Here is a 144,179-nt window from a genome sequence, read left to right as displayed (position 1 = left end):
CAACAATCGCCTCCTTGAAGGTTTTGGGAACAAGGCCCCGGGACAGCGACTCATTCAGAAGAGATAAGGCTGGATTGAGAAGGGCCCTAAATATTTCTTTTAGGATGCCGGGAGGGCACCAGTCCCTAGGAGTGCCACATTTTACTTTGGATAGGAGATCAAGAATGTCTGGTTGTTGAATATAGGGAATTGTGTGAAGATAATGGGGTTTTTAGATGTAATAGGGCTAGCCTGAGGGTTTAAGCATGCCGGAATGCTGGAATTGATTTTTGTGATCTTGTCAATAAAGAAGGTATTTAGGGAGTTACAAAGGGTTTGAGAAGGAGTAGGTTAAGTTGTAACTCTGTCAGGATTAGACAGATCAATAACAATTGAGAAAATCTCCTAGGACCTATTCGATTCAGTCAACATTTTAGTGGAAAAATAGGTCGCTTTAGTGGTCAGGATAACTTTTTTATAAGCCTTCATGGCGTCTAGATAGATCTTTTTGTTCTGGGTGAATAGTTGTGTTTCCACTTTCTTTCAAGATGTCGGTGAGCTAGTTTTTGGGTTTTTAGTTCGGTGGAGAACCATTTCTGGGCATCATGCCATTGGGCAGAGTGTGTTTTCTCGAGGGGTGCATATTTGTTGCTAGCTGCTGATAGCCATGCTGTTAAATATCCATTGCTTTGGTTGATAGAAGGATGGTTGGGTGGCACTGTATTGGCCAGTGTGTTGAGAAATAGGGGTTTGTCAATTTTGTTCAAGTACCTAGTTGTTCTCCCTGTACAGTAGATAGAGTAGGGTAGTTCAGCGAAGGATGTTCTTGTTGCCATGATCCTATATTTGACCAGGCTGGAACAAGTGGAGGGTTAGGTATGAATTTGTGTGAGTAAAGCTGTTTAAGCTCAGTTGGAGCGTAGGATATTATTTGGGCATAATGACTGGCCCCTGGCCCCGACGTCCGCGGACGGGCTTGCCTTTGGCGCGCACACTGCGCGTGTCGGCTGCGCTCCCACGCTGCAACCGGCATGAAATGGCCGGTAGCAGCCTTGGCTCCAACCCCCTTCACTGTGATAGACGCCAGAGTGGGCGTAACACCAGGAAGTGGCTAGGCCGAAATGAGATGTGCAGGGACTTTAAAAACCAGTGCACGTTGGCTTCTGGAGCTATGGTAGATAACTTTTCCAGTTCAAACTCAAGATGAAAATGTGCACACCAAATTGATATAATTAGCTAGAGAATTAATCAAACCATTGGGATGACTCCGATTAAGCAGGCTATTGAATTTATTACAATATGTAATTAAGAAAAATAATGAAAAGGAGTAAAGTTTTGCCTTTATTACTCTTAGTGCTTGTTTGATCATGGGGTGGGATGTAAGTCCAAAAATCTGCCAATGAATTGATGATTAATAAAATCACCTTGATTTTTGTTTTTGCTATGTAATGTTTTAGACCAAGGGATGCCGAACACCCAAAATGCACAAGTTCATGGGTCTTAACAAGAGACTACTACTCCCTTAACCTTGCGGAATTTGTTTTCATCACAAAACGATTGACCTGTGATTTATTAAAAGTAACTGTGAGTTTCGAGGCCATGTTAAAATAAGATAAGCCATTTAGGTGCCACTGTATGCCAACAGTTGATAAATCCAACAAAATGTCATCTGCATAGGTTAGTATTCTCATATTTTCATACCAAAAGTTTAGACCCAAATGAATATCCCCGTTGCATTACAAGCATTTTCGATATCTTGCCAGTGTTGGCATAAAGCAACTATGTGTGGGACTGCCATGCAATTTACGTCAACCCTATTGCCATCTTACTCAATGCTGAATTTGTACTATTCATTAGATTTCAAAACTCTGCATGAGAAACAATTTCAAACTGCTTGATCCAAATCCATTTGTGAGACTATCTGGCAGCCTATTTAGCATACACAAGGTTTACAAAGGTAAAGGACCAGAATACCTATGGACCTTTACATACTTTCTCACCCAAAAGTTTAGACTGGACAATACTGGGACAATCAACTCTACCAAACTCATACACAGCAAACAAAATGGCAGAGTGCAGGAGTTTGAATCTGAAACACTCCCATCAGAGGCGCCCTGCTAAGCATTAACTTGAAAACAACCCAATTCACGCCCATCGTCACCAGCACTATATTCAGGAAAAGAACATACGGGGTGTCTCAATAGAGATGCCCCTCATTTGAACCCCTGGCACCAAAAAATTGGCCTCTGTGGCACTGGCGCTCAATGAAAGAAACAAATAACAAATAAATTAGGCAATAATTCTGACTGTGTGAGAAAGAAAGGACGTTCAAATTCCAGACTGTTGTCCCATCCAACCCCCTTTGCATAGTATTGGGCTTTTCCAGTTCTGAAAGGCTGCAGCAAATCTAATAAACCAGGCACAACATGTGATCATGTTAGAAACTTAGCTTCAGGACTGGCCACCATCTAGGTAGAAACACAATTTCTATAATGCCTTAATAACCCAACACAGGAGTATGGCACCCCAAGTGAATGACAAAGTATGGAGCTGAAGAACCTCAACAGAAAAGCCATAAGCAAACATAAAGGTATATCCATGAGGATCACCCAGAACTCAGTTCTGTTCTGTCAGTTTCTTAATAGAATGAGGAGACCCAAGAAGGAATCTCAGAGTGCAGGCATATCACAACGACATCTGAAACACCAATTCATATCAAGAGATAAGGACCACCACGGCTGGTTAATAAGAGAGAAAACAAGCATTTGCAATGCAATAGGTCTCGCATTTGTTGGAGTTGGAACTATTGGCATTGTAAATGGCAATGTTTTTCATTTATGCTTTTTAAGTGGAGTGATATTTTAATGAAAAAATGCACACTATACCGTACAAAAAGCTTTTATAGCTACTGTCCAGTAGAGCTATATCTATGTTAACGCAATGGGAATTGCATGCTGCATTAGCACTAACGGACATCAGATGGTTCCCAATTGGGCCCCCTTACATGGGGTGAACATAATGAAAACACAGCTCACCACACTGACATTGAAGACCTCAATCCCACATTATCAAAAATGATCCTCAGTTAAGAAATGTGTCCTAGTGTCCCAGTGGCCAAACATGCATTAAAAAAGGAAACCAGTGTGTTATTTTTATCAAAACAGAATTTTCTAGATGGGGCGTGGCTTGCGCACCGCTACGTGATGGCGGGTCGCGCTTGAGCTCCAGGGAGACGAGGACTGTCGGGATGATTTAAGGATCCCGTTTCCAAGTGTCTCTTCTTCTGCTTTCAGTATGGGGTGTCGGAAGGACCAGTGAGTGCTCGCATGTGGATTTTAACGATGAATAACGTCCAGAACGGTCCTTTTTGGTGATTGATATCCTCTACACCGGCACTTCAGGGAGCGGCCGCCATTTTGTTTTTGAGGTGGCGTCGCTCGTTTCCTTTGCACCAGACCCATGTCTTCAAGCGCGACATGCTGAACAGCGGCTTTGAGGTGATATTTACTACTTTTTGGCATTGAAGACCCTGTACAGTTGTCTCTATGCATTTGCTTACTGCCTTTTGTGCTTCTCTGACTGCCGATTTTCACCTCATGAGTCTCGCTCTACTTGCTTGCCTGCCTTACCTGAGGGGTTAATGCTATGCAACCTGACTGCTAGGTTGCTTGTTTTTTGGCAGAATTTATTTTTAGCGCTTTTGGGTCTTTCTGGCTTCCTTTTTTTTTACCTCACCTGCTCTTGTCCGCCATTTCGTTCGCTGTTGCCGAGGCCATAGTCTGCGCCTATAGAGCTACAGAGCTTCTGGTCAGTGGCAGTTGGTGAGCTCTGGCTTTTTGTATAACTCTTAACCCTTGCTCATTTACGCTACGTCACATTCTTTTTGGACTGCCTATTGTAGTCTATTCTTATGGTGGACAGCATGGGGCCTTCCCCTACTGCAAAGGATTCTAAAGGGACTTTAAAACGCTCTAAACAACAGTCCCCCACTCCTGAATCCTCTCAGAAAGATGCTAATTCCACTTTAGATGCTATTTTGGCGCGCCTAAATACTGTCCATGATATTGCGCAGTCTACTAAAACTAACACAGACTTACTACAAGTTGAGGTGGCTGCCATTAGGAATGACTTTAAAGAATTATCTGTTAGGGTTACGAATACTGAATCTCGTATTAGTGTGGTAGAGGATACTATGCACCAACAGTCGAGGTCTCTTCTTCAGATGGAACGCTCGATGGCGGCGTTGCGCAGAGACCTTACGGAGCAGGAAGATCGCAATCGGAGGTCTAATCTGCGAATTTTTGGTCTTCCTGAAGATACAGAACAGTCTGCCTCTTCCATGATTGATTTCCTCTCCAAATGGATACCTTCTACTCTACAAATCTCCTTTCAGAGAGACTTTAAAATTGAGAGAGCTCATCGAGTTCCTGCGTTTAAACCTAAAAACTCCACTTATCCGAGAGCAGTAATCCTCAAACCGCTGCGTCATCAGCATTCAGAACAGATTTTGGTTCACATGAGGAAAGTTAAATCGATATCTTGGGAAGGCCACCGGATTACTATCTCCCAGGATTTTGCCAGAGACACTGTAATTCGGAGAAAAGGTTTTCTAAACCTGCGGAAACATCTGCTGGACATGCATATTCCTTTTTCCTTTGCTGGTCCATCCAAGTTTCATATAACTTTCCAAGGTCGCCATCGGATTTTTGATGAACCTGCTGATCTTTCCTCTTTTCTGGATAACCAACTGGAATCACAGATGGATTCTGCTCCGACTCCTGGATCTTCTGGAACTTGAGTTTTTCTCTTTGTTGTTCCTCGTGGTTTAGTGCGTCTTACTGGTCCACATCTGTCATTGCTCCTTCAAAGTTTATGTTGGTCGTTGGTTGCTATTCGTTCTCTGGCTGATTTGTCCGTACTTTGTCAGCGTTATCTTCTCTAGTATTGTTCTTATTCTTTCTCCGTCTCAGATGGTTTCTTCTTCACCGCCTGGTTTTTCTAGGACTCGAATTTTTTGTCATTCTTGTTTCTCGTGGTTTTATGAGTTTTGCCGTTTCACATATGCCTTTGTTTTTTTTGTTCCATATGTCGATTATTGGCTGCTACTCGTTCTTCACATGAGTTGTTGGTCACTTGTCTGTTTTACTTTCACTTGTTATTGGTATTTATCCACTTTCTCTGATATTTGTTTGTGGCCTTTTTGACTTTCTTCCTTGTTCTCCCTGATGTGGGCGTTTTTTGGTTTTTCGCTCATGCGTCTCACATCTTCTGTTACCTGTTTTCATATTGTGGTCACTGGTTGATATTTGGTTTCCAATTATTATGTCTGTCTCGTGTCAGCTTTAGCTAGTCTTATTTTTGATATTTATCTACTTTCTACTGGTATTTGTTTGTGGTCATTTTGTCTTTCCTGTTCATTCTCTTTGTGATGGACTATTTTTGGCACCGTCTTTATGTATCTCATATTTGCTGATCTTTGTTTTAGGTTGTCCTTTTATTTTTCTTTACTTTTCTTATCTTTCGATTATGCATCTGGCTGTGTAATGCTCTTCTCTTTTCTTACGTAGGTTATGATGTTTGTTCTTGTTAAGCCGTTCGAGCCGTTGTGTCAGTTATCCTCTTTATGTTCATTCATATGGTCTCTTTTTGTATATTTGCCTTTCTTGTACCTGTTTTATGCCTCCCGGGCTAGTATTTCTTTTTAGCACGTGATGGTATTTTGTCTATACTTTCGCTATGTGCTTTTCACCTTGTAACTTGGTTCCTAGTCATATCTAATATTGCTTCTCATTTTAGCTGCTTAATTTTATAGAGTATATAGTTCTTGTCTTTTTGACCTCTATCTATATACCATGTATTACTGTTTTTTATTATATTTGGATAGTTTCTTGTTTTTACATTATCTTTTGCTTTTTCTATTTTGTTTTTTCTACCTTTTTGTATTGCATTTATAGCTTATTGGCCGTTTAATTGTTGGCATATAGCTAAGATCCTGTTATCTCAATTTAGCTTTTAATCAACTGCTTATTATTGCCTATGACTCAGTTTCATATTGTATTTTTCTGTCATTTGTTTTCGCTTAGTGTTCGGATGTGTTTTTCCGGACCTCTTTTATATGCCTTCCATTTTCCGATTTCAAGTTAGCTCTTAGTTCATTTTCTGATTCTACGCTCATTGCTTGCTGTTTCCTTCTCTCTAGTTTGGGATCTATTGCTTTCTCTCCTGATCTTTTTCCTGGCGGTCTTTTCTTTCCCTCTCCATGTTCCCCCTGATATGAGTCGGGTCTCCCATAGACCTATTCTCTCTTTTTCCTTTCTTTTCTTCCTATCTTTTCTTCTCTTTCCCTCTCTTCTCCTCTTTCTTTTCTCTTTTTCTCTTCGGTCTCCTGGTGGCATTTCTCTACTGTGTGTCCGATGGTAGTGTTTTATTTTTCCATCCATCTGTTTCCCTTTTGTGGCGTCTTTTTTCTGTCCATTTATGCCTGGCTTAAATGTAGTTTCCCTTAACGTTAAGGGTTTGAATCATCCGGTTAAGAGGGCTAAAATTTTAGATTATTGCAAATCTTTGTCTTCGGATCTGGTCTTTTTGCAAGAGACAAAGTTATCCCATAAAGAGGCTTTGTGGTTGCGGAATGGCTGGGTTATGGATGTTGCATGCTCTGATGCTCTTGGCAAACGTAATGGTGTGATCACCCTTATTTCTAAAACTTCTGGCTTATCGATCCTTTCTTCTGACCATGACTCTGAAGGTCGTTGGATTTTATCTAGACTGTCTGATGGTATTCATGATCTTTATGCTTTGAATATTTATGCTCCAAATTCTGATGATCCTCTTTTCTGGCAAAATATCACTAAATTACTCTCCCGAACGCCTCATAATGGTAATTTAATAGTTGGTGGTGATTTTAATTTACCGCTGGATCCTCTGTTGGATAGGAACTTTGCTTTTTCTTTTCGTCCTCCTAGAGCTCACAAACATTTATTACACATGTGTTCTTCCGCTAATCTTCATGATGTCTGGCGTCTTCATAATCCTACTGGCAGTGATTTTTCTTTCTTTTCCTCTCCTCAGTCTAGTATTTCTCGTATTGATTACCTCTTGGTTCATTCGTCCTTGTTACAATCTTCGTCTTCACCGCTCATTCATCCTATTCTTGTCTCAGACCATGCAGCAGTCTCCCTCTCCCTCTCGGGCTCGCACCTAAGAAATCCTCCCCTTCGTGGAAGTTAAATACGGAGATTCTGTATGATGATGCTGCGATCAGTGCCTTGCAAACCGAAATTGAACAATTTTTTTCTGATAATGAAGGGTCCGTTGATTCTCCTGTGGTTTTGTGGCACGCCTTTAAATTTACTCTTTGCGGTTACATCATTAAAGTTATGGCGCGCAGGAATACTGCCATTAAGAAGGAACTTTCAGATTTAGCGGACAATATTAATCGTAGTGAACTCCTTTTTCGTCAAACGAAAGATTCACAACTTTTACAATCTATTAAAAATCTAAAATATTCATATAATGCTCTTGTCACTAAGCGGGTTCATATTGGTGTTTAGGCACAAAAGTCTAAACAGTTGTTGTTAAAAAATCGTGCTGGTAAAGTATTAGCAGCCACATTGAAGTTCCAGGACTCCGGGTGTAAGTCGTCTTAAATTTCTTCTATCTCTGATAGATCCGGCGTTCAAAAATTCCAGACCAAGGAGATCCTTGCGGTCTTTCGGGATTTTTATGATAATTTATATACTCCTACTAATCCTTCGTCCTTGGAGGCTTGTCAGGAGTTCTTAAGCACTATTCCTATTCACTCTGTTTCTGAGGAAGTTAGGGAGCAGTTAAGCGCCTCAATTACAACTGAGGAAATTACTCTTGCTATTAAGGCTACTCGTTCTGGTAAGGCTCCAGGCCCTGATGGCTTTCCCATTCTTTTTTATTAAACTTTCCTCCCTTTCATGGTTCCTCGCCTCAAGACCCTTTTTGATAAATTCACTCAACATGGTGCGGTTTCCGGTTCAGCGGCGGATGCTACGATTGTAGTTATCCCGAAGGAGGGGAAGGATATCACGGAACCTAAAAATGTTCGTCCTATTTCCTTCCTTAATATGGAAGCGAAAATGTATGCCAAAATTCTGGCTAAACGCTTGGAATCCTATATTCCCTCTCTGGTTCATCCTTCACTGACTGGGTTTGTCAAAGGTCGGCTTGCTAGGGACAACATTCGTACCTTTTGCTATATTTTGTGGGCAGCTAAACGATCCACGCTTCCTGCTGCAGCTCTAGCCCTTGACGCTGAGAAGGCTTTTGACAAGTATGGTTGTGTCTCTCTATGCCCACCCTCGAGCGAATATTAGAGTGAACGGAGCTACCTCTGAGTTTCTTAGTTTTCGTCAAGGTACTCGTCAGTGTTGCCCCCTGTCCCCGCTTTTGTTCCATCTTACTATTGATCCGCTTCTCAGACTAATTGATCTTCATCTGGATATTAAGGGTTTTACGTTTGGTTCACAGTGCCTCAAATTAGTGGCATATGCAGATGATGTCCTTATCTTCTCTGACGATATTGTTTCAGCTATTCCTGTGATCACAGATACAATTGCCCTCTTTTCTAAGGTCTCTGGTTGTACTCTAAACAGAGATAAGACGGAGATGTTTCTCCTTAATGCTTATTGTTTTCCAGCCCATATGGGCTCGGCAGGTTTCAAATGGCAATCTAAACAGCTCAAATACTTAGGGGTCTGGTTTTGTAGTACTTTATCGGATACTGTGGCCTATAATGAGACTCAGACCTTAATTAAGGTCCGTCGCCTTTTAGAGACTTGGTCTCCTAAGCACATTTCTTGGTGGGGCCGACTTCAAAACTTAAAAATGATGATCACTCCTATTGTCAACTTTATTTCGTCTATGCTCCCGTTAAACATCTCTTCTTCATTTTTTCGTGAGATTGATTCCATCACTTCCTCATTTCTTTGGAATGACAAGAGAGCTCGTATTGCATATAAAGCATTGAGGAACTCCTACGATATGGGTGGCTGTAATTTTCCAGATTGGGGAAAGTATCAGATTGCTTTTTTAGCCTCTCAGGGAGCGTTGTGGTTTTCTTCACTCCCCGGCCAGACCCCTTCTTGGATGTGCATCGAACAGGCCCTCTCTTCTCCTCTTCCGGTCTCTTCATTTTTAACCACGTCTTCATTATCTATTCTTTTTTCTCGTGCTATTATATTGAACACCATTGCAGCTGTAAAAGTGGTCGATCGGAGATTGGCTACTCCGATTCATAAATCTAGGTGGTCGTCTTTGTGGCGTAATCCCCGCATAAAGGTTATTATTGACCCCCCACTCATTCAATATTGGTCTGCCAAAGGTATCACATTGGCGCGGCATCTTTATAATTCCGACAATGAACCGTTACCCTTTTCTTCTTTGGCTCGGCAATTTTCACTCTCTAATCTGGATTTTTATACCTTCTTGAAAATTAAAGTCGCTCTTGCCAAAGTGCGTCTTGTTCATGATTCCCCTTTGGTTTCTTTATTATCTATGTGGCTCAAGTCTGGTCACATTGCTTCGCGCATATATACATTTTTGTCCTCAACATCTTCAAACTCATGCACTATTGCGCAGCAAAAATCGGCCCGTCACTTTGGTACGGAGATAACGGACCACGTGTCGTCGGACACCTGGCAATTGATAAGTATGTTCTCTCTGCGCAATAAAATTGCGCCTTCTCTATTTCAATCCAAATTTTTCTCCATTAACCTTCTTCATTGGACTCCTAAGCGGTTTTGTTCTCTTCATTTAAAAGATGATGATTTATGTTGGAGTTGTAGATTGGAGGTCGGTGATTATCCACATATGTTCTTTCATTGTTCACTTCTCCAGCCCTTTTGGGATCTTATTCATAAACATCTCATGTTAATCTTTCAAATTAAATTTCCTCTTTCTTTTCCTATGATCTTATTGGGACCTTGGGCTTCCCAGATACCTTTGCCGTTAGATACCTTGGATATGCAATTGTTAGATCTTTTACTGACGGTGGCAGTCAAGGTGATTCTTATGGAGTGGAAGTCTTTTGCTTCCGTTTCTTACCACAGGTGGTGGACAGGGGTTTCATTCTTGAGAAGTGCACACAATTCTGTGGATAGGGCTCATCTTACTCCCACTATTTCTTTTAATGTTTGGAGAACTCTAGATACCTATATGGATCTGGCCTCAAGGGGGTTGGTCGATCAATATCCCTTTGTGACGTCTGACTGATTGGTGTCTGTAGTGTTTTGCTTTGTTGCGCCACCCAGTGAGATCCTTCCTTTTCCTTTTCTCTTTTTTCTTCTTCCTTCTTTCTTCTTTTCTGTCTTCTGTCACCTTTCCTTTTCTTTTTTTCCTATATCTTTTTGTTTTCTTAATAATGATGCCACCCATGGGCTCCTATAATTCAATAGTGCCACTCTATTTCTTGATTGTCATTTTTGCTCTACACAATTTATTGGCTATTATTGTCATCTCCCGATGAACTTGTGGATTTTTCCTTATTCTTCATATTGGTATCATTATGAACTGTACCTAACTGTTTTTACCTTTTTAAAATCCTAATAAAATTATTGACTTAAAAAAAACCTGAATTTTCTAGCGAACAGTGTGAAATGCATTCTGATTCACTTTATATGGGCTGTTGTTACAAAACTGCAACTCTCTGCATTTGCATCACTGCATTCATTCTATGTAAAAATGTTCCAGGCTAAGAAGAAGTGGAGTGCATGCAGGATCCTTAGTCCCACCTTAGACCTCTATTAGTGGCCATAAGCAGTACATGCATTAGAGGAAACTCAAAATACATGTATCAGTGGCCCTTTTACATTACATGCATCCATAGTTCCTTTCTTTGCATGCATCTGTGGCTCCTTAAGGTACATACATTAGTGGCCCAGCAGTCATGAGGATCAAATATACTCCTACAAAATCAAATCAAAGTGACAAGACGTAGAATAAGACTGAACATCAACTTAAGTAAATCACATAGAGTCAAGTGGGCCCAATATTATTAGAGATTAAATGACAAGTAAATACTCATTAGATTTATTATTTTGAACAACTGTTCTATCAGCTATGGACCATACTTACAGCAACACACTGTATGGCAGGCCATTTTGGTACAACTGCTCGCAAATCTTAGGTAACAAATGCAAATCTGTCTTCAGATAATAGGTTTAGAGCCTGGTAAAACCCTTCTCAATCTGTCAACTCTTAACTTTGAAATATTTGTAAGTATTTTACCTTTAATGGTCCAAATACTGCGCCATGTCTTGGAGCTCCTATTTCACTGGGAATGTGAATGGTTGTGCTGTATGCACTGTAGCAGCGAAATACCCAGGGATGGCTTTGAGGCGCTTAGTAAATGAAGTTGGAACTGCCTCCTGTGCTCACAGGGAGGAGCGCAAAGGGTGAGTTTCCGACCCTACTCTCCAACTCCTTCCTCTGAAGACAAGATCTCTGAGTCGTGTTTAACTTGAAGCAAAGTCTAGCGGTGAAGGCGAGTCAATATACGAAATCCCATTGCATAACTGCAGCTCCTACTGGGACGAGCGGAGGATACAACTCACTTAACATAGAACTTGCTATGCTTTACAAATTCCGTCCTTAGATGTATAGGTACAAAGCACAAAAAAAATTATATTATTTTGTTGCTAGGAATGGGAACTAATCACTATCCGTGCCCTTAGAAGTATACTCCACACTCTTCCTAGAGTGCAGGCCATCTTGCAAACGGTCACTTTTGAAGTACTGTGGCGAGCTTTTCCAGTGCAGTAAGAGAGGGGTTTTCTCCAAGTTTAGCAAATGCTCAATGCAGTGTACAATCGTAGGATTGTCCACAATCTACGGTGGGCCCTGGCGATGTCTGCCCAGGCTGGAGAATGAGCTGACCCAGCAGTATTCCTCTGCATGACTCTGCCCCATAATAGGGAGAGCACTGTGAGGGGTCAACAGGCCATAGTAGGGTGAGCACTGTGCGGGAAGATCACTTTTCTGCTCATGGAGGTCTGTGTGGTCAACTGTACACCAGTGGGGGATGCATTTGCGCAAAACATGCAAGGCGCATCATGCTTATTGCTTCATGATCTGGACAACGAAAGCACTGCTTGCTTAGAGAGACCAAGTGGGCTGCTGAGAGCTACCCAGAGTGGTCTTGGAAGCAGGCTGGGCAAAGATCAGCTTGATGTATAATCTGTGAAGTCCCTACCTTGTAGTGTTAACAAAACGAAGGTCTTGAAGTGGTGCCTATGCTGTCTTGAGAGCTGTGTGGCTCTGCTCTCACTATGACTGGACACACTTACCCCGGCCCCCCCTCCTACACAGAACAGGGCAGCAACACGAGTGGGGTTAGGGCGGACACTGTCGCATAATTTACAGCAGCAGTACATGGGGGCCTGGACTGGCAGGAAAATTAAAAACATCCCGCTGCCACAATCTGTCGGAGTGCAGACTGGTATCATGATAGTGGCAGCTGCCCAGTGTCCATCGGCACTGACCTGGGAGTCATCAGGCTGTTGTCAGGCACTGAAGATAAACCAGTGCTCTGCAAGGATGCCCATGGCAGCCAGGTCACTGTCAGTGACACTACAAGGGCGGGGTGGTGCAAGAGGAAATAGCTCTTTGTGAATGGGACGGTTTTATCAGAAGATTTCTAAAAGTGTTTCTAAGCAGAAGGTAAAAACACAAAGAGCAGGGAAAGTGAATACATGGGGTAGAGGTCGTTGTAGAGACTGGCAAGCCAGGAAGTGGGATGACACGCAGGAACCCAAAAAAAGCCCTAGCATGTCTGCGAGTGCTGCACTCGAACACCGTCTTGGTGGTTGACATAATTCTGCTAATACATGGCAGCTAGAATGTCACTGCCATGGGCTGCGAGGGGCCAGAGGGAAAACGGCAACAGGGACCTCCGTCCGGATTCAATTAAAGGCTGTTCTACTACTACTGGCGGTTGGGACTACAGCCAGTGACATGTTATTGTCTCAGAGGCAGCCGCGGTAGTAAGCGCCGGAGGTCACAGACCAGGTCTGAGCTGCAGGACAGTTTCCAATTACAGTACAGTTCGCAACATCCACAGTAAATGCTCATATTTCTATTATTACTATTCAGATAGCATGACGCTCTATGTGAGCGGGCCGGTTTTATCGAACGGAACACTTTAAAAAGTGTTTTTAAGAAGAAGTTTAAACATGTGAGTTACGGGGAGGGGGAGTACAGGGGTGAGTGAGGTGTTGGGAGGGATGGGCATGCCAGGAAGTGGAATGAGATGCAGGAACAAAAACAAGCGTTACTAGCAAGCCTAGCTGCCTTTGTGCATTAGTGTGCCTGCAGATCGGAAACAGTGAAAACACGAGCGCAGCCATTGGGCAACAAGAGGCGGGCAGCAGCAGCTTGTGCACGGGATGGCGTGATGCAGAATTGGCAAGCTTTACGAGCGAGCCTGCCTTTGTGCATTAGTGTTCCTGCAGAAAAGGAAAGAGTGAAAACACGAGCGCAGCCATCGGGCAACAGGAGGCAGGCTCGCTCCTAAGTAGAGCAGAGTCCAATTACAGACGCAGGCTACAGCATGAAACAGCGTGAAAAACAGATGACAAAAAGTGCAAACAGAGCGGACTAACACTGTAGTTAGGCGCCGCTGAAATGTGACTAAACGGAAGTTTGCAAATGGCCAAAAGAAAGGGAGCTAACAACAACAATACTACAAGTAAGCCAATAACAAGCGAATAAACAGATTACATGAAGTTTAAGCCTACATAGAGATTACTTTAGGTCTCGCTGATACAGAGCATGTGCTGCCAAACACGAGACCTAAAAACAATGATGAATAAAGCAAGTAACAGCAAATACAACTCCGCAGCTTGGTCAGGTTTTAATTAAGCTTTTAGAAATGGCAAAATACAACCAAGGGTTTCCTTGAGACCCTAGAAATAAAATAAGAATAGCGACACTGCTACACTTTTTCGTCCAGAAAGCATCACAGATAAGGCAAAACCATCAGTACAAAGGATCTAAATAAGGGACAGCCCGGTTTGGAAAACAAATGGTTACTGAATTTCCCTACGAACATTTACTATTTACATAACAGAGTGGTATTTGATCAAAGTTGAAAGAGGACTGATCAAACACATGTTACGCATAAAGCATATCAATTCTTGAAAGTCTTGAAAAACATGAACCTCACACAGAAGAATAAAGAACTATGATTCACAAGCAAGGCATTGTAAAGTGATAAAAACCCATTGTAACTGATTGCTTCGCCTATGATTCACAAGCAAGGCATTGCAAAGTTAGTTCTTAAACTTTTCCCATAAACTGCCATAATTAACGCTTTCTCAAACACTTTCACATTCCAATCGACAACCAAATAGAAAATCAGTGAAATGGACATGATCTAAGATCACTGATCAGAATTCCCTTTACTGTGCTCAACAAAAATCATGTGTAATCACATCTTCAAAAGGTAAAGTGTACAAGCCTAATAAACCAACAAGAAATGAGTAAAATAGCGGCCCAACGTATTGTGTGGGTTGGTCTAATTCAGTTCCATCATGAAATTTGAGATACATTGAAATGTGAGATAAAAATAGCATCCACAGTTACTTCATGTGTCAGATAATTACATTTACATAAAGGTTTTACAACACAACGCTGTCTCAAAAGAAGCTACCCAGCCAGACATACAGATGTGAGCTACTATTCAAAGTTGAATGTGGTCAGCTGCCAAACTGAGGTGTGTCAATGATGACAATGCATAGTATAACAACCTTTGCATGTGGCAATGAATATTAAAATACTCACTGGGAACAAATTACTTTACTCAAATCCTAAATTAACAATGTACAGATAATTAAATTATAGCTCCCTTCGTGTTTAGGAGAATAAAAATAAATAAGATGCCAGTTGTTGGATATATTTTGTAGGTCATGCCATTAGGATATGCTATTTCTGTTGGAAGCATAGGACGTACATCCAAGCCACTTGTCAGATCTACTCTATGTGAAACCTGAGCTATTCATGGTGGTTGGCCTATGAAACAAATGTTCTGTGTGATATTCTGCCACTACCCATTATTTTATGTACGACAATTTAAAATTAGTAAGCGCATTTGCAGAGAGATTTTTGTGGTCTTTGGACATTATCTAACTGGAAGAGTCACATACCAAGGCTATCAATTAGAACTGTCTTAAAAGATCAGTGAAAACTATTCTTACCTGGACCTTCTACCGCTGTAACTCGCACCATCTTCATTACTATTGCCATGCATTGTAAATTATTGGGGGATTACAAATATCAGATTTAAATCATCGAAGTCCACGGAGATCTTAAAGCCCAATCCAGAGTCATATGGGGAATAGAAGTAGCAAGTCCGCTTTTATGACAAATGAGAGGCTGCTTCAGCTGGCTGAAATATGAAATTGAAAAAAGAAGAAAATGTAAAAGCTTTAATGGTCTCTACACACACCAAATGCGTATTAAAATCATTATCAGCTGGTGGAACACTATGCTACATTCGCAGGGCGATTAATGACAACGCGCTGGTGAGAAATCCTGTTATACAGCAACAGTTGGTCTGTCACTGGTAGTGCTGAATGACCTGTAGGAGAGAGTTTATCGCATTATTTCAATACATCAATTTTGCTATTTTCGGTGTCGGCAAACTTTGCAAATCTGGTGATAGTTCGAAGGGAGATTGGGCTCTGTACCCTGTTCAACACTCATCTTTTCGAAGTGGCAGCTGTACACGATAATTAGAAATGACTGGAAATTAGTTCAGTACCGACAGCTGAGCACATTTTATGTTCTACATATCGAATGTTCTCCAGCCAACAGGTGTTTGTGCAAGCTAAACGATAAACTGTAACAGTTTCCAACACTCCAAAATGATACTTTTCACCATTACGGAGAACTTTTAATAAGGACGCCAGATGAACAGCCCCAAGATCAAGTGTTCGTGTGCTCTTAGTATCCCAAGCAATAAGACTAAGCAGCAATTAGTGCCATTATCGGCAACTTCCCCCAGCCTCAGTCTGAGCATGCAAGAATAAATAAATACACAAGACTTTTGTTCTGGGAAAATATTGCTGCAGGTTTATTCCATACAAACGTATGCAATATGGTGGGTTATCTTACTGGGCGATCCATGGGCGAGCAGCTGTACCAATCTATGCTGCCCCCGCCTGCCTGATGAGCCAGCACTGTGGGACACGTAGACAGTGCTACACCTTTTGTGATCCTCTTCCAGATCAGTGACATGTTGGTCTCTTTTTACTTATGCCATTTTCGGGGCAGAGCGTAGCAGGGCAACCCCCGGTTGATCAGGCCCCCAACTGCCCGAAGGACTAACGAGGCGCCATCACGGTTTTCCAGGAACCTGCCCTGAAGCTCATGGTCTTTGGCTCTGGCACCCTTACTGTGCCTCCCAGAGGTACCCTTACTGTACCCGTCTGCTGCAGAGGTACCCTTACTGTACCCGTCTGCTTCCAGATCGCCCTGTAACTCCGCCCTCAATGAAAAAAGAAAACATTACAATGTTCTACATACATTGCCTGCCAACCCCACGCCGGGTAAGCGGTAGGGTGGGAGAAGGCATGTCTGGCGCAAAAGAGGATGCCAGAGAGGTGGGGGGAGGTATAAGTACCCTCCCCAACCTCTGTGCACTGGAAGTGACGCGCCTAGCACACCAAGGCGAAGGACTCCTTCTCGCGTCCAACCCTTAGCCAGTAGGGTGGCGTTTGTGCCCAAATGGCACTAAAGGGCCGCCCATTGGAGTGGCCCCCTGCGGGGGCCGCAAATAGCGGCATAGTGCCATTATCAGCAACTTCCCCCACCCTCAGTCTGAGCATGCAAGAATAAATAAATACACAAGACAACTTTTGTTCTGGGAAAATATTGCTGCAGGTTTATTGCATACAAAAGTATGCAATATGGTGAGTTATCTTACGGGTGATCCAAGGGCCGGCAGCTGTACCAACCTTTGCTGCCCCCGCCCGCCTGATGAGCCAGCACTGTGGGACACCCAGACAGTGCTACACCTTTGGTGATCCTCTTCTGGATCATGTGACACATTGGTCTCTTATTACTCACACCCTTTTCGGAGCAGAGCGTAGCAGGGCAACCCCCCGGTTGGTCAGGCCCCCAACCGCACGAAGGACTAACGGGGCACTGTCGCGGTTTTTCAGGAACCTGCAGGGCCTTGTGCAAGTCCAGTGGAAAGTGTCCATGCTCACCTGTGAAAAATGCTACCCATGTTTGTCAACCTAACCTAGGCGTACGCCTGGATGGCAATGGTGACAATGGACTTATCTTTAGCAAAGTAGCCTATAACCTTAGCCTGAATCAGCTTGTGTCTGATGAAACCCAGGCTCCTCTGGTCTGTGAACTTTGGCCAAGAACAGTTCCTTCTTACAGGGATGTTCAACAGCCTCCTCTGACTTAGCTCCGATCTCTGCCGGGGATCATCTCGAATCACTAGAGCTCACATTGACCCATGTAGTTGCTGATCTCACCAAAACAGCGCATTTCTCACCTGCAACCACTCATTTCCAGGCTTACTGCAAATCTAAGGGAAGAAATCCCTCCCTACTGGTGATCGAAGAACCCCATCTATATCACAATAGCCCCTGACTATAGCCTGGATCAGCTAGTGTCTGATGAAACCAAAGACCCTTCTGGCCTGTGAACCTGTGCCAAGAACTATTCACCCTCCTGCGGGAAAGTTCCACTGCCTCACATGACCTAGTCCCGTGCCTACTCTGGGCGGGACGATTTCAGACACCAAGTTTCCCATTGCCCCATCTATTTGCTGATCTCACCTAGCTGCCATCCTTCTCACATTGTGTGTGCCTGAACACCTGTGTCCCCCATCTATGGGACAGCAGCCCACTTGTTAGGTAACAGCTCCCAACCCCGCCTGCCTACTTTGGCTATTCGGGTGAGGAGAATTATGCTTAACCTTTGCACCGTCCCTGTGCTATATAAATCATGACACCCGGAATGTTCATAACTAGCAGTATGTGACAATGAGCAAGGGTGTCCTCCTGCCCTAGCCATGCATCCCTTATTTCTTATGGGAATTTCGCCAGCTCAGCTCCTTCAGGTGAAACCCCATAAGCATATGAGGTAAGGAAAACTGTCTGATTTAATACAGTGCGCACTGTTTGCATTATGGTACTTAACATTAGGGATTGACTAAATCCTACTTTACCCCCATACTAGAATATTCCTAATTACAGGGGGGGGGGGGCAGGGGCGTTCACACTACCCACCCTTGGGCAACCCCCAAAGGTGGAAAATTACCTGATCCGTTACATTTTTATTTTTGTTGATCACTGGACATGCCAAATGTTATTTTACATAGTAGCATTTTGTGCTTGACACCTTGTTTCCCCATTTCCTGGGCCGGCAGCACACTATGTCGGCTGACTGCGTCACCACTCAGTGAGGCAACTATAGCTAACCTGGCGGGAATTTGAGCTCAACTGCAGGAACATGTCGCCTACCCTTGGTTCTGGGGTGCAATCACTTCGCCCCATTGACCAGACGGTTGCACAAACCCCTTTGATTGCTAAGCCCTGGTGAACACCTTATTGATGTCAAAACTGGGTTGAAACAATGTATGTCTTGTGTCCACTATTGGAGGCACCTCATCCTTTCGTGCAATCACAACTTACGCAGCGCACTCCGCTGGCTTAACTGCCGTCGGATCACAGATGCCCAGTACCTACTGTCCATCTCAGACCCTGGATGCTTTGAACCTGCCAAAGTGTCGGAAACCAAGGTTCCCAGTTCCCTGTTTAGCTGCAGTACACCTTCAGTGGATCCGCTGGGAACTACCTCCTGTTCACTTCAATTTAGTCATTCATGGCACTGACCCATACTGGACTGTGTAAACGCGGCCCCAGGTGACCTTAAACAATCGGCATGGTGTGGATGGGTGCTAACATTACCTGGCTAAAGTGAAACCTTTTGACAATCACTCCTGACAAGATGTGCCAATGCAGGTAGCAGAAAGAGTTATCCAGCCCGCCTTACTTCCTGCCCCAGCTATCTGAATAAATTAGTGAAAAATGCTCCTTTGAACTGGTAGCTGATACTGTTACTTGCGCCTGCAAATGCCCGCTAGACAATGGCTTCCATTGAAAGGCAGTGCCAACAGAACTCCATGCACTTAAGACGGTTCCTCTGAGTAGGGCTCACCCTGATACAATCTACTCGTGACTAAGTATGGGCGAATTTAACGAATTCGCGGTACGCGAATTCGCACGAAAGCGTACTTGCGGTCCGCAAAATTCGTAAACTTTTGCAAAATTGCAGATTTTTTTATTTTTGTGTGTTCCTTGTTTTTTTTTCAGCGCGGCTACCGCGAACTTACCCATGCGGTCGTACATGGGCGCGGCCATCTTGTTTTCAGTGTTCGTGTTGAGTGTTTCCAGGCGCTAGTTGCATGCTCACGTTGTGCGCGGGTGCGATTGCGTGTTCGTGTCTGTTTTTGCGTGCTTGCGGGGGACATTTTGCGCGAACTTACCCACGTGATTGCAATGGGCGTTGCCATCTTTTTTTTCATTCATTGCTATGGTCATGGGCATGCTTTTTCTATCCAACTTTAATCTTTGTAATCCTTTGTTTTTTTAAACTTTTTTTTCATCTTTTTTACTCATTATCTATCTCTTTATTTTTCTACATCTATATTTTGTGTTTTTTTCGAGATCCCTGGCCTTGGTGAGTATTAGTAGCTATTTAATAAGTACTTTGTTTCTTCTGCTCTGCAAAATAAATATACGTTTTTTCCGCTGAGCAAGAATGCTGCCGAGCGATTACATTGCCGGTAAATTATGTTTCAAAAGCTTCTGTGATTGCAGGTGCTCGCCTGCTCAGCACTGGCGGTTCTACTATGCTTACTTGTTTTCAATTTTGTGCTCATTTGGCTTGAGTGACTGATTATGTATGAGTGTACTTGACAGAACTGCGTAATGCTAGAGAGACTAGAGACTCAAGTCCAGTCCTTCCTTTGTACTCCTGCCACTAAGAAGAGATAGTGGTGGTGGATTGATAGGTTGAGTATATTATGACTTGTTATTTAGTAGAAACTTTTATAGTGGTCTGCAATCATGACGGACTGTGTCTGTCACTTCGCGTGTTTCTCAGTGCTACTGCTGCCAGTCCTAGTAGAACCTGTATGTAGTTGGTTTAGTGAGTTACATAACTTTCCAAGTAGACGGTCTGCGAATACAGCAATACTAATATCCTAGTAGACCACATCAGATAGGTCAATAAATGTAGTGCAATTGTTGTTTATTTCCCAGAAATAAATTGTTATTGTTTTTTGGAAATGTTTGATTTCGTTGACAACAATCATCCAGGTTTGTGTCTTTCTTTCATGTACATCAGCTCCCTCCAGGGGCAAGAGGACAGAGGTGGCCGGGGCGGTGCCGGCGGATCAGGAAGGCCAAGATCGGTCCACCGAGGGCTCTTCTGCTGGCCCCAGTAAGTTTCCCTGTTAATAATAATTATACTTCCCTAATTTTTAAAGCACCTATTTAATCCAAACCTTTATCATAATTCTATTTTTTCCTAAATCGTCTTTGATCTTCTTGTAGACTGCTTCTAAATTCTTATCCTGCCTCAGCTATGACTCTCTGTGCTACTACTATTTTATTAGCCTGCCTGTGTAGCTAGCTAAGCTTGCACAATTGGCAAAAGGTGTTAAACAAAACTCCCATTCAGCAATAGCTCTAGGCACTGAGTGTGGTCCTCTGGGTTGTCCATAATGTCTATTGAAGTCTTCTTAATGTTTATGCTTTGACAATTTCCAACAATAAAATGTCAGTGGCCACCAAGAATAAGATACTAGTTTACTTTTTGATTGGATATGAGGACATACTACTACTGTTGCATGGACTATTCTGCACATACAGAACTATGGGCAAGAAATAGGGCATTGGGGATAATAGGCGCAGTTAGACTTTCCAGTTTCCACATACCTCAGTCATAACAGAAGTTGAACCCCCCAATCTCCTTATACTGAGACTAGCTAGGGAGTCAGAGTCATTATTTAGCTCCCGAATGCAGCGATGATCCCCAATGATTATACAACCCAGAACATAAGACTACGGATTCAGAGTCCCGACCTCTCAGAGTCAGGAATCATGCTTGCAAATTGCAAACGCTTTCGCTCACTCACTCATGACCAAAAGACCACAGAGTCTATGTAAGTTTTAAAGCTTTATTAAAAGTAAAACAACTAACTCTGTGTCTACTCTGTAGTCTGTATATTTCATTTCAATTGTGCATTATATAAAAACATGTATTAAAATCAAATTCATTCATATAAGGTAAACAGTGAACTCTTTAAAACTGAACAGTGGCTGATTTTACACATTAATTGTGGGAGACCCCTCACCTGGTTGGAACGTAAAGTACTGGTGGTGATGATGATGAGTAACATAACATATAGCTCTTGTTTGTAGAAGGGAAGCTTCTGTCTGTAATGAGAATAATGGTGCGTGTTAAAAAGCAAGCATTCATCGTTTGTGCCAAAAAGTGTAGCTTGTTATCATGGCTAAGCATAAATAAAAAACACCCTCCCCTTCCGAAAGGGGAATTTTTTGTTTAGACTAGAGAGTCACAAATAATTATATTTTGTTTATGTAGTAACATATTTTATAATTCCTAGACAAAATAGGGAGTGGTGTATGGCATCTAAACATATCACATGTATTTTCTAGGCGTAACACCATCGGCACAGCCCACCACCTGTGCCAGGACCAGCACGGAGGCGGTCACTCCAGGGGCAGATGCGGTGCCAGCAGGAACTGCTGTGGCGGATGCCACGGTGGTGGTGGGCAGTGGTAAGCTACTATATTCCTTCCTTATTGAGATTGCATAGTAGGCTTGCTGCAGGGGTGTAGTATATGTTGTACAGTAACAGTAAGTACACTTTACTGTTAAGAAGACTTACAAATTTAGAACTACGTTTTTGTCAACCAGGTAGAAGACAGTCACCCTTGACTTTGCATTAGCAATAGCATTAGCGGCAGGAGTTGACGAGTAACCAATGGCCTCTTCTAAATTTGACTTCAACTCAGCTGTGAAAGTTTTATCGAGAAGCCAAGTCAGATCAGAGATGAACTTGATGGATGGGATGAACGAAAAGGGAAAGAAGGATGAAAGGAAGGACGAGCGAGTTAAATTAATGACTGTCAAAGAATGATATGTGTTTTTGAATGCAGGCACAGTTGGCTGGGAATCTGATGCATGGCTGGTTGAAGGCTGACGCAAGTCAAAAAGTAAACTCCCTTTGGGCAGTTGAACATCAATACAAAGGTACTTAAAGACAATAGACTCACTAATACATAAGCATAATAAGGAAGCAATGAATAAACGGAAAATTCAAACACGTGAAAACACTATAGTAGAATCAAAACATTAGTACAGTTTATTAACATACATTATGTTGATTTAAAAATTGGGAAACATACACAGGACGGAACAATAATAAATGAAAATTAAAAACATTCCAATAAAAAAGGAGCTACAGGAAAAAGCACTAAATTCAAATAACACAATTAATTCGAATTTTCCTTAATTTCATAATCCACATTCACTCCTTGAGCATCGACGCGTTTCGGAGGTATGGACAAATTATGACCGCCTACATCAGGGTATATGTATACCTGTTTCCCAAAATTTCTGTAAATTTAAATAAGATTTGTCTAAGTTACAGTTCATTGGCACAACAAATCAAATTAAAAATACAAATTAAAAAACACAATGAAATGTCCTACTTAGTCTTTGAACACACATTATCGCATTGCTTCCAACATTACACAGTGCACAGTACATTAATACCAAGACATTACAATAAACAATTATATGTAAAAAAAAAAATGTATATAGCATATGAAGTAGGTAACGAACAGGTCCACAGAATAAGTAGTACCTTGATACCAAGACAATACAATAAACAGTTATATTCAAAAGTTCATAGCATATGAAGTAAATAACGAACAGGTCCACAGAACAAGTAGTACCTTTCAATTCCTTGAATGTATACTCTCTAATGACAAGTCTACCCATGCCTGCATAAAACATGTAGCTAGGTGCACAGAGTAATACAAAAAAAGGTTTTTAAACAAATGACTCATCCTTCAAGCTAGGGTGGCAATAATGAAGGGAATGATACATCACCTACCTCAGGCATAAAAGTCAGTGCATCATAAGGGGTATATATCCTCCTTATCCTTTATTTGAGATATTCGGCCAGCGAAATATCCTTTGATCCTCCTAAACATATGGATGAATAAATATCTAGTTTAGTTTTAACATAACCCGATACTCAGCTCAACAAGGCTGTCTAAGTCAGGGCATTTTGGACAAAGACCGAACTCCGGACATACTTATTATACCCGTTATCATTGTCTGGGCATCTTATTCCCGTTATTTTCCTCTAATTCTATTTATATTTACACGAGTGCCATACTTTGCGAAAGGTACTTATCTTCAAAAATAATAATAGATCCGGCAAGTGCCCCCAGTAAGATTAACATATTTTGTCATAAGGTAGAACTGGGTCACACTGAGGAAATAGTCGATAGTCATAATGCGTGCCGTGTTTTCCTAATGCCCTCACGAAATCTCATGAAACTAAGGATTAACAGCTCAATAAACAGACACATGCCTCGCTCTATATTTCTATGCCGAGCGACAGTTGGTTTAATTAACTCTATTTCCTAGGGCAGTAATAAGCACGGACTACTTCTGATTATAGATTCATAATGGGTGCAACTTACTGATTTGAAAAAGGTTGCTTGGATAAAGTCAAACATTCATAGCACGTCCAGCATTATAGCTGAAGACTGTAAATAAATAGACAAAGATATCATTAATTCCTACTAAAATGTGATTATAGGCAGCTGTTCCAACTTGTCACGTGCCCGGGTATACTTACACGAGGTTTTGATAAAATAAACCCGGAACGCGGTACTATAGGAATATATCAAAATTTTCAATCTGGTAGGAACACGACGTGACTCCTTATACACTTCAATTGCACAGGTCAAAATAAGTCTCTGTCCTGTAAATTAAACAGATACAGAGCACAACCGTGTAAGAAGGCGTCTAAAAACCGTGTAAAGCAAATAGGTTTACGCGTTACATTCATTCGCAGCAGGAACCAGTCCTTACCTCCAGGGCTAAATGAGCAAACGTCCCGCGTCCTCACACACGTATAGGCGGAATCCATCAACAACCGCGTTGCGTGCTGTCTCTTATATATTGCTAGGTGTAAGTCGCAATGTTAGATGACGAAAGCGGAAGTAGTGGATCTAAAAGAAGGACTGTATTTTCTACTTCTAATGCTTCGTGCAGGTATAGACAGCGGACTGAGAAGTGCCTACCAAAATTCATCATAAAAAACGGAAAACGGACTTTGTTTCTGTCCGTCATAGGAAACGGGAAACAGACTTTGTTTCTGTCCGTCAGTGCTCGTGTTATTAAACACACGTAAAAAATGTAAATGTGAATAAATATGAATAACTGGTGAGTTCATCAATCAATGCCCCGATTGGTGCTTCTAAACCAAAAATATGGAGATATTTCTTTCAGAAGTATGGAGATATTTCTTTCAGCATACTAGATAATAATGAAGGCTGAAGCAAGGATGGGTGGAAGGAGAAAGAAAAGAGGACTGCCTGGGGGGGTGAAACAGAAACTGTATGTGTGCGCAATATATCCTTTGGTGCAAATTCAAATGCAAGTCAACACGGATGCATGGCTGGCGATTTAAAAAAAATAATAAAAAGGGTGTTTTTTGGTGAGAAAAAGTAAGGGTTGTCCAGTTGAGACATTAAGAAGAATGATTGACATTTACTTTGAATGGATGAATGCCTGGATGGTATCTTCCTCATAGATAGCATACGTGTATGTAGAGTAAGCAGAGTAGACGGTCACTGGATGAAGATTAAGAGTGTTACTTTGAAGAGCATGTAACACCACACGTCTGTGCCAGAGTTGCAAAGCAGAGGAAAGTAGAAGTTGTAATTCTTCAGAATACTCCCTTGACTAACAGTAGTTTTGAAGCACAGCATATATTGTGTATCTATTGTATAGTTCACATTATCAAGTCAAGTCACAACTCACAAGTGCCTTCCTCCGGCGATTACGGTGACCACTCACTACCACTGTTAATAATTTTTTTTCAACTCTGTCATTTATGTGTGGCCTTTTGGTGTACACTCAATCAATAAAAACAAAGCATGTAAAGTCATCCCTTATATAAGCAAATATCCTGTGAAGGGATAGATGATCAAATTATCTTCTTCATTTTCCTTTTGTAGTAGTCAGGGGCAGGGCAGGGTGAAAGTTACATTAATTGAGCAGTAGCCCTTGTAACAAAGCATGGCCAGTGCCACCCGTAATAGAAAAGTAAGAGCTTCACCACCTGCATGTACTGGACTGGTAACAGTAACGCAAGTCTGCGTCATCATGGCTTGCGTCTGTTTTTCTTGGGTGCAAGCTGACTGCACTGGCATAATGCCGGCTTCCACAACTTTACATACTAATTTGGAAAAACAAGAGAGAAGAAGACTGGTGTACTGTCTGAGTTTAATGTAGTGAGTCCATATAGTACTAGTAGAAATCCTGAAACTCCCACTAATGTTAGAGCAGAGGACGACAAAGTTGGAGGTTTGATAGATACATGCCACACAAATGTTATGTACTGTGCTTGCAAGTGGCTAGTGCTACTGTAACACAACTTTCTGTTGAATTATTTTGTGTTAATCTTAAAGAGTATTGGACTTGGTTACAGTATTTTTCTCTTTCTTCATCTAGATACTCCATCTAAACTATCTCGGAAGGAGTTGGCTATCCGTGCCAGGCGCCGGATGCTGGAGGTAATTGTCGCCGAATATCGGCGGCTGGTGGCCCAGGAGGAGGAGGATGACTCGCAGTCAACATCGACAACAGCTGCATCCTCCTCCGCTGCCCCTGGGTCATACGGTCAGCGCAATACTCCAGCGGTAAGGGCCCGTGGTCCAGCAGCCACCCACCGCCGAGCAGCGAAAAGAACAGCTGCCCCCCACAGTGCCTGCAAGTCTAGGATGCACCAATTGAACCTGCGAGTGGCCTACCAGGAGCAGCAGGTGGCCCAACTTTCGAGACATAAAGCCCTGCTCAAGACCTTCCGAATAGAGCTGCGCGACCACCTGGCCACAGGACACCGCCGGCAGAAGTAGATGGAGAGAGACTGTGCCTTGCCCCTTTTTTAACAGACTTTTGGGGGGATGGGAATTGGGCGTTGGGGTTTTTGGACTTTTGATTTCAGGAACATTGGTTGGCGTTAGGGAGGGGGGTGGGTCGGGTCTTGCGTGTAGTTTATTTTTGTTAAGGACAAAATAATTATTTATTTTCTACTTAAAAATAGCATCCGCGTTTTTATGTTTTGTGGGGGAGGCAGGGTGGGGTTAACTGTACGTTTGTTTTCCTGAAACTTAACTGGCTGCTTGATTCTAATTGTCTAAGTAATCGCCCACATTTCTACTAAAGTGCCACTGACAGAGTTAGTGAATTCAATTGTCCTACTACTTTACTAGTACTACCGTCAGTCTCTCCTCTCCTCCTACTCCATTATTCTTCCTCCCACAAAATGCTTATCTTACCTGTTATTAGTGTTTCAGAATAGGGCTAGGCACAGGGCTGGCTGCATGGAAAATGGCGATTAAGGTTGGCTATGGAATCCTGGACGGATGAAATGGCATCGTTGTGGTGGTAGTAGTAGTGGTACACACTGGCAGTAGCAGCATATGAAAAAAAAAGAAATGAGACATTGAGTGGCCTGAGAGGAGCATTAAAACAGTACGATAGTACAGTACACAAGAACAGTACCATAAATTAAATTGTAGCCTAAGCAATGCTAAAGTATTCAATCAAAAGTTAACTAGTAGTTGCATGGGTTATGGCTACTACAAGAACTAGTACTGAAGGACACAGCAGTGTAAGCTTTCATCACTTGTAGGAGGATGTTGTTGTTGATGAATCCACTCGATGGCGGACATGACATTCTGAAATTATTGCAAATACTCATGGGTGTGTGTCAAGCAGAATAGGAATATATCCTTGGATTCCTTCACCTGCCTTTAAATTGATTTTCTGTTGCTTTGACCTTATCCTCCCCTGCAAGTGTGTGGAATTATGGGTGCAATTTACTCACACACCTCAATGAAAAACACACAGCCCGGGGGAAGAGGGTTAGGGTTTGAAAAATTGATGGGAATGGGGGTTTTTGGGAACGTTTTTTGGAGAGAGAAAAAGAAAACACAGCATGGAGAAACAACAAATGAAGAAAAACAAATCTACGATACGACCATATCCATAAATCTTTTATGGGACTTAAAGGAAGTACATGCATGAAGTTGTTTGCTAAATGGATGGTTAGGTTAATGAAAAGTAGTACTACTTATACTACAACTTACTAACTAGTACTAAACAATTAGCCAGTGCAAGGCTGCAAGAATTACACAATTTCACATGCATATCTGTCCTCAGAGAGAATAAACACTTAGTAGTACATTAGATTAGTTTTACAAATAGCAAAGAAACTCATCAAATAGCTGTAGGGATGAATTTGAAGCAGAGAGCAAACGCACCAAGCCAAACTCATAGAAGTTCACAAGCAACAATAACATTATTTAAAAGATAAGGACAAGTGAAGTGGATACTGTAACTGTATGTTGTAGTTGTCCTGGTCAAATTGGGAAGTTGCATGCATCCAGCTATTCCTCTTATTTGCGGTACTCCTCCATTCCATCGGGCGGTCTGTCGATCAATCTTGGGGACCACACTGTCCACTAAACAAAACAGGGGAGGAGAGGGTCCTAGGGACAGTTTAATGACCTAACAATGCTACTATCCCTATAACCAGTTAAAAACCAACAAAGAATAGCAAGAGGTCAAATCATGAACAGACAATGCTAATTACTATGTAGAGGTAAAGGAGAAGCTAAACTCATAGTGTGTGCTACTAAAGTCACGCATAGGGTATCCCTTCTTTGTGAAAAGATTCCCATCAGTCACCACTCGGGTCCTCCCTTCATCATCTGGGATCCTTCACACCTGAAGGTAGAAAAATGTACCCTCTGCGGACTGGCAGATGTAAAAGCCTAGACCTACATGTGGGACCCAGTGATTTAAATTCAAATAATATATTCGAGGGTGACTGGAAGCAGTTCTCTAAATGTGAAATAAAGTGTGTGAATACGTGAATGTGAGTAACAATAAAATTGGGTAAAGAAGAAGAAAGAAATTTTAATACACTCCTCTTCAGTCCCAACGTAATAAAAAAAGAAAAAAAAGAGAGCACAGTGGTCTAAACAAATAACCACTGTTAAGAGTGGAAGGTCGACATGTTTCTGCAGACTGACTAGATCCAGCTGGTATCTTGCTGCTTCCTCAGGACCATTAACGCTACTGCTCAATGAGAATATTAAAAAGGTAAAATATCACCTGAGTTACAGTGACAACATCCTTCTCCTGACCATGTGGCAGGAGAGAAAAGCCCCACCTTTTTTTTTTTATTACGTGATTGATAAATGTCTTGACCCCGCTACCACCAATGAGGGAATTATGGCAAACTTTGCAATACTGTTTAAATCAATAAAGGAAATTTTATTCGTAAACACGAAAAACTGTAAAATTAGAACTAAGGGATGGTTCGACAGTACTTGCACAAAAGCTTATCAGAACCTGAAAGTAGCTTTACACAAAAAGGATAGAAACTCAAAGGAAATTGCAGCTTTCAGGAAGATTTATAACCAGACTTTAAAATGCAGGAAGGAAAAACTGAAAAAAGATCTTTGGCATAAACTGCATAAATCATGTACTCTGAGGGACAGTGCCTCAGACACAATGGCTAATCCCAGTATTGACGTTGCGATTGATGAACAACTATGGGTTGACTATTTCGAGTGGATATTCAGCCTCCCTTCAACCGCAATGCAATTGACTCCAGTTAGATCAAAGCCAAAATCCTTCCCGTTACCTAGCCACATATTAAACGAGGAGGTGGAGCTCGCCCTGATGGCCAGTAAAAACGGAAAGGCGCCAGGCCCCGACGGGGTTACAATTGATCTTTTTAAATTTAATACTGACATATGGTCCCCAATTTTAACTAGGGTCCTTCAAGCATCTTGTGCTTTGGGACTTGTTTATTCGTGGTCCCAATCAATTCTTGTCCCCATTTTTAAAAAAGGGGACCGTCAATCGCCATGGTGTTACCGGCCTATTTCCCTGTTGGATTCGCTGGGGAAAGTGGCTGGACGCTGTATTTTAGAGTGCCTCCAGCAGCGGGCATTCGACAATAAAGCCCTATCTGACCTGCAGTTTGGGTTTCGCGAGGGCCTGGGAATGACAGAGCAAGCCCTTAATCTATCTTTATTAATCGGAAAATACGTAAACGCAAAACGGGGGGCTCTATATATGGCATTCGGCAGCTTTTGACTGCATTAACCATATTAAGCTGTGGACTATTCTAGCGGATATGGGAATAGAGGAGTCCCTTGTAACTTTCTTGCGCGAGTTATATTCAGACGCCACAGCTGGAGTTAGATATGGCTTGGGGGGTGAGCTAACAAAGTCGTTCAGAGTAGAGAGAGGAGTAAGGCAGGGCTGTGTCCTGGCCCCGTTTTTATTCAATCTATATACCAACGGCCTTGAACAAGCCATGGTAGCAGGGTGCCAGGACCTCTCCACCATAAACAAACGCCCAATACCGGTGCTACTCTATGCGGACGACACTGTGATTCTAGCCCGTACCCCCATGGAATTACAGCGTGCTCTCGTGAAATATCACACTTTCATGGCCAACCTTGACCTGAAGATTAACATTAAAAAAACATTTGTTATGTCCGCCGGTTCGAGGATTAAGAACATTAAGGCCATGTACATTGATAACCAAAAATTGGAGAACATAATCACGTACCCGTATCTGGGCATCGTGTTCAACCATAAATGCTCCTGGAAGTATGCTATCGAATCCAGGAAACTTCTTTTCACAAGGACAACAGTTGCCCTGGCTAACTTTGCCAATAAACTGGGCAGACGACCTACGGTAGAACTCTTAGAAATCTATAGGGCAAAATGTTTAGCCAGTGCAATATACAGGGCTGGTGTGTGGGGATATGCGGAGGTCGAGGAGGTACAAAGGGTGGAAAACAGTTTTCTAAGATTTCTATTAGCAGTCCCGTGGGGTACGTCAACCTACGCATGCCATCTGGAAGTGGGCTTGTCCTATTTAACAGACCTAATTAAAATCCAACCCCTTCTCTTATGGCATCGCATCTGGTCTTCTAGCGAAACCACTCTCTGCCAAGGGTTCATAGAGGACTGTATTTCCTTACATAATGCACACAAGATTGGATGGATTGCTTATATCAAGAAATTCTTTAGCGACCTTGGCATGTCACAGTACTACCACTCCCCCACCTCAATTGCTGTGTTACCGAGAAAACAGTCTAAAAAGGTCTGTCTGGCTCATTTAGAATCTCTGAGGTTGTCCAGCGAGGTTGCCAAGGTCACAGTGCAACACTCGCTATTAATCCAAACAACCATGGCGATTCAGCCATATCTAACTTTTAACCTTTCGGGTTATGAAAGATTTTGTTAATTAGGTTCAGACTAAATATTTTCCACCACCTGGTCACCTTTCCTAAAATTAATATTTGGGTAAAGTCTTTACAACCTTGTACTTGTGACAAGACTTCTCCCCAAACAATGATCCACACAACATTGTTCTGAAAATTCTACCAGGAACCGAGGAAAGGTGGCTCATACGAATTTTAAAAGTTTTGGGCCTACGTACGTGCCACTCCACATTTCTTGCCCTCCAATTCTTAGATGCTGAACCTTTTGCCAAATCAATAGCAAAATTCCTGAACCTAGTGGTTAGGCATAGGCGGAATTTGGAGTAATACGGGATCCACATCTTTCCCCATGCTAAGGTCTGATTGGGTGTATTAGTACTAATTCTATTGTAGCAAACGTTTTTGGAATTTTAATTGTTTTTAATATTATTATTCGCCTCTCTATGCATGCACTTTGCACTTTATATACGCCATGTTGAAGCTCTGTTTCTTGAAGTTACATCTTAAGTAATATTGATTGATTATTTTTTACTATTGGAAGATCGGGAGAATTGCATTGTGCTATAATGAACTTGTCATTATTATGACATTTTATCATATCTGTCATCTCTTTGAATTGTATTTTTATGTATCTGCAAATACATTGTGCTTTTATGGCTGTTTTTTTACAACCGAATAATGCTTTATATTGATTGATACTGAGTCTCTGTTTCCAGGATATGAATTAGCACACAGCAGGCCAGGGCCATGCAGACTGTCGAGGCTGGCACCACTGAGTGAACCAACCTCCATGTAGCATACCTCTTTGATACAAATTAGACAGACATGTAGTTCTGCTGTGGTTGTTGTTGACTTGTTTACCTGTTTGCCACTCACGAAATGGCCATAGTTCTTCTGTAAATCGATGAGGATGATCCATCCATCCCAGTGAGTGACTGTAAAGATATTATGTAACTTTGGTCATCATGAATCATCATCATCATCATCATGGTGTTGGCAAACTCAATGTTGTACTTGCAGTCACAGTCTACACACAGTGAGTCCAAGGACATTTTCCATATTAACCCGTTGGCTGCTCCCGTGATTTCGCGGCAGGGCAGCCGTTTTAAAAAACGGGCAGGGCCGCGTCGGCCATTGGCCAACGGCAGCACCAGCGAGGTAGTGCTGCCGTCGGCCAATGGCCGACGGAAGCATGGAAGGGGTTAAAAAATGCAATGTAGTGGCCCCTGCAGTAGAAGTACAATTTGTATTAAGAAAGGTAAACAGAGTAGACTTTAGTTACATTTAGTGTGTAAACAAATAAATAATTACAGAACACATAGGATTCATTTCATGCACAACAAAGAGCAATTGCTTTCATCTGAGCAAGACAGCCAGTGTTGACCACTGCATGCCATCTCATCATTAATTTCCTGTTCCACTTTTTGTCAGCATCTTATTCTTAAGTGAAGGGCCACAGGGCAGCCTCTCATGTCAATTTCAGAAGTAACAGTCAGCATAGTCAGTCATTCCAGTGCCACTTCTTTTGAGGGAACTTGTCTACGAAGCGACAGTTTCTTGATTCTGCGTAATCCAGCCATCTGCCTTGAGGGAAATGTATAGGGGGAGTCTGGAGGAGGAGGATATATACTAGAGGAGCATGACTGAGTTGTGAACTTGTGAACTTCAGGAATGCAGACAGCGGCACCTTCAACATGGAAATAAGACGAAGACAGTGCTGCTGATGGATTTGTTGTGATTAAAGTTTTGTTGTGATAACAGTTGGAAATCAAAGAAAGACACACAGAAATAAAAGTGAATAAGGACGGGGAAAAAAGGTAAGTATTTCAAGCCTAGGTGTCAGGGAAGTAAAGATTGTCCTCAAACTCTGTGAATTGAACCGGGAGTAGGTCAGCTAACAGAAAAGAACTTCTGTCCCCTGTCGGTGTCCTCTTCTTCCTGCGTGGATTCACGTATTTTGTAATCTGGTGGTATGAAGTGCTGATTCATCTTGATCAATATTAACCTCTCCACATTTTTGGGCGAGAGGCGTGGCCTTTTTGAAGTTAAAATGGCACCAGCAGCACTGAAAACACAGTCAGAAGACACGCTTGCGATTGGGCAAGCCAAATAATTTATTGCCAGCTTAGTGATCAGTGGCCATTGAGGCTTTTTCCCATACCAATACACCAATGGGTTCTGATCAAAGAAGACCTCTGTTGGGTCATTCAGATAGGCCTGCAACATTCACTCAAGGTCCTCCAGGGGTGCTGTACTTTGCGTACCATCTGTTGCCAATGCCTTTACATCAACACTAGAACAAGCAAACCCTTGATGAGCTATCCAATCCGCTTCCGACAATATTAGGGCTGGGCCTGGTGCATGTGATGATACGGTTGCTGGTGTCGGCATCGGCTCTGTAGGAAAGTATAATGGATGAAAGCAAGGCAGACTGGGTGCAGGCCTATGGCACAAAGGACACTGCCTAGCTTCAAAATGGACCCTAGACCCCTAGCCATATGGCCAGGCTCTGGACCAGGCCCCAAAATGGCCCCCACCCACATGGCCAGGCCCCAACACACCCCCCAAAATCGAAATACACACAAAAATCACCCCAATCCAATGCCATCCATGCCCTAAATTATGTTTAAATTCAAGAGACCCCACAGAAAGACTTGGTCCATGCACCACTGAGTACCCCTGGGCAAAATGGATGAAAGGAAGACAGACTGGGTGCAGGCCTATGGCACAAAGCACACTGCCCGGCTTCAAAATGGCCCCTAGAACCCCACCCACATGGCCAGGCCCTGGACCAGGCCTCAAAATGGCCCCTACCCACATGGCCAGGCCCTGGACCAGGCCCCAACAACACCACCAAAAATCGAAATACACACAAAAATCACCCCAATCCAATGCCAACCATGCCCTAAATGATGTTTACATTCAAGAGACCCCACAGAAAGACTTGGTCCATGCACTACTGAGTACCCTTGGCCAAAATGGATGAAAGCAAGGCAGACTGAGTGCAGGCCTATGGCACAAAGCACACTGCCTGGCTTCAAAATGTCCCCTAGACCCCCTCCCACATGGCCAAGCCCTGGACCTGCTCAGCACTGGCGGTTCTACTATGCTTACTTGTTTTCAATGTTGTGCTCATTTGGCTTGAGTGACTGATTATGAATGAGTGTACTTGACAGAACTGCGTAATGCTAGAGAGACTAGAGACTCAAGTCCAGTCCTTCCTTTGTACTCCTGCCACTAAGAAGAGATAGTGTGGTGGATTGATAGGTTGAGTATATTATGACTTGTTATTTAGTAGAAACTTTTATAGTGGTCTGCAATCATGACGGACTGTGTCTGTCACTTCGCGTGTTTCTCAGTGCTACTGCTGCCAGTCCTAGTAGAACCTGTATGTAGTTGGTTTAGTGAGTTACATAACTTTCCAAGTAGACGGTCTGCGAATCCAGCAATACTAATATCCTAGTAGACCACATCAGATAGGTCAATAAATGTAGTGCAATTGTTGTTTATTTCCCAGAAATAAATTGTTATTGTTTTTTGGAAATGTTTGATTTCGTTGACAACAATCATCCAGGTTTGTGTCTTTCTTTCATGTACATCAGCTCCCTCCAGGGGCAAGAGGACAGAGGTGGCCGGGGCGGTGCCGGCGGATCAGGAAGGCCAAGATCGGTCCACCGAGGGCTCTTCTGCTGGCCCCAGTAAGTTTCCCTGTTAATAATAATTATACTTCCCTAATTTTTAAAGCACCTATTTAATCCAAACCTTTATCATAATTCTATTTTTTCCTAAATCGTCTTTGATCTTCTTGTAGACTGCTTCTAAATTCTTATCCTGCCTCAGCTATGACTCTCTGTGCTACTACTATTTTATTAGCCTGCCTGTGTAGCTAGCTAAGCTTGCACAATTGGCAGAAGGTGTTAAACAAAACTCCCATTCAGCAATAGCTCTAGGCACTGAGTGTGGTCCTCTGGGTTGTCCATAATGTCTATTGAAGTCTTCCTAATGTTTATGCTTTGACAATTTCCAACAATAAATTGTCAGTGGCCACCAAGAATAAGATACTAGTTTACTTTTTGATTGGATATGAGGACATACTACTACTGTTGCATGGACTATTCTGCACATACAGAACTATGGGCAAGAAATAGGGCATTGGGGATAATAGGCGCAGTTAGACTTTCCAGTTTCCACATACCTCAGTCATAACAGAAGTTGAACCCCCCAATCTCCTTATACTGAGACTAGCTAGGGAGTCAGAGTCATTATTTAGCTCCCGAATGCAGCGATGATCCCCAATGATTATACAACCCAGAACATAAGACTACGGAGTCAGAGTCCCGACCTCTCAGAGTCAGGAATCATGCTTGCAAATTGCAAACGCTTTCGCTCACTCACTCATGACCAAAAAACCACAGAGTCTATGTAAGTTTTAAAGCTTTATTAAAAGTAAAACAACTAACTCTGTATCTACTCTGTAGTCTGTATATTTCATTTCAATTGTGCATTATATAAAAACATGTATTAAAATCAAATTCATTCATATAAGGTAAACAGTGAACTCTTTAAAACTGAACAGTGGCTGATTTTACACATTAATTGTGGGAGACCCCTCACCTGGTTGGAACGTAAAGTACTGGTGGTGATGATGATGAGTAACATAACATATAGCTCTTGTTTGTAGAAGGGAAGCTTCTGTCTGTAATGAGAATAATGGTGCGTGTTAAAAAGCAAGCATTCATCGTTTGTGCCAAAAAGTGTAGCTTGTTATCATGGCTAAGCATAAATAAAAAACACCCTCCCCTTCCGAAAGGGGAATTTTTTGTTTAGACTAGAGAGTCACAAATAATTATATTTTGTTTATGTAGTAACATATTTTATAATTCCTAGACAAAATAGGGAGTGGTGTATGGCATCTAAACATATCACATGTATTTTCTAGGCGTAACACCATCGGCACAGCCCACCACCTGTGCCAGGACCAGCACGGAGGCGGTCACTCCAGGGGCAGATGCGGTGCCAGCAGGAACTGCTGTGGCGGATGCCACGGTGGTGGTGGGCAGTGGTAAGCTACTATATTCCTTCCTTATTGAGATTGCATAGTAGGCTTGCTGCAGGGGTGTAGTATATGTTGTACAGTAACAGTAAGTACACTTTACTGTTAAGAAGACTTACAAATTTAGAACTACGTTTTTGTCAACCAGGTAGAAGACAGTCACCCTTGACTTTGCATTAGCAATAGCATTAGCGGCAGGAGTTGACGAGTAACCAATGGCCTCTTCTAAATTTGACTTCAACTCAGCTGTGAAAGTTTTATCGAGAAGCCAAGTCAGATCAGAGATGAACTTGATGGATGGGATGAACGAAAAGGGAAAGAAGGATGAAAGGAAGGACGAGCAAGTTAAATTAATGACTGTCAAAGAATGATATGTGTTTTTGAATGCAGGCACAGTTGGCTGGGAATCTGATGCATGGCTGGTTGAAGGCTGACGCAAGTCAAAAAGTAAACTCCCTTTGGGCAGTTGAACATCAATACAAAGGTACTTAAAGACAATAGACTCACTAATACATAAGCATAATAAGGAAGCAAGGAATAAACGGAAAATTCAAACACGTGAAAACACTATAGTAGAATCAAAACATTAGTACAGTTTATTAACATACATTATGTTGATTTAAAAATTGGGAAACATACACAGGACGGAACAATAATAAATGAAAATTAAAAACATTCCAATAAAAAAGGAGCTACAGGAAAAAGCACTAAATTCAAATAACACAATTAATTCGAATTTTCCTTAATTTCATAATCCACATTCACTCCTTGAGCATCGACGCGTTTCGGTGGTATGGACAAATTATGACCGCCTTCATCAGGGTATATGTATACCTGTTTCCCAAAATTTCTGTAAATTTAAATAAGATTTGTCTAAGTTACAGTTCATTGGCACAACAAATCAAATTAAAAATACAAATTAAAAAACACAATGAAATGTCCTACTTAGTCTTTGAACACACATTATCGCATTGCTTCCAACATTACACAGTGCACAGTACATTAATACCAAGACATTACAATAAACAATTATATGTAAAAAAAAAATGTATATAGCATATGAAGTAGGTAACAAACAGGTCCACAGAATAAGTAGTACCTTGATACCAAGACAATACAATAAACAGTTATATTCAAAAGTTCATAGCATATGAAGTAAATAACGAACAGGTCCACAGAACAAGTAGTACCTTTCAATTCCTTGAATGTATACTCTCTAATGACAAGTCTACCCATGCCTGCATAAAACATGTAGCTAGGTGCACAGAGTAATACAAAAAAAGGTTTTTAAACAAATGACTCATCCTTCAAGCTAGGGTGGCAATAATGAAGGGAATGATACATCACCTACCTCAGGCATAAAAGTCAGTGCATCATAAGGGGTATATATCCTCCTTATCCTTTATTTGAGATATTCGGCCAGCGAAATATCTTTTGATCCTCCTAAACATATGGATGAATAAATATCTAGTTTAGTTTTAACAAAACCCGATACTCAGCTCAACAAGGCTGTCTAAGTCAGGGCATTTTGGACAAAGACCGAACTCCGGACATACTTATTATACCCGTTATCATTGTCTGGGCATCTTATTCCTGTTATTTTCCTCTAATTCTATTTATATTTACACGAGTGCCATACTTTGCGAAAGGTACTTATCTTCAAAAATAATAATAGATCTGGCAAGTGCCCCCAGTAAGATTAACATATTTTGTCATAAAGTAGAACCGGGTCACACTGAGGAAATAGTCGATAGTCATAATGCGTGCCGTGTTTTCCTAATGCCCACACGAAATCTCATGAAACTAAGGATTAACAGCTCAATAAACAGACACATGCCTCGCTCTATATTTCTATGCCGAGCGACAGTTGGTTTAATTAACTCTATTTCCTAGGGCAGTAATAAGCACGGACTACTTCTGATTATAGATTCATAATGGGTGCAACTTACTGATTTGAAAAAGGTTGCTTGGATAAAGTCAAACATTCATAGCACGTCCAGCATTATAGCTGAAGACTGTAAATAAATAGACAAAGATATCATTAATTCCTACTAAAATGTGATTATAGGCAGCTGTTCCAACTTGTCACGTGCCCGGGTATACTTACACGAGGTTTTGATAAAATAAACCCGGAACACGGTACTATAGGAATATATCAAAATTTTCAATCTGGTAGGAACACAACGTGACTCCTTATACACTTCAATTGCACAGGTCAAAATAAGTCTCTGTCCTGTAAATTAAACAGATACAGAGCACAACCGTGTAAGAAGGCGTCTAAAAACCGTGTAAAGCAAATAGGTTTACGCGTTACATTCATTCGCAGCAGGAACCAGTCCTTACCTCCAGGGCTAAATGAGCAAACGTCCCGCGTCCTCACACACGTATAGGCGGAATCCATCAACAACCGCGTTGCGTGCTGTCTCTTATATATTGCTAGGTGTAAGTCGCGATGTTAGATGACGAAAGCGGAAGTAGTGGATCTAAAAGAAGGACTGTATTTTCTACTTCTAATGCTTCGTGCAGGTATAGACAGCGGACTGAGAAGTGCCTACCAAAATTCATCATAAAAAACGGAAAACGGACTTTGTTTCTGTCCGTCATAGGAAACGGGAAACGGACTTTGTTTCTGTCCGTCAGTGCTCGTGTTATTAAACACACTTAAAAAATGTAAATGTGAATAAATATGAATAACTGGTGAGTTCATCAATCAATGCCCCGATTGGTGCTTCTAAACCAAAAATATGGAGATATTTCTTTCAGAAGTATGGAGATATTTCTTTCAGCATACTAGACAATAATGAAGGCTGAAGCAAGGATGGGTGGAAGGAGAAAGAAAAGAGGACTGCCTGGGGGGGTGAAACAGAAACTGTATGTGTGCGCAATATATCCTTTGGTGCAAATTCAAATGCAAGTCAACACGGATGCATGGCTGGCGATTTAAAAAAAACAATAAAAAGGGTGTTTTTTGGTGAGAAAAAGTAAGGGCTGTCCAGTTGAGACATTAAGAAGAATGATTGACATTTACTTTGAATGGATGAATGCCTGGATGGTATCTTCCTCATAGATAGCATACGTGTATGTAGAGTAAGCAGAGTAGACGGTCACTGGATGAAGATTAAGAGTGTTACTTTGAAGAGCATGTAACACCACACGTCTGTGCCAGAGTTGCAAAGCAGAGGAAAGTAGAAGTTGTAATTCTTCAGAATACTCCCTTGACTAACAGTAGTTTTGAAGCACAGCATATATTGTGTATCTATTGTATAGTTCACATTATCAAGTCAAGTCACAACTCACAAGTGCCTTCCTCCGGCGATTACGGTGACCACTCACTACCACTGTTAATAATTTTTTTTCAACTCTGTCATTTATGTGTGGCCTTTTGGTGTACACTCAATCAATAAAAACAAAGCATGTAAAGTCATCCCTTATATAAGCAAATATCCTGTGAAGGGATAGATGATCAAATTATCTTCTTCATTTTCCTTTTGTAGTAGTCAGGGGCAGGGCAGGGTGAAAGTTACATTAATTGAGCAGTAGCCCTTGTAACAAAGCATGGCCAGTGCCACCCGTAATAGAAAAGTAAGAGCTTCACCACCTGCATGTACTGGACTGGTAACAGTAACGCAAGTCTGCGTCATCATGGCTTGCGTCTGTTTTTCTTGGGTGCAAGCTGACTGCACTGGCATAATGCCGGCTTCCACAACTTTACATACTAATTTGGAAAAACAAGAGAGAAGAAGACTGGTGTACTGTCTGAGTTTAATGTAGTGAGTCCATATAGTACTAGTAGAAATCCTGAAACTCCCACTAATGTTAGAGCAGAGGACGACAAAGTTGGAGGTTTGATAGATACATGCCACACAAATGTTATGTACTGTGCTTGCAAGTGGCTAGTGCTACTGTAACACAACTTTCTGTTGAATTATTTTGTGTTAATCTTAAAGAGTATTGGACTTGGTTACAGTATTTTTCTCTTTCTTCATCTAGATACTCCATCTAAACTATCTCGGAAGGAGTTGGCTATCCGTGCCAGGCGCCGGATGCTGGAGGTAATTGTCGCCGAATATCGGCGGCTGGTGGCCCAGGAGGAGGAGGATGACTCGCAGTCAACATCGACAACAGCTGCATCCTCCTCCGCTGCCCCTGGGTCATACGGTCAGCGCAATACTCCAGCGGTAAGGGCCCGTGGTCCAGCAGCCACCCGCCGCCGAGCAGCGAAAAGAACAGCTGCCCCCCACAGTGCCTGCAAGTCTAGGATGCACCAATTGAACCTGCGAGTGGCCTACCAGGAGCAGCAGGTGGCCCAACTTTCGAGACATAAAGCCCTGCTCAAGACCTTCCGAAGAGAGCTGCGCGACCACCTGGCCACAGGACACCGCCGGCAGAAGTAGATGGAGAGAGACTGTGCCTTGCCCCTTTTTTAACAGACTTTTGGGGGGATGGGAATTGGGCGTTGGGGTTTTTGGACTTTTGATTTCAGGAACATTGGTTGGCGTTAGGGAGGGGGGTGGGTCGGGTCTTGCGTGTAGTTTATTTTTGTTAGGGACAAAATAATTATTTATTTTCTACTTAAAAAAAGCATCCACGTTTTTATGTTTTGTGGGGGAGGCAGGGTGGGGTTAACTGTACGTTTGTTTTCCTGAAACTTAACTGGCTGCTTGATTCTAATTGTCTAAGTAATCGCCCACATTTCTACTAAAGTGCCACTGACAGAGTTAGTGAATTCAATTGTCCTACTACTTTACTAGTACTACCGTCAGTCTCTCCTCTCCTCCTACTCCATTATTCTTCCTCCCACAAAATGCTTATCTTACCTGTTATTAGTGTTTCAGAATAGGGCTAGGCACAGGGCTGGCTGCATGGAAAATGGCGATTAAGGTTGGCTATGGAATCCTGGACGGATTAAATGGCATCGTTGTGGTGGTAGTAGTAGTGGTACACACTGGCAGTAGCAGCATATGAAAAAAATAGAAATGAGACATTGAGTGGCCTGAGAGGAGCATTAAAACAGTACGATAGTACAGTACACAAGAACAGTACCATAAATTAAATTGTAGCCTAAGCAATGCTAAAGTATTCAATCAAAAGTTAACTAGTAGTTGCATGGGTTATGGCTACTACAAGAACTAGTACTGAAGGACACAGCAGTGTAAGCTTTCATCACTTGTAGGAGGATGTTGTTGTTGATGAATCCACTCGATGGCGGACATGAAATTCTGAAATTATTGCAAATACTCATGGGTGTGTGTCAAGCAGAATAGGAATATATCCTTGGATTCCTTCACCTGCCTTTAAATTGATTTTCTGTTGCTTTGACCTTATCCTCCCCTGCAAGTGTGTGGAATTATGGGTGCAATTTACTCACACACCTCAATGAAAAACACACAGCCCGGGGGAAGAGGGTTAGGGTTTGAAAAATTGATGGGAATGGGGGTTTTTGGGAACGTTTTTTGGAGAGAGAAAAAGAAAACACAGCATGGAGAAACAACAAATGAAGAAAAACAAATCTACGATACGACCATATCCATAAATCTTTTATGGGACTTAAAGGAAGTACATGCATGAAGTTGTTTGCTAAATGGACGGTTAGGTTAATGAAAAGTAGTACTACTTATACTACAACTTACTAACTAGTACTAAACAATTAGCCAGTGCAAGGCTGCAAGAATTACACAATTTCACATGCATATCTGTCCTCAGAGAGAATAAACACTTAGTAGTACATTAGATTAGTTTTACAAATAGCAAAGAAACTCATCAAATAGCTGTAGGGATGAATTTGAAGCAGAGAGCAAACGCACCAAGCCAAACTCATAGAAGTTCACAAGCAACAATAACATTATTTAAAAGATAAGGACAAGTGAAGTGGATACTGTAACTGTATGTTGTAGTTGACCTGGTCAAATTGGGAAGTTGCATGCATCCAGCTATTCCTCTTATTTGCGGTACTCCTCCATTCCATCGGGCGGTCTGTCGATCAATCTTGGGGACCACACTGTCCACTAAACAAAACAGGGGAGGAGAGGGTCCTAGGGACAGTTTAATGACCTAACAATGCTACTATCCCTATAACCAGTTAAAAACCAACAAAGAATAGCAAGAGGTCAAATCATGAACAGACAATGCTAATTACTATGTAGAGGTAAAGGAGAAGCTAAACTCATAGTGTGTGCTACTAAAGTCACGCATAGGGTATCCCTTCTTTGTGAAAAGATTCCCATCAGTCACCACTCGGGTCCTCCCTTCATCATCTGGGATCCTTCACACCTGAAGGTAGAAAAATGTACCCTCTGCGGACTGGCAGATGTAAAAGCCTAGACCTACATGTGGGACCCAGTGATTTAAATTCAAATAATATATTCGAGGGTGACTGGAAGCAGTTCTCTAAATGTGAAATAAAGTGTGTGAATACGTGAATGTGAGTAACAATAAAATTGGGTAAAGAAGAAGAAAGAAATTTTAATACACTCCTCTTCAGTCCCAACGTAATAAAAAAAGAAAAAAAAGAGAGCACAGTGGTCTAAACAAATAACCACTGTTAAGAGTGGAAGGTCAACATGTTTCTGCAGACTGACTAGATCCAGCTGGTATCTTGCTGCTTCCTCAGGACCATTAACGCTACTGCTCAATGAGAATATTAAATAGGTAAAATATCACCTGAGTTACAGTGACAACATCCTTCTCCTGACCATGTGGCAGGAGAGAAAAGCCCCACCTTTTTTTTTTATTACGTGATTGATAAATGTCTTGACCCCGCTACCACCAATGAGGGAATTATGGCAAACTTTGCAATACTGTTTAAATCAATAAAGGAAATTTTATTCGTAAACACGAAAAACTGTAAAATTAGAACTAAGGGATGGTTCGACAGTACTTGCACAAAAGCTTATCAGAACCTGAAAGTAGCTTTACACAAAAAGGATAGAAACTCAAAGGAAATTGCAGCTTTCAGGAAGATTTATAACCAGACTTTAAAATGCAGGAAGGAAAAACTGAAAAAAGATCTTTGGCATAAACTGCATAAATCATGTACTCTGAGGGACAGTGCCTCAGGCACAATGGCTAATCCCAGTATTGACGTTGCGATTGATGAACAACTATGGGTTGACTATTTCGAGTGGATATTCAGCCTCCCTTCAACCGCAATGCAATTGACTCCAGTTAGATCGAAGCCAAAATCCTTCCCGTTACCTAGCCACATATTAAACGAGGAGGTGGAGCTCGCCCTGATGGCCAGTAAAAACGGAAAGGCGCCAGGCCCCGACGGGGTTACAATTGATCTTTTTAAATTTAATACTGACATATGGTCCCCAATTTTAACTAGGGTCCTTCAAGCATCTTGTGCTTTGGGACTTGTTTATTCGTGGTCCCAATCAATTCTTGTCCCCATTTTTAAAAAAGGGGACCGTCAATCGCCATGGTGTTACCGGCCTATTTCCCTGTTGGATTCGCTGGGGAAAGTGGCTGGACGCTGTATTTTAGAGTGCCTCCAGCAGCGGGCATTCGACAATAAAGCCCTATCTGACCTGCAGTTTGGGTTTCGCGAGGGCCTGGGAATGACAGAGCAAGCCCTTAATCTATCTTTATTAATCGGAAAATACGTAAACGCGAAATGGGGGGCTCTATATATGGCATTCGGCAGCTTTTGACTGCATTAACCATATTAAGCTGTGGACTATTCTAGCGGATATGGGAATAGAGGAGTCCCTTGTAACTTTCTTGCGCGAGTTATATTCAGACGCCACAGCTGGAGTTAGATATGGCTTGGGGGGTGAGCTAACAAAGTCGTTCAGAGTAGAGAGAGGAGTAAGGCAGGGCTGTGTCCTGGCCCCGTTTTTATTCAATCTATATACCAACGGCCTTGAACAAGCCATGGTAGCAGGGTGCCAGGACCTCTCCACCATAAACAAACGCCCAATACCGGTGCTACTCTATGCGGACGACACTGTGATTCTAGCCCGTACCCCCATGGAATTACAGCGTGCTATCGTGAAATATCACACTTTCATGGCCAACCTTGACCTGAAGATTAACATTAAAAAAACATTTGTTATGTCCGCCGGTTCGAGGATTAAGAACATTAAGGCCATGTACATTGATAACAAAAAATTGGAGAACATAATCACGTACCCGTATCTGGGCATCGTGTTCAACAATAAATGCTCCTGGAAGTATGCTATCGAATCCAGGAAACTTCTTTTCACAAGGACAACAGTTGCCCTGGCTAACTTTGCCAATAAACTGGGCAGACGACCTACGGTAGAACTCTTAGAAATCTATAGGGCAAAATGTTTAGCCAGTGCAATATACAGGGCTGGTGTGTGGGGATATGCGGAGGTCGAGGAGGTACAAAGGGTGGAAAACAGTTTTCTAAGATTTCTATTAGCAGTCCCGCGGGGTACGTCAACCTACGCATGCCATCTGGAAGTGGGCTTGTCCTATTTAACAGACCTAATTAAAATCCAACCCCTTCTCTTATGGCATCGCATCTGGTCTTCTAGCGAAACCACTCTCTGCCAAGGGTTCATAGAGGACTGTATTTCCTTACATAATGCACACAAGATTGGATGGATTGCTTATATCAAGAAATTCTTTAGCGACCTTGGCATGTCACAGTACTACCACTCCCCCACCTCAATTGCTGTGTTACCGAGAAAACAGTCTAAAAAGGTCTGTCTGGCTCATTTAGAATCTCTGAGGTTGTCCAGCGAGGTTGCCAAGGTCACAGTGCAACACTCGCTATTAATCCAAACAACCATGGCGATTCAGCCGTATCTAACTTTTAACCTTTCGGGTTATGAAAGATTTTTGTTAATTAGGTTCAGACTAAATATTTTCCACCACCTGGTCACCTTTCCTAAAATTAATATTTGGGTAAAGTCTTTACAACCTTGTACTTGTGACAAGACTTCTCCCCAAACAATGATCCACACAACATTGTTCTGAAAATTCTACCAGGAACCGAGGAAAGGTGGCTCATACGAATTTTAAAAGTTTTGGGCCTACGTACGTGCCACTCCACATTTCTTGCCCTCCAATTCTTAGATGCTGAACCTTTTGCCAAATCAATAGCAAAATTCCTGAACCTAGTGGTTAGGCATAGGCGGAATTTGGAGTAATACGGGATCCACATCTTTCCCCATGCTAAGGTCTGATTGGGTGTATTAGTACTAATTCTATTGTAGCAAACGTTTTTGGTATTTTAATTGTTTTTAATATTATTATTCGCCTCTCTATGCATGCACTTTGCACTTTATATACGCCATGTTGAAGGTCTGTTTCTTGAAGTTACATCTTAAGTAATATTGATTGATTATTTTTTACTATTGGAAGATCAGGAGAATTGCATTGTGCTATAATGAACTTGTCATTATTATGACATTTTATCATATCTGTCATCTCTTTGAATTGTATTTTTATGTATCTGCAAATACATTGTGCTTTTATGGCTGTTTTTTTACAACCGAATAATGCTTTATATTGATTGATATTGAGTCTCTGTTTCCAGGATATGAATTAGCACACAGCAGGCCAGGGCCATGCAGACTGTCGAGGCTGGCACCACTGAGTGAACCAACCTCCATGTAGCATACCTCTTTGATACAAATTAGACAGACATGTAGTTCTGCTGTGGTTGTTGTTGACTTGTTTACCTGTTTGCCACTCACGAAATGGCCATAGTTCTTCCGTAAATCGATGAGGATGATCCATCCATCCCAGTGAGTGACTGTAAAGATATTATGTAACTTTGGTCATCATGAATCATCATCATCATCATCATGGTGTTGGCAAACTCAATGTTGTTCTTGCAGTCACAGTCTACACACAGTGAGTCCAAGGACATTTTCCATATTAACCCGTTGGCTGCTCCCGTGATTTCGCGGCAGGGCAGCCGTTTTAAAAAACGGGCAGGGCCGCGTCGGCCATTGGCCAACGGCAGCACCAGCGAGGTAGTGCTGCCGTCGGCCAATGGCCGACGGCAGCATGGAAGGGGTTAAAAAATGCAATGTAGTGGCCCCTGCAGTAGAAGTACAATTTGTATTAAGAAAGGTAAACAGAGTAGACTTGAGTTACATTTAGTGTGTAAACAAATAAATAATTACAGAACACATAGGATTCATTTCATGCACAACAAACAGCAATTGCTTTCATCTGAGCAAGACAGCCAGTGTTGACCACTGCATGCCATCTCATCATTAATTTCCTGTTCCACTTTTTGTCAGCATCTTATTCTTAAGTGAAGGGCCACAGGGCAGCCTCTCATGTCAATTTCAGAAGTAACAGTCAGCATAGTCAGTCATTCCAGTGCCACTTCTTTTGAGGGAACTTGTCTACGAAGCGACAGTTTCTTGATTCTGCGTAATCCAGCCATCTGCCTTGAGGGAAATGTATAGGGGGAGTCTGGAGGAGGAGGATATATACTAGAGGAGCATGACTGAGTTGTGAACTTGTGAACTTCAGGAATGCAGACAGCGGCACCTTCAACATGGAAATAAGACGAAGACAGTGCTGCTGATGGATTTGTTGTGATTAAAGTTTTGTTGTGATAACAGTTGGAAATCAAAGAAAGACACACAGAAATAAAAGTGAATAAGGACGGGGAAAAAAGGTAAGTATTTCAAGCCTAGGTGTCAGGGAAGTAAAGATTGTCCTCAAACTCTGTGAATTGAACCGGGAGTAGGTCAGCTAACAGAAAAGAACTTCTGTCCCCTGTCGGTGTCCTCTTCTTCCTGCGTGGATTCACGTATTTTGTAATCTGGTGGTATGAAGTGCTGATTCATCTTGATCAATATTAACCTCTCCACATTTTTGGGCGAGAGGCGTGGCCTTTTTGAAGTTAAAATGGCACCAGCAGCACTGAAAACACAGTCAGAAGACACCCTTGCGATTGGGCAAGCCAAATAATTTATTGCCAGCTTGGTGATCAGTGGCCATTGAGGCTTTTTCCCATACCAATACACCAATGGGTTCTGATCAAAGAAGACCTCTGTTGGGTCATTCAGATAGGCCTGCAACATTCACTCAAGGTCCTCCAGGGGTGCTGTACTTTGCGTACCATCTGTTGCCAATGCCTTTACATCAACACTAGAACAAGCAAACCCTTGATGAGCTATCCAATCCGCTTCCGACAATATTAGGGCTGGGCCTGGTGCATGTGATGATACGGTTGCTGGTGTCGGCATCGGCTCTGTAGGAAAGTATAATGGATGAAAGCAAGGCAGACTGGGTGCAGGCCTATGGCACAAAGGACACTGCCTAGCTTCAAAATGGACCCTAGACCCCTAGCCATATGGCCAGGCTCTGGACCAGGCCCCAAAATGGCCCCCACCCACATGGCCAGGCCCCAACACACCCCCCAAAATCGAAATACACACAAAAATCACCCCAATCCAATGCCATCCATGCCCTAAATTATGTTTAAATTCAAGAGACCCCACAGAAAGACTTGGTCCATGCACCACTGAGTACCCCTGGGCAAAATGGATGAAAGGAAGACAGACTGGGTGCAGGCCTATGGCACAAAGCACACTGCCCGGCTTCAAAATGGCCCCTAGAACCCCACCCACATGGCCAGGCCCTGGACCAGGCCTCAAAATGGCCCCTACCCACATGGCCAGGCCCTGGACCAGGCCCCAACAACACCACCAAAAATCGAAATACACACAAAAATCACCCCAATCCAATGCCAACCATGCCCTAAATGATGTTTACATTCAAGAGACCCCACAGAAAGACTTGGTCCATGCACTACTGAGTACCCTTGGCCAAAATGGATGAAAGCAAGGCAGACTGAGTGCAGGCCTATGGCACAAAGCACACTGCCTGGCTTCAAAATGTCCCCTAGACCCCCTCCCACATGGCCAAGCCCTGGACCAGGCCTCAAAATGCCCCCCACCCACATGGCCAGGCCCTGGACCAGGCCCCAACAACACCCCCAAAAATCGAAATACACACAAAAATCACACCAATCCAATGCCATCCATGCCCTAAATGATGTTTACATTCAAGAGACCCCACAGAAAGAATTGGTCCATGCACCACTGAGTACCCCTGGGCAAAATAGATGCAAGCAAGGCAGACTGGGTGCAGGCCTATGGCACAAAGCACACTGCCTGGCTTCAAAATGTCCCCTAGACCCCCTTCCACATGGCCAAGCCCTGGACCAGGCCTCAAAATGCCCCCCACCCACATGGCCAGGCCCTGGACCAGGCCCCAACAACACCCCCAAAAATCAAAATACACACAAAAATCACACCAATCCAATGCCATCCATGCCCTAAATGATGTTTACATTCAAGAGACCCCACAGAAAGACTTGGTCCATGCACCACTGAGTACCCCTGGGCAAAATGGATGAAAGCAAGGCAGACTGGGTGCAGGCCTATGGCAAAAAGCACACTGCCTGGCTTCAAATTGGCCCCTAGACCCCCACCCACATGGCCAGGCCCTGGGCCAGGCCTCAAAATGGCCCGCACCCACATGGCCAGGCCCTGGACCAGGCCTCAAAATGGCCCCCACCCACATGGCCAGGCCCTGGAACAAGCCCCAACAAAACGCAAAAAATCGAAATACACACAAAAATCACCCCAATCCAATGCCATCCATGCCCTAAATGATGTTTAAATTCAACGAAACTCACAAAAACAGTTGTATCATGCACCCATGACTAGCCCTGGGCCTACTGGATACTGTGGCTACCCATAATATAATTTTTTTAAAGTTGTGGAAAAGTTAATAAATTGTAGTTGCAGCAACTGCAATGCCCCAAACAAACAAAACCAACTTACTTGTAAAATCTCAACTCCAAAAGTGATCCAAACAAAAAGTCCTCAAATACAAATATCCAGCAGCAGCCAAAGAGCACTGGGAGGAACCTGCTGGGCAAGAACAGGAAGTTGGAGACTCTGGGGCACTTCTTTCCTCCCAACCCCCCAAAAATGCACTCCTTGCACCAAAAAGTGCAGCCAAATGTCAATCTGAGGAGTTATTCTGATCCAAATCATCAATTTCAGAAGGTTTATGCTGCCAGCGATAGATTTCTTGTGCAGAATTGCTATTTTTGCGATTTCGGAAAAGCGACATGTTCAAATCTCCCACCGGATGTCAGCTGCGTGGCGCATCTACGTGTTCGCAATTGTTTACTCTCGCGATGCGTGATCGCGGGCCCTTATGACGTATTCGCGTTCTGAAAGTCTCCCATTGCAAGATGGAGGGATTCCATGACGTACTTGAGGTCGAATAGTCTCGCGCAATCACGCCATAACGTACTCGCGGTCGACAAGTCTTACGCGATCACGCAGCAAGATCAACAATGGCGCATCGCACGCAAACCGGGAGGAAAGCAACTCGGCGAACTCAGAATCACGGTAAGTCAACGCCGCGCATGCGAGATTGTATTTTTGAAGCGCGACCAAGCAAAAAAATCTGCCAACTCACGAATTGCTAATTCTTTGACAATTTCGCGCGATTTGTGGACCGCGAAATTGCACAAAAATGTGCAAATTCCGCGAGCGGATGGGTTTCCAGCCCATGCTTACTCGTGTCTTAGGCTCAACAGTGCGGCGAAAGCAAGAGACATCCTAGCCTGACCATAGCTCTTTGCCAGGCCCCCACACAAGTACCCTCCACAAACCTTGTGGCCTAAAACATTTGCCCTGTGGGGTGGTTGTGAATGGACTGCAACCAACTCCTGGCATTCTCTACCAATGTTGTAAACTGAGTTTTTGGTTGGCTAGGGTATGCACCTAAGCCTAGCCCAACCCACCTCTCTAGTGAGAAGGGAGTACACACTTAAGCTGACACCTGCCCACCTCCTAGGTGGCTAGGCAGAGACTTTGCCTTATCCTGGAAGCAGTGTAAATATAATGTGCCAACCGCACTCCCACAGTGGCACACTACAGAAGAGACTCCATACCAGGTTATTTTAATTACCCTTTGTATCGTCCATACAAGAGAAACCTAGTTCCATCTGCCCCTATTACCCTGTGCTACCAAACCTCATCATGACATCACAGGTCAATCGGGCCACAGTCCTACAGCTCAGTTAGCACTACCCCGTAGCTGCTGGGAGGAACTGTACTTAGCATAACACAGCCGAGTAAATGTAAAGTTGTACTTTCCCACCACTGGGCTGGCAATCGACGGCCAAAAACGACAAAACCAGGGCATGAGATCCCAGGTTCCTAGGGTAAAACAATAATTACCCTGTACCATTAACAAATGTGCCACATGCACCCCTGCCCTATTCACCTCTTGCTATGTAGATGTAGTGCAATTCAATGACATAGGCAACATGTCAACCAGTTCTCTCCTTTGTGGTCAGCCAAATCCCATATGCCAGGATCTCTCCACAAGTACCTATGCTGCTGAACCTGGATTTGTAAGGCGCACGTGAGGTTCGGCGATCGTGCCAATGCTAGTCGCCATGTTTCCAAATTCTCAATAGCGTCCGACTTAGTGGGAGCACTACTAGGACTCGTGGGACGCAATAAAGGTCTAAAGCATTGGTGCCACTTAAGTGCACTGTCAGTAACCTTCCTCACAGTGGGCATGAAAGAACTGAGCTGTGTCAATTAAAGGCTGTACCAAACAGGTGCCCCCAATGATTTGGCCTCAGAGCAGCTGGTAGTACTTCATCATGTGCTGTTACAAGTGTATGTCCTCCTGACCTCAAACCTCCAGGATGTTGTGTTCTCAAAGAGTGCTGAGGAAGACCGTGCCTTGCCTTTGCCTGGTATTTAGCCGCTAGGTCATTGCATCCCTATTTTAAACTACAAAAGGAACAGTACACCTAAAACAAGCCCATCCATTGGCTTATTCAATGCTTCTACCTGCATCAGATAAAAAGCCACAAGTATAGCTCAGTTGCATAGCCAACCAAGATCTAGCTGCCCCCATCCATAGCTGCCAAGGTTTCAGATTGCTATGTGTGACATTTTCATCATTTCAGTGCAGTAATAAGTGACATTTAAAGGACTATGACTGGCACTTTCTTGACAGCAAAATCAAACAATGAAGATGAGGGAGACATATCGATATCAGTAATCACACCCATTAGACCAACGAGAAACTCTAAGACCACCAAGGTTTAAGGCTGCTTTTGTGCGCATTTCCGGGCTTGGAGGCATCTTGCGCGATGTACATGTGTTCCATTACGATTGGTGGCACAGGACCTAATTGGCCAAGCAGCGAAGTCTTCAGGCAATGCAATAAAACGAAACCGATTGCTCACAGCACACGCCCCCCCACAGGGTAACTAGTCAAAATATCGAGTTTTTAGTTTCGACTAGACATAACATCGAGTTAAAAATATAGAATAGACATAATATCGACTAGACAGGATATAGACAACAAAAATATCGAATTTAAGGTAAGTAATTATTAATATTTAATTTGTGTGTAATATAATTCTGTAGCGGGTTGTGGGTTTATTGGGGAATAGGGTGGGAAGTAATTTAATTTTAATTAATTAAATATGTTATTTTATTTATTGGTATTTATTTAGAAGTAATTGTTAAATTATTATTAATTGGTAATTAATCAAAATATAATTGCTAATTAATTTTAATTGATTAATTGATAAATATTTTATTTTTAGTAATTTATTTTTTGTAGCGGGTTGTGGGTTTATAGGGGAATAGGGTTGGAAGTAATTTAATTATAATAATTTAAATATGTTATTTTAGTTATTGGTATTTATTTAGAATTGTTTGTTAATTAATTAAAAATTGGAAATTAATTAAAATATAATGGGTAATTAATTTTAATTGATTCATTGATAAATATGTTAATGTTATTAATTTTTTTTCTGTAGCAGGTTGTGGGTTTATAGGGGAATAGGGTGGGAAGTAATTTTATTATAATTAATAAAATATGTAATTTAATTTGTGGGTATTTATTTAGACTTAATTGATAATTAATTATTGATTGGCAATTATTTAAAATATAATTGGTAATTAAATGTAATTGATTAATTGATAAATATGTTAATTTTAGTAATTAATTTTCTGAAGCAGGTTGTGGGTTTAATGGGGAAAAGGGTGGGAAGTAATTTATTATAATTATTTAAATATGTTATTTTAGTTATTGGTATTTATTTAGAATTAATTGTAAATTAATTATTAATTTGTAATTAATTAAAATATATTTTGTAATTTATTGTAATTGATTAATTGATCATTATTTTACTTTTTTTAAATTAATTTCTGTAGTGGGTTGTGTGTTTTTAGGGGAATAGCTTGTGAAGTCATTTAATTGTAAGTAATTACGTTTTTGAATAAAACATTTTTTGAGTTAATTTTTCAAAATACTTTTAAATTGTTAATTATTTTATTATTAATAGGTAAATAATTAGTATTAGTAGGTTATTTTTATTATTAAATAATTTTTATTTGTATTTTAAATTGATTATTTAATATATTTACCACAATTGTAAATATTTTAATTAATTTGTAATTGGTGTTACTATTTATATTATTTATATTTAAATAAGAAGTATTTACTTGCTCTACTATTGCACTCACTGTAGTTGGAATAGTAATTTTACCCCTACGCTATCCAACGCTTTCCCTACTGTTGCACTCACTGGAGTTGGAATAGTAATTTTTACCCCTACACTATCCAACGTTTTCTCTACTGTTGCACTCACTGGAGTGGGAATAGTAATTTTTACCCCTACGCTATCCTACGCTTACCCTACTGTTACCCTCACTGGAGTTGAAATAGTAATTTAAACCCCTACGCTATCCAACGCTTTCGCTACTGTTGCACTCACTGGAGTGGGAATAGTAATGTTTAGCCCTACGCTATCTAACGCTTTCCCTACTGTTGCACTCTCTAGAGTGGTAATAGTAATTTTTACCCCTACGCTATCCAATGTTTTCCCTACTGTTGCACTCTCTGGAGTTGGAATAGTAATTTTTATCCCTACGCTATCCAACGCTTACCCTACTGTTACACTCACTGGAATTGGAATAGTAATTTTAACCCCTACGCTATCCAACGCTTTCCCTACTGTTGCACTCACTGGAGTGGGAATAGTAATTTTTACCCCTACACTATCCAACGCTTTCCCTACTGTTGCACTCTCTGGAGTGGTAATAGTAATTTTTACCCCTACGCTATCCAATATTTTCACTACTATTGCACTCGCTGGAGTGGGAATAGTAATTTTTACCCCTACGCTATCCAACGCTTTCCCTACTTTTGCACTCTCTGTAGTGGGAATAGTAATTTTTACCTCTACGCTATCCAACGCTTTAACTACTGTTGCACTCTCTGGAGTGAGAATAGTAATTTTTACCCCTACGCTATCCAGCGTTTTCCCTACTGTTGCACTCTCTGGAGTTGGAATAGTAATTTTTACCCCTACGCTATCCAACGCTTTCCCTACTGTTGCACTCTCTGTTGTGGAAATAGTAATTTTTACAACTACGCTATCCAACACTTTACCTACTGTTGCATTCTCTGGAGTGGGAATAATAATTTTTGCCCCTACACTATCCAACGCTTTCGCTACTGTTGCACTCTCTGGAGTCGTTACAGTAAAATTAAAACCTTTCGCTATCCTACGGTAAAATTATTGTATATGTTTTGGAAATAATATGTATATATATATATATATATATATTCCACACACTCCAGGTTCGTGTTCCTTTTCAAGAAAAAAGAGAGTCGGAGCCCATTTGTAGAACGGTGTTGTCAGAGTTTATTTGACAGACAAAAACACCCAACGCGTTTCGAGATCAGCCGATCTCTTGCTCACAGGTGGAGCTTATCGGTACCATCGTTCTTTTTAAAGAAACATGCAGTATTATTTTTTAGTCATGTGATCATAGACATAGTGGAAACATTTTGTGTAAACAAACCAGGCCACAAAAATGAAAAGTTTCATGTGAACAACAAATTAAATAACCATTGTACGGTACTTCAGCAATTAAAGTCACATTGCATGGCAGATAATTAAAGCAGCGTAAATAATAAAGCAATGGCCAAATAAAATTCCTAAATAGCCATGTGGCCTGTGAATTATGAAAATCCACCGAAAGGTGCCCTCGGCAGAAATGGCTGTTATTTGTCACAACCACACATTAAAGAACCAGTCTTGTTAGATGACTATACAGCCCCAGTGGGCATATGCTGCAGAGTTCAAAAACCGCCATTTGTAATGACTTATCCAATCATGCCCGAGTGGGCAAAATTCACAGTAGCGTCCCCGTTCCTGCAAGGAAAGAAAAAAGCCCATTGCTACATGTAACACATATTTACATACAGATCACTATTAAAACCAAGGTTAAAATGTTATATCAAACTTTAGTTACCCAAGAGGCAGCAGCTTTCTCAAAACCCAATTTCGAATTCAATTCTTAGTTTTGGAGGTGAATTGCTAGTTCCTCCCCCTAGTTATGCCCTATAGGTTGCATTGTGTTGTACATAATAATGTACTTAGATTCAAATTTCCTCAGCTCCAACCACCTGTTGCCACCCCTCACATTGCTGTCAACGCTGTCAAGAACACAGAATTTCATCAAGTTTGGGTTTCTGTTGTGTTCCTCGGCAAAATGCCTGGCTACAGGATATTGCTGGTTTACATTCCTGATTGCTCTTTGGTGCTCCAAAATTCTGAGCTTGGCCTGCTTGGTGGTACACCCTATATAACATCTGTTGCAAGGACATTACAGTGCATAGATGACGTATTCTGTAGTGCAACTAAGGTGTTTGGTCATTCTGTGTGGACACCGGTCTGTAGACAATTGTATAGTCTTACAATTATTGCTGTACTTACAGGCCTTGCATCTACGGCATGCATAAAATCCTTGTATAGTGTCTGTCCTTTGGTTTTCTTTCAGTAAAGTAGTGCTAAGCACATCCTTCAGTGATATGGCTTTTTTAAAAGTCAAAGAAGGAACGTCATGTATTGCTTCCTGTATGTCCTTGTCTAGCTTGAGTGTATCCCAATACTTGGATAGGCTTTAACGTAATTTCCAAGATTGGCTGTTGTACGTGGTGATGAAACGTATTTTTTCATCTTGTACACGTTGTTTTGGGATTAAGAGCTCATCCCTGTCCATATTGTTAACTCTTGCTAGAGCCTGTTGAATTATTTTCTGGCTATAGCCCCTTTCTGAAAACCGCTCCACCATTACCTTGCTTTCACAGGAAAAACTCTCAGCAGAACTTCAGTTCCTCTTAGCTCTGATCAATTTCCCCATCGGTATGCTCCGTATTAGACTAGGAGGGTGACAGCTGCCGGCATGGAGAAGACTATTTCCTGCGGTACTCTTTCGAAATAAGGAACTAGTTAGCTTTCCCTCAACGATTTCAAGGCTAATATCTAGGAATTCTAGCCTGTCTTTGCTGGTAACACTGGTAAATTTAAGGTTCATAGAATTTTGGTTCAGGATAGACTCAAATTCCTGTAGTTGGTCAAGGGTGCCCCTCCAAACACAGAAGATGTCGTCAATATATCGTTTCCAGAGGGTGACGTGGGTACTAAAGTGGGAGATCGTATTCACCACCAGCTCCTCCCACCAGCCCAGATAGAGACATGCCAGGCTGGGGGCAAAGCAAGTACCCATCGCCACCCCCTGATTTGTTTAAACAAAAGTTTGTCGAAGATGAAGAAATTGTTAGTCAGGCATTCCCACATCATGTCAAGGAGCATGTTTGTATGTGACAAATGAGAGATAGATCTCTCCTTCAGATAATGTTTACATGCTTCCAGCCTGAGTTCTTGTGGAATGCTTGTATACAAGCTGGTGACATCAAAGCTCACCATCCAGTACTCAGGGCTCCATGTCATGTCTTTTATAATTCTTAGGAAATCAGATGAGTCCCTCACATATGAGGGCAAATTAGTTACAAAGCGCTGCAGGAAGTGGTCTATGTATCTAGAAGTATTTTCATACATACTCCCTATCGATGAAACAATAGGTCTACCCGGTGGTGTCTGAAGGTTTTTATGCAGCTTGGGCAGTAGGTACAGTGCAGATAGTTTGGGATATTTAACATAGAGATAATTGTACTCATCGTCCTCTATCAAACCCCTTGCTTTCCAATCTCTCAATTTGTCTCCATATGCACATTTTGCCACATTGTACTCTTCTTTAGTTGCTCTAACATAGTTGTTAACATCAGACAGTTGCATGCGGCCTTCTTCTAGATACATATCAAGTGGCCAGACCACCACATTCCTACCTTTGTCACTATTCCTAATGACCACATCCGCCCAACCCTCCATCTCCTTTAAAGCCAGAAACTGTTGTTTACTAAGATTCCAATTGACTTTGGGCTTCATTCTGTCCATCCTTCTCATCTCTTGTATCATGCCTTGTTCAAAGCTATCGATATAGCTATTAGTGATTTGTGGAACAAAAATAGATTTGGGTTTAAACCCACTCTTGCTGCTCATTTCGACTGAGAACTCAGTGTCAACTAAGTTGAATAACGCGTCATCGCACACATTATCACAACCTGCTAGTATATACACAGATTGCAGAAGTTCAGCATCATTCACACTTAGTACACTGGGTTTGTCAACCATTAAGTCTTTTCTCAGCCGAGGTTTAGTCGCAAACCATTTCTTTAACTTGAGTTTGCGTGTGAAGCAAAACAAATCAATACGGGCATTAGTAAAGTTAAATGTGGATGTAGGACAGAATGAAAGCCCTTTAGCTAAAACCTCAAGTTGTGTAGGAGTTAAAGTACGTTTAGAAAGGTTTACCACAGTTCTGGGATTCACTTCTTCGCCGCTTTGCCTCTGGTTACGAAGCCAACCGGGCTTGGTGCCGCCTCGGATGATTTGTTGCCTCTTCCGTATCCGCCTCTGCTGCCTCTTCCACGCCCTTTTGATGGGGTGCCTGTTTGGCGACCTTTTGCCATTAGGGCTACCTCCTTTAAAATTAAAACTTTTACCTGGATTGTTTCAGCTGGCTCAGAAATATCGCTCAACCGATTCATTGTCTTCATCCAAATTTACGGGTTCCCCCTGGATCGTTTCCGTTTGGTTATGCACTTTTTTCTTTGTTGCCGGTGTCGCATGTGCTTTGTTTTTCTTAGCAGCATCTCTGATGACGTCGTACCTTTTAGCAAAGGTCAGGATTTGGCCTTTACTGTAGTCAATTTCATCTCGATAAAATTTCCGCTGTTTTTTTTCTTTAATTTCCTCCTCTATTTTTTCCAGGCGTTTATTCATTTTTTCCATTTCTGTGGTAAATTCACTCTCCGTGTATTTGGCCTTCAGTTTCATAATTAGCGCTTCACCCTCTGTGTTCACTTGTGTGCACTCCTTCTCTGCGTTCTTGATTAGCATTTTTAGCATATTAAGTGAGCAGGTTTGGTTATTGTCCATCCATTCACTAATAAGTCTGGGTCGGGGTTTTGGAATGTAGGGATGACAAAAATCCTTAATCCTTGCGGTATCCTATTACATTCAAGGTATTTGGTGAGGGCAGCCGCCTCCCACCAGCGCGACTGTTCACGTTTAAGGTTTTTCCACAATGCATCCCAAAGTGTCCTGAGTTCATCAATTTGCTTGCCAGGTGGTCTCATTTCTTCTCCAACACTGGCCCTTGTAGGTGTAAAGAGTTTCGCTGTTGCCTCCAATCTCCTATTGTTTCTGGATTCCGTCATATTTACTGACACAGCTAACCAGCCGGTATATAGCCGTGTACACCGTTTGTTTCCGTCTCGCTCTGTTTTGTAACTAAACTGCAGACCCAACTGAGGGCGGGAAATCACACTCCAAAGTAAGTAACAAAAATGCTCCGACGTTTGATCCACTAGCCGGAAACACTGTTGCAAGATTGCGCGGCTTTGATACAATTTCAAAGCGCGTTCGGTCAAATGAGTAGTTCCGATGGCCGGATACAATATTACACGCTTACGCGGCTTTAATACAATTCTCAAAGCCCATTTGTTCAGGTGAATGATTCCGATGGCCGGATACAATGTTGCAAACTTACGCCGCTTTCTTACAGTTCAAAGCCCGTTTGTTGCAGCGATTCCCCAAATGCAGCGTAGTTTCGATCAGGCGGGCAGGAGCAATTACTTGCAATTCGACACACACGTAGATGGCGTGCTCGAGCCTCTTGAACGGCGGGCTCACGATGGGGTTCGCCAGCCCCTATGATTCCACACACTCCAGGTCTGTGTTCCTTTTCAAGAAAAACCAGAGTCGGAGCCCAATTGAAGAACGGTGTTGTCAGAGTTTATTTGACAGACAAAAACACCCAACGCGTTTCGAGATCAGCCGATCTCTTGCTCACGGGTGGAGCTTATCGGTACCATCGTTCTTTTTAAAGAAACATGTAGTATTATTTTTTAGTCATGTGATCATAGACATAGTGGAAACATTTTGTGTAAACAAATCAGGCCACAAAAATGAAAAGTTTCATGTGAACAACAAATTAAATAACCATTGTGGAACGGTACTTCAGCAATTAAAGTCACATTGCATGGCAGATAATTAAAGCAGCGTAAATAATAAAGCACTGGCCAAATAAAATTCATAAATAGCAATGTGGCCTGTGAATTATGAAAATCCACCGAAAGGTGCCCTCGGCAGAAATGGCTGTTATTTGTCACAACCACACATTAAAGAACCAGTCTTGTTAGATGACTATACAGCCCCAGTGGGCATATGCTGCAGAGTTCAAAAACCGCCATTTGTAATGACTTATCCAATCATGCCCGAGTGGGCAAAATTCACACTAGCGTCCCCATTCCTGTAAGGAAAGAAAAAAGCCCATTGCTACATGTAACACATATTTACATACAGATCACTATTAAAACCAGGGTTAAAATGTAATATCAAACTTTAGTTACCCAAGAGGCAGCAGCTTTCTCAAAACCCAATTTCGAATTCAATTCTTAGTTTTGGAGGTGAATTGCTAGTTCCTCCCCCAAGTTATGCCCTATAGGTTGCATTGTGTTGTACATAATAATGTACTTAGATTCTAATTTCCTCAGCTCCAACCACCTGTTGCCACCCCTCAGATTGCAAAAATATCGAATTTAAGGTAATTTAATATTAATATTTAATTTTTGTGTAATATAATTCTGTAGCGGGTTGTGGGTTTATAGGGGAATAGGGTGGGAAGTAATTTAATTTTAATTAATTAAATATGTTATTTTATTTATTGGTATTTATTTAGAAGTAATTGTTAAATTATTATTAATTGGTAATTAATCAAATTATAATTGCTAATTAATTTTAATTGATTAATTGATAAATATTTTATTTTTAGTAATTTATTTTTTGTAGCGGGTTGTGAGTTTATAGGGGAATAGGGTTGGAAGTAATTTAATTATAATAATTTAAATATGTTATTTTAGTTATTGGTATTTATTTAGAATTGTTTGTTAATTAATTAAAAATTGGAAATTAATTAAAATATATTTGGTAAATAATTTTAATTGATTAATTGATAAATATGTTAATGTTATTAATTTTTTTCTGTAGCGGGTTGTGGGTTTATAGGGGAATAGGGTGGGAAGTAATTTTATTATAATTAATAAAATATGTAATTTAATTTGTGGGTATTTATTTAGACTTAATTGATAATTAATTATTGATTGTAAATTAATTAAAATATAATTGGTAATTAAATTTAATTGATTAATTGATAAATATGTTAATTTTAGTAATTAATTTTCGGTAGCGGGTTGTGGGTTTAATGGGGTAAAGGGTGGGAAGTAATTTATTATAATTATTTAAATATGTTATTTTAGTTATTGGTATTTATTTAGAATTAATTGTAAATTAATTATTAATTTGTAATTAATTAAAATATATTTGTAATTTATTGTAATTGATTAATTGATCATTATTTTACTTTTATTAAATTAATTTCTGTAGTGGGTTGTGTGTTTTTAGGGGAATAGCTTGTGAAGTAATTTATTTGTAAGTAATTACATGTTTGAATAAAACATTTTTTGAGTTAATTTTTCAAAATACTTTCAAATTGTTAATTATTTTATTATTAATAGGTAAATAATTAGTATTAGTAGGTAATTTTTATTATTAAATAATTTGTATTTTTATTTTAAATTGATTATTTAATATATTTAACACAATTGTAAAATATTTTAAATAATTTGTAATTGGTGTTACTATTTATATTATTTATATTTAAATAAGAAATATTTAGTTGCTCTACTATTGCACTCACTGTAGTTGGAATAGTAATTTTACCCCTACGCTATCCAACGCTTTCCCTACTGTTGCAATCACTGGAGTTGGAATAGTAATTTTTACCCCTACACTATCCAACGTTTTCTCTACTGTTGCACTCACTGGAGTGGGAATAGTAATTTTTACCCCTACGCTATCCAACGCTTACCCTACTGTTACCCTCACTGGAGTTGAAATATTGATTTAAACCCCTACGCTATCCAAAGTTCTCCCTACTGTTGCACTCACTGGAGTGGGAATAGTCATTTTTACCCCTACGCTATCCAACGCTTTCCCTACTGTTGCACTCTCTAGAGTGGTAATAGTAATTTTTACCCCTACGCTATCCAATGTTTTCCCTACTGTTGCACTCTCTGGAATTGGAATAGTAATTTTTATCCCTACGCTATCCAACGCTTACCCTACTGTTGCACTCTCTGGAGTGGTAATAGTAATTTTTACCCCTACGCTATCCAATATTTTCCCTACTATTGCACTCGCTGGAGTGGGCATAGTAATTTTTACCCCTACGCTATCCAACGCTTTCCCTACTTTTGCACTCTCTGGAGTGGGAATAGTAATTTTTACCTCTACGCTATCCAACGCTTTCCCTACTGTTGCACTCTCTGGAGTGAGAATAGTAATTTTTACCCCTACGCTATCCAATGTTTTCCCTACTGTTGCACTCTCTGGAGTTGGAATAGTAATTTTTACCCCTACGCTATCCAATGCTTTCCCTACTGTTGCACTCACTGTAGTTGGAATAGTAATTTTAACCCCTATGCTATCCAACGCTTTCCCTACTGTTGCACTCACTGGATTGGGAATAGTAATGTTTATCCCTACGCTATCCAACGCTTTCTCTACTGTTGCACTCTTCGGAGTAGGAATAGTAATTTTCACCCCTATGCTATCCAACGCTTTCCCTACTGTTGCACTCTCTGTTGTGGAAATAGTAATTTTTACAACTACGCTATCCAACACTTTACACTACTGTTGCACTCTCTGTTGTGGAAATAGTAATTTTTACAACTACGCTATCCAACACTTTACCTACTGTTGCACTCTCTGGAGTGGGAATAATAATTTTTGCCCCTACGCTTTCCAACTTTTTCGCTACTGTTGCACTCTCTGGAGTCGTTACAGTAAAATTAAACCCTTTCGCTATCCTACGGTAAAATTATTGTATATGTTTTGGAAATAATATGTATATATATATATATATATATATATATATATATATATATATATATATATATATATATATATGTATGTGTATATATATATATATATATATATATATATATATATATATATATATATATATATATATATATATATATATTCACTGAAAAAACCATAGGTTAGAGACCATATATAGTTAGCTGGACATTTTATTGATATAAAACCAATGAAATTCCATATATAGTTAGTTGCACTAACTATATATCGCGCACCCGCAATCCACTGCTGATGATGTCACATATTACATCATTCATGACATGGTCAGTGACATCACTGATGACAACTCAAATGACATCATTGACAACATCACTGATAATATCATTCATGTGATAATATGATGAACCTCTTCAGACTCTAATATAACCTTAGATACAATCAGTGTAAACAGACACTCACAGACTGTCACTCATCCATGGAGTTACTCATACATCTACTCAGTCATGCAAAAAATCAATCACACCTCCATTTCCTCAACTATACAGTTATACACACCTTACTAATTCAAACATATTCTAACACATATTTAATCTCCTATACGATCCCTAATACAAGTTCACAATGAACCATACAGCCACTCACACATTCCCTGGCTCTTATGCACGGTTATATATGTCAACTCTCACATGCACTGTGTTTTACAAATGTATTTACTTTGTCATGTTGCACTGAGATATCTATTCACTCACCAATACACTCATGCACACAGTCAACCGCCCATGCAGCTGTTTCCACATGCACTTTTGAACCCATACATCTAGTGAATCAACTGCTCACACATCTATGCACAGAGTCATACACCTCCCAGCCACTCATACACATACTCAGTCTCCCATACAAATACTTGGGCAACCAATGAATATCCCATATAGTTACTCATATAGCTACTGATTAACACATTCAGCAGTTTACAGAACAACAGACATAATGATGCACAAATTAAGACAGTTTAGTCACTAACCCATGCACTCAGTGAGACACATTTAATCACTCTCTCATACAGTCAGTCATGCACCTACTAAATTCTTCATCCAGACACTTATACATCCACTCATTCTTCAATATGTAAGACATATTTTAACTTTACAGAAACATACAGTCATTGGATAATGTCATCAGTGATGTCATTTGAGTTGTCATCAGTGATGTCATCAGTGATGTCACTGACCATGTCATGAATGATGTAATATGTGACATCATCAGCAGTGGATTGCGGGTGCACGATATATAGTTAGTGCAACTAACTATATATGGAATTTCATTGGTTTTATATCAATAAAATGTCCAGCTAACTATATATGGTCTCTAACCTATGGTTTTTTCAGTGAATTTTCAAGGTTTTGTAAATGCAAATTCCTAACTATATATGGTCTATAACCTATGGTTTTTTCAGTGAATTTCATTGGTTTTTTAAAAGCTAATATCTATAGCTGTAAAATATATTCTTTATTACGTGACGTTTCACGTAGCCACGTGAGACGCATCATGACGCGTCGCATAACCATGACGAATCGGCTCTGCAGCGCAAAGAAAACCCATAACGTAAGCGCGCCGGAGCACGCTTACAGATATATACATTTTTTTTAACCTTAATTAGACAAAATCTACACATGCACATATCTTGAGGCCTTGCAAAGGCACATCAAACAAACAGTCCCTACAATTTTGCCAAGTTTGGTGGAAATCTATTCCTTTAAATTTTATTTTACTGTTTCTCTTGGTTTTCCCCTTGTTACGCTTACCGGAACGCTACCCGGTACGCAAACCGGACGCTCCAAAAACACAAGATGGCGGACTCCCGTTACGCTGCCGGTTAGCTGCCCGGTTCGCGTACCAGAAAGCACCTCAACCGCGAAAAATCTTTTTTTTTTTTTTTTTACTTTTGCCCCGCGGGGAACTTTAATAGCCCCCTCATCAATCCTAGGGGGTCAGGAGGGGTCTACCTTACCCCTTTCCTTCATTTACACCTTTTTTTTCCAACTCTTGTCTCTCGATCCTACCGAGAGACAAGATGGCGGCCGCTCCGGACTGTTTACAATGTTGACAGCCAATCAGCTTCTCCTCAGACTCCCGTTATGCTGCCAGTTAGCTGCCCGGTTACCTGCCCGGTTCGCGTACCGGGACGCGCCTCTACGGCGAAAAATTGCAAATTTTTTTTTTATTATTTTTTGCTTTGCGGGGCACTTTAATATACCCCTCATCAATCCTAGGGGGTCAGGAGGGGTCTACCTTGCCCCCTTTCCTTCATTTCCCCCTTCGTTTTTCACCACCTCTTGTCTCTCGATCCTACCGAGAGACAAGATGGCAGCCGCTCCGGACTGTTTACAATATGACAGCCAATCAGCTTCTCCTCAGACTCCCGTTACGCTGCCGGTTAGCTGCCCGGTTCGCGTACCGGGATGCGTCTCTACCTCTTGTCTCTCGATCCTACCGAGAGACAAGATGGCGGCCGCTCCGGACTGTTTAGAATGTTGACAGACACCGGAGAGCACATATATTGAGACCTAGCAAAGGCACATCAGGCTAACAGTCCCTACAATTTTGCCAAGTTTCGTGCAAATCCATTCAGCCGTTCGAGCTAAAAGTGAGGCCAAACGCCCTATGGAAAAATGAATGGGAAAAACGCGTTTTGGGACCCCCCTTTTTTCTCGGCCCCCCCCTGACGAAACCCCCCCAAATTTTCAGGGGCTGCTCAGAAACAAAATATGCCATTTTCCTGAAAATTTCAGCCGATTCCGTCCACAAACGGCAAAGTTATTAGACATAGAATTTTCAAAAGTCCCATAGAGAAAAAATCCTAACTATATATACCTACTGGCGACCGCCAGTTGGTAATATATATATATATATATATATATATATATATATATATATATATATATATATATATATATATATATATATATTACCACGAAAGTTTGCCACTAATGAAGACGCCAAGCCGCAGTGAAGTTAACCGCCTTTAATGGAAGACCAACATCGTGTCAGCAGCAGAGTCCCACTCCAAAAATCAGGATGCCTAACGCGTTTCAAACACTGGCGTGTTCTTGTTCACAGGCAGGCAGGAAGTGTTTAGCAAGTCAGCTGGGGAACATCTGATAAACGTTCCAAGTACCGCCCATTGTGGGCGTATGCAAAAGAGCATGTTGGTGCTTGTAGTTCCCCAGGAGTGTTCCTTTCTGTAAGGGCTGCTATGCACATCATAATTCGCCATAGTATTCTCCAAGTGGGTTGGAAGGGCCAATGCACGCTGCAAAACGGTGCGTAGTTTCAGTCAGACCACACGACCTTCACTGCTCCCGTGTGCTCAGAGGATACTGAACACGGACACTGTGGGATCACAGGGGGGCGTCTTCGCGACCAGGCAGGCCGCCTCATATTACCACGAAAGTTTGCCACTAATGAAGACGCCAAGCCGCAGTGAAGTTAACCGCCTTTAATGGAAGACCAACATCGTGTCAGCAGCAGAGTCCCACTCCAAAAATCAGGATGCCTAACGCGTTTCAAACACTGGCGTGTTCTTGTTCACAGGCAGGCAGGAAGTGTTTAGCAAGTCAGCTGGGGAACATCTGATAAACGTTCCAAGTACCGCCCATTGTGGGCGTATGCAAAAGAGCATGTTGGTGCTTGTAGTTCCCCAGGAGTGTTCCTTTCTGTAAGGGCTGCTATGCACATCATAATTCGCCATAGTATTCTCCAAGTGGGTTGGAAGGGCCAATGCACGCTGCAAAACGGTGCGTAGTTTCAGTCAGACCACACGACCTTCACTGCTCCCGTGTGCTCAGAGGATACTGAACACGGACACTGTGGGATCACAGGGGGGCGTCTTCGCGACCAGGCAGGCCGCCTCATATTACCACGAAAGTTTGCCACTAATGAAGACGTCAAGCCGCAGTGAAGTTAACCGCTAATTTCGAGGGGCATAGCGGCCCTAACAGAAAGGAAAACACTGTGGGAACTACAAGCACCAACATGCTCTTTGGCACACGCCCACATAGGGCGGGACTTGGAAAGTTTATCAGATGTTCCCCAGCTGATCCGCTAGCACTCCTCGCCTGCCTGTGAACAAGAACACGCCAGTGTTTGAAACGCGTTAGGCTCCTTACAATTTGGTGTGGAACTTTGCTGCTGCACGATGCTGGTCTTCCATTAAAGGCTCTTTTAACTTCACTGCAGGTGGCGTCTTCATTTGTGGCAAACTCTTCGTGTGGATATATATATATATATATATATATGTTTCCACAAACCCTCAACCCTCATATATATATGTATTTAAAATATATACATTTTTTTGTTACATTAATTATTTCTCAATTTTACATTTGTTTAAGTATTTTAAATATGTTTAAATTAATTTAATTTATTATTATATTATATTACTTTTAAGACATTTAAAAAATTCGATATTTTGACAGTCTATATTTTTTACACTCAATATTTTGGGGTCGATAATTTTGTACTTACCTGTTTGAAGATAGGAAGTCTGTATTCTTGCAGTCGATATTTTTACCTCGATATTTTGTTCTCTCAATATTTTGACTGTCGATGTTCTGTCAGTGATCCCCCCACAGGCGCCAACGGGACAAGCAGAGGTTTGTATTGAGCATCTCAACTCCACGGAAAGGCACCACAAACAACCAATCCGCTGCGCAGGTCACTCACCAAGGCACCACTGTAAGGACCCCACCTTAACAACAGCCCCGACATGAACCTTGAGTGCACCCTGTGAATAATGTAGGCTGAAAAGACTGCCCGTCACTCATCCACTGTCATTTCATGCAGAACGAACACCGGTAGACCTGGAGCGATACCCCAGAGTTTACAGCTGCCGGTCCGCTATGACATCAAACACCTAACTTGTGTGCTATTAAAATTCAATCTTTTCCCCAAACACAGTGATATAGTCCTGCGACACCAAACTAGCTTTGAACAGAACGCTTTATCGCCCTCATGTAGGAACTAGGGATGGTCCACCTAGCAAGGACGCTGCGGCCATATAATTTGGGTAGCCAAAGCGTGTCCGTGAACCACTGAACATATCCTGTGCCGCTACATGCGCTGCGCTATCCCGTGCCTGGGAAACACAAGTGCATCAGTTAAATTACATCTGCATGAGGGAAAACATACAAATGACCCGTGAATAGCAGTTGGCAAGTGAGCACATGTTCGTAACTAAAATGCTCCCCGTACATCCAAATGACGTTGCCTGTTCTGCGCCACCCTGTGCCTGAGCAAAGCAAGTACCCTGAGAATTAAACAAATTGCAGAGGAACACCGGGGGAATTGGGTGTCCTTAGATACTTCTTTGGCTATTTCACAAGTCCACACTACCTCTGCCGGAATTCGTCTAAATAGTGCTGCTGCACTTTGGGGCTAATCAGATCCCGCCTGACACCGTAGTTTTCCTGCTGCGGTTTGCCCCACTATGATCACTGTTGACCAGACCCAACAGGGAGTCCTTACAAACTGCTCAAAGCTAACAATGCCACTGTATAGACCATAATCAACTGCTTTCCCTGGGCTGCACCACAACGTGAAGCAGCCGCAGATGCAGGGGGCGCCGCTCGCGATAATGCACACCACAAAAGGAAAATATGCATGGACAGGAATACACGAGCGCCCCTGCAACCCTACCAATCTGTGCCTGCGAGTTGCCTGAAAAGACCCCAGTACCCCTACAAATCTCTGAAAAGGGGAAAGATCAGCCCAAAATCGCGCCTCCAGCATCGTGGCCACCCTGATGTTTCTGCGACTCACGCTAAAAGAGGCTGTGCCATGCAGCCGTAGGGTCTCTTCACCACGGTCTGCAACAGCCTAGACACAGTCTGGTATCACAGGAGACAAGGGCCTGTGTTCAACCTGGTTCTACTCTCATGACATCCCTCCACAACTCAGCCACTCACAGCACCTAGCGGTCGGAGAGTTGAAGGAAGGCCCCTCCTCCGGCCCCTCCACTATCAGCAAATGTCACCAAGGCTTCTGACAATTGTTTGAGGCCACTGAACGTTAAGAATAGTAACCACGCAAATACAAACAGAACCCAATCTTCATAATGATGATGTTGTTCTTATTTGAAACAAAGCAAAGCCAAGCACGGTGGAGCACCTCTTATTGTAACCCCAACCTTTTGACACTTTGATCTCTTCGGCCAGCAACTTACGAGACAGAACAGGCAATTGAGAGGGAAGGATGACAGTAGCATACCTTTTCATTACTAAGATTGCTTTTGTAATCAGTGCATTGCCTTTGGAAACATTAATAACACTCATATAGCAGTCTAGGGTTATGTGATGGCCCTTTACCATGGACAATATAAACCGTTTAACGAAATTCAAAATACAATTGATTTATGGACAGAATGCTGTACCCACAACTGTACTTTATAATATTTAAGTCACTGGAAGACTTTGGTACCACATAAAGCGAGAGGCACCAGATCAATTGCTTTACATAAGTTCTACGCACTTGATGAGGGTACAACGTTCTATGAATTACCAAGTGGTAACGCTATTCTTTTTTGAGCAGTCACTGGGAATCTTTATGTTAGGAAGCACGTTACAGTGTTTGAGAAAGAAACATGCTATTCCTGCAGAGTATAACTATCTGTGGCTTCACACAAACATTTTATCTCTTCAAAAATGCAGACATGCCAACCCTCCCGATTCAGGCGGGAGACTCCCGATTCCTGCAAGCAAAAACCTGATTCCTCTGGGGTTTCAGTTGACAGGGCTTGGTATTGTGTCACATGCTAATTCTTCCAACAATAGTCAGAGTGGCGATGCAGGGGCTCTAGAAAGGGGAAAAACCAACAAAGCCTCATTAACAAGCGAATGGTCGTTTAAAGACCGGTGAAGTACTCGGGGTGGCTGTGTGTGTGCCCGGGAAGCTTTTTCAGCCCAGACTGCCACACAGGGGGGTGGGAGTGGCGGAGGGGGCGGGTGGTATATGCACTGCCAGCAACTTGCCAGGCCAGTGCACAACACTTGCATCACCCTCTCTCTGCCTACCATTGTGCTCCATGCTTCTGAAAGGTAAGAAAAACATGTGCATTTGCGTTTCAAATGTCAGATCCTGCAGCAGCACACTTCCAAAGCCAAAGACAGTAACCCGATTCAAGGCCCCATTCTTCAGATTTTTTTTTTTATTTTCCCACTTTGCTCTTCTGAAATGTTGGTATGTATAGAAATGCTTGTTGCATTCTGGGGTTTTGAGTCATTTAAAGTTAAACTATCAGTTCCAGACGTAATGTACTGCACATAAAAAGTTAGATATGCATAGCTTAATTGGCACACAAACATAAGTGTCAATAGACCAGATGCAGTGGGGAGACTCCCGATTTTTTGAAGGCACAAGTGACTATGGGCTAGATGTAGGTAAATCATTTTTACCGATTCTAAAATACCGAATTTTACCGATTCGGTATTTTAGAATCGGTAAATCTGATGTAGATAAATATTCTGTATTTTTTACCGAATCGGTAAGATTCGGTATTTACCGAATCAGTATTTACCGATTCGGTAATTGTCATTCATTCCTATGGGCCTGGAGGCCCATCGGAATGAATGTCAATTACCGAATCGGTAATTACAGATTCGGTAAATACCGAATAATTAAAGGGTGGCAGGGTGTCACTTTGACACCCTGTTGCACCCCTGATTAGGGCTTGTATGCCATGCGGCACACATACATGCCGTGCCCTAAGGGCATGTATGTGTGCCACATGGCACAGGTGTACATGCACAGATTTGCATATACACAGGTATTCATTATTTACCACCAACTAATAGTTGGTGGTAAAAAAAGAATCCTTAAAGCCCTGTGGCACTGTTGACAGTGACACCTACATCTCAAAATACAGATTCGGTAATTTTACCGAATCTGTAAATTTACCGATTCTGTAAAATTACTGAATCTGTATTTTAAGATGCCCCTACATCTCAGTATCCAAATACCGGTCGGTAACGGCCGAAAATCGTGTTTTCGGCCGTTTTCGGCCGTTACCAACCAGTATTTGGATACCTACATCAGTCCTGCCAAGTATCACGCATCAGGCGTGAGTGTAACGCATTTCAGTGTGGTGATCCGCATCACCGCACTGAAATGCATTGTCACGCATTACAGGCATAGCGCCTTGGCTGTCACTGCCGTTAGCGCTGCCAACTAAATGCCTGCCTGCATACATATTACTATGCTAAACTATAGCTGCTGATGTGGCTGGCAGCGGGTGCTAGCAAACACGCGCTGCTCCTGCAGGTTTGCCGGCTACTACAGTTGCTGATTCATTGTATCAATAAGATTGCCGCCTTGCAGTCCCCGGTATTTCATAGGCAGCGCAGCGCCTCCTAAGTGTCTCGAGACTTTACTTTAAAATGATGTGCGTCACAGCCCTCTTTCTAATTGCATGAGTGTGCTGTTTCATTCAGGACTGGATTCTGAGGAGGGGAAGGGCCTGGCGCCGCTCTAACCCTCGTGAGCGCAGTTAATCATATATTTCTTTACAGTAAAGCTCCAAGTACAGGCATGCACCGCCGGAGTGACCACCGCCCGAGTCTCTGACTTTCGTTAGATCACTCCGACCCTGATTTGATAAATTCATAATTCTTGCCCAAAGAGGGAAGCCAGGCGGCCGGCATCACGTGAAATGTAGCTGCTCTCAAGCTGGCGCCACTGAATTTCAAGTAAGTGGGTGCCTAACCCTGCTAGGAGTCAGTGAGCGGCATAAAATAACAGTTCCTGCCGTTAATCAATTTACAAATCTGTGAGCCCGACTTGCCTTCTGACTTCCTCCACCATGCACACACGAGTCACACCCACACCTGCAGTCACACACAAACTTGCACATAGGGGCCAGTCAGTGACACACACACACAACATGCACGGCACTACACCTTTCTCAGGCGGCTAATGTACCATGATTTCTCTGGCCTAAATGCACACTTGACACTGTTTACTAATAAAATGCCACTACACATGATCCTCTATCACCTTTCACATAATTACCCACTGGCTCGACGAGGGTGCCGACCGCGCATGCTGTGACAAAATGTGTGCTTCACAGGGCCTGAGGCTGCCTTGACCAAAATGCCTGGGGTGCGTGCTACTGCTCCAGTCTGCCCCCTTAGCATTCACTTGACTTCACCCTGGCGAGCCAACAGCTCAACTGTGCTTTACTTGGGTGATGATAGGAAATTAAATTCAGCGCTCCCAAGAGGATGGTAGTGTGTCTCTTGAATATGATGCTCGTGTTTGTGAGGCAGCTGGTACCCGCATGTACAAGTGTGGTGGTACATGAATGCTAGCTAAACTAAAGTGTGTCAAAAATACACCCGTTATTGGAGTATGTTGATGGAAAATAGAGCAGGTCGTTTATTTTGTATATTTACTAATTTGTGGTGAGCAGCCTCAAGTTGAACGGGCCATTCCTTAAAGAACTTCGAAATAACTAAGTAAATGTTGAGAGAGACTCGTTTATAAAATTATATTACACTACAGCGCACTAGCTGTTGGCTGTGTTTGAGAATTCTCTGCGCATCAGTCTGAGGCTTAATGTGTCTCAGGCGCTTTACAGTAGTTTAAAGATTTTTTTGTTGCTCAAATTTAATTTAATTCATGCTTGATTTTGCCCGCGAAAAAGTGTCAGTCATTGTCATTGAAATGTCAATTATAATCACACTGAAATTATGAAAATGTCACACTTAGCAATATGAAACCTTGGCAGCTATGCTACATCTGGCCCGATATTTTAGGGTCTCAACTCAAATTGCCTTTGCTTAGACATTTTTTCTGAAAATCTCACTTTCTTTTTTTTTAAATGTATGAATAAATCATCCCTTGTTGCGCACGTATAATAATTCTACAAACTAAATCGAAGCGGAGCGCTGGAATTCATATCTAACTAACTGTTTTCTGAAACTCGATTTCAGACAGCTGCCCGACACACTTATTTATACCTCCACCAACGTACAACTGCTTGACACTTGCGTTTCAAACGCATTTCTAAATCACTTCGGGCGGACATCCGGTGTCGCCGGAAGGGACGTCGTGCATAAAGTAAAGTGACCTGCCTGGGCTGACATTTTTAGAAACAAACGAGGGATACGGCCGGAAATCGAAAAGGTATGTAAAGTAGAATCTTTGCCCTTCAAGCGTGGTCAAGAAAATAATGGGATCGGATTAGTCCCTAATGGCGGGCACCTGGGAACAATTGAGGGGTACTCTTTTTTTTAATTGTGGCATTACATCGCTTTTAACGTATTATTTTAATTATACAGCTATCTTCTTCCTGGTTTAATTGTGGCCGGGCTCTGAGCATTCTAAGCACAGTTAAGTTGTATTTCTAGACTGCTGCATATTTGCACATTTAAAATGTATGCATTCTGTTTTCGTGTTACTAATGCTCATCTGCAACAGCTGACTTGTAATTAATCTTTTTTTCTGAAGCTTACCAAATGCCTCATGAATCTTTCACTTTTTGGCCTTTCTTGTCTGTATAATAAATGCGCTCAAATCGCGCGGGTTTGAAAGGCACACTGTGGTAGATGCGAGCATGCCATTAGCCTAGGAATTTACCCATGAGGAAAGTTTTGGTCTCCTTCTTGAACCGTGATAGAGAAGGGATTTTTTCGGATGTCAGGTGGGAGAGAGTTCCAAATTCTTGGTGCTGCTCCACAGAATGCCCTATTTTAGGTTCTTTTCTTTAGGGCTCGCGCCCTGCGTTGCACTGCGTAACAGTACATCGCAGCGTGAGCGCATTTTGTAATTGAAAAACGAGGTTTGTAAGCTGCCCTAGGAATCACACACGCTTGTGCGTGTGCTTTTCCTTCTGTGGGCAGCTATTGGCCTTTGCGTGCATCTTTAAATGAAAGACTGCACGCAATAGGCCACATGCGGGCGCATTGCTCTGCCCATGGCCTATTAGTGTCTATTTCGTGCTTGGTGCGCGTAATAGACACTCGCACGCGCACCACTCGCACCGTTCGCTGGCTTTTTTTTTACAATAGCGATCCCGAAAGCGATCGCTTTCAGTGCCGCTTGTATTTAGATGGCGATGGTGATGCTGTCTTGTGAAAGGAAAATACCCGATATGGAACCTCGCCGCCTTCATGTTTGTCATGCAGAAACAATCTCCACACTTTAAAAGGTTTGTGCTTCTCAGGCAATGACAATTTCCACACCGGGGAAGGGCTGTGCGTCACATTTCACCACCAAGTGCAATTGTCTCACAAGAGTTGAACGTCGTACTTCATCAAGTGGCACACTTTGCACACTTGGGGAGAGCTGAGCATTCTCCAGATTCAAGCTGCTAGCACCATCTGTCTAAAGAGGTAGCTACAATCTGTGCATGGGAGCGGCCAGCTTCACAATTGATCCGCAGGTTTCATTCGTGTGTTTGGGTTGCACTTCCATTTCCTAATCCACTTGCCTCCCCAGCCTGCTTGAATACAGGGTTTACTTTTGCTACTGCATCTGCTTGCACACACTTCATACACACGGCGAGTGTTTCCGCAGCACGTTCGGCGTTCACATGCATGACCGTCGTCAGCGGCGTGTGCAGCCTGACCAACCGAGAGCTCGTTCCCTGCTCCGGGTGTGCCGTCTGAGGCAGGCGCGTGCAGCAACTGAGTGTACCCCTGGGTGCAGCAGGAGCAGTGGCACCGGGCCCGATTATTGCTCTATTTTACAATTCAACTACAGCAGCTGGGGGGAGGGGGCATTCCCTTCCTTGCACTAGTGTTCATGACACATGGGTCACGCCACTGCCTGGTATAGCTCTGCGGCTTAAAGCAGCACCATATAAAATCTATGTACAGGACAGTGCTGCTGCCTCGCGTGTCAGTGATCGAAATCGGTGGTGTTGATGGGGGGGTAGGTGGGCTAGGGTTGCTCTGCTATCTAAGACACCCGCCTGCTCGATGTACGCGCGTTTCACTTTAAGGGCATAGCTTATAGCTTTCTTGTTAAATATATAAAAAGAGTGGACGCCATCTGGGTGAATTTTAGCGCTAACTTTCCTCTCGAAGGAGCAAGCGGGCACCATCTATGCACGTGCGAGGGACTGCTCGGCTGTATGGGGGCATCTGTGGGGATTTTAAGGGCTCTCGGATGAACAGATCTTCAGCCTGCACCATCTAAGGGAACGCCCTGCTGCTATATACACTTCTGTGTGTTACCATTAGGCGCTCTCCACACACCGTCTGTGGCATGCGGACAGTGAGAGACAGCTCTGCTGTTCTATGTATATGTAACCGATATCACCCGAATGGTGCAGCTGGTGGTCTCGAGAGGATGTTTTAAACTCCCCAAAGTAGACGAGCAAAGCTCTTCTCTTTTGCACACTAAAGTGCTTAAGCGTGCAATCTTCCCGTAAGGCGCACGGATGCCCTGCTCTCGGTGATTCGATTTCATCTCTTGATATTTCTTTTTTATTTGGATTATGCTTCTAAACTGAAAGACGGTTTGAAGATAAGCAAAGTCTTCAAAGCCTTGTCAGGGTATAGAAGCGCTATATAAATACAATTGACAATTACAATGGTGACTATTTACACAACAACGAATTGAAAAAAAAAAGTTATACGCAGGACATTTTAAAGATGAAAGAAAAGCTTCAAAGGCGGATATACCAAAGCAGAGACTCCACCTTATCATAGCATCTGTGCTCGTCAAGGACACTTGTTCGCCTCCCATACAGTTCTTACATCCGCTGTCATCTACTACGTCCATCAGGTAGATTTGTGAATCAGGTGTCAAAACCTGTCCTTACAGACCCTGCTTTAGAGCGCCTCATGCCGCTATGGAACGTCACTTTATCTTCACTGTTTCCATTTGAGGCGTGACAAACTCCCCCGCTTCTAGGCGCTGCAGCAAAGAACACAAAACTCTATCCTAGCTATTTCACTTGCCATCTTTTCAACACAAGTTTTTGTAACAATGAACCCTTAAATCACAGCTTGCTGTAACTTCTGCTCCGGATTTTCAGAACATTGCCACTTTGCCACGTTAGAAATTTCGTTCTCCCTCTGGCTGCCTCTTAGTATTCTCTGGTGTAAATGATGTGTTTCTTACCTGCCCCTCGGTGCCCTGGGGATCCCGATGCCGCTAGCAGCCTCGCTGTGTCCAGGGCGCAGCAGCAGCTGAGACACCGGGCTCTGACAGCACCACCTGGATTGGCACGGAGTGCAGTACTGTGCTGCCAGCCTCCAGCGCCCATAGACGCAGCACTGCCCCGCTTCCCTCCTAAGGGGAGACGGAGGCCACTTAACGCGTGCACTGCCAGGCGCCTGCAGACGAAGATATGTCAGTGTTTTCCACCAAAGGCCCCGGGGCCACCATGCACCAATTTACAGAGGAAATGTTCACACCTTCGTGTATCCCAGAGTTCGCAAAACATCTGCTGCCCTGAGGGTGCAACTAAGACAAGAAACTCAAGGCAGTGATAAGGACCCGTGTTTTAACCCCGGCACTCGGGAACAAGACTACAGGATAAACTCTTGACCCTGCCAACTGGAGACTTGGCCTTTTATCCCGGCACTTGATTGACACATTGTGTGAACATTGGCGCACCACTTTTCCTCCTGCGAATGCAACTATAAACATGTGCAATTGTAAGCTTGTAAAAATAACTGTACAGTGACCAGTCCCAATCACCTACTTACGACTCACCGCCACAACCCGTTCCTGTAAGAGCAAAAGCCACAGACCACCCGAACTCCGAGGTACTTAGAAGAGTGCGTGAAGGGTGGCCGTGACCTATTGTGCCTTGCCAATGCACGTGCCCCCTCGAAGCGCTGCTAACGGCAGACCTGAGGGGTTGCTGTACTATCCAGTGTCTCATGTCCGTGCCGCTTCTGCTACAATATCATTGCAATCCTTGCTATCCGGGGCTCAAATACCCAAAGGAGATGCGATCTATTAAAACAGAGGCAGACTTGTCCAGAATGTCTGTTTTCTCACTCATCTAAAATGTGTAATCGTGTGATAAGCGCTGTTTACGGCTATGCTCCCAAAAGGTGATGCTGTGGCCACACTACTGAGCCACACCAAGTTGCAATAAGCATTTACAATGCAATAGGTCTGGCGTTATTAACGTTTGAGCTATTGGCATTGCTAAAGAATGCAACACCAATAGCCCAAACTTTAATAATGCGAGACCTATTGCATTGTAAATGCTTGTTCTGAAAGCGGGCAGGTTGGAGCAGGAGGTTTCTAGCGTACCGGGAGTTCCTACTTCCTCTAGATATCACAAGTTTCTGCGCCAGATAGGCAGGGGAGTTTGTGTAAAGGGCCTTGTGTGTAATACATGCAAGTTTCAGCTGTATTCTGGCCTCCATAGGGAGCAGTTTAGTGCTTTCATATGTGGAGAGATGTGGTCAAATTTCCTAGTGCCTGTGAGTAGTCTTGTGGCCGCGTTGAGGCAGGATTTTAGAGGAGCCAGAGAGATTTTGGGTAAACCCGTGAGGGTAGAACATCCATATTCCAGTCTCGAGATGACTAGTGCTTGCACTGCCATTTTTAAGTCTGAATCGTCAATGAAGGGGTTCAGCTTCCGCAGGTAGCTCAGGTGGAATCTGGCTGATTTAGCCATTGAGTTAATGTGGTCCTGCATGTTCAAGTTACTGTCGAGGAGTATGCCCAAAGATTTGGCAGAGTCCACGATGATCGGCGGGCAGTTTAAGGCTGTGATGGCTTTGATCCATGTCTCCGGGTTGGCTTTTGAAGGGGAGATCAGGAGTAATTCAGTTTTCTTTGCATTGAGTTTCAGTTGGTTAGCGGCTAGCCATTGGACAGTTAGTTTCAGGGTCTCGTTCAGGGTAATGATCACCTCAAGTGATGCAATATTGATGTATATTTGGGTGTCGTCCACGTACATGTGGTAGGAGATGTTGGCGGTGCGAAGAACTTCAGTGAGTGGCTCTAAGTAAAGATTAAAGAGGGTGGGTGATAGGGTTGAGAGCTGATAAGTTGCCGTTAATAGGGAATCTCCGAGATCGGTTATGGAGGAAGGACCTAAACCATTCTAGGACAACGCCATCTAGCCCCTTCCTGAGTTTAATACGTTCGAGTAGTTTTTCATGGTTGACCGTATCGAAGGCGGAGGATAGATCTAGGAGGATTAGAAGGCAGGTTTTGCCTTGGTCAAGGGCTTGGAGGGAATCGTCCACGATGTGGAGCATAGTAGTTTCCGTGCTGTGCCCCGGTCTGAAACCAGATTGAAAGTCATCAAGTAGGTGGAAGTTGTTGATGTGCTGACTTAGTTGCAGTTGGACACACTTCTCTAACACTTTAGCTAACAGAGGGATATTGGAGATAGGTCTGAAATCGTCTGGGGAGGAGGGGTCTAGCGATGGCTTTTTTAAGATAGGAAGGACTTGGCTGGCTTTCAAGGGGTCCAGGATCGAACCCTGCTGAAGTGAGTCATTGATTATTGTAGTCCAGCAAGGAATGATGGCTTGTCAGACAGCGGCGAGGCAGTTAGATGTTAGAGGGTCATTGAAGTGGTTATTGGGCTTCAAAGTAGAGAGGATTTTGGAGATGGAGTCTTCGTCATAGTATTCGAAGTCGGTCTAGTGAGCTTGGTTTTTAGGAGGGGCCAGTGAGGGTAGTGCGGAAAAGGGGGGAGAGGTCAGGAAGGGGTTGAGAGTAAGCGGCGGTATTGAGTTCAATTTCTAGTGCCATTGTTTTATCAGTGAAGAAAGAGGAGAATTCCTCCGAAGATATTAGAGTATTAGGGGATTCTTTCTGAGATTTAGTCAGTTTATTAGATTGGTGTTCAGAGAGCTTGCGGAGTCTGTTCTCGGCATTCCCCAATTCTGATCTGAAGTATTCTTTTTTTGAATTAAGGATGTGCTTATTGTAAGAGTTTCTCGCCTGACTGAGAAGTTTAAGGTACGCAGCGGAGGGGTGCTCTCTCCAGATTCTTTCAGATTGTCTTAGGGATCTCCTCTCTAGGTTGACGGAATCAGAGAACCAGGGGTTTCTGTCTTTGATTTGTGACCTTTTTAGTTTTAGAAGGACCAGATCGTCCAGGATGTTCGACATGGATGCTGAGTAATGATCATTGAGGTCACTGACCGCAGTTATATGCGGGGGGGGGGGGGGGGGAGATCAGAATTGCAGCGTGCTTCCAGTGTGATAAGGTCAAGGTTTTTAGTGTCTCTGATCCAGCGTTTGGGAATCACCGATTGCAGTGACTTTGACTTACGGGTCCCAGGTAAAAAGAAGGAGATGGTGTGGTGGTAGGACCAGTCACATGGGTCTATGGAGACAAGTTTGACTGAGGATTGCTTAGAGATGATCCAGTCAAGGGTGGCCCCTTTTGAGTGAGTTGGCAGAGAGCAGGCTTGGGACAGTGCTTGATCAGTTAGGAGGTCTTTGATAGCATTGACGTTGGGATCTTTAGCGTCATTCCAATGCAGGTTGAAATCACCAAAGAAGATCTCTTTGGCATTAGAGGGAATCTTGGTTGTGATGATATCCAGGAAGAGATCAGTGAAAGAGTCCTTCGAGCCAGGGGGGTGGTAAAAGATGTGCAAGTTGCAAAGATGTAATGAGTGTCTGGAAATGGAGATGGCGAGGTATTCCCAGGAGTCAGTGGAGTCCGCTTGGAGTTCCATGACCAAGAGGGAGGATCGGTAGATGCAGGCGATGCCTCCACAATTCTTGTTTGAGTACCTGTCTAGTCTAGCAATGCTGTAGTTAGGAGGGACTAATAAGTCAAGGCAAGGGGAAGAGTATTCATTGGGCCAGGATTCGGTTAGTATAGTTAGGTCTACGTTTTTGTTCAGGATGAGGTCCGCAATATCCAAGGCATGTTTAACTGCCAATCGGCAATTGATTTAGATGCCAGATAGTGGGGAGTCTGGGGGAGTGTCAGGGGTCTGGACGGACAGGAGTACAGGCGCCAGGTTGCTTTTAACCACACTTCTGTTGTGAAGGGTAGCTGGTCTGTTGGGGTTGATGGAGACCGTGCAGATAGGGTGTTCAGGACTTGTATCTAGAGGGCAAGGGATGTCTTGGGCAGGGTTGTGGTCTTGGAGGATAGCTAGGATTTCCTATCCCGTGAGGTCCAAAGGAGTGGAGGTGGCAGTGGTGGAGTTGTAAGTGAGTGCAAGAGCTCGGGATTCCACCTCTGATAGGTGGCAGGGTTGCTTGCGCGGGTGAAGATGTCTTAAAGGTAGCGGAAGTGGATGCATGGGGGGGGTCGGTGATCTTAGGGGGGAGGATTGAGGTGGCTTGAGGTTAGCAAGGGCAAGTTCTGCGAGGCTAAGAAAGTTTTATAAGTTCCAGAATGGAGCTATGGATGCTCTGGGTTAGATTAGTCGCTCTGGAGTGTAGAATTTCGAGATCAATATAAGCTCGGGTGCTAGAGGGGAGGGGTGCGAAGGTTCAGGAGCAGTGTCGGTGGCAAATGAAGGTGGCAGTGGAGAGAGGTTAGCTTGAGCTGATTCAAGTGTCTTTGGAGGCGTTACCAGCTCGCGGTTCTGGAAGATGGATGGCGGAAAGGTGAGCAGAGGTCTGGGGGCGTCCCTGTTGGAGGTGTCGGGAGGCGAGCAGTCATGGTTAGGTTGACCCAAATTGGGGGCCGGTGAAGGGCTAGTTGGTACTGAGATCGGGGTTTTTGGGAACCAGCCTCACAGTTTGTGGGGGGCGCTAGGTGGGAGGGGATCAGAGGTGTAGGGGAGGATCCATGGGCCAGGGTCAGTGGATATTCAGGGGGGGTAGGATGAACAGTGATGGAAGCCATAGGAGTGGGGGTAGGCGAGTGGTTAGGCACAGTAGATTGGCAGGAGGGAGGGCCTTTGGTTCAGGAGTTGGTTACCTTATCTGTGTCGTGCACATGGTTTCTAAGTCGTTGAAAAGATCAACGAACTTATTAAGGTTATTGGATGAGGCTTGGATCAGATTGATGCCATTTTTATGGAGGGCAATGGTAAGGTCCACTCGGAGGGTGGAAGAGGGAGCAATTGTGAGTTTGGTGCCATATGGAATGTTTCTCGTTGAGCGAACGTGAAGGTTTTGCACCAGGCTGCAATTCGTTTGGAATAGAAGAGCAGGTCATTTATGCAAGTACCACTGTCCACGTTGAATCGTAGGTCGGTTACCAGCATCTCAGGATGGCCTTTTAGGGTGGCATGCTTGAAAGATTTAGCAGCGGTTTTTGAGAGGTAATGGGGTAGACCAAGGTAATGGAGTTTTCCCAAGTCCACGTCAAAGTGGGACCAGACATGTTGATTTAGGGAAGGGCACTAATGTAAATTAAAGGGTAGTAGGGCGGCGGAGGGGATGGATCGTTTCTCCTAGGTCATCAGGGCGGGGCTGCTTCAAGGGCACGCAACGGCTATTCAACTGGGTAAGGAGTGTAGTCATCCAGGCAACACATATTAGGGGAGGTCTTTAGGCGAGCAATCATGGGCACAAGTGTAGTTGAGAACTAGGGTGGGAGATTTGGGAATAGCGCCATCTTACGGTCAGTCACTGCAAGGCAGGTTGAGGATGTCTTGAGCGGTCGCCATTTTGGAGTCAGGCATGGGCTTTGCAAATAATCATAAGATCAGAACATATTCAGATGGCAATAATGCACTTTTAAATTAGTGCAACTGTAGAGCAGCCTCCCTGGGGGTGAGGATTCATGAGCGGGAGCGGTGAAAAGAGACCTGAGATTAATTACAGGGTGCCGCCATTGGTTCGGCTGCGCGGGACGGTGGCGAGTGGGAGGTCGTCGGAGCGTAGCTGGCAGTTGGGGATGTACAACCACCGGTGGGAGATCCTTCTCTCACCTCGCCGCCAAGACATGGAACACCCTCCCACTGAGCCTACGACAGACCCAAGACCTGCTGAACTTCAGTAGGCTACTCAAGACCTGGCTGTTTGATCATTAGTGCCCCCAGCGCCTTGAGACCCTCGCGTGTATGAAGTGCGCTTTAAAAATGATTGCTTGATTGATTGAGTGGAAAATTGGAATGGAGTGTGGAAAATTGGACTGGGTTAGATTGGAGTAGAGTGGGTTGGATTAGAGTACACTGGAGCAGAGTGCGGTAATCTACAATGGAGTGTGGTAGACTGAAGTGGAATGTGATGGGGTTGATTGGGTTTGATTGAGTGAAGTGGGGTAGATTGGAGTGGAGTAGGGTAGACTGGATCGAAGTGAGTGGATTGGGAAGGATTGGGTTAGAGTGGTGTGGGGAGAGGCAGATTGAGTGGGGTATATTGTCACAAACTGGAGGGGGTGGGGGTAGATTGGGGAGGAGTGCAGTGGGGTGAGTGGTGTGGCATAGATTGGAGTGTACAGAGTGAAGTAGCGTAGTGTGGGTATGAAAGTTGTGGTAGTCCACTGCCATAACAAACACATTTTCTTCGGTGTCGAAGGCGGCATAGAGGTCTAGGAGGATGAGTGCTGCTGTCTCACCGTTGTCTAGCAGGGTCCTGATGTCGTCTGTGGCGGTGATGAGGGCAGTCTCAGTGCTGTGGTTGCTGCGGAACCCTGACTGCGAAGGGTCCAGGATTCTGTTTTCTTCGAGGCCGGGAAGGGAAGCAAGGAGATGGACCGGAAGTTCTTGAGGTCTCTTGGGTCTGCCTTGGGTTTTTTGAGTAGGGCATTGATCTCTGTGTGTTTCCAGATCTCTGGGAAGGTTGCGGTCTCGAGGGAGAGATTGATGACGTTGCGCAGGTGGGATGCGATGGAGCTGCTTGCTCTGTTGAAAACGTGGTGCGGGAATGCGTCTGACGGAGAGCTGGAGTGGATTGTACGCACAGTCTTGATGGTGTCATTGATGCTCATGCTGGCCAGGCTAGCAGGGGGTCGTGGTCGATGGATGGATTTTTGAGTTTTCAGTAACAAAGGGCAAGTACATAGTAGGTGTAATAGTGACTCTTCCCCTTGACAGCAGGGGCGGCATTCCTTAGATGGCCATATGTGTCTCCATTTTGGGGTCAGATCCTTTGAGGGGAATGATACCATATATCTAGCAACATCAGGTAGAGCTTTTTATGGTGGGAGAAGTGTTCAAACAGGTACTGCTGCTTCAGCCTCAGGTAGGCCTGTATCACAGCCCAGACGTGATGTTAGTTTGTGAAGATCATTTTATCTGTTAGTAAAGAGATCCGCTTGATTGCATTATTCACCACGCTTTTGAATCCAAAATACGTTACTGGGGTGAACTAGGCCTCCTCTAGCTGTAATGCCGACAAAGATTCCTTTAGGATTGTCGTAGTTGAATTAGCTAGTCTTGCCTGATTTTCAATCTCAACCCGACAGTGGTGGGCTAGGGTGTTGTCTTCTGCCTCCCTCATCCTCCAATAATACTTTACTAAGTCACCTTGTCTGGCCATAATCTGATTTTTTTACACCGAATTCTAAACGAATTTGTTCCTGTGAGGTGTGTAACGGTATAAAGAACAGTCTTTAAAAAAATGTAGATTGTGCTGTGTTTTATATTAAAATTATAAGGGGGTGGGATGCACAACATAGCTCTCGTTCTTTCCACAAAGTTAATCAAACTGTAATCCAATCTGCGTGCAACTTGGCTCAGAGTCATGCCCAAATTACACGATTTAGACAACAACCCCAATACACGGGGAGACCTTTCTCCCCAAACCAGTGCACAGCAATGTTTTGCCATTAGGCGTATTCTACTCCATGTTCACTCCTTTCTTTTAACAATTTTTATCCTTTTGCGTTTCACATTTCTTTTGCTTCATCTATGATTCAAGTTCATCCAGACCTCAATGAAGAACCCAACTGAGGCTGCCCCTTTTAGGCTTCCTGCTTTGTGGGCGTGTGTGTGCTTGGAAAATGTATTGTTAATTTCATAAATAAAAGACTCCCAAGCTTTTAAAGTCAGTATTTCGGAATTGAATCTTTCCAATAGACTGGTGTATGTACTTGTGATGTTCTCGATGTTATCCTTGTTCCAGCGGAGGCGTTTTAGGGTATTACATTGTGTTAAAGATGATAGCGCCTTTGCTTTCTCTGAAGTTGCAAAGGTTTTTAATAAAGTAAAGGATTGCAGTTGGGGGTCACTTTCCGCCCTGTCTTTTATTTGGTAGTTCGCGATATATGGGAGAAGATCGTAATCCGTGAAAGTGTAATCGATGGTAGAGCGTGTTTTTTGAGTAACCCTGATGTATGCTGCGGGCCGATCAGTCGAGCCTCGACCATTGAGTACACACATTGAGAGATCTTTCAAGCGGGCTGCACACCTCTTACCAGATGTGTCCTGTCGATTAAGGGCTGGTGTGGCCTCTGTTTTGCCCTTGCTCCTAGCATATTGAAGATTCATATTGAAATCGTCCAACAGGATGATATTAGCATCTGGATAGGCGAGTTTTAGTGTTGTTAATGAAGTAATTAATTGGTCAGTTCTTAGCCTCTTTTGTTTGGATGCGGGGTGAATATAGATGTTAAATATGAGCAGACTATAAGACACCGAGATATCAAGTTTGACGCACAACATCCATGAACAATCTAAATCTATAATAGAAGCGTGCCATGGGATTTCTGTTGAGATAAAGGTAGATAGACCCCCTTTTGCTCTTCCATATTTTGTGGCTCTCTTAGCCGGGTTCAAGGAGTCTTTCTTGTGGATAGAGTTTTCTGCCAAGATTCTTGAAAAAGGAGAATATTATAGTGTGTAATAAAGTCCATGAAATCTGGGACTTCTAATTTCGAATGCAGGCCGTGCACATCAGGAACAGATGTTACAACCTTGATGTGCGTGTGGAGCTATTGGTGAGGTTGTTCAGGCCAATCCTAAGCATGGGCGAATTTTGCGAATCTGGCGTTCGCGGATTTTGCGAATTTGTGAACTCGCAATCCGCAAAATCTGCGAATTCTCGCGAATTTTTTTTTTCTGTTCGCAAGGATTTTTGCCAGTTCGCGAGGGTTTTGTACCAGTTCGCAATTGCGAACTTACATGTCGGCTCGCAACGGTCGCGATTATGTTGTTTCTATGTCTGGTTCATCATCACAGGTTCCCAGCACACTCTGTTTCACCCCTGCCACCCTCTGTTTCACCCATGCCACCCTCTGGTACATCAATGCCACCCTCTGGTTCATCATCACTGTAGATTATGGGGGGGAAAAAGCAAGCTTCAACTGACATGAATTAATTTGGGGTTGATTTATTATTGTGGCACTGTTTTAAAATTCCAGTCTGGCACCTGATTCTTTATTTGTAATTAGCTTTCTGTTGCAGTGCAATTTTTTTTTCCAGGACCTTTGTGGCCTACTTGTAGCTATTCTATGAGCCTGCTGTGAGGGTCAGAGCAGGGTCATACAATTGTTGCAACTAGCAACTGAACTCTGGAGGGGCCCCAGTCAGGAAGCACTACAGGGAATGGTTACTAATGATGAGTTTGAACGTTTGCACCTGCTGAATGCTTTTACTTTTGCAAAACTCGTTTTTCTGCAGAACAGCATAACAGCAACTGTAATGCCCCAAACAAGCTTACTTCTGAAAGTTGATTTCTAATCCAAAAGTGATCCAAAGAAAGTCAAAAGGCCTCAAATCCAAATAAGTGCAGGCAAATGTCAACCTGAGGAGTTATTCTGATAACAATCATCATTTTCAGAAGGTCTATGCTGCTTGCTAGTGGATTTCTTGTGCAGAATTGCAATTTTTGTAATTTCGCGAGTGTGAGATTGTTGCTGCCCGCCGCACCTACATGTTCGCAATTGTGAACTTACACCGCACGCCGCAAAATTGTATCACCAAGAAAAAAAAATCCTCTGCGTGCGAATTTGCGGATTTTTGGTAAATTCGCGAGCCTTCGCGGATTGCGAATTTACCGAAAAATCGCAAAATCCGCGAGCGGAACGGATTTTCCGCCCATGCTTAGCCAATCCCAAGGGATTGCCTTCTGTCTTTGAAACCAGTTATTGTGGATGGAGTTTTCTGCCAAGATTCTTGAAAAAGGAGAATATTATAGTGTGTAAGAAAGTCCATGAAATCTGGGACTTCTAATTTCGAATGCAGGCCGTGCACATCAGGAACAGATGTTACAACCTTGATGTGCGTGTGGAGTTATTGGTGAGGTTGTTCATGCCATTTCCAAGGGAGTGCCTTCTGTGTTCGAGGAACCGGAAACATACTTGCTTCAAGATGATCAAAGGTGATGGTAATTTTCCTGGCCGGGTACTCTTTACCCTTTATTTGGCTATGATGATCCGGGCCTTTTGCGCCTTTTAAAAGACTCGCAGTATATGGTGGTGGATGTAATAGACTAGGGTAACGAGGAGGGATTATCTTTTTTAACTCGATTTCCCCATTTGGCGAACTAGTCCTTCTGTTGCCAAATCTGTTCGGTAAGCATATTGTTGATAAATGTAGCTGTTGTGAATTCATGACCGATGAGACTCGGGTTTTGATTAAACTTGATACTTTCAATGTCATTGATATTTGTGTGGCTTAGAGGGGGAAGAGCTTTAAATTATTTGAGCAATACACTTCTATTAAGAATGTCATGCGTTCCCCTTGAGAAATATTGTGGATTGAAGACCAATTTGTTGTTAACTGGGGATCACACTCGTTGTCTGAGGTCATTTCTGTTTCTTTATTCACCACCACGGACTCTCGTGAGACCTGGGATAAATCTCGAGATTCCAGAGTGTTTTTTTGTAGATGTATTTTGCCTCCCCTGTTTGTTTCCGGATCTTAGCTTACGTCTGTGCCAATTTCCTCAGCCGAGGTGACCACACCCTGGCTTGTTTTCCTTATTGGCATCTTAGAGCTCCTTGCTGTTAGTTGTGGAGCCTGAGTTTTTGAAATATGTTTTCCCTTACCAGCTATGGGTTTGAATAGACTATATATTTTTTCTGGCAGGGGTCGCTCACTTGTATTGTGGTTTGAGGTACTGGGCGTGGTGGGCGGATTAGAGATTGAAATCGGTTGCTGCTTTGGAGTTACTGCTTCCATGCTGTTTTGGGTTACATTGCCTTTTTGATGAATTCCATTTTTAACTGATGATGCCAAGGATGAATCTCGTGCCTTGTTTGTTTGTTTATGCTTTCTGGACTTTCTCAGTCGTTTTCGCTCCTGTTTGATAAAAGCTTCGGTGCCTTTAGATGTCTTGCAGGAGACTTGTTACCCTGATCTTGAGATGAGGAATCCAGGGCGCCTAGGTTGTAGAGAACACTTAGTGGATTGAGTGTTGATGTTATTGGCTTAATCAGTTTAGTTGATGCGGAGGTTGACTCTGTTTCGCTACTCTTTTGCCCCAAAGAGGGATTGAGGCATTCAGAATCTATTTCCTTTGAGACTACTTTTTCTTTCTCTATTGATGTTGCTTTTTCTTTCTCTATTGATGTTGCAGGTTTGATTAAAACTTCCCTTGTTGTACCCAATAATGCAGTCAGTAGGGTTGGAACAGAGGCTAATGTATCAATTATTTGGGTGCAGTGACAGTGGCCCATTTGAAAGGATGTTTCCCGATCTCGCTGTACCTTCAGAATCATCTCATTAAACCTATGGAGCTTTTGTTCGACCCCCCCCGAACATGAATTGCAAGAATGTTTAAGAGGTCTACTTGGGTGTCCAGTTTGTCTGCATGGAGGATCATCGCTTTGCCGATTGTGTCCATTGTGCTTAGCAAGTGTGGCCAGACTGGAGATGTTGATGAACAGCTTTGTTCTGCTGAAAGTGAGCTGGCACGATGCCCTAAGAGTGGCTCGCTCAAACTGCCTGAAGGCCTGCTGAGTGATGCCTTCTTTTGAATTGGTGGTGTCAGGGGGGCAGATCCTGGATGATTTAGTTTGCATGTCGGCGCGTCAATTGGGTTAACCTGGCAGAGATCCTGACAAAAGTGCTCTGCTAATTCCGGCATGTAGAAAAGTGGATCAGGGTGGACTTGGTTGTCGATGTTTGAGTTAGCTATCCCCTGACTGAGCAGGAGTGGGCACCCGGTGATGAATCTAGCATGCCCAAGGAACTCGAAGAGGTTGTATTATACTGATGTACTGGGTTACTTTCAATATAATCATCTTGAACGCTATGACAGTTATGACCGCTGTGTCCGGGTGGAGATTGTTGTTGTTGGGACTGGCAAGGCAAATCCAGGTGAGACGAATGGTGGTGGATCAATGCCTCAGTTACCTGAGAATGTTTTCTCTGATGGATCTTCAGAGGAAAGAAGGCTTTAGGAGTTGAAGAATTGGGGGAATTGGATTTCTTGATTTTTAATGCCTGTAATATCCAAACCTGTGTGGCAGTTATTTCTTTTCTTTCCTTTCAACCTCACTATTAATTGTACTTCTGTCCCCTGAAGGGAGCGTATCGGCATATTTTTGGAAGGCTTTATCATTGTTGGTTAGATTGATTGGGTTAGTAGCTTTCGTAGCATGACAACTCCGTTTTTCCTCTGTTGTTTTAATAGCAACCTTTAAAAAGTACGTTATCAGTGCCTGTTTGCTACTGTTCGGGCATGAGTTGTGCCTATTGAGGGTCGTACGGGTTGCCTTCTTACTTCTGACACACTTGGCTTGTAGGGCGGGCTCTGCTGAAGTTTTTTTTAAGTTTCCAAGGTGATTGCCGCAACAGAGAATACATATGTTGTAGGTCCACACTCGTGCCGTACTTCTATTGCTTCTATACCCTCTATATTTGGCGTGCCCGGATCTACAGAGGAAATACCAGAAGGGTTGTGCGATTGGGCCATGATATCGGTCAAGGCTCCTTCCTTGTCCTCATTTTTTTCATTTTTAGCTGGGGCTTACGGATGTTTGTCTTTTTTATCCCCTCCTCTTGTTTTCCCTGACTGCATTTCTGGGTTTTACCAAGTTTATTAAGGCCCACACTTTGTCCGGACTGTAGCGATTACCATGCACTATATGGCTCAAACTGATCACTAAGTATGAGCCGGGACACTGAGCTCTAAACGTTTGTGTGTCTGCGCGTCAGGCTGAGTTTGCTTGAGGATGATTGTACTACAAGGTTCCTTAAGTGATTATTTTTACTAGAATGAAGCCTTTAGGGAAAGGCAAATTTGTATGATTTCCTCTCAGAAACACAGGGTTTGGTTTTTTTCTCTTTCTTTTCAGCAGCGTAGCTGGAGAGCATGTTTGGGGGGGCAAGCAAGGAAAGCGGGATGCACAGCAGACACCGGTCACCAGCCACACCTGGTCTTATCAGGCCATTCACACTCGCTGCGGCTTGCCACTTACTGCTTCCCACTAGATTGCTGCCACAATGGTGCCTGCCTGTTGCAAGCACTCGCTCCTGGCAATGGCCTCCCGAACGGCCCTGGAGCTGGAGCTGAAGCAATTCTGAGTCCGCGGAAGCTGTCGCTGTTGTTTGGGCGTGTTATGACGTCCTCCGTCGGGCGAAGTAGAACCCGCACACTGTATAGGGTTTCTGTGTAGGGGGCTGACGCTCGGCCCTGGCCTCAGCCTCAGCCAGGCTCCCACCACTCTCCCGCCTGCCATGAATCGGTAGGTCGATAAAGCGCCCCCCACTGTGTGGAAATTACGGGCGGCGCAATCTGGGAGATAGAAGTCTGGAATTGCCGGGAGCAGCCGTAGTCTACCTTGCACCTTTCTCACACCCTCACACGATCAGTGTGAAAACACATCACTTCTTGTAATACAGAATAAATGCAGTTCCTTAATTGTCTTGACTAAAGTACTTTTAACATACATTTTTAAAATATATGAATGATCAAAATAAAAAAGTTATATTCTAAACAGTTGCACAAAAGTGGTTTAAAGTTCACTGTTTTATCCTGTTTTCATGACAGGGAAGTCTATCATTGTTTGATAACTCATCGTGCATAATTTCACACTGGGATAAAGGCACTTGCACCCTAATGAAATTATGTAATAATTGTCAATCATTAATGGAGAGAACACCTATTCCTATTATTCCATCTCTACTTGTACGAAAAAGGAGTGAATACTTTTACTATCAAAAGAGAGAGGTGTACAAACTGAGATTGACTGCCTAAAAGGTAAAGTATATTCTGTTTTGACCAGCTGGATGACAATTAATTTACCGAGATGTATATCTCACGACACCCAAATCCATAACTTTTTTCTACCCTCCACTTGTAGTGCCCAAAATTGATTGTGTTTCCTATATCTGCTCACTTAAAATTATTTATTTCCATTATAGCTCAGGTATGTGGCACATGCTGAAAGGAGATGACTACAAATCATTTGCCGGCAGCAGTCTTCATTGACCATGTGAAACATCCTACAAAATATCAACATCATCAAAAATATTCAATGGATCATTTGCAATACAAAGGGTGAGTTGCTTTATCTATTCCTCCGAGCTAGGGTGCTGGTGAATAGGGAGCTGTCAGAGTGGTTCTAGAGGCACAAGACAGGTGTGCCCCCTGTCTCCACTTTTGTTTAATCTCTATATAGAGCCGTTTGCATCCCTGATTAGAGCGGATTCCACCATCTCCCCTTTTAAATCTGCGGGCTTGGTGGCAAAACTGGCTTTGTATGCAGATGATCTTGTTCTTTATTCTATCAACCTAGATGCGGCTATTACCAACTTAATGGCCAAGGCGCGAAGGTTTGGTGAGATTTCAGGTTATAAGGTGAATAGTGGAAAAACCGAAATCATGGGATGGAATCAGGCCAAGCTCAGTTTAGGGGCAAATGTCCAAAGGCGGTATTTGGGTATCCAAATAACACAGAAGCTAGAATATGTGCCCAGAACTATCTGGAAAAAAGGCATTCAAGAGTTGGGGAACCTATTGCCCAGGTAGGCGAATCTACCCTTAAATATTTATGGCTGTGTCAATCTTAAGGTGATCGTCCTTCTGAAGATCACTTTTCGCTTTAACTCAATTCCTTTAGCCTTTTATAAAGAAGATTTAGCTAAGCTTCAGGGAAAGATAGGCAGTTTCATCTGGTTTCCGGCGAGGTCCAGGATATCCTGGAAAAAGTTGAGAGGGAGGCTGGATAAGGGGGAGGTTGGCTCTTCCAGATCTCCTGGCATACTGCCATGCATTTTATTTCAAGAACTTTCTGATGCTTATCAACAAAGTTGATCGGTCTCCCCTGGGATTACTTTTTGGGGCAATGTTGAAAGATGTGAGTCCAGGCCAGAGCCACTTTCTGTTTTAATATTGAGATCCAAAGTTTTTTTAAAAGGTGAGACTGAAGATCTTGAAGGGGGCCTTAAGAACCTGGATGTACTTCCGAAAAAAACTAGGAGTACCTTACTATTCGTCCTGGGCCCCGATCTGGGATTCACCAGGAACCCCCGAATGTTTGAGAGACCAGCTCAGTCTGCCACTAAAATCTGAGGGTTTACTTATCTGGGAAGATCTCAAAATTGCATCTAATATAGCGAGCTGGGAAGTGTTGAGTAACTGCACTAGGGGGGCAATTAACAAGGTTTAATATTACCAAGTCAGTTCCTGGTGGGCTATACAGGCCTGGGTAGAGAAGAAAGAGGACCCTGGCTTGACCAGGCGTTGAGAGTAGGTTCCCTAAAACAGGAAGTCTCCATGTGGTACTGGGTCTTGGTGGAGGCAAATGAGAACTGTATCATGGATATTAACAAGCTTTGGACAGAAGAACTGGAGGGTGGAAATCCAAAGCAAGTTTGGCATGACTCATTCTCTGTCTCATGAGCTTTTGGTGAAACCTGCTGCATTGAAGCGTAACAATCTTTTCGGTACCTATATAGTTTATTGGTCTCCAGCCAAGTTGTCAAAAGCTACAGGAAATCAGTATGTATGTCCAAGATGTATGCTCTCATTAGCAGGTGGTATCCACATAGGTACCACCTGTGGAGCCCCAGCATCAAGTCTTAGCCCTGCCTGGAGGTCATCCTCCACAAAGGCTGATCAGCGAATTCTTCAGCAAGGCATCAACTCAAATCCAGACCCGGGCCAGCTCACCTCCACCTGCTATTTCACATTCAGGCCCGGGTGTATGGGACAAGGCACAGTCTCCCAGTTCCACTGTTGGGTTGCCTCTAGTTACCCTCCAACCCTGCTCGTCCAACCCTCAAGCAAATCTGGAACCTCCTCACCAGCCTCTGTTATCTCCTGGGGGTTCAACAACGACCCTGGACAATGTCTTAGATACAAAGAGGGTTCACTTTCCCGGCCTTGGTGAACCAACTGTAATGGAAACTACAAGACCCATAAAGTCAAACTTCTCAACCCCATCAATCAATCAATCAATAACATTTATAGAGCGCGCTACCCACCCGCTAGGGTCTCAAGGCGCAGGGAAGGGGGGAGCGCTACTGCTCGAAAAGCCAGGTCTTGAGGTGCTTCCTGCTTCCTGAAGGAGAAATGGTCCTGGGTGAGTCGCAGGTGGGTGGAGAGGGTGTTCCAAGTCTTTGCCGCCAGGTAGGAGAAGGATCTTCCTCCGGTGGTGGCTCTGCGGGTCCGTGGGACGGTGGCGAGGGCGAGGCTGGCGGAGCGGAGCTGGCGGGTTGGCGTGTAGAACGAGAAGCGGTTGTTGAGGTATTCGGGGCCTAAGTCGTGGAGAGCCTTGTGTGCGTGGGTGAGGAGTCTGTACGTGATCCTCTTGCTGACTGGGAGCCAGTGCAGGTCTCTCAGGTGGGTGGAGATGTGGTTGTGTCGGGGCATGTCCAGGACGAGTCGTGCTGATGCGTTCTGGATGCGCTGGAGTCTTTTCTGTAGTTTGGCAGTGGTCCCAGCGTAGAGGGCGTTCCCGTAGTCCAGACGGCTGGTGACCAGGGCCTGGGTGACTGTTTTCCTGATTCTAGTGGGGATCCAGCGGAAGATTTTACGGAGCATGCGGAGGGTGTTGAAGCAGGAGGAAGTCACACCGTTGACTTGTCTGGCCATCGTGAGGGAGGAGTCAAGGATGAAGCCCAGGTTGCATGCGTGGTCCGTGGGCTTGAGTGGCGGGCCCATCCAATCTTCAACCTCAAGTAACCAGTCCACCTGCAATATCAAACTTCTGCGAGAGCCGGGGTGGCCCAGAAACAGCTCACACCTCCCTCGAGTTCACTTCAACTTCGATGGGCTGCTCTCCGGGCGCCTACTCAACTGAGCTAACTGACTCCCCGACGCCAATAAAGAGGACAAAGAGGGAAAGCTCCCTTCCATTAAGAAATCTATCTGACCGGTTCCTAGCCACTCTAGAAACCTGAATCAAGGTCTCCTTGCCTCAAACACTGGGCCTCGGCACATGGACCTACTACAACTTCCGTATACCAACCTAAACAGATAAGAAACCACTCCTGGCATTGGGCCCTCCGAGTCCCACTTTGGTCTCACTGACCACTTTACACATAAAACAAGACTCCATTGCTACAGCACTACTATTACAATCACAGAAGGTGGACCATCAGATTGATCTTATTTAAACAATGGCCTGAACCTTAGCTGACCTGGGCACTAAGCTACCGGACACTATTAATACATGTGCCTGCTCTCCACTAATCAACAAAATCGAGTCCCTCCCAGAAATATTACGCTTGCTACACTCAGGGTTGCAGAAACCCTACTCAAAACGTACAAATTGAGATCTCTTTGTTACAGTCACCGTGTGCCATAATCAATGACAATGTGCTCTCCCAGAGGAAATACCTCTCCCCCTCGCGAACCAGGATCTAACAATCCGACTTCCCCTGTAGGTCAGACACCAGAAATTAGCTCTTGGGAACTAAAATCTGGAAGTACGCTAATCTGCATCCACAGCCCTTCAGCTTTATCGATCTCGCAGGATCCAAACCAGCCCAGGAGCCAAGACCTAGCCTCATCAGGTACCCATCAATCTTCCACTCTTCTCCCAACAAAACCAACTACCACCAGAAGAGACAAAAAGAAACTTAAACACAAAACAACGACAACTTGCAGAACAGAGATCTTGGCTTGCAAGGGCTCTCATCAAGTTGAGAGGGGGGCAATCCATTTCACCATCTTTAATCAAAAACGTAAATCGTGGACTTTAAGGAGGTCCTCACCACCACTATTTCCCTCAACAACTTGTCGACAACACACAGGAAGCACCCATGGCCAGTGCCACCAATCTCTGCGCCCCCGATTGTACAGTACCACAGCCAAGGCCAGCACCTTGTCCACTCATATCATGTAGACACCCTCACAAGTCCGTGGTCCAGCCACTTAAGATATCAATACACAATATCCAAGTGGTGTTACTAACGCATGGTGTGGACCCAACAGGTGTATGGCAAACGCAAGCAACAGCACATCTGCCACATGTCTCAACAGATAGTGACCTGCTAGGCCCGTATGTGCCACAGCCAACGTGCAATCCCTTCAATGTCCATCGGGCCAACCAACCACGAATGCCAACTTCTAGACCGCCTCAAATACTACAGGCGACTGACAGGCAAAGACGAATGGAGGAGAGCCGTTTTCCACTTTTGTTTCACAACTCTTCATTCTATGGCTTCTCAGCTACCCCCTGCAGAACCTGGGGATCCATCGAAGTACTGACAATCACCCTGAACTTGTGTTTTCTATGAAAGTAGTATGTGTCATATCAGAAGTGTGAGTACAAGAGGAGGGTTGTTGTCTTGAATGTCGCTATGTTCCAAGCTTGTGATTGCGGTGAAGAGTCAAAGTGGCAAGTGCTGGGGTGGAGCTTGATAGGGCATGGAGGTAATGCCAAGTGTGGGTGATGATGGGCAACCATTTAGTTCTAGTGGGACAGACAAACAACAGGGTTACCTGCCCAAACGTATTGAAAAACGTTTCCAGTATACTGCAGTAAAGCCTGAAACCGAGTGTTTTACAGGTGGGAGGTGCAGCGTCTTAGGGCGGTGTTCCCCATGTAGTGTAGGTATATGTGTTCCTGCCAGTGTAAGATGTGTAGAAAGGTGATTGTGTGCAGCGTGTGTGCGTGTTGCATGAGCTGGTAATATTATTGGGATTGATTTTTGAAAAGTGGAATAACAGAAAGCCAGCCAACAAAAATATGTAATGTCCTGTGGTCATAGATAGTTGACTGCTATGAGAGTATAATGTGCTGTTAGGGTTAGGTCAAATAATACTATCGGCTGTGGAGTGACTTCTGATGGTGCCAATGCATCATAGTTTGCAGGCCAACAGTGGATTAACCATCCTTGCTCGAAGACCGCACAAATCTTTCCTTGGGGCTCGTGTCAGGTTGGGCATCGCTGATTGCTACTACAGAATGGAGGGCATGTCTTCTTTCCTGTAAAACCTGTTCCAGGTCCGGGACTGCCACATTCCTAGGAGGCTGCCTCATCACTCGCTGTTCCCCAGGGACAGGTTCCGCTCTGACAGCTTGACAGGGCGACATGAGTCCCGGGGCCTCCAGCCATTCCCAAGTGTCTTCTAGTGAGTTAAAAAAGCTTGCTCTGCCATCCATTACAACACGTATTCTCACCGGGAAGAGCACCAAATATTTCAGGTTCAGTTCTCGTAGATGGCACTTGACAGCTAGGAAGGAGGCCCTGTGATGTTGCACTGTTACTGTGTAGTTCGGGAAATGCATGATGCGGGAGTTATCAACCACAATTTTGTAAAGTTTCCTGGTTTCACGTCGGATGATGTCCCTGTCACGATAATGGAGTAAACGAATTAGCATCAGACTGGGGCTGGAGCCAGGTGGAGGCCTCCTTGTCGGGGGCAATGCACACATTCTACTAAGAAGAACTGCATGAGTGAATCAGGCAGAAGCAGGTTTCACAGCCAGTTGCCCAAATAGTTAACAGGGTTACATCCTTTGATGCCTTTTAAGAGGCCCACCATGCACACTTTATTTCTGCGTGAGCAGTCCTATGCATCTTCAACCCTGTCCTCAAGGGTGTGGACAAAATCCGTCAGCAGCTGGGCTTAGGATACCAGTTCTTTGAATGCCAACTGGAGTTCAGCAATGGTTCACTATGCTGTGCTCATTTTGTCTGCTAGTTTACGATGATCAGTGTGCAGCAGATTAAGGTCCATTGTCCATTGCTATGCTGTTGCTCTTGCTCTCTAAGGAGACGCGAATGTTCACAGTGTTCTGCGGGTCCTCTCCACTGCATGCAGTACCACATCCAACTTCTCTTGTAGTGACCAGGGGTGATCACGGGCTCCTACAAGTCTCGGTGTGGCTGACCATTGCGGCACCCCGGCAGACATCTCCGAGGGTGAGCTGATGGCACTCTTTCAGAGGCAGCTTATCATGAGGGTATGTCCCCCTGGGTCCAGTGCACACAGAAGGGGCAGAAAGCACATGGGGTGGGCCTGCTTGGTAGTGCTTTGGAAGTCCGCTGAAGTGCTGCAGCACGAGCAGCCGAGGCATCCTCTCCAGGCAGAGGTGGCCCCAACGCTCTGAGGGCCTCCTTGGGGTGTGGCGCAGTCACCGGCACAGATCGGGCACTGGTGCCACTGCATGTTGGCTTGGACATCAGTAAGTTGATTGGCAATTCAAATTAGCCACTTCAGTCTAAAGAGCTTTGTAAAATGTCCCCACTCCACAGGGAAGTGTGCACATTCAGCTATTAACCTTTGGCTCGGGTAAGCAGGCAGAGTCCCCGGTTAGGGCAAGAGGGTCAGTGAGGTTGTTGCATCAGTTTTTCTCCCAACATTCAGGGCCCTTTTTGGCACATGGGCCAGTTGCATGAGCCTAAAGGATGCAGCGCCGCAACCCCTGGTATCTACCACAAGTGGATGATGCAGCTGCAGCTTCCCATGCCATGTGGGGAAGGCACCAGCTGTAGATTTATGGCTGCTCCGCCTGTCTGGGTCCCCGGTCGGGTATTGAGGCTGCACTGGGGGGCTGTGCACCATCAGCACTCTTAAATGCTTCAGTTCAGGGCCGCTGACCATTCTGCAGCAGCATCTTCCATTCACCCGCAATGGTCATTGATGCGGGGGCCAAAGGGGGAGGGGCATGATTCACGCCAAGGCCTGGAGGAGGCCCCACCTCCCACCGCCATGCCAGATGTGTTCTCCTCCGGCTCCCACAGAAGCAGCAGCACCAACAGAGCAGAGCTTTTTACTCAATTCCAGGGGGGAGAGCCCAGGTCAGCGCAGCCCATCAGTCAGTGGCAGAAACAACTAAGCCTGCGGCACGCCTGCAGGGACCGGGCTCCAACTAGGTCCCTCATGCCCCTCAGTGCTCACACTGGATGACCAAGTGCTTCGTCCTCAGTCGCCTAATCTCAGCAGAGGCCCCACATTACACTTGCAGTTACCTCAGAGGGACCAGCGAAGCAGCTGCTGGATGGCAGTACACCACTAGCAGCAAGCCGGATTTGTGCAGCAATAGTCACTAGGGGGTTTCACAGGTGGCCTACCTGCAAACCGCTGGTACCATCGGTTGATGGTCATCGTTTGGCGCAGAATCCAGGCGCCGCAGGTGTCCTGGATGTGGATGGAAGCAGGAATACTCTGGATAACCCGGATTTACCGAGCAGATCTACTTAGTGCATGTCCGCCATCTTGATGTCGCTCATCCGACTTCCTTATGATAAGACGCTGTTTAGCCACACCTGTTTGTCATTTCAGGAATGAGAACAACCAGTTAAAGGCCTTGTTGTAGACTTTGATGGCCTGGTATGTTGTAAAATGCCAAAAACCTTTGCCAGGCACTCACGCAAAAGGTGGAAGTCCCGCCCCACAACCGGCTTCACGCTCCCAAAATTCCGGTTTTCGGGCCGGCAACGGTAGTACACTCTTGTTTACTAATTCGCTGCCGCGTCTGAGGTATACTCGCGGCAGCGTTTGAAGAATATTCGTGGCCGCGTCTAATGTATACTCGCACCGGTTCCTTACCGACAGGACAGCAAGCGGCCTCGCTGAGCATGTTTTGGTCTGGGATTTGTTTTAAGTTAATGCGCCACCTCCCTTCTGGACAATCTCACCAACCTCGGACTCAAACAACTTGTCACTACGCCCACCCACATCGCTGGTCACACACTCGACCCTATCTTCACCTCCAGCAAACATGTCTCCTTCAGTCACACCACAACTCTCCATTGGACGGACCACAGCTGCGTACACTTTATCTACAATAAGACCACAACTCACAACCATCCTCAACCCACTCTGCGAAGAAACTGGAACAAAATCACCATCGACCAAATCTCCTCATCGCTTCTTCAAAACCCCCCTGCCCACTCCTCAAACCCCGACCAAGCAGCCACTAACCTCACCCAATGGCTATCCAACAGCGCCGACATCCTAGCACTGTTGAAAAAACGTCAAATCAAACTAGGCAGCAAAAACGCCTCCTGCTTCAACGATGATCCTAAGAAATCGAAGAAACTCTGTCGCTCCCTCGAGAAGGCCTGGAAAAAAGACTAGATAACAACGCCCAAAACAGCAAGGAATTATTCAACATCGTCAAAGAATTTACCAACCCCTCAGCCAACTCCAACGACATCACCCCCTCTCAAGCCCTCTGCGACTCCCTAGCTTCGTTCTTCCACAACAAAATCGCAGACATCCACAACAGCTTCGACAACCGACCCGGAGACCAACCCACCCAACCTTCTGCAGGACCCTCACCCCCCTTGAACATCCTTAATGACTGGAACCCAATCTCCACTGAGGACACCATCCACCTGATGAACTCCATCCACTCAGGATCCCCCACAGACCCTTGCTTTCACCACATCTTCAACAAAGCAGACTCCATCATAGCACCACACCTCCGAGACATCATCAACTGCTCCCTCAACTCCGCCACCTTCCCGGAAAGCTGGAAACACGCAGAACTTAGCGCCCTTCTGAAAAAACCCACAGCGGACCCCACCGAACTCAAAAACTACCGCCCCATCTCGCTCCTTCCATTCCCGGCCAAAGTCATCGAGAAAGCTGTCAACAACCAGCTCGCCGCCTTCCTCGAAACCAACAAATCCCTTGACTCCTCACAGTCCGGCTTCCGAGCCAAACACAGCACGGAGTCCGCCCTCATCGCAGCAACAGACGACATTCGAACTCTACTGGACAATGGAGACACAGTCGCCCTCATCCTCCTCGACCTCTCCGCAGCCTTCGACACAGTCTGCCATAGCACCCTTCTACAGCGCCTCAGAAACATCGGAATCCAAGGAAAAGCACTGGAATGGATCACCTCATTCCTCACCGGAAGAACCCAGAGAATCCGCCTCCCACCATTCACGTCAGAGGCCACTGAAGTCATCTGCGGCGTACCACAAGGATCCTCACTCAGCCCCACCCTCTTCAACGTATACATGAGCCCCCTCGCGGCCATCGCACGCCAAAACAACCTCAACATCATCTCCTACGCCGACGACACTCAACTGATCCTCTCACTCACCAAAGACCCTAACACCGCCAAAACCAACCTACATGAAGGAATGAAAGAAGTAGCCGAGTGGATGAAGCACAGCCGTCTGAAACTGAACTCAGACAAAACAGAAGTCCTGATCTTAGGTACCTCCCCCTCCGCCTGGGATGACTCTTGGTGGCCAGAGGCCCTTGGAAAAGCACCCATCCCGACGGACCACGCACGGAACCTGGGCGTCATCCTGGACTCCTCACTCTCTATGAACAGACAAGTCAACGCCGTTTCATCATCTTGCTTCAACATTCTTCGCATGCTCAAAAAAACATTTGGCTGGATCCCCACCGAAACCAGAAAAACGGTCACTCATGCACTGGTTACAAGCCGCCTGGACTACGGAAACACCCTATACGCCGGTATCACCGCAAAACTCCAGAAAAAACTCCAACGCATCCAGAACGCATCAGCCAGACTCATACTAGACATCCCGCGTAAAGACCACATCTCTAGTCACCTGAAAAACCTCCACTGGCTTCCCATCAATAAGAGGATCACTTTCCGCCTCCTAACCCACGCACACAAAGCACTTTACGAACTTGGACCCGAATGCCTCAACACACGACTTTCCTTCTACACCCCCTCCCGCCAGCTACGATCCTCCAACCAAGCCCTTGCTACCGTACCTCGCATCAACAAAACCACCATGGGAGGTAGATCCTTCTCCTACCTCGCAGCTAAAACCTGGAACTCACTCCCCACTCACCTTCGTCTCACTCAGAACCACCTAGCATTCAGAAAGCAACTTAAAACTTGGATATTCGACAAGTAATTCCCCACCCTCTTCAAGCGCCTTGAGACCCTCCGGGTATGTTAGCGCGCTATATAAATCTTTTGACTTGACTTGACTTGACTTTTAGATCGTTAGAAAGGAATGTTAACGTTATTTTCCTTTACCGTGTGTTTCCCAAAGTGGCAACAATAGGGCCGCATTAATTTCACCTTTTGCAGCCTGCTCTACCAAAATATTTTGGTAGAGCAGACTGTAGAAGGTGAAATGAATGTAGTGCATCAGCAGGCCTGTCACACTTGCAGCTCCTCTGCACTTCAAACTTTGTTAAACCATTGCAGCTCGTCCAACTCTAGCTTCACTTCTCACAGCATAATATAGTTATTTAAAAGCAGTGCGACTAGTATTGCCTCAGGAATGATCAGCCGTGTTTGCCCGCCCCCACCACCCCTCCAAGATCGCTGTTATTAGAAAGGCGATACCTACTCCGTGTTTAGGCTTTCATCCTGTGCCACCCAGCCGTGAAGTGCTGTATTACATGTACCGAGTTGCAGCACCCTCTCTTTCCACAATTCACTCTGCTTGTTGTCAGCACTTACCATGGACTTTGCTCTGCAGCCATATAGGCCCATCGCCACACTGCATGCTAGGTAATAACGACTGCCGCCTGGTCTGGCGTATAATTTCCCCGTTTACCCGAGTGACCTATGAACAGTCTTCAGCGCATTAAACCACAGGTGAGCCATAACATAACAAGCCATAACTTTTTTTTTTTGTACAGTGCTAGCTTGTATTAAGAGTTCAAAAAACACAATAATGGAAAAAGGAGGAACAGATTCTGCGCTATTCTCAAAATAGGGGACAATTAATTCACCTATTTTCATGCCAAATGTTCACTGTGAAATTAATCAAACATTTTGTATATCATCACTCGCACAAGGGGACATGATTACACATTTTATTTTTTGTAATCAGCACTTAAATTATTTTTATCTTGTTTCGTGTAGTCTTTTTTTCTTTCAAACAAACAAAAAGAATTAATATGTATATTTTAGTATCAATACTTCATACACCACTATATACATCCATATATACACACCTATATACAACCAACAACAAAAACACTTTAGACAACAAGCATTGGAAATGCAATAGGTCTCGCATTAGGAAAGTTTGAGCTATTGGTATTGTAAATGACACTTTTTTTTATTTATGTGTTGGTTTTGAAAGTAGCAAAATTAATAGCTTTGTCAGTTACAATGTCAATAGTTTTAACTTTTGCAAATGTGACACCTATAGCATTTGTAATGCAATGTGTGTTGTATTTACGTGACTTAGATGTATTGATATTACAAATAACAATGGCTTTTAATTTTGTAAATAATTAATACTTAAATAAAAGTTATTGTAATTTATAATGGCAATAGCTTAAACGTTTGTAAATAACTTTTGTGAAGATTATGTTCAGTGTATTTTATTGTGACGACAATCCAAGAACATTGCATTTGCACCTACACACACAGAGCCACACACATGTAGATGTGGTGGTGGTGGATCTGGGGGATATGGTGGTGGTGGATGTGGATGTGGTGGTGGATGTGGATGTGGTGGTGGATGTGGTGGTGGTGGTGGATGTGGTGGTGAATGTGGGGGTGAATGTGGGGGTGGTGGTGGATGTGGTGGTGGTGGTGGAGGTGGTGGTGGTGGTGAATGTGGTGGTGGTGGTGGATGTGGTGTTGATGTGGTGGATGTGGTGGTGGTGGATGTGGTGGTTGTGGATGTGGTGAAAGTGGTGGTGGATGTGGTGGTGGAAGTGATGGTGGTGGGTGTAGTGGATGCGGTGGTGGATGCGGTGGTGGATGTGGTGGTGGTGGATGCGGTGGTGGATGAGGTGGTGGATGAGGTGGTGGTGGATGCGGTGTATGGATGTGGTGGTGGTGGTGGTGGTGGATGTGGTGGTGGATGTGGTTGTGGTGGTGGTGGTGGATGTGGTTGTGGTGGTGGATGTGGTGGTGGATGTGGTGGTGGTTGTGGTGGTGGTGGTAGATGTGGTGGTGGATGCGGTGGTGGTGGATGCGGTGGAAGTGGTGTATGAAGTGGTGTATGTGGTGGTGGATGTGGTGGTGGATGTCATGGTGGATGTGAAGGTGATGGATATGGTGGTGGATGTGATGGTGGATGTGGTGGTGATGGTGGATGTGGTGGTGTTGTGGTGGATGTGGTGGTGGTGGATGTGGTGGTTGTGGATGTGGTGGTTGTGGATGTGGTGGTTGTGGATGTGGTGGATGCGGTGGTGGATGAGGTGGTGGATGAGGTGGTGGATGAGGTGGTGGATGAGCTGGTGGATGAGGTGGTGGATGAGGTGGTGGATGAGGTGGTGGATGAGGTGGTGGTGGATGCGGTGGTGGTGGATGCGGTGGTGGTGGATGCAGTGGTGGTGGATGCAGTGGAAGTGGTGGATGTGGTGGTGGATGCGGTGGATGTGGTGGTGGTGGATGCAGTGGTGAAGTGGTGGTGGATGTGGTGGTGGATGTCATGGTGGATGTGATGGTGGATGTGGTGGTGGATGTGGTGGTGGATGTGGTGGTGGATGTGGTGGTGGATGTGATGGTGGATGTGGTGGTGGATGTGGTGGTGGTGGATGTGGTGGATGCGGTGGTGGTGGTAGTGGTGGATGGGGTGGTGGTTGTAGTGGATGTGGTGGTGGTGGATGCGGTGGTGGTGGATGCGGTGGTGGTGGATGCGGTGGTGGTTGCTGCGGTGGTGGTGGATGTGGTGGTGGTGGATGTCATGGTGGATGTGGAGGTGATGGTGGATGTGTTGGTGGATGTGGTGGTGGTGGTGGATGTGGTGGTGGTGGTGGATGTGGTGGTGGTGGTGGATGTGATGGTGGATGTGGTGTTGATGGTGGATGTGGTGGTGGATGCGGTGGTGGTGGTAGTGGTGGATGGGGTGGTGGTTGTAGTGGATGTGGTGGTGGTGGGTGTGGTGGTGGTGGTGGATGCGGTGGTGGTAGATGCAGTGGTGGTGGATGCGGTGGTGGATGAGGTGGTGGATGAGGTGGTGGATGAGGTGGTGGATGAGGTGGTGGATGCAGTGGTGGATGTGGTGGTGATGGATGTGGTAGTGGTGGATGTGGTGGTGGTGGATGTGGTGGTGGTGGATGTGGTGGTGGTGGATGTGGTGGTGGTGGAAGTGGTGGATGTGGTGGTGAATGTGGTGGTGGATGCGGTGGTGTTGGGGGATGTGGTGGTGGATGCGGTGGTGAAGTGGTGGTGGATGTGGTGGATGTGGCGGTGGATGTCATGGTGGATGTGATGGTGGATGTGATGGTGGATGTGATGGTGGATGTGGTGGTGGATGTGGTGGTGGATTTGATGGTGGATGTGATGGTGGATGTGGTGGTGATGGTGGATGTGGTGGTGGATGTGGTGGTGGATGCGGTGGATGTGGTGGTGGTGGATGTGGTGGATGTGGCAGTGGTGGTGGATGCGGTGGTGGTGGTAGTGGTGGATGGGGTGGTGGTTGTAGTGGATGTGGTGGTGGGTGTGGTGGTGGTGGATGTGGTGGTGGTGGATGCGGTGGTGGTGGATGTGGTGGTGGTGGATGTGGTGGTGGTGGTGGTGGATGTGGTGGTGGATGTCATGGTGGATGTGGAGGTGATGGTGGATGTGTTGGTGGATGTGGTGGTGGATGTGGTGGTGGTGGTGGATGCGGTGGTGGATGCGGTGGATGTGGTGATGGTGGATGTGGTGATGGTGGATGTGGTGGTGGATGCGGTGGTGGTGGTGGTGGTGGATGGGGTGGTGGTGGTGGTGGATGCAGTGGTGGTGGATGCGGTAGTGGTGGATGGGGTGGTGGTTGTAGTGGATGTGGTGGTGGTGGATGCGGTGGTGGTGGATGCGGTGGTGGTGGATGCGGTGGTGATGGATGTGGTGGTGGCTGTGGTGGTGGATGTCATGGTGGATGTGGAGGTGATGGTGGATGTGTTGGTGGATGTGGTGGTGGTGGTGGTGGTGGATGTGATGGTGGATGTGGTGTTGATGGTGGATGTGGTGGTGGATGCAGTGGTGGTGGATGCGGTGGTGGTGGTAGTGGTGGATGGGGTGGTGGTAGTGGTAGATGGGGTGGTGGTAGTGGTGGATAGGGTGGTGGTTGTAGTGGATGTGGTGGTGGATGTAGTGGTGGTGGTGTGGTGGTGGTGGTGGATGCGGTGGTGGTGGATGCTGTGGTGGATGAGGTGGTGGATGAGGTGGTGGATGTGGTGGTGGATGTGGTGGTGGTGGATGCAGTGGTGGATGTGATGGTGGTGGATGTGGTGGTGGTGGATGTGGTGGTGGTGGAAGTGGTGGTGGATGTGGTGGTGGATGCGGTGGATGTGGTGGTGGTGGATGTGGTGGTGGATGCTGTGGTGAAGTGGTGGTGGATGTGGTGGATGTGGTGGATGTGGTGGTGGATGTCATGGTGGATGTGATGGTGGATGTGGTGGTGGATGTGATGGTGAATGTGGTGGTGATGGGATGTGGTGGTGATGGTGGATGTGGTGGTGGATGTGGTGGTGGATGTGGTGGTGGTGGATGTGGTGGTGGATACGGCGGTGGTGGTGGATGCGGTGGTGGTGGTAGTGGTGGATGGGGTGGTGGTGGTAGTGGTGGATGGGGTGGTGGTTGTAGTGGATGTGGTGGTGGGTGTGGTGGTGGTGGTGGGTGTGGTGGTGGTGGTGGTGGATGCGGTGGTGGTGGATGTGGTGGTGGTGGTGGTGGATGTGGTGGTGGATGTCATGGTGGATGTAGAGGTGATGGTGGATGTGGTGGTGGTGGATGCGGTGGATGTGGTGATGGTGGATGTGGTGGTGGATGTGGTGGTGGATGTGGTGGTGGTGGTGGATGGGGTGGTGGTGGTGGATGGGGTGGTGGTGGTGTTGGATGCAGTGGCGGTGGATGTGGTGGTGGTGGATGCGGTGGTGGTGGTGGATGGGGTGGTGGTGGATGTGGTGGTGGATGTGGCTGTGGATGTCATGGTGGATGTGGAGGTGGATGTGATGGTGGATGTGGCTGTGGATGTCATGGTGGATGTGGAGGTGGATGTGGTGGTGGATGTGGATGCGGTGGTGGTGGATGCGGTGGATGTGGTGATGGTGGATGCGGTGGTGGTGGTGATGGTGGATGCTATGGTGGTGGATGCGGTGGATGTGGTGATGGTGGATGCGGTGGTGGTGGTGGATGCGGCGTTCCAACCCGTCACACAGCTAGTACTTGTGGTTTAGAACAACAGACATATGAACTTCGATTATTTCAAAAGCCAATTTCCAACATGAAAATATTACCTTGTCTGACACCGACTCTTCTCACTGTGGTAAGTGTAATGCCGATAGTTAAACAGCGCGCAGGCTCCTGTAATTATTGTTGAGCACGTTTGGCCCACACCTGAATTGCTTACTTTTTCCTCATAAGCAAAAATATCATGCAGTGCTGTCCCTCTCCCGCTCAGACGCTGGAATTCCTAGATTGTATATTTTGTTTGAAGTTGACAGCCGTCTGAGCTAATAGCAAGTCTCAGAGCAAGATCGGACAGACTCCCAGCCGGATTCAAAGAAGGGCATGGAGAACCCCAGCAGGCAACTAAGGTTATTCGAAAGGGGCTAAGAGACGTTTTTATGGATCGCTGCATCAGCACTTCTACTTGGAAGCATGCCAACAGAAGGTTGGTTGGGAACATTGTGCGCAAAAGTGGATTAAATGTCCAAGGTCAGGGGTGACCAGAATTAAAAAAAACAGTGTTAAAACCCTCACTGAGGAAATCGGACAAGCTAAAGCTGTCTCGAAATGCAAAGTGCAACAAAAACGTTCCCATAAATGTGAGGTCTGCTGCTATTCTCACATTTAGATCTACAAGGGGCTTAAAAATCAGGTACACTTAATTCAGTTCCCAAATGAAGAGCCGCAGATCAAAATAATAATTTAGAGCGAAACAAGGAGAAACACGAGAGACGGCCTGCGGCCGTCAAAGTGAAAGTACGGCCGGCTGAGGGAATTGCTGTGGGGAGGGGGGATGAGAAATGCGACACGGCGGTAAAGGGAGGGGGCGGAGCGGGGAGAGCGGCATGAGGGTGTGAAGCAGCAGGGGAGGAGTGCTGCTGGCGATTGACTTGCGATTTGATGATGTGCACGCGCATTTTAGGTCAATTCGCTTGCGCATTGACCTAAAAGCCCACGGGCACAGCATCAAATCGCCAGTCAATCGCCAGTCTAGGTAAAGCTTATTTAAGCCCCTATAGAGCTTCGCCAGCTATGCGCATGCACACAGCAGTCGAGCCCTAAAAATGGAACAAAAACCAAAAAACTAGATAATTTTTCACGCTTAGAAAAAGATTGTAGCAAAGGCTAAGTGCCCTCCAATTAACTCTAGGAGGTACATGAGGAGGTAGTCAGACAACACTGGTTCAGTGCACAAATTTTACAGAACCTAAATCAACAAGTGTGTCATAAGGCATTCATTTCCAAAATCAATTTTTAAACAGGGACTCCTCCATATGGAAAGTGTCATGCTTGTATTAAGAGGTCACTGCGCAAAACATAACATATAGCATAATTCATTAAAACAAATAGCAAAATAGGTCTTCGTGGAGACATTACATTGACACCAAATGTGAAAAATGGAAAGCGGCATTCTGAGACTCCGTAGTAAATGGCTATTCTATTATCCAGTGTCAAAACGTGAGCAGAGCAGGAGGCATAATGGAAATAGAAAGAGCCTTGAAAAAGCTCTGACAGCCTTGCTCCCTGCCATAAATCATATCATAGCCTATGATACGCCCGCCGCCCTACTGACACCCCTCCTAGCTGTCCGGTACTGTCTGCCTTTACTATGATGCCATCTGCTGCCCCAGCATCCTCTTGATGGTTACTACATGACTTCCTGTCCTGAAGGGCATAAAACTCCAGTCCTGGATTTATATTTAGCAGCACAGTGCATTCTGCTACTTGTAGTGTTTCAGTCACACAGAGCAAACGGGTGAGCTGTTACATTACAAAGGGCTGCAGGAAGAAAGCCAAGATTGGTGACATCAACTGTATGCAGTGTGGCATATCGATGCGCCTGCTAGGGTGTCCCTGCTGCTGACTGCAAGGTTACCCCATGGACTGTCCTGGCATCACTCAGGCCTGCTCAGGTGTCCCCAAACTGCTGACTGCAGCCTGCCTCAAACCACACCTGCCAGGCACCTCTTGAAAGAACAGTTTTGGACGTTGCCCATGTACCAAATGTTCAGGAAAGGTGGGACGAAGGCCACGACCGCCCCTCCCTCCTCATTATAATGCACCAGACCCACACGCTGCACCTGCGGATAACAGGGCTGCTGGCCATCCACACAGCCCACAAACAGAGCATCTTACCTGCAGAGCCTGAAGTCCGTGCCAGCTCTTTCAGTGACTGCTACTCCTCCATGTGCTCTGTGGTTCCTGTACCTCTCATTCCTACTCCCTGTACCTCCTGTGATTGTTGCACCTCCCTAGGCCTGGTCCTGGCTCCTCTAGGATCCTGAGGCTGCTACTTCACCTCCGGGCGCCTGGTCGCTTCCCCCACTGAAGCACGTCCTGTGCCCGCTACTTGCACCCCTAGCGGTCGTTTCATCCACCCCTGCATGCTCACTGCACCCCGTGGTAGCTGCAGATCCTTCCCGTCCTCCTCATGCCTTCCCTGCTCGTGCTTGCTGAGCCCGTGCCTGATGCTCCTCACTCCCTGTGTCGCCTTCGTTTACAGCGCTGCCTGCTGCAGGGAGGGGAGCAAGTGGATTTCATCCCCTGGGATTATTAAAACTACTAGCAGCCCGTCCCGACGTTGTCCGGGTCTAAAAATAGAATGTCAGCCTCTGCATTTAATAATGACGGCGCCAATGTTCAGCGTGTGTGGCCTCACAGTGTCCCAAAGCTGCACAATGTTCCCGAGTGCCTCTGTACGCGATGCTGTGCGTTTCCCGATTTAACCACAACGACACAGTGTGCACACGCGCCTTAGCCGTCTTGGCCTGCACAATGTGCCCGGGTGCACTGAGACGCCGTTACCATGTACGTGATACGACGCTACCTGCACACACCATTGGACGCTCTGCTCAAGTCATAGGACGCTATACTCGCACAACTGCACAGACGCTATTTTCACGCTGCAGGCGCTGTATGCTCCTCAGAGCCGGTGCTACTTCCAACGGACTACTTTGTCCCACAACGTGCTTTGTCCCTTGCAAAGTATATGTTGCGCTGGTGTATAGCCTATGTCCATCTGCTTTGCGTCACCTTTCCAATGCTGCATGCGGTGTCCCGGTTGGCGCTGTGGTTCTGGAGCTTTCCCGCCTCAAAGGTTTGGGTTCTCTATTTATTATATTAGTATAGATTTAGAGTTATAGGGACTCATTTGAGTTGTGCTTGAGGTAATGCCTTTGAAATGCATGGGGTGTGCCTTGCATGTTTGCCATACCTACGTCCTCCTTCCCATGCAGTCAGTGTGGGTCATGGAATGTTCCACCTTGAGGCTATATCCCTTGAGATAAATGTAATAACAATACTTGACCCGCAACCTGTCATTCACATGTTGCCGTGGGCACCTGCGAAATGAGCTCACGTTCAAACTACAGAAAACACATAACCAAGTAATCCTTGAATTGGTGTGGAAAGATCAAGTGACTCACTTCTTATTTTGTGGAGCATGTATTGCCGGTCTGCAGTGCACGTAAATCACAGTTACGCTTCTGTGGCCTATGGTTTCACACATCAGGTCCTGGATGTTCAGCGAAGCAATACATACTTTCATCTATGTTTATCACTCCGACTCTGATGCTAACTTTCTTTTTTCATTAAACCGAATAATCCTATCAATACCTTACTTTCTGGTTTATTTAAACGTTATCACTGAACTGAAGACAAGAAATCTACTACCATGAGGCAAGACAGGGCTGAAATTTGTGCATTAGGGTCTGGGAATTTATAAGCACGCTCTCGTTAAATGTTTAGGTTTTTCTTGATATGTAGTCTCCTCTTCTCTAACCATTGTAGTGTCCCCCTGTTCCAACTAGGGGAGGGGAGACTAGGAAGATGAGGGGAGGAAAGAAGGGACATACCCTGAGGCCTACAACATCGCCATCTATTCTAATACTGAGACTATAAAAAGAACAAAACTTCTGCCCGTCTGCTAACATATAATGAATGACTGTGTGAATGAGCAATAATTTGAGCTTATGCCGAGTTCTGCCACTCAAAATCAGTGTTGTGAGCTACGGCTCTCCACACTGGCAGAAAGCATGCACATCGTCTCAGAGAAAGCGAGATATGTCTTGCATCACTATGCGCTACCACAGCATCACTGAACGCCACAGCATCACTTAGCGTCACCACAGCATCAATCTGTGCAACCATTCAACAACAACTGGTTCAAATGTGTTCTCTCAATGTTTCAAGCTTTATTACAAATGTTACAAAAAGATGATAATATTTCACTTCTGTTCTTGGATTTCGTCACAAAATACACTGAAAATCATCTTCACAAAAGTTATTTACAAAGGTTTAAGCTATTGCCATTATAATTTACAATAACTTTTATTTAAGTATTAATTGTTAGAAAAAATTAAAAGCAATTATTATTTGTAATATCAATACATCTAAGTCACGTAAATACAACACATATTGCATTACAAATGCTAAAGGTGTCACATTTGCGAAAGTTAAAACTATCGGCATTGTAAATGGCAAAGCTATTCATTTCGCTATTTTCAACACCAACACATAAATAAAAAAATTGTCATTTACAATACCAATAGCTCAAACTTTCCTAATGCGAGACCTATTGCATTGCAAATGCTTGTTGCCTTTCTCCTAGCCTTTTCTCTGACATGGTGCTGGTGGTTTTAGGCCTCTTGGCACTTTAGCACTGCTATCCAGTGTAAAGTGTGTGCTCTCTCTGTGTTACATATGATAAAATTGGTCTACACCGGTTTGGCCTATTTAATGTACTTGTCAGTCCCTTGTAAAGTGGTATCTCATTTACCCAGGGCTGGTAACTTAAATGCTTCTGGTGGTCTTGCAGCGCTGATTGCGCCACCCACCAAAGTAGCCTTGCAAACCTATCTCAGGCCTCTGCCATTGCAGGGTCTGTGTGCGCAGTGTTACAGCCGCTGTGACGGGGCACCTAAAGTGTGTGCCATGTCTATGACCCCCCTTTTTACTGCATGTCAGTCACCCCTAAGGTAGGCCCTAGCTAACCCTATGGGCAGGGTGCATTGTAGGTAAAAGGTAGGAAATGCACCGTGAGTGTGTGACATGTCCTGGTAGTAACAAACAGCCATTTTGGTTTCTCACTACTGTGGGGTTGCCCTCCTGTAGGAATATATTGACGATTCCCTGATAAGTATTTCAGTGGTAATTCCTGATATGAGAGGAGCAGCGTGGCCAAGTTTAGTATATTTGGAATGGTAATAATAAATGCTGCGCAATGGTGTGCGCAGATTTATTATAACTATTTTAGAAATGCCACTTTATAAGTTGGCATTTCTGTGTGCTATTTGTCTGTCTGACTGATGTGAATTGCATGTCTGGCTTTTGAGTGACAGGGGCTGGGGAGGTGTGTGTGGCTCCAGGAGGGCAGTGTGAGTCAGCACTAGGCTGAATGGGACATCTACAATTGGAGTAGGGAGTGGAGTAGTCCCCTTTCCCTGAATAGGATTGTGCCTGCCCTGTACAATTCTGGCTCCACCCCCTGTGATGTGTCTGATCACCGAGTCCCTACCTGACAAAGGGGAAGAGGAGCCTTGTAAACAAAGTGCTCCAATCCCCCCCCCCCCCGAACCAGTTTTTGCTGGTGCCCCTGAGCCCTGTACTGCAGACAAAGGAGAAAATGAGTATAAATGTAGGGGCTGTAACCCTGTGAATTTTGTGCTGTTTCTGGACTTGCTGGGGGCTTGCTGCTGCTGGGGGCCCAGGAGGAACCGCCATGAGAGCTTGCCTCCTACTGGAGGGCCCTGTGTGCTGGCCTCCTTTGTCCCTGCTATTCCCCTTGATCTTTAAGTACCTTTGCTGCTGGAGCTGTGGCTCCTAGTGCCTTGTGAGCGCTTTCCTTATATTCCCAGGAGAGCAGAGAATGGTTGCCTGCAGCGCTGAGCTGCACAACCTCTAGAGGGTATCCCTGGCATAGGGATTCCCCCTGTGCTGCTGTATGGAGCGGGAGCCCTACTGTGCAGTTTGCGCAGCCGAGTGGGTGCCCACCCCGCTTTATACTTTTAATTGGAGGCGGGTTCCCACTCTGAATTCATCTTTGCTTTTGCCTGTGCCCACCCTGCCTTGATGATTTATTTTGTTGGCGGATGCCCACCCCGCGTTTGAGGATTGTTGCGGATGGCCATCCTGCCTTGCCACAATGAGAGAAGCAGCCGGCCCGACCCGGAAGCCAGACAGAGTCCGCCTGACTCTGGGCGTGCCCAAACCAGGAAGAGGCTGCAGAGGCCACCAATGGCAGAGTGGCCAAGTGGGAGCCTGCGATTAGGCGAGGCTCCTGTGAAGCTGAGGAAAGCCCCATGTGCACCGCCAGAGAAGGAGAGAGAGTCCCTGAGGAGTGGGGCTCTCCTGAGCATGCCGCCCGGGACCGGAGGAATTCCCAACCAGAGAGCCTGTTGAGTAGGGCAGACCGGAGCCGATCTTGCGCTAACATGGCACGTGTAGTTCCTGCACCTATTTTCATTGATTGGGGCAGTTTTATTTAAAGTGCCCCAGAGCAAGGCTTCATGATTGGCACATTGTCAGTGCCCATTTTCTAAGCGGACCCGCAGGAGAGCGGGTTGCTCCAACGATTAGGGGCATTTTGTTGAAGAGCCCCTTAGTGGGACAGGAGAGGCCAGTCGTGCCAGGGCCTCTTCACTTTATTTAAAGCTGCACAGCAATTAGTGGCAGCTGCAATGTTTAGGCCAGCACAATTGCACACTTTTGGATTCTACTGCATTGGCAGCACGCCCTTACATTTTGGGATATAGGGCATTTGAGCCCTCTGAGAAGGCCTGTTGGCCAGGTGGACAGTGTTGGGTTGATAGGGCGCCAGGCCCTAATGTGATTTACGTGGTGCTCAGGTAATGTGTTTTATGCGCCATGATTTATGCCACTGATTATGTTTAGTAGGTTATTCCCTAACCTGAGGTTTATGTGTGTGAGGTTGTTCTCTACTGTGATTTATGTTTATGAGGTTATTGCATACTGTGTTTATGCTGGTGAGGTTTATTGTCTAATGTGTTTAGGCTTATGAGGTTGGCGCAGAATTTACTTTACGCCTAATGTGAGGCTGATATGATTTATGTTGCAGGATATAATGCTGAGTACAGTGTTTTGCCAGTAATTACTGGTTGTGTTCTACATTTACTATTTGTGCTTGTGATGGTTCGGACATTGGCTGAATTGGCCCTGTCATGTTTATATAATCTAAGCGTGGGAAATAATGGTCATACTAGTGCCTGCTATTGTTCGGCACACCCTCTACATACGCGCTGACTGGTGTAGGGCGGTGATGACACACTCGGTCGCGCCTTAACCAGGAAATGCTGCCCTACGATAAGCAAACTAGTCTCCTTGGTAACTGTCCCAACACGCCACACTATTGCAGACTAGCGATTGGAACATTCCATAATCACACCCCCTACAGGCATTCCTATTGGTCTGGGTAGCGATGACACACACAGTCCCGCCCTGACCAGGAAGTGCCTAACCGAGTTCTTTACCGGCGTTCTCGAGGCACAGAATACCACATCGGGGCTTTGTGCACGGGAACTCAGTAGGTTTCCCCACAGATGACCACTTCTAATGAAGTAAGTACAGATCCTTGGTCCATGGCCACGGTACGGTGTCACTACACCGATTCCGAATTTTCCCGACATGGATAAACACGCCGAGAATCCATGAGATCCTAGTAAACTTATGCTCAGTTTCTGTATGATTTAGGTGACGGAGAATCGCCGTCTTGTCCTATCCGAAGCCCAGGAAGCGACAGCAATATGTTAATGGGCATTATTTATTTATTTTCTAAGTCACATGGTTACTAACCAATTTTTGACCAGCATGCATGTTCAGTTTCAAGTTAATTTACGAACACATTCCCGGCACCAATTTGATGCACGAATGCCGAGATCATTAGTAGCCTCACAGTGTCCGTTTTTCTAGTCAAAGATCACTCACTTACCCGATCAACTTCAAATTCATCCAGTACCTTACAGACAGTGTCTCCCACACAAGGTATAAATTTGAGCGCAAATTTTAAATTTAAAATTCACCTTAAGTTCACTGCGTATATGACAATTAATATAGACAACCACCCGATGGGGTGACCACAGCTAGCACTTTTAATGTTATGTGTATCCCTGTTAAGTCTCCCCAAGTACGTATTCCCATTTCCGTTTCCTTTTTCTTTCTTTCCATAGGTTTTTTCCTGAATCCAGGATTGAACACACTTTTTACACTCAGACCCATATTTTTGGTCTGTAAATTACATGTGGGCAGGGCGCGCCTTAGCGTGTGTGTACCGCCCCTTGTAAATCTCACGGTCCTGACGAAAACCAAAAAATCTTTTTCATTGGTTGAAACATGTAGACCTAGTTTTACTTTATAATTTCTAACACATAGCGCACTTGGCTATTTTTAACAAAACTTTCACACTTCTCGAGACACCAAAGCCTTCATAATTGGGCAAAGGTGCCACACTCGTTTTACTTAAGGTTCAGACGCTCAGGAATAAAGTCTTGAACGGAGTAGTACTGACCCTTTTTAATATACCTTCACATTTCTATAATTCGCACATATAAAAAAGAATACAATATCCCGCTCCACTGTAGACAGGTGTCGTAGCACACCCTATAGGCACTCGGCCTATGGGGTGGGACTCCAGTGATGAAGCATGTCACCAACCAGGTTGGTGAGTGAGGGGTCTTCTTAAAGGACTACTACTGTCCTGCTAACGGATTGGGGGCATTTTTGTGCTTACCTAGCCATATTTACAAGAAAGAGCAAATTGTTTTTTCTCTCGTTCGGGGGACACTCCTCCTTTGTTATTACCATTAATTCCGGGGACCAGGAGTTCCCACCTCACATATCTTTATATTTAAAATTTCCCTCACTCTCCCTCTTGTTAAAAACATGTTTATATAATCCCCTGTAAATATTGCCTAGTGCCAGTCGGTGCGGTGTATATTGTGTGATTACTATTATAATGTGTTTAAGATCATACAAAGGCTATTTTTATAATAACTTTGTGTGGAGTTCCTTTTGTGGTGTGTCTAGTATGTTGCTGCTGTGTGTGTGTGTGTGTCGCAAACGCTTTACACATTGCCTCTGGGATAAGCCTGACTGCTCGTGCCAAGCTAACAAGGGGGTGAGCAGGGGTTATCTTCAGCGTGTAACTCCCTTGCCCTGACTAGAGTGGTGGGTTCTGCTTGGCCTAAACACAAGCCCTAGCCAACCAGAAATCCCATTTCTAACACCTAGTATGTAGAATAGTAAGTGGATTTGTGCCAGGATCATAGGAACATTTGCAACAGTGTTGTAAGATGACAAAAACCTTGGCCAGTATAAGAAATGGAATTCTTCCTCATGAGGGGCATGAGTTGCACGATTGCAGTGCTGAAAGGCATATTCGGAACACAATCAAAATTGAGTGGTGCCAAGGACACTGTCTGTGGTAATCTGTTCCTGAATTCCAGTGGATGCTGCCCTCTTCATGGATTTTGTCCTTGAAAGAAGATTTGTAATGGTGAATTTCCATTACTTTAATGACTAGGGTTACTTACCTTTACTTGAATGTGGTGGAGTAAATGCTGGTTGAGAAGATGTTTATGAAACCGATGTACCACAGATCATGATTTGGAAGCAGTCTATCCCAACCTGGGTTCAGTAGGAGTCTGAGTCTGGTTAAACTGATGTGGTTGAAATCTCAGTTTCTTAATGTTTGGACAAAGTTGGTCCCAGACGCAACAGCTGGTTTGGTGAATTAGTTGATGGGATGAGAAGTAAATGGCTCACATAAATGTCTTCAAGAATAAAACTGAATCTGTTTGGCCATTTTATATTTAGAGGATCAAGAGGGAGTAAGAGGAAGTTGCTCACACAGGAAAGTGGAACAGGTTTGTTGACTGTTGGTATTTTGCATTTGTTGTTGCGATGTAGTTTGACCTGGCTTTTGAATTTGTTTGTTAGAGTGTGTATGTGAAGTGCATGCAAGATCTCCAAGATGGTTGTGAGTTTTTGTCTCTAAACGAATTCTGATCTAGGTGATCAGATAGGGAAATGTCTGTAGCCAGGTTCCCAGTAATTGATGTCTTTAGTTCTTTTTATCTTAAACAGTACGGGGCAGAAGTCAGTGCACAGGATTTTCTTGTAGGCGAAGACCCTCCTTTAAGAGATCCCTGTCCATGCTGTGTCTTTTAGTAAAGGTGGAGGTAGAAATGTGTTCATCGATTTTTGGAGATTGCATTGGAGGTCAGTGGACAGACAATTCTAGTCTTCCATTAAACATTCTAGTTCTGATGTATGTTTTGTCCAAGTTACCTAGAGGAAAACATTGCCTCATTTTGCAGGGCCGTTCAGATAGCTCAAAGATTTAATGTGTCTGCTACAGAATATGTGAACCTTAAAAACACAAACTAGAATCTTGCCATGTAGAACTGAGCACTCTTCCATTTTTACGTAACAGAATTGGCTTTTAATGCTCTGCCAAACTGCTTGCAATATTAAAAGTGGATGGCCCTTCAAGAGGAAAACTGAGGTCTAGCTTTACTAGCCAAGTCATTTGATGGATTACGATATGAAAATGTAAACCCTATGCAATCTTTCTAAATTGATCTTGCTCCTTTTCATCTCTCAGTAGAGTCCAGGATGGGAGAAGTCGCTGTGCCCAATGGATCAGGTATAGTCCCATTTGTGTGAAAAGCACCATGTAAATGTGTGTATGCCTGCTCTGAGGAACAGTGTGAAATCCTTGCTGCACTGTGCTATGTATGGTTGTGATGCTTGCTGATAAGAACAGACAGACCCTTGCTGCATTTGCTGTGTCTCATACTGGCTTAGAGGAAGAGTGGCAGCTATTCACTGCAATTTGTTTTGTATGCCACTAGCTCAGAAGAACAGTTACAAATCCTAGTGTGACACGTTGTAAGTGGCTTTATACCTGGATCAGAAGAACAGTGGCAGCTCCTTGCAGCAGTGTTGTACGATGCCAAAATCCTTGGCCAGTATAAGAAATGTAATTCTTCCTCATGAGGGGCACAAGTTGCACGATGGCACTGCTGAAAGGCATATTCGGGACACAATCCAGATCGGGTGGTGCCAAGGACACTCTATGTGGTAATCTGTTCCTGAATTCCAGTTAAAACTGCCTCTTTAATAGATTTTGCCCTTGAAAGAGAGATTTGCAATGGTGAATTTCACTTATTTAATTAACAGTTACTTTCCTTTAATTACATGTGGTGGAGTAAATGCTGGTTAATTAGAAGATGTTTATGAAACCGATGTACAGCAGGTCATGATTTGAAAGCAGTCTATCCCAACATGGGTTCAGCAGGAGTCTGAATATGGTTAAACTGATATGATTGAAAACTCAGTTTCTTAATGTTTGGACAATGTTGGTCCCAGACACAATAGCCGGTTTGCTAAATTAGTTGATGGGTTGAGAAGTAAATGGCTCAGATAAATGTCTTCAGGAATAAAACTTTGAGTAGAAAAAGAATCTTTTACATGCTATTCCCATCGATTTCGGACTGCATCCAGAATAGATTTCTTTTTGATATCTAGATATCTTCAGATCTCAAAAACTCAGATTGGATGCAATCCGTTTTGCTGACCACAATAGAATCGAACTTGAACTAGTATTTGGAGGGGTGGATGGGGAGCGTCCCAGGAGGCAGCTGGATCGTACCCTGCTCCAAAATCAGGACTGGGTTTCAGGATTTAGAGGGTGGATTACAGAATTCTTTGAAATGAATGATAATACAGCTGAACCCTTTTCAGTATGGGGCGGATTTAAAGCAGCAGCACGCGGCCAGATTATCGCGTATACCAGTGCTCAGGCGAATGAAAGAAAGCTAAAAATATCTAAGCTACAGTCAGCCGTAGAGAAGGAATATTCCCTACAGTTCCAACAGCACTCAAATCAATTAGAACAGGCCAAAGCACTTTTACTGGATTTTTTTATTCTGGAGGAGATAAATAGCTCGAAAGCCTTCCAGCAAAAGGTCTACAAAGACAGCCAGTTGGTGGGGAAATTACTGACTAACTCTGCGAGAAAGAGGCAGGAGTCATCAAAGATAGTGAAAATCCGAGACCCTCAGAGTGGACTGGAGGAGGTAGATGGTGACAAGATCTCAAGGATCTTCCTGGACCATTTTGAAAAAATTTACTCGGCGGAATACCATGTAGAGGAAGAAATGATCCAGGAATATTTTGCAAATATAGAGATCCCCAGAATTTCAGAAAATTGGGTGAACCAAATCGGGCTCGAAATAAGTACTTCTGAAATACAAGAATGTATAAAGGCAACATCCGGGGCAAAGTCTTGCGGACAGCATGGGTACCCAATTGATTTTTACAAGTTTGTTTTTAAAGAACTAGTAATACCCTTGAAAAAGCTATTTAATTTTATTAGATTAGGTGGGCATGTCCCTGTGGATTTTAAAGAATCCACAATTATATGTTTTGTTAAAAAAGATAAAAACCAAGACGACGTGATTTCATACAGGCCAATTAGCTTATTAAATTCGGATTATAAAATCCTTATGAAAATATGGGCGGAAAGATTTGTACTCGCAGCCCAGGAAGTAATCCACCAAGATCAGACTGGGTTTATTGCAGGACGCTATATGGCAGCAAACACCGAGTTCCTAATACAGGCATTGGACTATTTTAATATTCATTCGATTCCAGCTTGTATTTTAATGGTTGACGCGGAAAAGGCGTTCGACTTGGTCAACTGGGCAGCACTGTTTTATTCTCTCGGCCAATTTGGATTCCCGGTCCTAATTATTGTGATGTTACATAATATCTATGAGGGAGCATCGGCTCAAGTAATAATTAATGCAAAACAGGCCGGGAAGATTAAGGTAAATCGGGGAACAAGGCAGTGCTGCCCGTTGTCCCCGTTGCTCTTCACTTTCTTTATTGAGCCTCTAGTGGTAAAGATCAGGGATAATGTGGTTATTCAGCTCCCCTTCATCGGTATGTCAAAGCTAAAGCTGTTTGCCGATGATATCATCCTTTATTTAACACCGAAAAAGGAAAATATTGAGAACCTAATGAGAGAGCTCAAGGACTTTGAAAAGATAGGGGGCTATAAAATAAATGCCAAAAAAACTGAGGTCCTTGCTTCGAACACCGATTTTCATTTTCTTCCTATTTATTTGCAGGCCCAAGCTGCAAGAAGCGACCCAATTAGATACCTGGGTATTTTCGTGACTTGCGAATATGATAAGATGTTTGTCCTGAATTATACTAGAATGAAGAACAAAATTGTGAACCTTCTAGATCAATGGCTTTTACTTCCTCTATCAGTAATAGGCAGGGTATCATTGATTAAAATGTCAGTGTTTCCCCTGCTTATATTTCTGTTCAGCAATGTTCCCATTAAAATTAATTTAGGTTTTTTTAAAGAGCTGGAAACAATGCTGAGAGGATTTATCTGGGGCAATAAAGCTTTGAGAGTCAAGCTGCCCGTGGTGCAACTCTCAGTAGATCAAGGAGGTTTGGCTCTACCCCATTGAAAGACCTACTATGAAGCTGCTTGTTTTATATAGTGGCAGGATTACTGAGGGTTAATCAGACAAGAGATAACTTTTTTCTTGAAAAGATGTTACAAGAGGCAGGTTCTCAAATTCCAATTTTTTTGAAAACTGCAAAGTTTCCAAAGAGGTCAAGATACAAGACGCTAAGAGAATATGCGTCAAGACTGTCACTCCTTTTTAAAAAACATGGTTCCGATGGCTCCCATTATTTAAGTTTAATTGAATGTATTCAAATAGGTCTCCAAGTAAGTTTGAACTACATAAAAAATTGGGAACTTTCCGGGTTCCGCGAGTTGAGACATCTGGTAGTCCAAAACAGGGTAATTAGCTGGCAGGAGGTGTTAGCTAGAACGAATAATCCCAGGCGACCAACTTTTTTTGAATATTTACAGATTGTCTATTTCATCAGAAAAGAGATAAGTGGTCTGCTTATTTCTTCTAATGTCTTGTTAGCAGCCCTTTATGGAGGAAAAAATAAAGGTATAGGACATTGGTACAAGATGCTTCATTGCTCTGGACAAACCGCATTAGTAGACAGAAATTTGGATAAAATAAGCCTCTCGACTCATTATACTTTCTCTTCTAAGGATTGGGAGGTTCTGTGCCAGCTGGGAAATAAATCTCTACGCGCAGCCAATTATAAGAGGATGTCCTTTCTATCTCGCTGGTTAGCGTATTTTACACCAGAGCCTTTGGAGAGGATGTACCCTGAAGTTGAGAACAAGTGTTTTAGATGTATGGTTAGTGGTCAGGGAGGATGGCATCATATTTTCTTCGCTTGTCTGCAGCTAGAATCTTTTTGGAAGGGGATATTTGCGGATATCGAACAGGCCATTGGGAAAACATTTCTGCCAGTGGTAGAAGCGGCCCTGTTCGGTATATGCAAGGATAGGAGCAGGTTTAATGAAGCTGAAGAAGTATTTATATTTATATCTTGTGCTGTTGCTCGATCTTTAATACTTCAAAACTGGAAATCCAGGGAGATCCCATCACAATTAAAATGGTTTAACAAAATGAGGAGAACCTATCTTTCTGAAAAAGCCTATGCTGGCAGAGTGGGAGCCTTCGGGAGATTTGAAAAGAATTGGAAATATTTTGGGAATCTAGAAAGGGAAATGTCTGTAGCCATGTTCCCAGTAATTGGTGGCTTTTGTATTTTTTATCCTAAACAGCAAGGTTCAGAAGTTAGTACACAGGGGTTTCTTGAAGGTGAAGACCCTCCTTTAAGAGATTCATATCCATGCTGTGTTCTTTGGTATAGGTGGAGGTATAATTGTTTTGAGTGGTTTTCAGAGAGTGCATTGGAGGTCAGTGGGCAGATGATTGCAGTTTTCCATTGGTCATCCTGGCTTGGATGTATGTTTTGTCCAAATTACCTAGAGGAAAACTTTGCCTCTTTTTGCAGGGTAGATCAGATAGCTCAAATATGTAATGCGTCTGCTACAGAATATGTTAACCTTAAAAACACAAACTAGAATCTTCCTTGTAGAACTGAGTGCTCTTTCAGTTTTTACGTAACAGAATTGGGTTCTAACGTTTTGCCAAGCTGCTTGCAATGTTACAGTGATGGCCCTTTATGAGGATAACTGAGGTCTAGCTTTACTGGCTAAGTCTTTTGAAGGATTACAGTAATAACATTTAAACCTCATGTAATCTTTCTAAATTGGTGTTCTTGTTATTTTTCATCTCTGTAGAGACCAGAATCTGAGGAGCTGCATTTCCCGAGGCATCAGGTAGTGTCCATTGTGTGAGAAGCTATCTCTGAGGAGCAGTTTGAAGTCCTTGCTTCGCCGTGCCATTTTGGTTGTGATACTGGCTGATAAGAAAAGAGACAGCTCTTTGCTCCACTGTGCTGTTTCATGCTGGCTTAGAGGAACAGAGAACCCCCTGCTGCATATTGCTACATGTCATAGTGGCTCGGGGGAACAGAGATTGCTCCTTGCTGCATGGTGCTACATGTCATAGAGGCTCAGAGGAACAGAGGCAGCTGCTCGCTTCAATTTGTTTTGTGAGTTATCAGCTCAGGTGAACAGAGACAAATCATAGCATGTAGCTTAGTAAGTGGGTCTATGCCTGGATCACAGGAGCTGTGCCAACTCATTCCAGCAATGGATTCTCTGATATACTATCTAAAAAGACCAGCGACAGCTACTTGCTGCCCATTGTTGTGAGTGATACTGGCTCAGAGCAGCAAAAACAATCCCTTTGATACACAGAGCTGTGTGTGATCATAACTAGCGGTGGCTGCTGCCAATCTGAGGTGGGAGGGAGGGAGCAGAAAAAGAAAAGTAATACAAATATATACTTATCTTTTCCCGCCAGCCTCCATGATCTTCTGCTCCTGCTCCGTGCCTTGCTGCTCCACAGCTTCAGTTCCAGCACTGCAATCCCCAGGGGCACAGGCTCCCTGACCGCCAGCGCTTCTCTCATGCTACTACTCCCAGCAAGAGAGAAGTGCTAGGATTGGGCAGAGCGGTGTGGGCCGGTTATACGCTCCCACAGGGACTCGGAGCCTGTAGAATATATTCAGGGAACAGACTGGAGATATCTAATTGCATATGTTGATTTTGCCGGCCGTTGACAGCTGGCCAAACTGACATTCGCACTTTCAGTGGCTACCACTGCCCCTTCTCCTGTGTGTGACGCTGCAATATTGCCCCGCCATGCCCTAGACTCAGAAGACTGGAATTAAAAATTAAATGTCGATAAATTAACTTTGTCATTTTCTTTTTCTTCTGTCTGCTGCATTTCAGCAGTGGGGTGACGCTCCTCCACCATAGCCGAGGAGCCACCCCTGATAGTGTCTAAGATTAACTGTGCTAGCTCCTTGCAGCACTGTGTTGTGTGTGATGCGGGCTCAGATGAACATCGACATTTCCGAGGTCCACTTTTCTGTGTCTTAATTGGCTCAGAGCAGCGGTGACAGCTCCTTGCCACAGTGTGTTGTGTATGATAGCAATTCACAACAAATGATAACACCATCTCACTGGACTGTATACTGTGTTCGTCTGCTAGAGTGCCTAATTTGTCAAATAAAAAGTGCCAGTGTGCAAGCACTTCTCAGATGCCCATGGCCAGCATTATTAAATGTCAGCATGAAGAATGACGAGGCTGTAAAGTCCTAAATCTACCTTCAGTGGTATCAGGCGTGACCCGTGCAGGTAAGAGCGCTTTGCTGGTGGTGCAGAGTAGGGGGGAGTTGACAGACGACGAGGGAAAATAAAATGTAAAAAAGGAAACCCACTTACCTTGCACATGTCGTCTCGCCGAGTCAGCAATGCAGTGTGTGCAAGGTGTGTGGTTTTCTATTTTTTAATTTTATATTTCCTCGTCGTCGTCTCTCGACTTCCCCCCCCCCCACACTCTCCCCCTTCCACCCCACCTCCACTGCTTTTACCTGCATTGTATATCATGGTATATCGCTAGAATATCAAGTTAAAATATCATTCTACAAAAATATCATACTCAAAATATTGTGAAGGCAGGCAAATGTAGAAAAATGTACAGTTCCTAAATCAATACTTATCTATATACATGCCGGCGTTCATAATATTTTAGTAGGCAATACTCTTGCTATGATGTTTTTGTAGAATGACGTTTCTGTACTCAATATTCAGACAGTACAGGTACAATGGCTATCGTAGTGGAAGCAGTTAATACTAATTTAAGTCCAATTGGTCGCACACTGCCAGTCCAACCAGCTTGTTACCCCAAAGCATTGTGGTCCATGAAGTAAGCTTCAGCGAGTACGCCTCTGCCAGAGTCTTGAGCAAAGATCACTGTCGCGTTGGCCATCCCTAGACACGTGTTTCGAGGTTGGTACCTCTCGTCAGCAGGGAATAGGCATGTATGTAGGGTCGCTGCGTAGGCTGCCGTAAAATATTCTCAGGTCCGGTACCTCTCGTGGCACGCAGGTGCGTAACCATGGGCTCGTGAGCCCCACCGGCTCAAGGGAGCCTGAATATAAACGAAAGTCCAATTGGTCGCACACTGCTTGTCCTACCAGCGTGTTACCCCAAAGCATTGTGGTCCATGAAGTAAGCTTCAGCGAGTACGCCTCTGCAAGAGTCTTGAGCAAAGATCACTGTCGCGTTGGCCATCCCTGGACACATGTTTTGAGGTTGTTACCTCTCGTCAGCAGGGAATAGGCATGTATGTAGGGTCGCTGCGTAGGCTGCCGAAAAATATTCTCAGGTCTGGTACCGCTCGTGGCACGCAGGTGCGTAACCATGGGCTCGTCAGCCTCACCGGCTCAAGGGAGCCTGAATGTAAACGAAAGTCCAATTGGTCGCACACTGCTTGTCCTACCAGCGTGTTACCCCAAAGCATTGTGGTCCATGAAGTAAGCTCAGGGCCTGTGACGGATACTTGGCGGCCTTCTCATCCACCCCAAATACTTCTACTGATGAGGGAAACTATCCCGAAACCAGGGCCATGTCTCGGGTCTAGAGATCTTGGGGACAACGAGTACCTACTCGCACCAACTTTGGTGAATCACTTACAAACTTTGTTTCTACTCTTCGAACTACACGCACTTCAAATACCAGAGTGCTTAGGGGCGATCCGGAGGAGAGGCCAGCGGTGTGCGATCCATTGTGGTATTCTACTTATAGCGCTCCCATGAGCCCCGAGCTGACGAGCTCCTGGAGACGCTCCTGCGCGCCGGAGAGGCATCAGGGCCTGTGACGGATACTTGGCGGCCTTCTCATCCACCCCAAATACTTCTCTACTGATGAGGGAAACTATCCCGAAACCCGGGCCATGTCTCGGGTCTAGAGATCTTGGGGAAAACGAGTACCTACTCGCACCAACTTTGGTGAATCACTTACAAACTTTGTTTCTACTCTTCGAACTACACACACTTCAAATACCAGAGTGCTTAGAGGCGATCCGGAGGAGAGGCTAACGGTGTGCGATCCATTGTGGTATTCTACTTATAGCGCTCCCATGAGGCCCGAGCTGACGAGCTCCTGGAGACGCACCTGCGCGCCGGAGAGGCATCAGGGCCTGTGACGGATACTTGGCGGCCTTTTCATCCACCCCAAATACTTCTCTACTGATGAGGGAAACTATCCCGAAACCCGGGCCATGTCTCAGGTCTAGAGATCTTGGGGACAACGAGTACCTACTCGCACCAACTTTGGTGAATCACTTACAAACTTTGTTTCTACTCTTCGAACTACACGCACTTCAAATACCAGAGTGCTTAGGGGCGATCCGGAGGAGAGGCTAGCGGTGTGCGATCCATTGTGGTATTCTACTTATAGCGCTCCCATGAGCCCCGAGCTGACGAGCTCCTGGTGACGCACCTGCGTGCCGGAGAGGCATCAGGGCCTGTGACGGATACTTGGCGGCCTTCTCATCCACCCCAAATACTTCTCTACTGATGATCAATGTTCCCTCTAATTTTTTTTCCTCTGTGTGCGGTAGCGTAAGGTCTTTGTGCGCTGCAACCAAGACAATGTGCCGCAGTAACCAGACCGCGTTTGTTGGTACAGCGCCAAATATCACTCCAAACTTTTGCTTAAAGAAGCAAAAAGATGGTGCATTTCCTCACATACAAATCCACGTGAACGGTGTTAAGGCCTGTTTAAAACAGTCCCACATAGCAATTTAAAAACTTGGCAGCTATGTTGCTGCATTTCTTTTCTTGATAGAGCTGGGCTGCGGGGTGATTGTGTGCATTTGTTCAAGTTTTCATGTTAATTTCAGCTCATGATGGGTGCAGCAATTAGCATGAAAAGTTTAACAAATGCAGGAAAAATAAAATTATAATAAAGTTGTTCTTATAATTTTACTTTTTGCAGTTTCAGGGATGGGTTAGGGTACGGCTGCATCAAGCTTTCGATTAATGCATTTCCATGCTAGTGTCCGCATCACCGTATTAAAATGCATTAGTCACGTATTCTACCGCCCCCCCCCCAACAATACTGCAATTGAGGCACACTGCTAAGAAGGCAGCACCAGCACACTAAAATTGTCTAACATATATGAGCATGCAACTGCGCTTCAAATTTGAAATGCTATGCATCAGAGATAGAATATTCATGAACAGCACTGAGCAGGCAGGCCAGATATTTAACAGATCAATTAGCCCTGCCCCAATCAGCCTTCCTGTGATTCTACTCTGGGGGTACCAGCCATCACGTGGGTGATCCATGGAGCGGGTCTTGCCTGCTGTTTTCCCACAATCACACTACCCTTTTGGTGACCAGAAGCACACACATGATTCGAAGATTGGACACACCTGCTGGTGGTAGCTTGGTTTTGCCTTCCCGCACTCTCCAGCAGAGACGTCACATTACCTGAGCCTCTTGCGCAGGATGTTATAGTTTACAGCCTGCTGGACCCATTCCCTCCTAAGCCCCCGCATCAGCCTGGACAGAGATTGTTGACAAAACAGTCAACTTCTCAGCCCCTGCTGTGCCTTTTGAACATGTGTAATTTCATGAACCGAAGGCACATTATTGGTCTTGTCACTTGATCCCGGGACTTGATTGTCGTTACAAATTAAGTGCGACCGGCAGAGGTAGGAGGTGTTTTTAAAAAAACAGCTTACAATCCATATTTTCAGACATTCTGTTTGTATGATCTGGGTTTGAAGCAATAATCGATTATATACTTCAAAACACTTTGCTTTGGAAATAATCTGCTTTGCCACATTTTTAAAATCGTCGTCGTATAAACCTTGCTTTACCTCTCAAAAAGACAAATAGTTTTTGGGGAAAATGGACTTTGGGAGATTCAGGTCATTACCCAACCCTTACCTCAGCTACCACCTTCTCCGCAAGGATGCGCGGGCTGCAGTCTTACTGCTTTGTCACACGGTAGCTCCTGTTGAGAGCACATCATTTCAGGGGTCAAGACTTAGGTTTTCAGGGAAAGGGAATGGGATTGGTAATTCCAAGTGTTCGTGATTCAGGACCCCAAGAGTAAAAAGTAGAGCTTTCATTAAAATACTCTGCATACTGCACAGAGAAGGGAATTAAACATCTTTCAGCAATAGAATGAAAATGCAGCTCTCCCGGGCTTTTCTCCCCTCACTGCCAAACTATGTCCATCCTATTCCTTTTCTTTTTTGTAGTGACTCTGTCCATTCATGTTGATTCACCTCATGCAATCTAGCTCAGTCATTCTAGTAGCAGGACGATTATTAACCCTTGAAGTAGTCTACTTGCTTCCTATAAGCACCACACATGCAGTGGTCTAAGTGGAAGGGATCGCCAGGGCACGGCTGCCTAGACTTCTTTAATTTGATAGGTTCCGTTCCCCTGCTTTTTTATTTTAAACATGCGTCACAGGATGGCAGAAATAGCCAAGGCCCACAGTTCCGGCTCGGTGTTCATGGCAGTTCGGAGCGAGGCGGGTAGGGAAGGAAAAGGACTCTGTCTCTTCCTTCTTGCCCAGAGAAGACCAGGACAGTTTCCACTTCTGCTGTGCCACTGGGAAAAGCACTCACTGATTTCTGAAAAATTAATGTAAAAGCGTTAAGGTAACCATGTTATTCCTACTTACATTTTACATGCGAAGAAGAAGTGGAGAAGTGTGGCTCACTGGGTAGAGCAGGCAGACCCTGAAGCAGAGGTCAGACCCGGGACCAGGGTTCAATTCCCGACGCGGCAGGGTCTTGAGCTCAAGTGTCCATGGACTCAATAATTCTCGCTTCGGTGCCTGACCTAATCATGGGTTCACACTCTGCAACTCTGGGCATTAAGCTTGCTTAATCTCCACAACGGCCCCCCGCGGCGGGATGCCTGGCTTTCACCTTGGGGATGCCCGGTAGGGGCTATCTCACAGGGAAAAGCCAGGACGGGTTCCCAAGGCAAGCGCGGAGATACCCCTTCGGGGGTCGATTCAGGCGCTATATAAGAAACATAATAATAATAATAATAATGCTTTACTTTTTCTTAGGCAGCATATTACTCTTGTCTAATGCGTTGTTTATTTGTGTCACATCCAGAAGTTTATATAGGGGCACAATTGGGTTGTAGCTGAAGGCAGTACAAATTTCTCTCAATGGGGCAGTATGGTGTTCAGTGGAGGAGATGATGTGGCGCTATGGTCAGAGCTGCCAAATTTAGAACTGGGGAACCAGATTCAGCCTTTATGACCAGTCCACTAGACCACTCTCCTGAGGGAGCACATTCCCTTCCTAGAACTTAGAAGCCCTGGTTTCTTAGCACCAGCATGTGTACCCGAACGGTGGCAAATGTGGGTTAACCTTAAAGGCCTGTCAACCACAATCCATACTGAAGTTCACCGCTAGTCTTGCAGGCAGGCCTATGAAGCAGTACACACTAGCGCGACAGTCTCCGAGGTCACAGGACCCTTGAGCAAGATGGCTCTAGGGCAGTGTGATCGCACCGGGAGCTGACTTCGGGTGGGGTGACATGCTTGCAAGTATATTATGTTTCTAAAAGCCGCCTCCTTCCTGGCCTCCAGCAATTTTAGGCAACAATAAAAACGACATGATAACTCAGCTGATTAATGTCCTAGGAAGAGATGGAGTTTTGTCAAGTGGAAGTTTTGACTCATGGAAAGGTAGCACAGAGGGCTAATTTGCCTACTGCAAAGAACATGTACCAAGCAGATCACAAAGTGCACATAATGTAAATTTAAAAAACACAAGCGGTTTCAGCTGAAGCAGCGCATTTCCAGCCTACAGTAAGAGAAACTTAATTAAGTATATAGTGCTTACAGACTAAATAACAGGTTCTATGTAACAACTGAAGTAAAGGGGCCAGTATCCATGGGAAGTTACAAATTAAGACAAAGCTGTAGTAAGGAGGGACTAACAAGCCTATTAATAAATCTGAAGGCAGCATTTAGGAAAGACAATGACAGAAGCCAATAAAAAATATGGGCAGAGAGTGGGCGCTGCTTCTCTGCCATACTCTACTACAGTAGTCTCGCAGAGCAAGTAGTGCACGCGCGCTGGCGCTAGGCTCGACCTAAGAAGGTATAATGGGCCTTAAAATGCGCTTTAAGGGCTAAGTCTATGGTTGCATGGTCATATAATCAGAATGTAATGCCCTCTATGGGTTGTTTTTCTGATTGTACTTGACTGGTTTAAAAGTCTATAACCAGCATTGCACATGCAATTGGAGTTAAAGCTATTGGCGCTGTAAATGACCATGTGTTTTACCCATGTGTTATGGAGTATATGTATGTATGTAGTGTGTAGTAGGATTATGTAGGTTGGATTGGAATTGATAGTTGTGGAATATTGTGGCGTGCAATATTGGGCTGTAGAGTGGGCTTGTGTAGTGGAATTATGTGGCTAATAATTATGTGGCATTAAGTGTACTGAAATTATGCGGAGAGGGACTGTGTGTTACGTAGTGTGTATATATATGATATATATGGATTTTTTCTTGTGTTGTGGAGCAGCATGTGGAGGAGTTTAATTATGTGGTGCGCTGCAGAATTTTGTGGCATGATGTGGAATTCTGAGGTGGGGATTTGATGTATGTGCTGTGTTGTGTAATTGTGTTGAGTTAAATTCTGTGATTTGGTCTTTTTGTCCGTGGTTAAATGTATTGTTTTGCCAGTGATTAATACATTTCTTGGTTGTAAATTGTAGTTTGGTGAGCAGTTGTTCCATGTAAGTTACTGAAACTTTGTGTGCCAATAACCAAAGTAAATAAACATAAAATACAGGATAGAGTTGGCGCAGGGAGATCTATAGTTTTGTCTTCAATTAATCAAATGCTCTCTACCTCTTAGTATGTTGCCCACACAGGAGGCAATCGGAATACGTCCATCAGTCGTTTCATTCCTATAGCTCATGTTGTCAACAGCATCCATTGATAATGTGTGACAAGGCCCTTGTTATTGTCATTGCCTTCCCACATACTAGGCCTCGGTGGATGCTGGAGTTCACTTTAAAATTTCTGCAAATACTTCTTCTGGAAAATGTGTCGCTATATAAAAATTGATCATCTTAGAGTTACAGTACAGATGCATAACAGCTGCTTGAAGATGCTGAGTGTGCTACTTTAGCAAAAACGTGTGGATGCGAGCTTGCACTCCTTCCCTTAGAATTACTCCAATCTTCAAAACGTAATTATAAATGCATGCGCCCAGTGTCCGTGGATCGCCCAAACACAGTCAATACACGTGTATTAAGGAAAGGGCACTCATTTTACGCTCCCACTGTTGCACTGCAGAAAGCGGGAATCATTCCCACCTGTGTATTCCATTTATCCCAGTACTCCAATTGTAAACTCATTGTAAACATGACTATTTCGTTTTCCAGTGTTGAATCCATATACTCTTATCCGTTCATCACTACGGAGACAGTGCGATCATATCTGTGGTTTTTATTAACATCTTCAAATACCAATAGTACGCCAATCCAAGCTTTATGCATAGGTACATCCACATTAATCACATTTTGAAGTCGGCGATGCTTTATGAATACCCAATGCATTTCAAGCCTTCTTGGCTCTTAATCAGGGGTTACTAAAACAAATACGATAACAATTTAGGTACATTTGTAAACAATGGTTAATTATAAAACACTGAATATATACGGCAAGCTCATTGACAGATTTATGTACTAATGAAACGTAATTCAAATACCCCTAGTTATTACCCCGTGTTTCTCCGAATAGCACCTACAACTGTAGTGACCCTTAATGCGCTATAAACATCGCTCCACCCATTACATCAAGAAACCCATTATCCTCCTCATGAGTCCTCCCCTGTTATAATCCCCATTCACTCTCTGCCTAAACTCCCCTCCTTCTCCATATCCCAGATTTTTACCTTTCGAAAGAACGGTCACGATCAGGACTCTGGCCCCTCATCCTATCCTCCATTAGCACACTGTTTCTTCCTTTCACCAATCGTTAATCCACATTTTCAGCTGTGTGCATTCACCCTTTTAACAGACTGACATCATGTGACTTGCTTCCCCTACTACTTCTTTGAATTACCTCCTCAAATCTACTGAAAGACTCACACTCCCATAATCCCCCTCTCTCAACCTCTGAATCATTTTCATACATGTTCATCAACTAATAAATACTCTTTTAAAAATAACCAGACATCCCCTTCCCAACAAGTTGTATGACATAAACCATTGCGATTTTTAATCTGAATGTGTAACATGAACCCAACGAATACCACTTGTCTTAACAAATACATGCGCATTATCCTCCTCAAGAGTCCTCGCCTGTTCTATTCCCATTACACTTTCTGCCTAAACTCCCCTCCTTCTCCTTGTCTCAGATATTTACCTTTCACACAACTATCACCCGTCAAGACTCTAACCCCTCATCCTATCCTCCGTTAACAAACTGCTTCTTCCTTCCTGTGATCATTAATCCAAATAGTCAACTATGTTCACTCACCCTTTTTATGGACTGACATCACATGACCCAATTCCCCCACTGCTCTTATCCATACCTTCCGTATCTCTACTGAAAGACTCACACTCCCATAAGCCCCCTCTCTCCTCAACTTCTGAATCATTTGCATGCGTATGAATCGGACTTATGCATTCTCTTTGAAAATAACCAATCATCCCCTTCCCAACAAGTTGTTGAACAAGACCCTTACAATTATCAATCTACATGTGTGAGATGAACCCAAAAAAGAAATTAAATCACTGCTCCCGGGCTGCTAAATATATACCACTTTGCACTGACAGAGCTAACTCTGTCTGAACAGGACAGCACAAAAACACAGGAATACATCTGTGCAAGCAGCTGAGGCTGCGACAACAGCTTACACTACAAGATAAATGCACATGCTAAAGGCACTTACAAATGCCGCTTTTGTAGGCTTGCTGCATTTCTTCTCTTGTTAGAGTGCAGCTGCGGGGTGATTATGCGCCTTTCTTAAAGATTTCATGTTAATGGCTGCACCCTTCATGAGCCTCAATTAACACGAACACTTTAAAAAAGGCACACAATCACCTGGCAATTCAGCTCTGTTAAGAGAAGAAATGCAGCAAGTCTAGAAACACAGCGTGTGTTTAGGTGATTCTAAAAGCACACGCTGTGTTTGGTGCTGCCTTTCTTTTCTTTTCTCAAGTGCGACTGTGGGGCTCATTGTTTGCTTTTGTTTAAAGCATTCGTGTTAATCGCAGCTCCTGACGGGCCTGCCATTTACACGCATACCTAAACAAAAGCAAACAATGAGCCCCACAGTCGCACTCTAGTAAACAAAAGAAATTTAGCAAGTGCTCCCTCCTTCCTCTGAAAGTTTGAAATGGCCGTTTTTCGTGCTGCAGTGGCAGCGCCAATGCTCTCGGGATGTGTGTGCGCGCCACTCACACAGCACTGCGCGCTCGGGGGCATTGATGTGCGCGCGCGCTCAGCCGCGCACGTTCGTGGGAACACTGCTGATGATGGAAACTATCCCGAAACCCGGGCCATGTCTCGAGATCTTGGGGACAACGAGTACCTTCTCGCACCAACTTTGGTGAATCACTTACAAACTTTGTTTCTACTTTTCCAACTACACGCACTTCAAATACCAGAGTGCTTAAGGGCAATCCGGAGGAGAGGCTAGCGGTGTGCGATCTATTGTGGTATTCTACTTATAGCGCTCCCATAAGCCCGGAGCTGACGAGCTCCTGGAGACGCACCTGCGCGCCGGAGAGGCATCAGGGCCTGTGACGGATACTTGGCGGCCCTCTCATCCACCCCAAATACTTCTCTACTGATGAGGGAAACTATCCCGAAACCTGGCCATGTCTCGGGTCTAGAGATCTTGGGGACAACGAGTACCTACTCGCACCAACTTTGGTGAATCACTTACAAACTTTGTTTCTACTCTTCGAACTACACGCACTTCAAATACCAGAGTGCTTAGGGGCGATCCGGAGGAGAGGCTAGCGGTGTGCGATCCATTGTGGTATTCTACTTATAGCGCTCCCATGAGCCCCGAGCTGATGAGCTCCTGGAGACGCTCCTGCGCGCCGGAGAGGAATCGGGGCCTGTGACGGATACTTGGCGGCCTTCTCATCCACCCCAAATACTTCTCTACTGATGAGGGAAACTATCCCGAAACCCGGGCCATGTCTCGGGTCTAGAGATCTTGGGGACAACGAGTACCTACTCGCACCAACTTTGGTGAATCACTTACAAACTTTGTTTCTACTCTTCGAACTACACGCACTTCAAATACCAGAGTGCTTAGAGGCGATCCGGAGGAGAGGCTAGCGGTGTGCGATCCATTGTGGTATTCTACTTATAGCGCTCCCATGAGGCCCGAGCTGACGAGCTCCTGGAGAGGCACCTGCGCGCCGGAGAGGCATCAGGGCCTGTGACGGATACTTGGCGGCCTTTTCATCCACCCCAAATACTTCTCTACTGATGAGGGAAACTATCCCGAAACCCGGGCCATGTCTCAGGTCTAGAGATCTTGGGGACAACGAGTACCTACTCGCACCAACTTTGGTGAATCACTTACAAACTTTGTTTCTACTCTTCGAACTACACGCACTTCAAATACCAGAGTGCTTAGGGGCGATCCGGAGGAGAGGCTAGCGGTGTGCGATCCATTGTGGTATTCTACTTATAGCGCTCCCATGAGCCCCGAGCTGACGAGCTCCTGGTGACGCACCTGCGTGCCGGAGAGGCATCAGGGCCTGTGACGGATACTTGGCGGCCTTCTCATCCACCCCAAATACTTCTCTACTGATGATCAATGTTCCCTCTAATTTTTTTTCCTCTGTCCGCCATTCAAATCCACTCCCAGACAGCTGAAGCACGGGGTTCCACAGGGCTCAAGTTTGAGCCCTACCTTGTTCAATCTGTACATGGAACCCCTTGCACGTATAGTTGAGTCCTTCGGTGTTAATATTATAACTTACGCCGATGACACGCAACTAATAATTACACTCAGTCAAGATGGAGAAGAGACAGCTATTAACTTTTCAGCTTGTCTCTCAGCTGTAGCGAGCTGGATGAATAATAACTGTTTGCGTCTGAATGGAGACAAAACTGAGGTGTTGCTCATTGGTAAGGCTCCTTCAGCATGGTCATCAGACTGGTGGCCAGCAGAACTTGGTCAGACCCCTGTTCCTACGGATTCAGCCAAGAATTTGGGAATGATACTAGACACCAAACTCTCGTATGCGAAGCATATCGAAAAGGTTACCGGTAAATGTTACGCAGTTCTCAAAATCCTGCGTAAGGTCCTTGACCTAGTTCCGATGAATACAAGGAAATCTCTTGTCCATGCCCTAGTCACCCCACATCTTGACTATGGCAATGCCCTACTTATAGGGCTGAGCCAAAAAGGTCTGAAACAACTTCAAAGAGTCCAGAATATGGCTGCCCGCCTAGTTCTCAACCTTCCACGCAGAGCTTCAGGAAAGGATGCTTTATCCAAATTGCACTGGCTTCCTATAAAGGAGCGTATACTTTTCAAGGCCCTGTGCATTTCCCATCGTATTGCACAAGGGAAAGGACCCCCTTATCTAAACAAGCTCCTCAGTATCCACCGCCCAAAACGTCACTTAAGATCATCGGGCAGTATGTTGTTTTCAGTTCCTCGCATTTTTAAAGCCAAAATGGGCGGCCGCTCTTTTTGTTATTTAGCAGCCTCCCATTGGAATAAATTACCTCTTGAATTGCGGATGGAACCCTCCGAGAAGAGATTCCGTTTGAAACTTAAGACGCATCTCTTCCCTAAAGACTAGCGGTCTTGTTGGTTAGAGATTCTACTGATCCGGTTGGTCTGATGGTCTAATGATGGGGTTCGATAGCGCGGGGACACACTGTTCAGTGTAACCAGGCGCTTAATAAATGGTTTTATTATTATTATTATTATTATTGTGTGCGGTAGCGTAAGGTCTTTGTGCGCTGCAACCAAGACAATGTGCGGCAGTAACCAGACCGCGTTTATTGGTACAGCGCCAAATATCACTCCAAACTTTTGCTTAAAGAAGCAAAAAGATGGTGCATTTCCTCACATACAAATCCACGTGAACGGTGTTAAGGCCTGTTTAAAACAGTCCCACATAGCAATTTGAAATCTTGGCAGCTATGTTGCTGCATTTCTTTTCTTGATAGAGCTGGGCTGCGGGGTGATTGTGTGCATTTGTTCAAGTTTTCATGTTAATTTCAGCTCATGATGGGTGCAGCAATTAACATGAAAAGTTTAACAAATTCAGGAAAAATAAAATTATAATAAAGTTGTTCTTATAATTTTACTTTTTGCAGTTTCAGGGATGGGTTAGGGTAGGGCTGCATCAAGCTTTCGATTAACGCATTTCCATGCTAGTGTCCGCATCACCGTATTAAAATGCATTAGTCACGTATTCTACCGCCCCCCCAACAATACTGTAATTGAGGCACACTGCTAAGAAGGCAGCACCAGCACACTAAAATTGTCTAACATATATGAGCATGCAACTGCACCTTCAAATTTGAAATGCTATGCATCAGAGATAGAATATTCATGAACAGCACTGAGCAGGCAGGCCAGATATTTAACAGATCAATTAGCCCTGCCCCAATCAGCCTTCCTGTGATTCTACTCTGGGGGTACCAGCCATCACGTGGGTGATCCATGGAGCGGGTCTTGCCTGCTGTTTTCCCACAATCACACTACCCTTTTGGTGACCAGAAGCACACACATGATTCGAAGATTGGACACACCTGCTGGTGGTAGCTTGGTTTTGCCTTCCTGCACTCTCCAGCAGAGACGTCACATTACCTGAGCCTCTTGCGCTGGATGTTATAGTTTACAGCCTGCTGGACCCATTCCCTCCTAAGCCCCCGCAGCAGCCTGGACAGAGATTGTTGACAAAACAGTCAACTTCTCAGCCCCTGCTGTGCCTTTTGAACATGTGTAATTTCATGAACCGAAGGCACAGTATTGGTCTTGTCACTTGATCCCGGGACTTGATAGTCGTTACAAATTAAGTGCGACCGGCAGAGGTAGGAGGTGTTTTTAAAAAAACAGCTTACAATACATATTTTCAGACATTCTGTTTGTATGATCTGGGTTTGAAGCAATAATCGCCTATATACTTCAAAACACTTTGCTTTGGAAATAATCTGCTTTGCCACATTTTTCAAATCGTCGTCGTATAAACCTTGCTTTACCTCTCAAAAAGACAAATAGTTTTTAGGGAAAATGGACTTTGGGAGATTCAGGTCATTACCCAACCCTTACCTCAGCTACCACCTTCTCCGCAAGGATGCGTGCGCTGCAGTCTTACTGCTTTGTCACACGGTAGCTGCTGTTGAGAGCACGTCATTTCAGGGGTCAAGACTTAGGTTTTCAGGGAAAGGGAATGGGATTGGTAATTCCAAGTGTTCGTGATTCAGGACCCCAAGAGTAAAAAGTAGAGCTTTCATTAAAATACTCTGCATACTGCACAGAGAAGGGAATTAAACATCTTTCAGCAATAGAATGAAAATGCAGCTCTCCCGGGCTTTTCTCCCCTCACTGCCAAACTATGTCCATCCTATTCATTTTCTTTTTTGTAGTGACTCTGTCCATTCATGTTGATTCACCTCATGCAATCTAGCTCAGTCATTCTAGTAGCAGGACGATTATTAACCCTTGAAGTAGTCTACTTGCTTCCTATAAGCACCACACATGCAGTGGTCTAAGTGGAAGGGATCGCCAGGGCACGGCTGCCTCTACTTCTTTAATTTGAAAGGTTCCGTTCCCCTGCTTTTTTATTTTAAACATGCTTCACAGGATGGCAGAAATAGCCAAGGCCCACAGTTCCGGCTCGGTGTTCATGGCAGTTCGGGGCGAGGCGTGTAGGGAAGGAAAAGGACTCTGTCTCTTCCTTCTTGCCCAGAGAAGACCAGGACAGTGTCCACTTCTGCTGTGCCACTGGGAAAAGCACTCACTGATTTCTGAAAAATTAATGTAAAAGCGTTAAGGGAACCATGTTATTCCTACTTACATTTTACATGCTTTACTTTTTCTTAGGCAGCATATTACTCTTGTCTAATGCGTAATTTATTTGTGTCACATCCAGAAGTTTATATAGGGGCACAATTGGGTTGTAGCTGAAGGCAGTACAAATTTCTCTCAATGGGGCAGTATGGTGTTCAGTGGAGGAGATGATGTGGCGCTATGGTCAGAGCTGCCAAATTTAGAACTGGGGAACCAGATTCAGCCTTTATGACCAGTCCACTAGACCACTCTCCTGAGGGAGCACATTCCCTTCCTAGAACTTAGAAGCCCTGGTTTCTTAGCACCAGCATGTGGACCCGAACGGTGGCAAATGTGGGTTAACCTTAAAGGCCTGTCAACCACAGTCCATACTGAAGTTCACCGCTAGTCTTGCAGGCAGGCCTATTAAGCAGTACACACTAGCGCGACAGTCTCCGAGGTCACAGGACCCTTGAGCAAGATGGCTCTAGGGCAGTGTGATCGCACCGGGAGCTGACTTCGGGTGGGGTGACATGCTTGCAAGTATATTATGTTTTTAAAAGCTGCCTCCTTCCTGGCCTCCAGCAATTTTAGGCAACAATAAAAACGACATGATAACTCTGCTGATTAATGTCCTAGGAAGAGATGGAGTTTTGTCAAGTGGAAGTTTTGACTCATGGAAAGGTAGCACAGAGGGCTAATTTGCCTACTGCAAAGAACATGTACCAAGCAGATCACAAAGTGCACATAATGTAAATTTAAAAAACACAAGCGGTTTCAGCTGAAGCAGCGCATTTCCAGCCTACAGTAAGAGAAACTCAATTAAGTATATAGTGCTTACAGACTAAATAACAGGTTCTATGTAACAACTGAAGTAAAGGGGACAGTATCCATGGGAAGTTACAAATTAAGACAAAGCTGTAGTAAGGAGGGACTAACAAGCCTATTAATAAATCTAAAGGCAGCATTTAGGAAAGACAATGACAGAAGCCAATAAAAAATATGGGCAGAGAGTGGGCGCTGCTTCTCTGCCATACTCTACTACAGTAGTCTCGCAGAGCAAGTAGTGCACGCGCGCTGCAGCTAGGCTCGACCTAAGAAGGTATAATGGGCCTTAAAATGCGCTTTAAGGGCTAAGTCTATGGTTGCATGGTCATATAATCAGAATGTAATGCCCTCAATGGGTTGTTTTTCTGATTGTACTTGACTGGTTTAAAAGTCTATAACCAGCATTGCACATGCAATTGGTCTCGCCATTGGCTGAGTTAAAGCTATTGGCGCTGTAAATGACCATGTGTTTTACCCATGTGTTATGGAGTATATGTATGTATGTAGTGTGTAGTAGGATTATGTGGGTTGGATTGGAATTGATAGTTGTGGAATTGTGTGGCGTGCAATATTGGGCTGTAGAGTGGGCTTGTGTAGTGGAATTATGTGGCTAATAATTATGTGGCATTAAGTGTACTGAAATTATGCGGAGAGGGACTGTGTGTTACGTAGTGTGTATATATATGATATATATGGATTTTTTCTTGTGTTGTGGAGCAGCATGTAGAGGAGTTTAATTATGTGGTGCGCTGCAGAATTTTGTGGCATGATGTGGAATTCTGAGGTGGGGATTTTATGTATGTGCTGTGTTGTGTAATTGTGTTGAGTTAAATTCTGTGATTTGGTCTTTTTGTCCATGGTTAAATGTATTGTTTTGCCCGTGATTAACCCCTTCGGTGCTGGCCCGTTTCCGCCGCTGTGCGGTAAACAAACGAACAGGGGCGGGCCATGACGAACCCCAGCCGTCATCAGCACACGAGCACCGTAGTGCATGACGGCTGGGGTTCGTCATCAGCATACAAGGGGTTAATACATTTCTTGGTTGTAAATTGTAGTTTGGTGAGCAGTTGTTCCATGTAAGTTACTGACACTTTGAGTGCCAATAACCAAAGTAAATAAACATAAAATACAGGATAGAGTTGGCGCAGGGAGATCTATAGTTTTGTCTTCAATTAATCAAATGCTCTCTACCTCTTAGTATGTTGCCCACACAGGAGGCAATCTGAATACGTCCATCAGTCGTTTCATTCCTATAGCTCATGTTGTCAACAGCATCCATTGATAATGTGTGACAAGGCCCTTGTTGTTGTCATTGCCTTACCACATACTAGGCCTCGGTGGATGCTGGAGTTCACTTTAAAATTTCTGCAAATACTTCTTCTGGAAAATGTGTCGCTATATAAAAATTGATCATGTTAGAGTTACAGTACAGATGCATAACAGCTGCTTGAGTGTGCTACTTTAGCAAAAACGTGTGGATGCGAGCTTGCACTCCTTCCCTTCGAATTACTCCAATCTTCAAAACTTAATTATAAATGCATGCGCCCAGTGTCCGTGGATCGCCCAAACACAGTCAATACACGTGTATTAAGGAAAGGGCACTCATTTTACGCTCCCACTGTTGCACTGCAGAACGCGGGAATCATTCCCACCTGTGTATTCCATTTATCCCAGTACTCCAATTGTAAACTCATTGTAAACATGACTATTTCGTTTCCCAGTGTTGAATCCATATACTCTTATCCGTTCATCACTACGGAGACAGTGCGATCATATCTGTGGTTTTTATTAACATCTTCAAATACCAATAGTACGCCAATCCAAGCTTTATGCATAGGTACATCCACATTAATCACATTTTGAAGTCAGCGATGCTTTATGAATACCCAATGCACTTCAAGCCTTCTTGGCTCTTAATCAGGGGTTACTAAAACAAATACGATAACAATTTAGGTACATTTGTAAACAATGGTTAATTATAAAACACTGAATATATACGGCAAGCTCATTGACAGATTTATGCACTAATGAAACGTAATTCAAATACCCCTAGTTAATACCCCATGTTTCTCCGAATAGAACCTACAACTGTAGTGACCCTTAATGCGCTATAAACATCGCTCCACCCATTACATCAAGAAACCCATTATCCTCCTCATGAGTCCTCCCCTGTTATAATCCCCATTCACTCTCTGCCTAAACTCCCCTCCTTCTCCATATCCCAGATTTTTACCTTTCGAAAGAACGGTCACGATCAGGACTCTGGCCCCTCATCCTATCCTCCATTAGCACACTGTTTCTTCCTTTCACCAATCGTTAATCCACATTTTCAGCTGTGTGCATTCACCCTTTTAACAGACTGACATCATGTGACTTGCTTCCCCTACTACTTCTTTGAATTACCTCTGCAAATCTACTGAAAGACTCACACTACCATAATCCCCCTCTCTCAACCTCTGAATTATTTTCATACGTGTTCATCAACTAATAAATACTCTTTTAAAAATAACCAGACATCCCCTTCCCTACAAGTTGTATGACATAAACCATTGCGATTTTTAATCTGAATGTGTAACATGAACCCAACGAATACCACTTGTCTTAACAAATACATGCGCATTATCCTCCTCAAGAGTCCTCGCCTGTTCTATTCCCATTACACTTTCTGCCTAAACTCCCCTCCTTCTCCTTGTCTCAGATATTTACCTTTCACACAACTATCACCCGTCAAGACTCTAACCCCTCATCCTATCCTCCGTTAACAAACTGCTTCTTCCTTCCTGTGATCATTAATCCAAATAGTCAACTATGTTCACTCACCCTTTTTACGGACTGACATCACATGACCCAATTCCCCCACTGCTCTTATCCATACCTTCCGTATCTCTACTGAAAGACTCACACTCCCATAAGCCCCCTCTCTCCTCAACTTCTGAATCATTTGCATGCGTATGAATCGGACTTATGCATTCTCTTTGAAAATAACCAATCATCCCCTTCCCAACAAGTTGTTGAACAAGACCCTTACAATTATCAATCTACATGTGTGAGATGAACCCAAAAAAGAAATTAAATCACTGCTCCCGGGCTGCTAAATATATACCACTTTGCACTGACAGAGCTAACTCTGTCTGAACAGGACAGCACAAAAACACAGGAATACATCTGTGCAAGCAGCTGAGGCTGCGACAACAGCTTACACTACAAGATAAATGCACATGCTAAAGGCACTTACAAATGCCGCTTTTGTAGGCTTGCTGCATTTCTTCTCTTGTTAGAGTGCAGCTGCGGGGTGATTATGCGCCTTTCTTAAAGATTTCATGTTAATGGCTGCACCCTTCATGAGCCTCAATTAACACGAACACTTTAAAAAAGGCACACAATCACCTGGCAATTCAGCTCTGTTAAGAGAAGAAATGCAGCAAGTCTAGAAACACAGCGTGTGTTTAGGTGATTCTAAAAGCACACGCTGTGTTTGGTGCTGCCTTTCTTTCCTTTTCTCGAGTGCGACTGTGGGGCTCATTGTTTGCTTTTGTTTAAAGCATTCGTGTTAATCGCAGCTCCTGACGGGCCTGCCATTAACACGCATACCTAAACAAAAGCAAACAATGAGCCCCACAGTCGCACTCTAGTAAACAAAAGAAATTTAGCAAGTGCTCCCTCCTTCCTCTGAAAGTTTGAAATGCCCGTTTTTCGCGCTGCAGAGGCAGCGCCAATGCTCTCGGGATGTGTGTGCGCGCCACTCACACAGCACTGCGCGCTCGGGGGCATTGATGCGCGCGCTCAGCCGCGCACGTTCGTGGGAACACTGCTGATGATGGAAACTATCCCGAAACCCGGGCCATGTTTCGAGATCTTGGGGACAACGAGTACTTTCTCGCACCAACTTTGGTGAATCACTTACAAACTTTGTTTGTACTTTTCCAACTACACGCACTTCAAATACCAGAGTGCTTAAGGGCGATCCGGAGGAGAGGCTAGCGGTGTGCGATCCATTGTGGTATTCTACTTATAGCGCTCCCATAAGCCCCGAGCTGACGAGCTCCTGGAGACGCACCTGCGCGCCGGAGAGGCATCAGGGCCTGTGACGGATACTTGGCGGCCCTCTCATCCACCCCAAATACTTCTCTACTGATGAGGGAAACTATCCCGAAACCTGGCCATGTCTCGGGTCTAGAGATCTTGGGGACAACGAGTACCTACTCGCACCAACTCTGGTGAATCACTTACAAACTTTGTTTCTACTCTTCGAACTACACGCACTTCAAATACCAGAGTGCTTAGGGGGGATCCGGAGGAGAGGCTAGCGGTGTGCGATCCATTGTGGTATTCTACTTATAGCGCTCCCATGAGCCCCGAGCTGAGGAACTCCTGGAGACGCACCTGCACGCCGGAGAGGCATCAGGGCCTGTGACGGATACTTGGCGGCCTTCTCATCCACCCCAAATACTTCTCTACTGATGAGGAAAACGATCCCGAAACCCGGGCCATGTCTTGGGTCTAGAGATCTTGGGGACAACGAGTACCTACTCGCTCCAACTTTGGTGCATCACTTACAAACTTTGTTTCTACTCTTTGAACTACACGCACTTCAAATACCAGAGTGCTTAGGGGTGATCCGGAGGAGAGGCTAGCGGTGTGCGATCCATTGTGGTATTCTACTTATAGCGCTCCCATGAGCCCCGAGCTGACGAGCTCCTGGTGACGCACCTGCGCGCCGGAGAGGCATCAGGCCCTGTGACTGATACTTGGCGGCCTTCTCATCCACCCCAAATACTTCTCTACTGATGAAGGAAACTATCCCGAAACCCGGGCCATGGTACACCTTTCCTTTCTTGTTAGTGGCTCCTAGTCAGGGCTGGGCTTTGAGCAGTTTATTGGCAGTGAAAGTTATTGGCAGTGAAAGGGTCTATGCAAAAGCTGGGGCCTGCGATTTCATTTCCCCAGAGCAGAAAACGAACATGTTGGAATGGAGCTCGTAGTTGCAGCTCCGTGTGGCACACCCACAACATTGCTAGGTAACCCATTTTGCTTTCTCCTCAAGGCTCATGTGTGGCTTTCGGGCCCTCCCCCGTCCTTTCATTCACTTCGAGCACGAGGTGTAAATCGCACTTCTGCAGCTCCATAACACCTACAGCCCTGACATGCAAGAGGCTGGTTTATCTGCTTCTAGGCCCCTGCTCTGACTTGAACCCTGTCATTCCTGTCTTTTATTCTTTGTTCCACCTTTGGGCCTCATACGGCCCCTAGATCCCTTGTCACCCTCGCCTTCTGTGCCTACAGTAAAGTGCCCTGCTTTCCCTTCTCAAGCAGCTCGAGCCCCTCCCTTCCTTCATGCACCCTATGTCCACCCGGTACCTGTAGCTGCCCTTCTTACCCCCTCTGAGACCACCCTTGGCTTCTCATGTCTTATCTTATCAAGGGCTTACATTAAAGCTCCTTACTATACCCACGGGACTTACTCTTTCATATGGGTCTCTGGCCCACCCCATTTCTGTCCTTTCAATTGGCCCCTCGTGCCTCACGTTTCAAAATACTTTATTCGGTTTTATAAGTATAAAACCGAAAAAGCAATGATACAACAGTAAAAAGGGGCAGTTTAAAAGAAACATATATATTAGTCATGGACAAATATTATAAATAATTCATTCGAGTGTTGACACAAGCATGTTAAAAACTGTCATCCATACAATATGTGCAAACTCTAGAGTACATTTTTAATTAATGCAGTATCCACAGTACGGGGATCCATTAATTCGGAAAGCTTTTTCTCAGTCTCAATGCCGATTATAAAAATCCAACCACAAATAGGGTACTTTCTGGTTTTAGCATTTGCAAGAAGCAAAGGGCTGGACGAACCTGGGTAAAATTCATCTTTTTTAAAAGGGGCTTTAAAAAAACCTCCGGGGGACAACATAGTAGTGGCAAAAAAACATAAAGTTTGTCAGGTCCTGTGAAGATGAGTCATCGCAGCCACAGGGAGACAACACCTGGCCTCTATGGCTTCCCTTTGGAACAGCAAGTAGGAGGTGATAATAACCAAACCTAAACCTGGTTAATAAGAACCGCTCATGGGAAGAGAGGGGCCATGTAAGATATGGTTCCAGCGATGGAACAGTTTTGAGTAACATGAATTCACGTACGCTGGATTTTGCCAAAGCTGCCCCATCTCTGTTGAATTTTTGCCATAGAGAAAATTTCTTTTTTACATAAACCACATCCCAAACGTGATCGTGTCAGGACTTAAAAAAGGTCCGGGCTCCCCAATTCATTAAAACAGGTTTCTTAATATTTTAGCCAGGGGATTTTAAGCATGTTATCCTAGGACAGGGCCTCTTTAAACAGCTGGTGATTTAAGGGTAAGATCTTTATTTAACCAGCACTTAAGCCAAAAGAGCAAAGGGCGCATAGCTAAAGTGTCACCAATGAATGGGAGCCCGGTTTCTTCATGAGTAATTAAATTTGAAGTTCCTTTGGGTACTCCCAATAGCTGTTTTAGGACGTTGTTCCCCGCCACCTGGATGCCCTTGGCTGCTACATATCCCCATAGCTCACTGCCATAACTGCCAATTGCAACGCTTTTTGCCTGATATAACTTCAGCATTGCGGCAATTGGGCGCTTGCCCATTTTGTTCGCAAAGCTGAAGACAGCGGCATTCGCCCGTGTAATCTCTCTTCCTTTCCTCGCAACTAGGGCGCCCCAATTTAGATGGTCATCAAATAGAACACCCAAGTAGGAGAAAGTTGTGGTTTTGGGCACTTTTTCATTATTTACCATAAAAGGGTAATTACGCTTCGGGCGTATCCCAACCTGTAGTATGTAGGATTTAGAATTGTTTATGGCTAGATCGCGGCCAGCCATAAATCTACGGAAGGCATTCAATAGAGACTGCAGGCCTCTTGCGGTTCTAGCCAGAAGGACCGCATCGTCCGCATAAAGCAGGACGGGAATGCCCCTACGCCCTACATATGGGAAATCCACCGCAGTTTCGGTCAGAGTCTTATCCAGCTCAATAATATGTAGATTAAAAAGAAAAGGGGCTAAGATGCATCCTTGCCTTACTCCCCAGTCAACAGTGAAATCCCTTGATACTCCGATGTCCAGGGAGAATCTAATGTTCGCCCTGGTGTCCCTGTTCAGATCCCTCAGGAAGTTGACCACAGTTTCATCCACCCCCATGGCGCCCATGGACTGCCACAATTTTCCCCGATTGATACAGTCAAATGCGGAGGAAAGGTCCATGAACGCCATGTAGATGGCACCCTTGCGGGCAACGGTGTACTTTCTGAGGATCATATACAGGTTGAGGCATTGTGCCAAGGTAGAGTGCCCCGGGCGAAACCCATACTTGATATCAGAGAAGACTCTATTTTCTTCTGCCCAGGAGGACAGTCTATTCAGTACTACTCCGCCCACGACCTTGACAACAGAGTCAATAAGGGAGATTGGTCTATAGCAACTAGTGCTATTACGATCTCCCTTCTTGAAAACTGGGACGATCGTGGAGGTACCCCATGACTCTGGGCAACCTTCAACCACCGATGCAGTAAGCACAGCCGTGAGGACCAGAGTCCAGAGGGACTGATTTGATTTGAAAAGGTCTGGGGGCAAGCCATCCGGGCCTGGAGAGCATCCATTAACGCTGGGTGAACACGAGAGAGAAATGCGTCCAGATTAATTCAGAATTCAGACAGCGAATGAAATCACCATCACACAAAAATACAGTCTTGTGCGTCTGAGACAGACTACAAGTACACAGGCATTGCACAAATAAAGAACACAAAGTATTCCATTAGAAGTCCTTGGAACCAAGATGACCACAAGGAAAACATGCTGGTTTCCTTGAGAGAAATATTTGAGAGTTGACAAGAGTCAGGAGGTCCTGAAGAGAATTCCTGGTCTTAGGAATTCGAAATGCATCGATCGCATCTTTCTGTTAGGCCAATCCAACCAAACTATCATCTTTAAGAGAAAGACAAATTAACTTATTCAATGCTGTATTTTCGGATGGTTTAGTGTTAAAAGTTGTCTATCTATCGATTATTGTTTTTTGGAAATCACTGAAGTGAACAATTTATGGTGCATATTAATAGCTGATACCCCAAAAGGGGTGGTTCTAGTAAGTGTATATATGATGTATGCAAGAATGTGTGAATGAGTTGAAACACGAGTATATATGGTGTGTCACTTGTGTGTCAGGGAAAGAGAATGTTGTTGGTAATCCGTGAAATTACTGATATGAATCAGGTACGTTTGTAAGAAAAATGTGATAGGGTGATGTTTTTGTAATGTCTGTTTTTTATGAATTTTCTTAGAGGAATTATAGAAGTGAATTGATCCAAATTGATGCAAAATAAATTGATTTATTCAAACTGAAAAAGTGGTTCAGAAGGGTCAGTTTCATTCTGTCTCATTCTGCCTCAAGTTTGTGGAACAAACGGCAGTATTGGCATTTGTAGTTGTTTATTGTTGTTACAGGTCAGGCATGAGATGCCTTTCTCAACCTCACACGGCGTGAACGGGGGCAGGATTACTTTACTTCCTCCCAACTTGGGATTTAAATTGGACGTAGTGCACTTAAATATGGACCTGAAATGTTGTACCCAGTCATCTTCTGTGATGTTCGTGCCATGACGTCCGCCCCTTCCCTCTCAAATAGGGGTCTGTTGATTATTCCCCAGAATTTCGAGCTGTTACCTAGTTTACCTAGGTCTAGGAGCTCTTTCCAAATGGCGTCCTTTTATTACGGTTTTCCGAGTTGCCATAGCCCTTTTGTAATTAAGGCGGAGAAGCCTAATCCGAGATTGGTCTCTGGGGATGGACTTCAGACCCGCCTTTAGCTCTCTCGCAGCTTTCGAGCATAGACAGTGAAACCACTTGGGGTCTCTAGGCGATGGTTTTGGTGCACGAATAGACATCAGGGTTCCCACCTTGATGACAATACCCTCAAAGGCCTTAAGTACATTCCCAGGAAAAGAATCAGAGGACACACATAATGCTAAATCAACAGCGCAAGATTCCCGGATATTGTCATAAAAGACTTCGGGGTTCACCTGGGACCACTTAAGGCGGCGCCTACCGTCCGTGAGTTTCAGCACGCCAGTTGCTACCTTCTTCCCCTGGGGATTCAATAGATCTACACCAAGGCGTACACATACGGGATTGTGGTCGCTAAAGATACTGCTTCTAATTTTAAATATCAGAAGAGAAGATTGTAGGCCAATGGAAATAAGAACATGGTCTATAAAAGAGCCCCCATTATAACCTTTAAAAGAGGGAACAAGCTGTTTACTGGAATCGTCTGCCATGGACATGGCTGAATTCAAATCTAGGTCATTGAGTAAATTATTGAGTGCATCTCCCTGCGGTGAGTGCTCAGAGTGTAGACCCCCCATCTTTGCGCAGCCCCAATCTCCCATGCAGGTTAATGCCGGGTCTCTGCACGGTCGTAAGTTAAAATCACCAGTTAACATAAGGCAGTGGGAGAAAAGACAACAATGCTGTTTAACTAATTTGCCCAATAGAGTGATCTTACAGGGCTTCACAGGATGTACTGCGTTATAAAAGTTCATCAGACAGAGACTTGCATTTCCTTGCTTTAGAACAATAGCATGGAGATCTAGGTGAGGGGAAGAAATTTCCTTTATTCTGCATTTCAAAGCTAAG

This window comes from Lissotriton vulgaris, unplaced genomic scaffold, assembly GCF_964263255.1.
Source record: "Lissotriton vulgaris unplaced genomic scaffold, aLisVul1.2 SCAFFOLD_607, whole genome shotgun sequence".
Lineage (NCBI taxonomy): Eukaryota > Metazoa > Chordata > Amphibia > Caudata > Salamandridae > Lissotriton > Lissotriton vulgaris.
The sequence above is the reverse complement of the archived record's forward strand: the minus strand, read 5'-3'. Positions refer to the sequence as shown.